The 121,896-nt window shown below is 42.6% G+C and overlaps 2 protein-coding genes across 4 annotated transcripts; one reads left to right on the forward strand and one right to left on the reverse strand.

Moving 5' to 3' along the window:
* Nucleotides 1-48,413: 48,413 nt before the first annotated feature.
* LOC129819731 (creatine kinase M-type-like) lies at nt 48,414-54,352 on the forward strand. Its single transcript, XM_055876274.1, has 8 exons — nt 48,414-48,519; nt 50,216-50,422; nt 52,108-52,262; nt 52,431-52,563; nt 52,804-52,975; nt 53,104-53,227; nt 53,354-53,543; nt 53,831-54,352. Exons 2-8 carry the CDS (start codon nt 50,230-50,232, stop codon nt 54,007-54,009), a joined length of 1,146 nt encoding a protein of 381 aa, XP_055732249.1. The 5' UTR covers nt 48,414-48,519; nt 50,216-50,229; the 3' UTR covers nt 54,010-54,352.
* A 9,316-nt stretch (nt 54,353-63,668) lies between these two features.
* On the reverse strand, nt 63,669-121,090 carry LOC129819712 (MAP/microtubule affinity-regulating kinase 4-like). 3 transcript variants are annotated; one of them, XM_055876262.1, is made up of 18 exons: nt 120,408-121,090; nt 112,307-112,504; nt 111,513-111,566; nt 89,778-89,826; nt 87,953-88,018; nt 87,280-87,350; nt 85,805-85,861; nt 83,282-83,518; nt 82,740-82,859; nt 81,463-81,562; nt 81,085-81,194; nt 80,584-80,767; nt 80,023-80,249; nt 77,753-77,856; nt 77,273-77,551; nt 74,800-74,886; nt 70,847-70,891; nt 63,669-70,190 (listed from the first exon to the last, which is right to left on the reverse strand). In XM_055876262.1, exons 1-18 carry the CDS (start codon nt 120,456-120,458, stop codon nt 69,839-69,841), a joined length of 2,391 nt encoding a protein of 796 aa, XP_055732237.1. In that variant the 5' UTR covers nt 120,459-121,090; the 3' UTR covers nt 63,669-69,838. The 3 variants fall into 3 exon arrangements, with proteins under 3 accessions (XP_055732237.1, XP_055732230.1, XP_055732222.1); XM_055876255.1 differs by having other exon boundaries at nt 70,039-70,190; nt 74,804-74,886; nt 120,408-121,087; XM_055876247.1 differs by having other exon boundaries at nt 70,039-70,190; nt 70,829-70,891; nt 74,804-74,886; nt 120,408-121,087.
* Between the last annotated feature and the right edge of the window lie 806 nt (nt 121,091-121,896).

The following is a 121,896-nucleotide window of genomic DNA, read 5'->3' on the forward strand; positions in this document are numbered from 1 at the left end:
AAGGTCTTGCCATAGATTTTCAAGTAGTGTCACGTTCCTGACCTGTTTTCTGTTGTTTGGTATGTGTTTAATTGGTCAGGGCGTGAGTTTTGGGTGGGTAGTCTATGTTATGTGTTTTCTATGTTGGGTTAATGGGTTGCCTGGTATGGCTCTCAATTAGGGGCAGGTGTTTGGCGTTTCCTCTAATTGAGAGTCATATTAAGGTAGGTTGTTTCACATTGTTTTTTGTGGGTGATTGTCTTCCGTGTCAGTACATGTTACCACACGGAACTGTTTTCGGTTTGTCTGTTCGTGTGTTCTTCGTTTCATGTAAGTTCGTAAGTTTAGGTCTGTTTAGTTCGTTTTGTTATTTTGTTTTCTAAAGTGTTATTTTTTGTTTTGTCTAATAAATCATTATGTCCACATACCTCGTTGGTCTGATCCATGCTCCTCCTCATCCGAGGAGGAGGAATATGACGACGATCGTTACAAGTAGATTTAAGTCAAAACTGTAACTCAGCCACTCAGAAAGATTCTGTCTTTTTGGCAAGCAATTCCAGTGTATATTTGGCCTTGTGTTTTATGTTATTGTCTTGCTGAAAGGTGAATTCACCACCCAGTGCCTGGTGGAAAGCAGACTGAACCAGGTTTTCCTCAAGGATTTTTGCCTGTGCTTAGCTCCACTCCATATCCTGAAAGTACTTAACAATTACAAGCCTACCCTTAACATGATGCAGCCACTACTATGCTTGAAAATATTGAGAGTGGTACTTAGTAATGTGTTGGATTGGATTTGCCCCAAACATAACACTTTGTATTTAGGACAAAAAGATAATTACTTTGCCACATCTTTTGCAGATTACTTTAGTGCCTTGTTGCAATTATTATTATTATTTTTTAACCTTTATTTAATTAGGTAAGCCATTTAAGAACAAATTATTATTTTCAATGATGGCCTAGGGGGTTAACTGCCTTGTTCAGGTGCAGAATGACAGATTTTTACCTTGTCAGCTCAGGGATTCGATCTTGCAACCTATAATGCATGTTTTGGAATATTTGTGTTCTGATTTCTTATTTTTACTCTGTCAATTAAGTTAGTATTTGTGGAGTAACTACAGTGTTGTTGATCCATACTCTGTTCTCCTATCATAGCCATTACACTCGGTAACTGGTTTAAAGTCACCATTGGCCTAATGGTGAAATCCCTGAGCGGTTTCCTTCTGCTCTGGCAACTGAGTTAGGACGGACGCCTGTGTCTTTGCAGTGACTGGGTTTATTGATACAAAGTGTAATTAATAACTTCACCATGCTCAAAGGGATATTTAATGCCTGTTTATTTTACTCATCTGTCAATAGGTGCCCTTGTTTGAGGCATTGGTAAACCTCCCTGGTCTTTTTGGTTGAATCTGTGTTTGAAATTCCCTGCTCGACTGAGGGACCTTACAGATAATTGTATGTGTGGCGTACAGAGATCAGGAAGTCATTCAAAAATCATGTTAAACACCATTATTGCACACAGTCTGAGTCCATGCAACTTATTAATCAACGTTTTACTCCTGAACTTATTTAGGCTTGCCATAACAAAGGGGTTGAATACTTATTGACTCAACTTAGTAAAATTTAGTAAATTTAGTAATTAGTAATTAGTAAAAACATATTTCCACTTTGTAACACACCTAAATGTGGAAAAAGTCAAGGGGTGTGAATACTTTCTGAAGGCACTGTATATCAACACCCTTGTCAATTTAACAGGTCCATGTTGCTGCTGTCAGTTGTGAGAAGCACCTTTACCACTGCATTCAATCTGAACCCCAGAATAAATAGGACAGCATTACACAGGTGACAAAATGGTAGCAAATACAGTACACCACAACACTTAAGCGTGTCTAGACATTTTTCAAATCAGCAGAAGAACTATTGAAGGAAGCATCAAAATGGGTTAATGTAGGGTGGGTTTATAAAAATAAGATGGAGAATTCCAAAGTGTCGGAAGTTGAGGGACCATGCGGCATAAAAGGCATAGTGTGGAATAAGGGGTAGCTAGAGAGATGGTTGGCCATAGAATTAACATAAAATGGGGTGCTGATGTGCTTCTACACCCCTTTTTGGTTGATGTCACAAATATCCGACCCTCGCATGTCCAGTCATAATCGGAGTCTTAGTGTGTGTCGCTTGACTTCATTCCGTCTCAGTCGCAGCATTCAAATCGTGGTCATCATGTGTCTGTGAATCACAACATTAAAGACGATGACTGATCACAGCGTTTCCACAAATTGAGCCATTCTACTTAAAGAAGCAATCCAGCTATTTTTGAACTTTTCCTGTTGAAAAACAATATCCCATGTATAAATACAGTCATGTACACTCACTAAATAGTAATATAAAGAAAAAATATAGAAAAACAAGAAAATAGACACAACTGCAAACTTTATGGAGTAGGCCAATCAAGGAGTTGGTCTGATGGTGCCTTGTGATGTCATCGGCCTCCCCCTGCTTGCAGAAACAATAAAGAAGATATAGAGAACAAAAGAGGAAAGGCCCACCTCCCCACTTGTGCCATGTCTTGAGGATACCTGGTCCACCTACTGTGATGTGCCTTTTGTTCAAGGGGAATTTCACCCTGTCTCTGCCGCAGCACATAGTCATTACTATGTTAACAACATTTATCATAAATATCACAATTATCCAAACCACAAGCTAAAACACTGGTAGAGTCAGGAAGTTTCATCACCCTGTATATTCGTCTGCTCGTAGTGAACCACAAAATTCCAGTATTCATAGCGATTGCTGATACCACCCGTTAGGTAGAGGAAACATGAACTGGAGAAAGAGGAGCACGGAAAATACGCTGGTAGGCTTGATGAAACTGGCAACAGATAAACAGAAAACACAGGTATAAGTACACTGGGGGATAATGGGGAAGATGGGCGACACCTGGAGGGGGGTGGAGACAAACAATCTGGTTTGCGTAATATTAGGAATTTGAAATGATTTATACTTTTACTTTTGATACTTAAGTATATTTTAGCAATTACATTCACTTTTGATGCTTAAGTATATTTAAAACCAAATACTTTTAGACGTTTACTAAAGTAGAATTTTACTGGGTGACTTTCACTTTTACTTGAGTAATTTTCTATTAAGGTATCTTTACTTTTACTCAAGTATGACAATTGGGTAAATTTGTCACCACTGGCTTTGGACAACGAACACAATTACATTTTATCGATGGCAATTTTAATGCACAGAGATACTCTCATGAGATCCTGAGGTCCATTGTCGTGCCATTCATCCGCCGCCATTCATCCGCCGCCATCATGTTTCAGCGTGATAATGCACATGCCGCAAGGATCTGTACACAATTCCAGGAAACTGAAAATGTCCCATTCTTCCATGGCCTGCATACTCACCAGACATGTCCCCCATTGAGCATGTTTGGGATGCTATGGATCGACATGTACAACAGCGTGTTCCAGTTCCCGCCAATATCCAGCAACTTCTCACAGCCACTGAAGAGGAATGGGACAACATTCCACAGGCCACAATTAACAGCCAACTCTATACGAAAGAGATGTATCGAACTGCAAACCCTACCTTTTTTTAAAGGTACTATATCTGTGACCAACAGATGTATATCTGTATTCCCAGTCATGTGAAATCTGTAGATTAGGGCCTAATTTATTTATTTCAATTGATTGATTTCTTTATGTGAACTGTAAGTCAGTCAAATCTTTCAAATTGTTGCATGTTTTGCGTTTATATTTTTGTTCAGTATAGTTGATTTAAAAACCAGTTAATCCAAAAATGAAGATACATGTTGCAAAATTGCCATTTGAATGTAATATTCGACAGTCCTGTTTTCACATTAGGCAATACACTTGCACTACCTATCAAAATTGACCCATAAAAAATGTAGAAAAAATGTCCATAATTTCTCTCCCATGTGTGATCAGATGTGTGATCATTGAAGACATCTTTCACATTCATTGACGCAAAAACATATTATTCAGATGTAATTACAACATAGGTTGCTTGATGACCTCCTCCATAGAGAGTCCTAATAAAGATCTGCAATTCATTCACACCTGATGTTCTGTGTGTGTTAGGTAGGGGATGGACAGTGGAAGACCTGGAGGGGAGGAATCATCACATGCCTGTTCACCATCCTCAGTAGCTTGGGCTTTCTCTACCTGCTCCATCAAAGAATCCTCTGGAGTCAGGATACCCTAGAGACCCACTTATCCACTCCCATGTCATCACACCGCACTTGACCTTTCTTAAGGCCAGGCACCACAAGCAAAAATGTTCAGATTTTGCCATCTGTCAATTTTCAGATTTGGGGATTTTTTGCAACTATACTATACTTTCATAAAATGTACAAATTGATAAGAGAATTATGTTCTCCAGGTACATAACCCAATTTAATTATATTACTCAGTCTGCAAACCAGAATATGCAAGATCCTGGTCGAATGAAACAGACGGAGGCCCAGCTAAAATAGTCAAAAAGGTTTATTCCCGGGAACGTTCTAAAGTCAAGAATACAAAACAATTAATTTTATACTAACTTCTCACGCCCACACATTCACACAACCATACGCACACACATACACACAAACAGATGCACACAATGTCCTGCTACGCACACACTGTCTCACCCAGCCGACAGAGATTAGTGACCTTGTCCTTGAGACGAATAACAAGGTCAATGTGCAGGGTACAGGTTAGTCAAGTCATTTTGCACATGTAGGTAGGGGTAAAGTGACTATGCATAGATAACAAACAGCGAGTAGCAGCAGTGTAAAAACAAAGGAAGGGGGAGCAAGTCAATTTAAATAGTCTGGGTGGCCATTTTATTAATTGTTCAGCAGTCTTATGGCTTGGGGGTAGAAGCTGTTAAGGAGCCTTTTGGTCCTAGACTTGGCGCTCCACTTCCGCTTGCCGTGTGTGAGGCTGTTGGTAAAATTGAATAAATGCAGAGTCAGGCGCAGGACACAGTTCTGAGTAATAATCCAAGATTTACTCAATAAAAGGTAAGATTCCAACAAGGAACGTATACAATCAACAAAAGCACGAACAACGAGAACCCACATGACAAACAATAACACACAAAACCGAGAGGGAAGCCAGAGGGTTAAATAAGGAACATAATTAATGGAATAGAAATCAGGTGTGTATAATGAAGAAAAAAACAAACGAAAATGAAACATGGATCGGTGGCGACTAGAAAGCCGGTGACGTCGACCGCCGAACGCCGCCCGGACAAGGAGAGGGACCAACTTCGGCGGAAGTCGTGACACCGTGTGGTAGCAGAGAGAACAGTCCATGACTTTGGTGACTGGAATCTTTGACAATTTTTGGGGCCTTCCTCTGACACCGTCTAGTATATAGGTCCTGGATGTTAAGAAGCTTGGCCCCAGTGATGTACTGGGCCGTACGCACTACCCTCCGTAGCGCCTTACGATCAGATGCACAGCAGTTGCCATACCAGGCGGTGATGTAGTTGACGGATTTGGGATAAATTATACAAATCAATAATTTATATACATTATTACAGATGTATTTGTGATAGGTGAGAATTATCTGTTAATTGAATGATTAGAATATTCCGCCCTGAAACATATAATTGTATGGAATTGATTAGAATGTATAAAATCATAGTCAATAAATGTGTAGTCCTAGACAGAATTAGGGTAAGACAATATGTCTTTATGGTATTTTAAACACAGACTGTCTGAGCTTGGTGCCGACCTGACTAGAGATTTGGGAGAGAACGGGGAGTACGTCTCTTGTTATTGCTATTTTTATTGTGTTACTTTTTATTTTAATTTGACTATTTTTACTTTAGTTTATTTAGCAATTTTTTAAAAACTCTTTCTTGAACTGCAATGTTGATTAATTGAGCTTGGTGCCGACCTGACTAGAGATTTGGGAGAGAACGGGGAGTACGTCTCTTGTTATTGCTATTTTTATTGTGTTACTTTTTATTTTAATTTTACTATTTTTACTTTAGTTTATTTAGCAATTTTTTAAAAACTCTTTCTTGAACTGCAATGTTGATTAAGGGCTTGTAAGTAAGCATTTCAAGGTAAGGTCTACTACACCTGTTGTATTCGGAGCATGTGACAAATACAATTTGATTTGATTTGATTTACACCTAGCATACATTTTGTTATTGTTAGCATGTTTCATGTAGAACTTCAACCGCTATTTTCTTAAATCTCCATGTTGAATCATATATCATTCAAAAGCTTGTTTTCCGGAGCATATAGTTAGCTAGTCCATACATGGCTATATCTTTTGTAGACGCAGTGCTTTGTGCTGAAAGATTAGTAATTTCCTGACATCGATTGGTTACTGGCAATTAAAGGCCCTTTCCGGCAACCTGATTGGTTAAAATGCCTCACGTGCCGCACAGCACTTTCTTGTTTGAAAATAACCCCATGAAGAGTCAATATAAAGAGAGACAAAATGAGAAAATCTCAAAGAATATACTTACAGTTTGTGAATAAAAATAGGCAACCTCAGTAAGTCAATGCGAGAAAAGCAGTGAATGAAAGAAAATAAACTCAGCAAAAAAAGAAACGTCCTTTTTTCAGGACCCTGTCTTTCAAAGATAATTCATAAAAATCCAAATAACTTCACAGATCTTCATTGTAAAGGGTTTAAACACTGTTTCTTATGCTTGTTCAATGAACCATAAACAATTATTGAACATGCACCTATGGAACGGTTGTTAAGACACTAACAGCTTACAGGCGGTAGGCAATTAAGGTCACAATTATGAAAACTAAAGAGACCTTTCTACTGACTCTACTGACTCGGAAAAACACCAAAAGAAAGATGCCCAGGGTCCCTGCTCATCTGCGTGAACGTGCCTTAGGCATGCTGCAAGGAGGCATGAGGACTGCAGATGTGGCCAGGGAAATAAATTGCAATGTCCGTACTGAGAGACGCCTAAGACAGTGCTACAGGGAGACAGGATGGACAGCTGATTGTCCTCGCAGTGGCAGACCACGTGTAACAACACCTGCACAGGATCAGTAAATCCGAACATCACACCTGCGGGACAGGTACAGGATGGCAACAACAACTGCCTGAGTTACATCAGGAACACACAATCCCTCCATCAGTGCTCAGACTGTCCATAATAGGCTGAGAGAGGCTGGACTGAGGGCTTGTAGGCCTGTTGTAAGGCAGGTCCTCACCAGATATCACCGGCAACAATGTCGCCTATGGGCACAAACCCACCGTCGCTGGACCAGACAGGACTGGCAAAAAGTGCTCTTCACTGACAAGTCGCGGTTTTCTCTCACCAGGGGTGATGGTCGGATTTGCATTTATCGTTGAAGGAATGAGGGTTACACCAAGGCCTGTACTCTGGAGCGGCATCGATTTGGAGGTGGAGAGTCCGTCATGGTCTGGGTTGGTGTGTCACATCATCATCAGACTGGGCTTGTTGTCATTGCAGGAAATCTCAACCCTGTACCTTACAGGGAAGACATCCTCCTCCCTCTTGTGGTACCCTTCCTGCAGGCTCATCCTGACATGACCATCCAGCATGACAATGCCACCAGCCATACTGCTCGTTCTGTGCGTGATTTCCTGCAAGACAGGAATGTCAGTGTTCTGCCATGGCCAGAGAAGAGCCCGGATCTCAATCCCATTGAGCACATCTGGGACCTGTTGGATCGGAGGGTGAGGGCTAGGGCCATTCCCCCCAGAAATGTCTGGAAATTTGCAGGTGCCTTGGTGGAAGAGTGGGGTAACGTCTCACAGCAAGGACTGGCAAGTCTGGTGCAGTCCATGAGGAGGAGACGCACTGCAGTACTTAATGCAGCTGGTGGCCACACCAGATATTGACACTTACTTTTGATTTTGACCCCCCCTTTGTTCAGGGACACATTATTACATTTCTTACAATGTCATCATAGTGTCACACCCTGATCTGTTTCACCTGTCTTTGTGCTTGTCTCCACCCCCCACCAGGTGTCTCCCATCTCCCCTCATTGACCCCTGTGTTTTCTGTTTGTCTGTTGCCAGTTCGTTTTGTTCGTCAAGCCTACCAGCAGTTTTCCCCTTGCGCCTGTCTTTTCTATAGTTCCTGTTTTCTAGTTTTCCTGGTTTTGACCATTCTGTCTGTCCTGACCCTGAGCCTGCCGTCCTGTACCTTGCCCCACGCCACTGGATGATTGACCTCTGCCTACCCTGAGACTGCTTGTCATTCTGTACCTTTTGGACTCGATCTGGATTACTGGCCTCTGCCTGCCCTTAATTCGAGCACAGGCGTTCCGCTAACCCCTCCACAACATTCCGCTGAAAAGACAGCGCGGGAAATTCAAAAATATTTTTGGGAAATATGTAACTTTCACACATTAACAAGTCCACTACAGCAAATGAAAGATAAACATCTTGTTAACTTCTTGCCGCACGGATGTAACGGCTTTCTAGCTCTTCCTCCTCCTCGGACGAGGAGAGGAGAGAGGGATCGGAAGACCAATATGCAGCGAGGTATGATGACATGATTTATTTAAGACACGACAAAACAACGAAGACAGAAAACGAACTATACTTGAATTAACTAACAAAATAACAAAACGAATGTGTAGACAGACCTGAACGATACGAACTACATAAAAACACGAAGAACGCACAAACAGGGAAAAATAGACTACACAAAAAGAACGATGTATAAACAAACCGAACAGTCCCGTATGGTGCGACAAACACTGACACAGGAGACAATCACCCACAAACAAACAGTGTGAACACACCTACCTTAATATGACTCTAAATCAGAGGAAATGAAAAACACTTGCCTCTAATTGAGAGCCATATCAGGTCACCCAAAACCAACATAGAAACAGAAAACATAGACTGCCCACCCAAACTCACGTCCTGACCAACTAACACATACAAAAACTAACAGAAAACAGGTCAGGAACGTGACATAACCCCCCCCTTAAGGTGCGAACTCCGGGCGCACCAGCACAAAGTTAAGGGGAGGGTCTGGGTGGGCATCTGACCACGGTGGTGGCTCAGGCTCTGGGCGAGGTCCCCACCCCACCATAGTCAATCCCAGCTTACATCTCCCCCTTAGAATGACCACCCTCTTTCTCCACCCACCTAATATAAGGGGCAACACCAAAACAAGGTAGCTCAGGACAGCGAGGTAGGTCGAGATAGAGAGGTAGCTCAGAATAGAGAGGTAGCTTAGGATAAAGAGATAGCTCAGGATAGAGGGGCAACTCCGGACTGAAAGGCAGCTCCGGACAGAGAGACAGCTCTGGACTGAGGGGCAGTTCTGGATTACTGGCAGCTCCGGGCTGGCTGACAGCTCTGGACGCTCATGGCTGGCTGACGGCTCTGGACGCTCATGGCTGGCTGACGGCTCTGGACGCTCATGGCGGGCTGACGGCTCTGGACGCTCATGGCTGGCTGACGGCTCTGGACGCTCATGGCTGTAGGGCAGCTCATGACTGTAGGGCAGCTCATGACTGGAGGGCAGCTCATGACTGTAGGGCAGCTCATGACTGGAGGGCAGCTCATGACTGTCTGACGGCTCTGGCAGATCCTGTCTGGTTGGCGGCTCTGGCAGATCCTGTCTGGTTGGTGGCTCTGGCAGATCCTGTCTGGTTGGCGGCTCTGGCAGATCCTGTCTGGTTGGCGGCTCTGGAAGATCCTGTCTGGTTGGCGGCTCTGGCAGATCCTGACTGACGACTGGTTCTAGCGGCTCCTGACTGACTATCGGCTCTGACGGCTCGGGACAGACGGGCGGCTCTAATGGCTCGGGACAGACGGATGGCTCAGATGGCGCTGGGGAGACGGATGGCTCAGATGGCGCTGGGGAGACGGATGGCTCAGATGGCGCTGGGGAGACGGATGGCTCAGATGGCGCTGCGGAGACGGATGGCTCAGATGGCGCTGCGGAGACGGATGGCTCAGATGGCGCTGCGGAGACGGATGGCTCAGATGGCGCTGCGAAGACGGATGGCTCAGACTGATCCTGTCTAGCGGAAGGCTTTGGCTGCTCCTGTCTGGTGGAAGGCTCTAGCGGCTCCCGTCTGGCGGAAGGCTCTAGCGGCTCCAGTCTGGCGGAAGGCTCTGTAGGCTCATGGCAGACGGGCGGCTTTGCAGGCTCATGGCAGACGGGCGGCTTTGAAGGCTCAATACAGACGAGCAGTTCATGCGGCGCTTGGCAGACGGACAGTTCAGGCGCCGTTGGGCAGACGGCAGACTCTGGCCGGCTGAGACGCACTGTAGACCTAGTGCGTGGTGCCGGAACTGGAGGCACCGGACTGGAGACACGCACTTCAAGCCTAGTGCGGTGAGCAGGGACAGGGCACACTGTACTCTCAAAGCGTACTATTTGCCTGGTGCGTGGTACCGGCACTGGTGGCACCGGGCTGAGTGCACGCACATCAGGACGAGTACGGGGAGAAGGAACAGTATGTACAGGGCTCTGGAGACGCACAGGTGGCTTAGTGCGTGGTGCCGGAACTGGAGGCACTGGGCTGGAGACACGCACCATAGGGAGAGTGCGTGGAGAAGGAACTGGTTGTACTGGGCTGGGGCGGGGAGGTAGCGCCGGATATACCGGACCGTGCAGGCGTACTGGTTCCCTTGAGCACCGAGCCTGCCCAACCTTACCTGGTTGAATGCTCCCCGTCGCCCGCCCAGTGCGGGAGGTGGAATAACCCGCACCGTGCTATGAAGGCGAACCGGGGACACCATGCGTAAGGCTGATGCCATGTAAGCCGGCCCGAGGAGACGTACTGGTGGCCAGATATGTAGAGCCGGCTTCATGTACTCAATCTAGCCCTAGCAGTGCGGGGAGGTGGAATAACCCGCACCGGGCTATGAACACGTACAGGAGACACCGTGCGCTCTACTGCGTAACACGGTGTCTGCCCGTACTCCCGCTCTCCACGGTTAGCCTGGGAAGTGGGCGCAGGTCTCCTACCTGCCCTTGGCCCACTACCTCTTAGCCCCCCCCCAAGAAATTTTTGGGTAGTACTCACGGGCTTTTCGGGCTTCCGTGCTAGACGCGACCCCTCATAACACCGGTTCCTCTCTCCGGTTTCCTCCGCTCTCCGAGCTGCCTCCAGCTGTTCCCATGGGCGGCGATTACCTCCAACTTTAGCCCAAGGTCCTTTTCCTTCCATGATCTCCTCCCAAGACCAGAAATCCTGTTTTGTGCGCTGTCCGTTAACCCGCTGCTTGATCGGGATTGTTTGGGTGATTCTGTAACGGCTTTCTAGCTCTTCCTCCTCCTCGGACGAGGAGAGGAGAGAGGGATCGGAAGACCAATATGCAGCGAGGTATGATGACATGATTTATTTAAGACACGACAAAACAACGAAGACAGAAAACGAACTATACTTGAATTAACTAACAAAATAACAAAACGAATGTGTAGACAGACCTGAACGATACGAACTACATAAAAACACGAAGAACGCACAAACAGGGAAAAATAGACTACACAAAAAGAACGATGTATAAACAAACCGAACAGTCCCGTATGGTGCGACAAACACTGACACAGGAGACAATCTGGGTGATTAAGGTAGTGTGAACACACCTACCTTAATATGACTCTCAATCAGAGGAAATGAAAAACACCTGCCTCTAATTGAGAGCCATATCAGGTCACCCAAAACCAACATAGAAACAGAAAACATAGACTGCCCACCCAAACTCACGTCCTGACCAACTAACACATACAAAAACTAACAGAAAACAGGTCAGGAACGTGACAACGGATCCCTTTAGCGGGATCATTTTCGTAAACAACCGCTGAATTGCAGAGCGCCAAATTCAAAAAATATTTATAATCCTGAAATCACAAGTGAAATATACCAAAACACAGCTTAGCTTGTTGTTAATCCACCTATCGTGTCAGATTTTGAAAATATGCTTTACAGCGAAAGCAATCCAAGCGTTTGTGAGTTTATCAATCACTTGACAAAACAGTAAGAACAGCTAGCAAATTAGCTTGGTCACGAAAGTCAGAAAAGCAATAAAATGAATCGCTTACCTTTGATAATCTTCTGATATTTGCACTCACGAGACTCCCAGTTACACAATAAATGTTCTTTTTGTTCGATAAACATTAGTTTTATAAACAAAAACCGCCATTTGGTTTGCGCATTATGTTCAGAAAACCACAGGTTCGTTCCGGTCCTGAAAGGCAGACGAAAATTCCAAAAAGTATCCGTAATGTTCGTAGAAACATGTCAAACGTTTTTTATAATCAATCCTCAGGTTGTTTTATCATACATAATCGATAATATTTCAACCGGACGGTAACCTATTCAATACTACAGAGAAAAAAAATGTTGAGCTACATCTCTCGAGCGCAGGAACTAATCAAAGGACACGTGACGCGTTTTGAAAAATCTCCCTCATTTTTCAAAATAAAAGCTTGAAACTATGTCTAAAGCCTGGTCACAACCTGAGGAAGCCATTGGTAAATTAATCTGGTTGATACCCCTTTAAATGGAGGAGGGGCAGGCAACCTAACAGGGCTTTTTTTCAAATAAAAGGCACTTCCTGGTTGGATTTCCTCAGGTTTTCGCCTGCAAAATCAGTTATGTTATACTCACAGACAATATTTTGACAGTTTTGGAAACTTTAGAGTGTTTCTCTAAACAAAATTATATGCATATTCTAGCATCTGGACCTGAGAAATAGCCCGTTTACCTTGGGAACGTTATTTTTCCAAACATAAAAATTCTGCCCCCTAGCTGAAAGAAGTTAATCTACCCATCGTGTCCGATTTCAAAAAGGCTTTACAGCGAAAGCACAACATATGATTATGTTAGGTCAGAGCCAAGTCACAAAAACACACAGCCATTTTTCCAGCCAAAGATAGGAGTCACAAAAAGCAGAAATATAGATAAAATTAATCACTAACCTTTGATGATCTTCATTAGATGACACTCATAGGATATCATGTTACACAATACATGTATGTTTTGTTCGATAATGTGCATATTTATATCCAAAAAATCTCAGTTTACATTGGCGCGTTACGTGCAGTAATGTTTTGATTCCAAAACATCCGGTGATTTTGCAGATAGCCACATAATTTCACAGAAATACTGTTGGAGTCAACAGAAGTTAGAAATAACATTATAAATATTCACTTACCTTTGATGATCTTCATCAGAATGCACTCCCAGGAATCCCAGTTCGACAATAAATGACTGATTTGTTCCATAAAGTCCATCATTGATGTCCAAATAGCCACTTGTTGTTAGCGTGTTCAGCCCAGTAATCCATCTTCATGAGGCGCGAGCACTACACAGCTAAACAAAAGCCTTGTATGTGACATTGAGCAAAGCGATATTAGAATTTGCCCAAAACTGCAGATTTTCCCAACAGACCAGCATTCAAAGCATATTTTATGCTCTATTGCTTGAAACAAATGTATTAAATGTGCTCATGAATTTGTAAAAGGTATATTGATGTTTATTTGTCAGTTTAGAAGTGATATACGAATAAAATATTCATTAATGTAAGAAATGGTCGTATTTATGTCCAGTACATTTTAATTGCATTAGCTTATCTTTAATACAGTTCTCTCTATTCCTACAAAATGTCATGAGGCATTCATGATTTGATTTCCTTTTATTTATTTGATTGTTTATTGATTTAGTTGACATATCCAATATGTCAAATAGAGTAAAAGACATGCATTCACTCTTAAAATACTTGACAATGTCAGCTGGTTACTTTGAGGGGCTTGTTGACAGTGCTTACTGTGGAAATGGCTCCACCTAGTGGATTTTAATGGTGTCTGAAGCTACTTATTTCAATGGGCCAAAATCTGGAGTGGAGAAATGTGTGCTGTAGCTCCACTCAGGATTTTGGTCACTTTAAAATCCACAAGGTCAAACAATTTATTAACTCTTACTGTGATTTCTTTGGAATATATGTGCTTCGATTAGATAGATTCTAGCTAAGTGTTCTATCAGATGAATATCCCAGCCTGTACTAGCTAAACAGTCTTGTAGTCTCGTGTTTGAATCAGAAAGTTCGCTGGTTTGAATCCCTGAACCGGCAAGGTGGAAAAGTCTGCTATTCTGCCCTTGAGCAAGGCAGTTAACCCCCAACAAAAACTGCTCCCTGGGCACCGATGACATGGATGTTGGTCATGGTCAAGAGTGTGTGTGAGTGTGCGCGTGTGCGAGTGTGTGTGTGCAACTGTGGCTGAGGTTTTATAAAATATAATTTATGGTTCAGCTGTTAGTGGCATAGAGAGACACCCACACCCTATAAGGACTGGCAAAATCTGGCAGAGAGAGGGGAACAGGACAGGGGGCAGGACAGGGGGCAGGACAGGTTCTGGAATCAGACGAAGTAATGACGCAGTGAAATGTACCCGAATTCTCTCAGTACGCCAAGACACTTTAAATACACTACATGACTAAAAGTATGTGGGCACCTGCTCGTCGAACATTGCATTCCAAAGTCATGGGTGTTAATATGGAGTTGGTCCCCCCTTTACTGCTATAACAGCCTCCACTCTTCTCAGAAGGATTTCCACTAGATGTTGGAACATTGCTGCGGGGACTTCCTTCCATTCAGTCACAAGAGCATTAGTGAGGTTGGGTACTGATGAACCATGAAAAACAGCCCCAGACCGCTATTCCTCCTCCTACAGTTGGTACTATGCATTCGGCAGTGGTGGAAAAAGTATTCAATTGTCATACTTGAGTATAAGTAAAGATACCTTAATAGAAATTGACTCAAGTAAAAGTGAAAGTCACCCAGTAAAATACTACTTGAGTAAAAGTCCAAAAGTATTTGGTTTTAAATATACTTAAGTATCAAAAGTAAAAGTATAAATAATTCCAAATTCCTTATATTTAGCAAGCCAGACGACACTATTTTCTTTTCTTTTTTTATTGACGGATAGCCAGGGGCACACTCCAACCCTCAGACATAATTTATAAATGAAGCATTTGTGTTTAGTGAGTCTGCCAGATCAGAGGCAGTAGAGTACAAGTACTTTTGGGTGTCATGGAAAATGTATGGAGTAAAAACTACATTATTTTCTTTGAGAATGTAGTGAAGTAAAAGTAAAAGTTGGCAAAAATATAAATAGTAAAATAAAGTACAGATACCCAAAAAACGACTTAAGTAGTACTTTAAAGTATTTTTACTTAAGTGCTTTACACCACTGGCATTCGGGCAGGTAGCGTTCACCTGGCATCCGCCTAGCCCGTATTCGTTGGTCAGACTGCCTGATAGTAAAGCGTGATTCATCACTCCAGAGAACGTGTTTCCACTGCTTCAGAGTCCAATAGCGGCGAGCTTTACACCACTCCAGCTGACGCTTACCATTGCACATGGTGATCTTAGGCTTGTGGGTGGGTGCTTGGCCATGGAAAACCATTTCATGAAGCTCCCGACGAACAGTTATTGTGCTGACGTTGAGTGTGAGTGTTGCAGTGAGTGTTGCAGCCGAGGGCAGCCAATTTTTATGCGCTGCGCTCATCAGCAATCTGCGGTCCTGTTCTGTGAGCTTGTGTGGCCTATCACTTCGTGGCTGAGCCGTTGTTGCTCCTAGATGTTTCCACTTCACAATAACAGCACTTACATTTGACCGGAGCAGCTTTAGTAGAGCAGAAATTTGACGAACTGACTTGTTGGAAATGTCGTGGCTCGTTGAATGTCACTGAGCTCTTCAGTAAGGCCATTCTACTGCCAATGTTTGTCAACGGAGATTGCATGACTGTTTGCTTGATTTTATACACCTGTCAGCAACAGGTAGGGCTAAAATAGCTGAATCCAGTCATTTGAAGGGGTGTCCACATACATATGTATATATATTGTACGTTACCAAGTACCAAGATTGTATTTCACAATACACATTTCAACCCTCTATGAAACTGACAAGCAGGGCACGTGACCCCTGAGTAGTCCGGCCCTGCACAGGGCTATTCCACTATATTCTTATGGAGCCAAATTACATTTTGTTTGTCACTCTCACTCCCTTCTAACGTGTCCTGTGCATCCTGTGCCCATCATATAAGGAAACAGAGAGTCCTAGCTTTCAGAAATGGGGTCATAGAAGCTTATAGCCTAAACTGTTCAAATGCTAGAGCCAAATTCAAATCAATTCAACATGCCACATTGGCTTCAGAAAGCACCAGAAACCTATTTAAGAGAGTGTTTGATTCTAACTGCTCTCTTCTACCATTCCTTGCTGGCAAAGTACCAGGATGTTGTCTCTGGTTTTGAATCTGAATGTAGAGAACTGAATTTGAAAACTGAATCTGAATGCATCTGAGAAGTTGAATAAATGAAACTTTGGTAAATTTCAAATTATGGTTTGTAAACGTGATACACAGACAATGAATGCAATATCTACATAGCCTTGGGAAGTAGGAGTGTTGAGGGTGCTGCAGCACCTCTTCATAAATAAACAATTATAAGACAAAATGATAATATTATTATTTCTTTAAATCCACAGAAATAGTGAACTAGGCCTTTATTACTCCTCAGCAGAGCAGAGAAAAATACTCTCTAGCACACAGGTGTCAAACTCATTCCACGGGGGGGCCGAGTGTCTGCGGGTTTTCGCTCCTCCCTTATACTTGATTGATGAATTAACATCACTAATTAGTTAGGAACTCCCCACACCTGGTTGTCTAGGGCTTTATTGAAAGGAAAACCCAAAAACCTGCAGACACTAGGCCCTCCGTGGAATGAGTTTGACACCCCTGCTCTAGCATATTGAAAGGGTGTTTTCCACTGCTCTGGGTGAAGGCATATGTACTGGCTTAGCCTGTGCTTAGTGTTGGGTATGTGGTTGTACCGTATAGGCAGGGAGTATGTTAGGGGTGACCCCCAGCTCCCAATAGAGCCATGAGGGGTCAGGAGTTATTTCACTCACGTATAGAGACATTTGGGTAAACAGTTTTAGTCAGCGGACAGTGATGACTTAGACATTAGCTCTACAGCCTGCATAGAAGGGGGATCTCCTCTGAGTTTAATCACTTCTTTAAGCTGAAGGTTAGTGTGATCAACCAGGGTTTCAAACCCGGGCCTCCTGAGCACCACAAGGCTGTGTTAGCCCATTGAGCTAAAGCCTAGGCATGTGTCAGGTGAGGTAATTCATCACACCTCTGCATCCCTGGTGCCAGGGTCTTTTGTCGGGTTACTTACAGATGCAGGCTTTCTGGTGCTCAGACAGGATAGGAAAATAATCTGCCACAGGAACTGGAAATGTGCCAACCCAGTGGTATAAGATACAAAAGTACAGTACGTGTCATCCTTGGTCACATACTGTCCCCGCATCCCTGGTCATATACTGTCCACACATCAATGGTCAACCAACTCTCGCTTAGGGCACCCAAAAAGCTACAGCCGACCCTCCAAGAGTACGTCCTGTACATCACAGGATGTTGGTGGCACCTTAATTGGAGAGGACAGGCTTGTGGCAATGGCTGGAGCGTAATTGTGGAATGGTATCAAATACATCAAACACATGATTTCCATGTGTTCGATGCCATTCCATAAGCACTGTTCTAGCCATTATTATGAGCCTTTCTCCCCTCAGCAGCCTTCTGTGCTGTACATTCATGTTCAACACATTCTGGAATGGTGGCTTTGTAGCATGCATTTTTATGCCGAGTAGCACCTACATGATACAGTATACTGTGGTCAATTGAATAACATTTTTGCTGAACATAGGCTTTCTGGGACTGGTTAGCCTGGACTATATATTAGGGGTAGAAAACAGACGAGACAGTTTAGGTAGGTGGGGGGTGAGTGTTTGGGTTTAATGGTGGACACGCAACCCGTGTGATAAATATAGCCTCCACCTGACCACACAGTATACGTGACTGGGCAGGCTCTGGTTTCAATGGGGGTTGACCAACCAGCGATACCCACCACCATGCAAACAAGCACTCCTCTCCCTCCTCACTGTCAACCATATAATAGCACTGATCTTTAAATAGAAAGTTCAATAAACACAAACTGCGTTCACTAGATGTCTTAATAGTCGGTTTCTTGGTCTGTTTTCAAAATACAGGTGGGCAAGTTTTGTGGGATTTTATACATACACTCCCCAAAATGTCATACAGCAGTTAACATGGTGGTGAAGAAAATTGTGATCATAAAGATTGTATTTATTGCGGCTTTTTGTCACGGCGGTCAACAGACGTAGACCAAAGCGCAGCGTGTTGAGCGTACATATTCCTTTATTATTATGACGCTGACAAAAACAAGAAACAATCCAAAACAACCGTGAAGCTAAAGGGCTATGTGCCACAAACAAAGTTACCCTCCCACAAAGACAGGTGGGGAAAAAGGGTTACCTAAGTATGGTTCTCAATCAGAGACAACGATAGACAGCTGTCCCTGATTGAGAACCCTACCCGGCCAAAACATAGAAATACAAATAATAGAACTAAAGAACATAGAATACACACCCCAAATCAAACCCTGACCAAACCAAATAGAGACACAAAAAGGATCTCCAAGGTCAGGGTGTGACACTTAAAAAAAAGCTGAAACAACTTGATATGATGTTAAGGATGAGGTGAAGACAGATCTTATTTTTTTCTCAAAGGCCCAGTCAAAAATGTGTTTTTCCTGTTTATATATAATATATATATATATACATACAGTTGAAGTGGGAAGTTTACATACACCATAGCCAAATACATTTAAACTCAGTTTTCACAATTCCTGACATTTAATCCTAGTACAAATTCCCTGTTTTAGGTCAGTTAGGATCACCACTTTATTTTAAGAATGTGAAATGTCAGAATAAGAGTAAAGATAACGATTTATTTCAGCTTTTATTTCTTTCATCACATTCCCAGTGGGTCAGAAGTTTACATACACTCAATTAGTATTTGGTAGCATTGAGTTTAAATTATTTAACTTCGGTCAAACGTTTCGGGTAGCCTTCCACAAGCTTCCCACAATAAGTTAGGTGAATTTCAGCCCATTCCCCCTGACAGAGCTGGTGTAACTAAGTCAGGTTTGTAGGCCTCCTTCCTCGCACACGCTTTTTCAGTTCTGCCCACAAATTTTCTATAGGATTGAGGTCAGGGCTTTGTGATGGCCACTCCAATACCTTGACTTTGTTGTCCTTAAGCCATTTTGCCACAACTTTGGAAGTATGCTTGGTGTCATTGTCCACTTGGAAGACCCATTTGCGACCAAATTATAACTTCCTGACTGATGTCTTGATATGTTGCTTCAATATATCCACATAATTTTCTTGCCTGAAGATGCCATCTATTTTGTGAAGTGCACCAGTCCCTCCTGCAGCAAAGCACCCCCACAACATGATGCTGCCACCCCAGTGCTTCACGGTTGGGATGTTGTTCTTCAGCTTCCACGCCTCCCCCTTTTCCTCCAAACACAACGATGGTCATTATGGCCAAACAGCTCTATTTTTGTTTCACCAGACCAGAGGACATTTTTCCAAAGAGTATGATCTTTGTCCCCATGTACAGTTGCAAAACGTAGTCTGGCTTTTTTATGGCGGTTTTGGAGCAGTGGCTTCTTCCTTGCTTAGCGGCCTTTCAGGTTATGTCGATATAAGACTCGCTTTACTGTGGATATAGATACTTTTGTACCTGTTTCCTCCAGCATCTTCACAAGGTCCTTTGCTGTTGTTCTGGGATTGATTTGCACTTTTTCCACCAAAGTACGTTCATCTCTAGGAGACAGAACGCATCTCCTTCCTGAGCGGTATGACGGCTGCGTGGTCTCATGGTGTTTATACTTGCGAACTATTGTTTGTACAGATGAACGTGGTACCTTCAGGCATTTGGAAATTGCTCCCAAGGATGAACCATCTTTTTTCAGGTCTTGGCTGATTTCTTTTGATTTTCCCATGCTGTCAAGCAAAGAGGCACTGGGTTTGAAGGTAGGCCTTGAAATACATCCACAGGTACACCTCCAATTGACTCAAATTATGTCAATTAGCCTCACAGAAGCTTCTAAAGCCATGACATCATTTTCTGGAATTTTCCAAGCTGTTTAAAGGCACAGTCAACTTAGTGTATGTTAACTTCTGACCCACTGGAATTGTGACACAGTGAAATATAATTGAAGTAATCTGTCTGTGAACAATTTTGGGAGAAATTACTTGTGTCATGCACAAAGTAGATGTCCTAACTGACTTGCCAAAACTATAGTTTGTTAACAAGAAATTTGTGGAGTGGTTGAAAAACTAGTTTTAATGACTTCAACCTAAGTGTATGTAAACTTCCGACTTCAATTGTATATAGGTCCTGGATGGCAGGAAGCTTTGCCCCAGTGATGTACTGGGCCGTACACACTACCCTATGTAGCGATTTATGGTCGGATGCCGAGCAGTTGCCATAACAGGCGGTGATGCCAGGTGGTAAATTTGCTAAAAGATCAATAATAAGAGATTTCAAAAACTCTGCCAATAACAGCTATTTATCAGTTTTCCCCGTCCCACAGACCGTTCCCCGAAAGTCCTAGTTAAATTATTACTTGAGAAATGTAAGTAATTCCACAAGAGTAAGGATCAGGGTAGGATTATGGTCTTGGAAATGTTATGGGGAATCCTAATGGAGCCCTCTTTGTTGGATGAGTAACCCCCTCCACAACCCTGCTCCTTTGTCTCCCACCTTAAGCACCGAGGCAAAAGTTGAAACACCTTATGTTATGTACAGTCAACACTCACACCTGTGTTAACGAGCGAATCACTGACATGATGTCAGCTTCTCCTTTTGTGGCAGGACTGAAATGCAGTGGAAATGTTTTTTTGGGGGATTCAGTTCATTTGCATGGAAAGAGGGACTTTGCAATTCATTTCAATTCTTCTGATCACTCTTCATAACATTCTGGAGTATATGCAAATTGCCATAATACAAACTGAGGCAGCAAACTTTGTGAAAATGTATATTTGTGTCATTCTCAACACTTTTGGCCACGACTGTATGCCTATGTAGTGTTCAGAATCAGGTTTCAAAAGGCTAGAAGTATTTTTGGCAGCTGCAGCTTGGCACCATGCTGTTCTGACATGGGTTGTAAAGTTGACATGGCTACCTCGTCGAAAGGGTCAAGTTGTACGGATTCCAAGCCTCTCGTCCTTCGTCAGAGCTTCTGTGATATGTTTTATTTTCACCCTTTAGTAGACTTCTGGGTCAAAACGTTTGATCAAACATAACAATGTGGATTTAATCATATAGTACATTTGGAGCGGCAGGTATCCTAGTGGTTAGAGCGTTGGACTAGTAACCAAAAGGTTGCAAGATCGAATCCCTGAGCTGACAAGGTAAAAATTTGTCGTTCTGCTCCTGAACAAGGCACAACCCACTATTCCTAGACCGTCATTGAAAATAAGAATTTGTTCTTAACTGACTTACCTAGTTAAATAAAGGTACATTTTAAAAAATTGTTTTGAGTGTACTGTCACATCTACAGTGGGGCAAAAAAGTATTTAGTCAGCCACCAATTGTGCAAGTTCTCCCACTTAAAAAGATGAGAGAGGCCTGTAATTTTCATCATAGGTACAAAATCACATTGTAGGATTTTTTATGAATTTATTTGCAAATTATGGTGGAAAATAAGTATTTGGTCACCTACAAACAAGCAAGATGTCTGTCTCTCACAGACCTGTAACTTCTTCTTTAAGAGGCTCCTCTGTCCTCCACTCGTTACCTGTATTAATGGCACCTGTTTGAACTTGTTATCAGTATAAAAGACACCTGTCCACAACCTCAAACAATCACACTCCAAACTCCACTATGGCCAAGACCAAAGAGCTGTCAAAGGACACCAGAAACAAAATTGTAGACCTGCACCCGGCTGGGAAGACTGCATCTGCAATAGGTAAGCAGCTTGGTTTGAAGAAATCAACTGTGGGAGCAATTATTAGGAAATGGAAGACATACAAGACCACTGATAATCTCCCTCGATCTGGGGCTCCACGCAAGATCTCACCCTGTGAGGTCAAAATGATCACAAGAACGGTGAGCAAAAATCCCAGAACCACACGGGGGGACCTAGTGAATGACCTGCAGAGAGCTGGGACCAAAGTAACAAAGCCTACCATCAGTAACACACTACGCCGCCAGGGACTCAAATCCTGCAGTGCCAGACGTGTCCCCCTGCTTAAGCCAGGACATGTCCAGGCCCGTCTGAAGTTTGCTAGAGAGCATTTGGATGATCCAGAAGAAGATTGGGAGAATGTCATATGGTCAGATGAAACCAAAATATAACTTTTTTGTAAAAACTCAACTCGTCGTGTTTGGAGGACAAAGAATACTGAGTTGCATCCAAAGAACACCATACCTACTGTGACGCATGGGGGTGGAAACATCATGCTTTGGGGCTGTTCTTCTGCAAAGGGACCAGGACGACTGATCTGTGTAAAGGAAAGAATGAATGGGGCCATGTATCGTGAGATTTTGAGTGAAAACCTCCTTCCATCAGCAAGAGCATTGAAGATGAAACGTGGCTGGGTCTTTCAGCATGACAATGATTCCAAACACACCGCCCGGGCAACAAAGGAGTGGCTTCGTAAGAGGCATTTCAAGGTCCTGGAGTGGCCTAGCCAGTCTCCAGAGCTCAACCCCATAGAAAATCTTTGGAGGGAGTTGAAAGTCCGTGTTGCCCAGCAACAGCCCCAAAACATCACTGCTCTAGAGGAGATCTGCATGGAGGAATGGGCCAAAATACCAGCAACAGTGTGTGAAAACCTTGTGAAGACTTACAGAAAACATTTGACCTCTGTCTTTGCCAACAAAGGGTATATAACAAAGTACTGAGGTAAACTTTTGTTATTGACCAAATACTTATTTTCCACCATAATTTGCAAATAAATTCATAAAAAATCCTACAATGTGATTTTCTGGATTTTATTTTCTCATTTTGTCTGTCATAGTTGATGTGTACCTATGATGAAAATTACAGGCCTCTCTCATCTTTTTAAGTGGGAGAACTTGCACAATTGGTGGCTGACTAAATACTTTTTTGCCCCACTGTACTTCCGTTCCTCTCCTTCGGCGTTCGACGTCGCTGGTTTACTAAAAAACGGTCCTGGCATTCATCATTACGAGCACCTGGCATTCATCGGAGTGGGAGATGTAACCTACACGTCACCTCTCACTCTGCCTGCCCTGTAAGAAGCTGAGCCCCTGGTTTGTGGGGCTGTTCAAGTTTCTCCGGAGGGTCAACAAGGTGACGTATAGGTCACATTAACTCCCGTTCCTCCCCTCCAGCAGTCGACATTGCCTGTTTACTAACCAAAAGGTCCTGGCATTCATCATTCATCATTAGGTACACCTAGACTCCATCACTTCACTGATTACCTCCCCTATATCGGTCACTCCCTTAGTTCCATGCCCCAGGCAGTATTGACTATGTGTTTCATGTCTATGCGCTACTCATGTTTGTTATATTGTTCTACATTCCGTTTTATTTTTATTAAACTCACCACCTGCACTTGCTTTCCTACTCCCAGCATATACGTTACATGTACATAGATGACAGTAACATGGTTCAGGTCTTTCCTAACAGGGAATATTATGGTCTGTGAAATTAATGGAACTCATGTCCATACTTGGGCCACTACTGTTCCTGATATAGAGTGCATTCGGAAAGTATTCAGACCCCTTGACCTTTTTCACATATTGTTACAATACAGCCTTATTCTAAATATATATATTTTTAAATCCTCAACAATCTACACACAATACCCGATAATGACAAAGCAGAAACAGGTTTTTAGAAATGTTTGCAAATTTATAAACAATAAAATACTGAAATATCATATTTACTTAAGTATTCAGACCCTTTACTCAGTACTTTGTTGAAGCACCTTCGGCAGCGATTACAGCCTCGAGTCTTCTTGGGTATATGCTACAAGCTTGGCACACCTGTATTTGCGGAGTTTCTCCCATTCTTCTCTGAAGATCCTCTCAAGCTCTGTCAGGTTGGTTGGGGAGCGTCGTTGCTCAGCTATTTTCAGGGATGTCCAGAGATGTTTGATCGGGTTCAAGTTCGGCCTGTGGTTGGGCCACTCAAGGACATTCATAGACTTGTCCCGTAGCCACTCCTGCGTTGTCTTGGCTGTGTGCTTAGGGTCGATGTCTTGCTGGAAGCTGAACCTTTGCCCCAGTCTGAGGTCCTGATCGCTCTGGAACAGGTTTTCATCAAGGATCTCTCTGTACTTTGTTCATCTTTCCCTTGATCCTGACTAGTCTCCCAGAAAAAACATCCCAACGCATGGTGCTGCCACCACCGTGCTTCACTGTAGGGATGGCTCTGCATCTGTCCTCGTGCTCCTAGACCTAAGTGCTGCTTTTGATACCATCGATCACCACACTCTTTTGGAGAGATTGGAAACCAAACTTGGTCTACACGGACAAGTTCTGGCCTGATTTAGATCTTATCTGTCGGAAAGATATCAGTTTATCTCTGTAGATGGTTTGTCCTCTGACAAATCAACTGTAAATTTCGGTGTTCCTCAAGGCTCCGTTTTAGGACCACTATTGTTTTCACGATATAGTTTACCTCTTGGTGATGTCATCGGAAACATAATGTTAACTTTCAATGCTATGTGGACGACACAGAGCTGTACATTTCGATGAAACGTGGTGAAGCCCCAAAATGGTCCTCCTTGTAAGCCTGTGTTTCAGACACAAGGAAGTGGATGGCGGAAAATGTTCTACTTTTAAACTCGGACAAAACAAAGATGCTTGTTCTAGGTCCCAGGAAACAAAGAGACCTTCTGTTGAATCTGACAATTAATCTTGATGGTTGTACAGTCGTCTCAAATAAAACTGTGAAGGACCTTGGCGTTACTCTGGACCCTGATCTCTTTTTTGACGAACATATCAAGACTGTTTCAAGGACAGCATTTTTCCATCTATGTAACATTGCAAAAATCAGAAACTTTCTGTCAAAAAATTATGCAAAAAGATTTACCCATGCTTTTGTCACTTCTATATTAGACTACTGCAATGCTCTACTTTCCCGGATGAAGCACTAAATAAACTTCAGTTAGTGCTAAACACGGCTGCTAGAATCTTAACTAGAACCCGACAAAATGATCATATTACTCCAGTGCTAGCCTCTCTACACTGGCTTCCTGTTAAGGTTAGTCCTGATTTCAAGGTTTTACTGCTAACCTACAAAGCATTACATGGGCTTGCTCCTAACTATGTTTCCGATTTGGTCCTGCCATACATACCTACACGTATGCTACGGTCACAAGACACAGGCCTCCTTACTGTCCCTAGAATTTCTAAGCAAACAGCTGAAAGCAGGGCTTTCTCCTACAGAGCTCCATTTTTATGGAATGGACTGCCTAACCATATGAGAGATGCAGACTCTGTCTCGACCTTTCAGTCTTTATTGAAGACTCATCTCTTCAGTAGGTCCTATGATTGAGTGTAGCCTGGCCCAGGAGTGTGAAGGTGAACGGAAAGGCACTGGAGCAACAAACCGCCCTTTCTGTCTCTGCTTGGCCGGTTCCCCTCTCTCCACTGGGATTCTTTGCCTCAAACCCTATTGCGGGGGCTGAGTCACTGGCTTACTGGTCCTCTTCCATGCCGTCCCTAGGAGGGGTACGTTACTTGAGTGGGTTGAGTCACTGACGTGACCTTCCTGTCTTAGTTGGCACCCCCCTTGGGTTTGTGCCGTGGGGGAGATCTTTGCGGACTATACTCGGCCTTGTCTCAGGATAGTAAGTTGGTGGTTAAAGATATCCCTCTAGTGGTGTGGGGACTGTGTTTTCGCAAAGTGGGTGGGGTTATATCCTGCCTGTTTGGCCTTGTCCGGAGGTATCATCGGACGGGGCCACAGTGTCTCCCGACCCCTCCTGTCTCAGCCTCCAGTATTTATGCTGCAATACTTTGTGTCGGGGGGCTAGGGTCAGTCTGTTATACCTGGAGTATTTCTCCTGTCTTATCCGGTGCCTTGTGTGAATTTAAGTATGCTTTCTCTAATTCTCTCCCTCTCTTTTTCTCTATTTCTCTCTCTCTCTCTCTCACTTTTTCTCTCTGAGGACCTAGGAGTGAGGACCAAGGACCATGCCTCAGGACTACCTGGCCTGATGACTCCTTGCTGCCCCCAGTCCAACTGGTCGTGCTGCTGCTCCAGTTTCAACTGTTCTGCCTGCGGCTATGGAACCCTGACCTGTTCACCGGACGTGCTACCTTGTCCCAGACCTGCTGTTTTAAACTATCTAAAGACAGGAGGAGCGGTAGAGATACTCTGAATGATTGGCTATGAAAAGCCAACTGACATCTACTCCTGAGGTGTTGACCTGTTGCACCCTCTACAACCACTGTGATTATTGTTATCTGACCTTGCTGGTCATCTATGAACATTTGAACATCTTGGCCATGTTCTGTTATAATCTCCACCCGGCCCAGCCAGAAGAGGACTTGCCACCCCTCATAGCCTGGTTCCTCTCTAGGTTTCTTCTCAGGTTCTGGCCTTTCTAGGGAGTTTTTCCTAGCCACCGTGCTTCTACACCTGCATTACTTGCTATTTGGGGTTTTAGGCTGGGTTTCTGTACAACACTTTGTGACATCAGCTGATGTAAATACATTTGATTGATTGATTGATACTGTATCTACAACATTACATGAAATAACATTTCTAACCAAATTTGGCTATTCACATCCCTTGGTCAGTTTGCCTTGCACTAGGAAGGTGTCTGTGCTTGAAAGGACGCTGTATGCCTGAATAATTGTTCTTCATGTTTCCTCAGTCTGTATGAACTCGTCATGCCTACATAACCCAAATAAGACTAACCAGCTCTCTGCATTGAAAACATTGACCTAGACAACAAGACAGTATAAAAAGTATCAGTAACACTTTACTTGACACCCAGCGTCCGAACACATTATGACACGGTCATAACCATGTAATGATATGTCATAACAGCTGATATAACTTGTCATAAACTGTTACAATATGCTCATAACACAGTCATGACACATATTTAGACCTGTTGTGACATATATTGCGTTATTTTATGTCACCTACATGAGAGTGTCAAAACCCACAAAACCTACCACAGTAGTTATTTCATGGCTGACTATGACACCTAAATAAGAGTGTCAAAACCTCAGGCCAAACCTCAGGCCAAATCAGGCCAAACGTTCCATTACACCGTAGCCTACATGTCAACAGGATGTTTATGTTGTGTATATAAATATTTTTAATTGACCATATTAAATTATAATTGTAATTGCGCACACATTGATGTCAGACATGCACCTACCCCAATGCTCTGTTGCTGGTGACAGAGATGAATGCAGGAGCAGACTTCAGGAGTAGGACAAGACACCCTCGTTTTGACTGATGACAGATATAAGGGGCATGTACGTGATTGGCCTTTCTGACTTGTATGATTATGATGGTCGCAATGCTTCTTGATAGTGTCATAAAGTGTATTTCCTTAGTCCAAGTAATGACACGGGATGGTCATAATGCTTCTTGACAGGGGTATAAAGTGTATTTTCTTAGTCTAAGTAAAGTGACACAGGATGGTTTGCCACACAGAAGAAATATCATCCTGCGCAAAGAAGCAACTTCACAAAATTTTCTAGAGTTTTCCCCGTTAGTTAACACCATCAACCTTTCCCTTTAGTGTGAGAATTGTGATCGAATAAACACAATATTAACCACTTTCAATGAAACATACGAAAACAAAACAAACTATGAAAGACTTAGTATGCAAACCTAACTATGAAAAGAGATTTTGTTGTAGGCAGAACGCATCGGAGTATAATTCTATTGCATTGACAGGCATGACTCAGGCCTGTACTCTACACAGACCAGTGTGCCATAACCAATCAGAGCTGCAATAGGCCTATATGCAAATAGACCATTGCCATATATGGGTCTGTGCTATTCTCTTTGAACTGGACTGTTTTTACAGCATGAACAGTTGTGAGTAGATGCGACCGTTTAGAGCTCCAAGCAAGCTACATGTAGTGACGTGGGCACATTTGTACATTTATTCATACCCTTTGCTAGTTAGAGAGTTATTAGCCCAATTATAGATTATTTTTAGTCAACAATGAGAAAGTGATCGCTTCCTACAAAAGCAGACATCAGACATCTAGACATCTTTTAAAAGCGAGTCAGATAAAGAGCTTTTTTTTTGTCTTAAAGGGGCAGTGTTGCATTCTGAGACAGGCTTGTGTAAGATGAGTAGCCAACAGGCAGAGGTTAGCATAATTTGTCTGATTCTCTGTAATAATGGTATGGGAATGATGCATTTTATTTTGTAAAGTGGTTTCTTGCATCAAACAACACAACAACATTTTCAGTCCCTCCTTGTCTGAAGGACGAGTGGAAGGTGAATGCACCAATTTGTAAGTCGCTCTGGATAAGAGCGTCTGCTAAATGACTTAAATGTAAATGTAAATAAACAGGTTAATGTCAAGCCCTGCATTTTTTTTTTTTACTCATGGAATGTAGAACTACATTGAACACCACACATTGGCTGCTACTGTAGGCTGAAAGATAGAACAGCTATTTCCATGTTAAAATGTTATGCAATGCATTTTCGCCATTGTTTTTGATAGCAGGCCACTCTGGTAGGCCTACATCATAATCAAATAGCAGTAGAATACCACTATTAAAACTAACAGCCTCAGTGTTAAAAGTAAACGAGGGCCGGAAGTTGAACAGAATTTTGACAACATTCAAGTTTGTGCTCAAATGAGAGGGACCGTTAGCCAACGTTAGCCAGTCAGTTTGGGTGCTTGACTGCCGTTGTGTGGTCAGAACGCTCGGATCCTCGGCGAAAGTGTCCAATGTGCGCTCTGAACATTCCGACAGCGAAACGCTCAAAATCTACAAACAGACAATCTGACAACGCTCTGTAAAATTAAGAACGCCCAGAGCGCACTATGAAATTACGAACGCCAGAACGCACTCTGAGCGCAGTCTGGCGCTCCATATTGAATTTAGGAACACACCCTTTATGACCATATTATGACAGGTTATGACAAGTTATGTCAGCTGTTATGACATATTATGACATGGTTATGACCATAACGTGTTATGACACTGGGTGTCAACTAAAGTGTTGCCAAAGTATCTGCAGTCTATGTATTGAGGTGGTCGGACTATGATGTGAGAGGGTTTCCATATCCTGTGTAGTCACAGTGCTTTCGTAGCTTCTGTAGTGTGAAGGTCTGCACAGTATAACGGCCCTCCATTGCATAGCTGTTCCAGCTCAGATCTGGGCAACTGTAGTGTGTGAAATGTTCGCAGTTGCAATATCAGGAGACAGAGAGACATTCTCAGACACTGCTACTTGCCTCAACCTACAGCTCGACTAATGATTATGGAGAAGAAACACACTCAAAACACACAGGCCCATTACTGCACTGCTGAGGTTATCACTATCAAGTTGTAAGTTAATAGTGTTGTCTGCCCATGCCAGCCCAGTAGACTCATTCCAATTTCGTAATGCAACAACATCTTTAATTTATGAAAGTGTATCCATTGCAAAAATCTGGATGGTCAGCTTTAATCAGAGCGACATTTAAAGATGCAGTAAGTCATGTCAGAAGGTAGCAGATTCTTTACTTACCATCAACAGCTGCAAATTCCAATGAACCTACATCATGTTTTGAATTTCACTTTCCTTGCTTTGTCTAACAACACTACTATGAACCTAGCAAATACGTTTGTGGGTCCGAGTGCAGTATTTATTTAGTTTCATAGAACAAACGTTTGCATGTTTTGCTCACTGGGTTTAGCCACAGAGGGAGCAAGGTTGCCCTGGCAAGTTCAGGGGGGTTGCCCTGGCAAGTTCAGGGGTTGCCTAGCAACCCGTGCCTCAGAGGGAGTCAACTTCTGCATTGCACAACAAAATCCCATGATTGGTGAATCTGTTCGGAATTAACAGCTAGAGCGACAGCTAAAATGGCTTTGAAAAAATAAGATTTCAGCTAATAAGGAGAAGTATCTAACAAAATAACAACATTATGTTATTCACTAATCATAAACTATTTACATATAAGAGACATTTCGGTACATATAATAGACGTTTTGTGGACAAAATTCTTACTTACTCAGTCTTTAAGAGTGCTGATGAGTGACGACTGTTTAGGAATGTGTGGGAATGGGCATGGGGAGGCCAGCAGGGGGGTGGTTGGCGGGAACTAGGAAAGAGCCCAAATTGGTCCTCCGCTGTTGAAGGTGAACATGCAGGAGTCAGCTGTGTAACAAGAGAAAGGGTTTTGATTCAGGGCAAGAGCATCGTGACCAGCCCACACCCCTCCATATCCGCTCACGGTGGTAGTGGAGGGAGGGGTTGGAGTAGTGGGTCGGGGTAGAAGTAGTAGAGTTGGTACTAGGGTGTAGAAGTAGAAGTTGGGACTAAATTGAGGGTAGGCAAAGGGGTTAGGGTGTTATCAGAGGACAAGATAGAAATAGTGAAGACATTGTGTGTGAAGGCTGGGATGCAGGCTGTTGCCATTGCCAATTGGCCAGATCACACCACAGACTGGCAGGGTTGGGATGCCTGTCTCCCCAAGGCACTTCACCTGTCCCCATGGCTCTTTCTCTGCCTCAGTGTTGGTCTCAACGTTATTATTAGCAAAGTTGAAGAATTGTTCTGAATAGAAAACACGAGAACGCAATCATTTATGCACACTTCAACAAAAACAACACCGAGCTGTGCATGAGGGCCTCCGCTGACCCAGACTCCTGTACAGCTTCTATTCCCAAGCCATAAGACTGCTAAATAGCTAACAAAATGGCTACACAGACTATATGCATTGACGTTTCAACTTTATTTTTGGACTGACTCTACAAACACTCACTCACTCTCACACACTCCCACTCCATCACACACTCACACACTTAATTTGCTCACACACACATAACATGCACACACATTCATACTGAGTCTACACACATGCACACATACAATCATCACATACACTGCTGCTACTCTGATTATCATATACTCTGATTCCTTACCCCTATACATATAGTATTTACTGCTCTATTTTAGCATGATTTCTCTGATTCTCTGTAATAATGGTAAGGGAATAATGCATTATTTTGTAAAGTGGTTTCTTGCATCAAACAACACAACAGGAGGCTGAAGAAATGTGGCTTGTCACCTAAAACCCTCACAAACTTTTACAGATGCACAATTGAGAGCATCCCACAACCGCAAGGCTCTCGAGAGGGTGGTGCGGTCTGCACAACACATCATCAGGGGCAAACTACCTGCCCTCCAGGACCCCTACAGCACCCAATGTCACAGGAAGGCAAAAAAGATCATCAAGGACAACAACCACCCGAGCCACTGCCTGTTCACCCTGCTACCATCCAGAAGGCGAGGTCAGTACAAGTGCTGCTGCCTACATACAGACTTGAAATCATCTGCCACTTTAATAAACGGATCACTAGTCACTTTATTAATGCCACTTTAATAATGTTTACATATCTTGCTTTACTCATCTCATGTACAGTTGATGTCGGAAGTTTACATACACCTTAACCAAATACATTTAAACTCAGTTTTTCACGATTCCTGACATTTAATCCTAGTAAATATTTCTTGTTTTAGATCAGTCAGAATCACCACTTTATTTTAAGAATGTGAAATGTCAGAATAATAGTAGAGTGAATGATTTATTTCAGATTTTATTTCTTTCATCACATTCCCAGTGGGTCAGAAGTTATCATATACTCAATTGGTATTTGGTAGCATTTGGTAGCATTTGCTGTTGTTCTGGGATTGATTTGCACTTTTCGCACCAAAGTACGTTCATCTCTAGGAGACAGAACGCGTCTCCTTCCTGAGCTGTATGACGGCTGCGTGGTCCCATGGTGTATATACTTGCGTACAATTGTTTGTACAGATGAACGTGGTTCCTTCAGGCGTTTAGAAATTGCTCCCAAGGATGAACCAGACTTGTGGAGGTCTACAATGTTTTTCTGAGGTCTTGGCTGATTTCTTTTGATTTTCCCATGATGTCAAGCAAAGAGTCACTGAGTTTGAAGGTAGGCCATGAAATACATCCACAGGTACACCTCCAATTTACAAAAATTATGTCAATTAGCCTATCAGAAGCCTTTAAAGCCATGACATAATTTTCTGGAATTTCCCAAGCTGTTTAAAGGCACAGTCAACTTAGTGTATGTGAACTTCTGATCCACTGGAATTGTGATACAGTGAATTATAAGTGAAATAATCTGTCTGTAAACAATTGTTGTAAAAATTACTTGTGTCATGCACAAAGTAGATGTCCTAACCGACTTGCCAAAACTATAGTTCGTTAACAAGAAATTTGTGGAGTGGTTGAAAAACAAGTTTTAATGACTCCAACATAAGTGTATGTAAACATCCGACTTCAACTGTAGCTACTGTTTTTTATGCCATCTATTGCATCTTGCCTATGCCGCTCTGTCATTGCTCATCCATATATTTATATGTACATATTCTTATTCCATTCCTTTACTTAGATTTGTGTGTATTGGGTAGTTTATGTGGAATTGTTAGATTATATGTTAGATATTGCTGCACTGTCGGAACTAGAAGCACAAGCATTTTCGCTACACTCGCAATAACATCTGCTAACCATGTGTATGTGACCAATACAATTTGATTTGATTTGATTTGAACAACATTTTCAGTCACCTCCTTGTCTGAAGGATGAGTGGATTAACAGGTTAATGTCAATCCCTGCATGTTTTTTCAAGTCTCATGGAATGTAATCCTACATTGAACACCACACATTGGCTGCTACTGTAGGCTGAATGATATAGCAGCAATTTCCATGTTAAAATGTTATGAGATGCATTTTTTCTATTGTTTTCGATGGTAGGTCACTGATAGGCCTACATTATGATCAAATAGCAGTAGCCTACTTGACCACTTTTAAAACTAACTTAAAGCGATTACAGCTTTAGTGTTCACTGTAAATGCGAGCTGGAAGTTGCACACTGTTCAAGTTTGCACTCAGCAGACCTGAAATTTGCTCAGTGCAAATTTTTTTTTTAGGGATTGTTAGCCAATGTTAGCCAGTTAGATTGGTTGCTTGAATGCTGTTTTGTGGTCATAACGCTCGGATCAACCCTACTTGTGTTATGACACTGGGTGCCAACTAAAGTGTTACCAAAGTATCTGCAGTCTATGTATTGAGGTGGTCGGACTATGATGTGAGAATATTTGCGGCCTGAGCTGAGGGGTTTCCGTATCCTGTGTAGTCACAGTGCTTTCGTAGCTTCTGTAGTGTGAACGTCTGTTGGTTCACATGCATCGTACAGTATAACGGCCCTCCATTGCATAGCTGTTCCAGCTCAGATCTGGGCGGCTGTAGTGTGTGAAATGTTTGCGGCTGCAATACCAGGAGACCAAGAGACATTCTCAGACACTACTACTTGCCTCAACCTACAGCTCGACTAATGATTATGGAGAAGAAACACACTCAAAACACACAGGCCTATTACTGCACTGCTGAGGTTATCACTATCAAGTTGTAAGTTAATAGTGTTGTCTGCCCATGCCAGCCCAGTAGACTCATTCCAATTTCATAATGCAACAACATCTTTAATTTAGAAAGTGTATCCATTGCAAAAATCTGGATGGTCAGCTTTAATCAGAGCGACATTTAAAGATGCAGTAAGTCATGTCAGAAGGTAGCAGATTCTTTACTTACCATTAACAGCTGCAAATTCCAATAAAACTACATCACGCTTTGAATTTCACTTTCCTTTCTTTGTCTAACAACACTACCATTAATCTAGCAAATAAGTTTTGTGGATCAGAGTGCAGAATTTATTTAGTTTCATTGTACAAACGTTTGCATGTTTCTGTCACGTTTCAGGTAAGACCAAAATGCAGACTGTGTCGAAATAACAATGTTTATTACAGCAAAAGGAGAAGGCAAACGACAGGTCAAGGCAGGCAGGGGTCGCTAATCCAGTCGTGGGGGACAGGTACACTACGGCAGGCAGGCTCATGGTCAGGGTGGGCAGAAAGGTCAAAACCGGGAAAACAAGACACGGGAGCAGAGGGAAAATGCTGGTAGGCTTGACGAAACAAAATGAGCTGGCAACAGACAAACAGAGAACACAGGTATAAATACACAGGGGATAATGGGGAAGATGGGCGACACCTGGAAGGGGGTGGAGACAAGCACAAGGACAGGTGAAACAGATCAGGGCGTGACAGTTTCACTCACTGAGTTTAGCCACAGGGGGAGCAAGGTTGTCCTGGCAAGTGCAGGGGGGTTGCCTAGCAACACGTGCCTCAGAGGGAATCAACTTCTGCACTGCGTGACAAATTCCCATGATTTGTGAATCTGTTCTGAATTAACAGCTAGAGGCACAGCTAAAATGGCTTTGAAAAAATACGACTTCAGCTAATAAGAAGTATCTAACAACATAACAACATTATGTCATTCACTAATCATAAACTAGTTACATAAAATAGACATTTCAGTACATTTGTTGACATAATTCTTACTTACTCAACCTTTAAGAGTGCTGATGAGTGACGATTGTCTTGGGATGTTGGGGAATGGGCATGGGGAGGCCGGCAAGGGGGTTGGTGGCAGGAGCTGGGAAAGAGACTCATTTGGTCAGCCCCCCGTTGAAGGTGAGAATGCAGGAGACAGCTGCGTAACAAGAGACAGGGTTTTGATTCAAGGCAAGGACACCGTGACCAGCTCACATTCCACCCCTCCATGTCCCCTCATAGTGGGTAGGGGTTCAGTGTTTGAGGTTGGGACTGGGGTGAGGGTAGACATAGTGTGTGCAGGTTGGGCTGCAGGCTGTTGCCATTGCCAATTGGCCAGATCATACCACAGACTGGCAGGGTTGGGATGCCTGTCTCCCCAAGGCACTTCACCCACATTGGACTTTCTCTGCCTCAGTGCTGGTCTCCTCTTTCTTTGTCCAGGCCCTGTAACCCTGCTGCAAAAAGACCAAGCAGTATGTTCCGACAGGAGGATGACAATAATGCTACCAATAGTGCTGTCGGACATTTCAAGATGTTACGTTTAATCACTGACCTTTCACCTTTGAAACAAAGACAGTATTGTCAAGATTAGCAACTATATTATTAGCCACGTTAGCTAGCTCATCTAGCTAAATTGGTTGAAGAATTGTTCTGACTAGAAAACTGTAGAACGCAATCATTTATTCACATTTCAACAAAAACAACACTGAGCTGTGCATGAGGGCCCCCCCAGACCCAGAGGACTGGGTGAGAGAATCTTGACTGGCAGCATCAATGCTTGGTATGTCAACTATACCGCCCTCGGGCACATGGCGCTATAGAGGGTGGTGCGGACAGCCCAGTACATCACTGGGGCCGAGATCCATGCCATCCAGACCTCTATGTCAGGCAGTGTGAAAGGAAGGACCAGGAAATTGTTAAAGACTCCAGCCAACTAATCCATAGACTGTTCTCTCTGCTTCTGCACGGCACGTGGTACCAGAGCAACAGGTCTGACACCAACAGGCTCCTGTACAGCTTCTATTTCCAAGCCATAAGACTGATAAATAGCTAACAAAATGGCAACACGGACTATATGCATTGACCCTTTAATTGTATTTTTGGACTGACTCAAAAAACAATCACAGAACTCTACACTGACACACCAAGAGACGCACACTCACACACACATACACTTAATTTGCTCACACACACATAACATGCACACACATTCATACTGACTCTACACACACACTCACATACAATCATTATATACTGTCACGATCGTCATATGACGGAGACCAAGGTGCAGAGTGGTATGCGTACATTCTCTTTATTAAAAGAATGAACACCGAACAAACTAAACAAAATAACAAACGAAACGTGAAGCTATACACTATAGTGCTGACAGACAACTACACATAGACAAGATCCCACAACACAAACAAGGAAATGGCTACCTAAATATGATCCCCAATCAGAGACAACGATAAACAGCTGTCTCTGATTGGGAACCATATCAGGCCAACATAAACATACAAAACCCCTAGATGACATACAAAAACCCTAGACGACATACAAAAACCATAGACATACAAAAACGAGAGTACCCACCCTAGTCACACCTTGAGCTAACCAAAATATAAAGAAAAACAGAGATATCTAAGGTCAGGGCGTGACATATACGCTGCTGCTACTCTAATGCCATACCACTAAACATCCAGTATCTAGGACTCTATTTTAACAAATGTAATGCAATGGTAAATCTAAGCGCAGGTGGTTACATTTACATTTACATTTAAGTCATTTAGCAGACGCTCTTATCCAGAGCGACTTACAAATTGGTGCATTCACCTAATGACATCCAGTGGAACAGCCACTTTACAATAAAGCAATCCTTCTGCCCCCCCCCCCCCCCCCCTTAAAAGATGTAGATGCACTATTGTAAAGTGGCTGTTCCACTGGATGTCATTAGGTGAATGCACCAATTTGTAAGTCGCTCTGGATAAGAGCGTCTGCTAAATGACTTAAATGTAAATGTAACAATAGTGCATCTAAATCTTTTAAGGGGGGGGGGGGGGCAGAAGGATTGCTTTATCCTATCCTAGGTATTCCTTGAAGAGGTGGGGTTTCAGGTGTCTCCGGAAGGTGGTGATTGACTCCGCTGTCCTGGCGTCGTGAGGGAGTTTGTTCCACCATTGGGGGGCCAGAGCAGCGAACAGTTTTGACTGGGCTGAGCGGGAACTGTACTTCCTCAGTGGTAGGGAGGCGAGCAGGCCAGAGGTGGATGAACGCAGTGCCCTTGTTTGGGTGTAGGGCCTGATCAGAGCCTGAAGGTACTGAGGTGCCGTTCCCCTCACAGCTCCGTAGGCAAGCACCATGGTCTTGTAGCGGATGCGAGCTTCAACTGGAAGCCAGTGGAGAGAGCGGAGGAGCGGGGTGACGTGAGAGAACTTGGGAAGGTTGAACACCAGACGGGCTGCGGCGTTCTGGATGAGTTGTAGGGGTTTGATGGCACAGGCAGGGAGCCCAGCCAACAGCGAGTTGCAGTAATCCAGACGGGAGATGACAAGTGCCTGGATTAGGACCTGCGCCGCTTCCTGTGTGAGGCAGGGTCGTACTCTGCGGATGTTGTAGAGCATGAACCTACAGGAACGGGCCACCGCCTTGATGTTAGTTGAGAACGACAGGGTGTTGTCCAGGATCACGCCAAGGTTCTTAGCGCTCTGGGAGGAGGACACAATGGAGTTGTCAACCGTGATGGCGAGATCATGGAACGGGCAGTCCTTGCCCGGGAGGAAGAGCAGCTCCGTCTTGCCGAGGTTCAGCTTGAGGTGGTGATCCGTCATCCACACTGATATGTCTGCCAGACATGCAGAGATGCGATTCACCACCTGGTCATCATAAGGGGAAAAGGAGAAGATTAATTGTGTGTCGTCTGCATAGCAATGATAGGAGAGACCATGTGAGGTTATGACAGAGCCAAGTGACTTGGTGTATAGCGAGAATAGGAGAGGGCCTAGAACAGAGCCCTGGGGGACACCAGTGGTGAGAGCGCGTGGTGAGGAGACAGATTCTCGCCACGCCACCTGGTAGGAGCGACCTGTCAGGTAGGACGCAATCCAAGCGTGGGCCGCGCCGGAGATGCCCAACTCGGAGAGGGTGGAGAGGAGGATCTGATGGTTCACAGTATCGAAGGCAGCCGATAGGTCTAGAAGGATGAGAGCAGAGGAGAGAGAGTTAGCTTTAGCAGTGCGGAGCGCCTCCGTGATACAGAGAAGAGCAGTCTCAGTTGAGTGACTAGTCTTGAAACCTGACTGATTTGGATCAAGAAGGTCATTCTGAGAGAGATAGCAGGAGAGCTGGCCAAGGACGGCACGTTCAAGAGTTTTGGAGAGAAAAGAAAGAAGGGATACTGGTCTGTAGTTGTTGACATCGGAGGGATCGAGTGTAGGTTTTTTCAGAAGGGGTGCAACTCTCGCTCTCTTGAAGACGGAAGGGACGTAGCCAGCGGTCAGGGATGAGTTGATGAGCGAGGTGAGGTAAGGGAGAAGGTCTCCGGAAATGGTCTGGAGAAGAGAGGAGGGGATAGGGTCAAGCGGGCAGGTTGTTGGGCGGCCGGCCGTCACAAGACGCGAGATTTCATCTGGAGAGAGAGGGGAGAAAGAGGTCAAAGCACAGGGTAGGGCAGTGTGAGCAGAACCAGCGGTGTCGTTTGACTTAGCAAACGAGGATCGGATGTCGTCGACCTTCTTTTCAAAATGGTTGACGAAGTCGTCTGCAGAGAGGGAGGAGGGGGGGGGAGGGGGAGGAGGATTCAGGAGGGAGGAGAAGGTGGCAAAGAGCTTCATAGGGTTAGAGGCAGATGCTTGGAATTTAGAGTGGTAGAAGGTGGCTTTAGCAGCAGAGACAGAAGAGGAAAATGTAGAGAGGAGGGAGTGAAAGGATGCCAGGTCCGCAGGGAGGCGAGTTTTCCTCCATTTCCGCTCGGCTGCCCGGAGCCCTGTTCTGTGAGCTCGCAATGAGTCGTCGAGCCACGGAGCGGGAGGGGAGGACCGAGCCGGCCTGGAGGATAGGGGACATAGAGAGTCAAAGGATGCAGAAAGGGAGGAGAGGAGGGTTGAGGAGGCAGAATCAGGAGATAGGTTGGAGAAGGTTTGGGCAGAGGGAAGAGATGATAGGATGGAAGAGGAGAGAGTAGCGGGGGAGAGAGAGCGAAGGTTGGGACGGCGCGATACCATCCGAGTAGGGGCAGTGTGGGAAGTGTTGGATGAGAGCGAGAGGGAAAAGGATACAAGGTAGTGGTCGGAGACTTGGAGGGGAGTTGCAATGAGGTTAGTGGAAGAACAGCATCTAGTAAAGATGAGGTCAAGCGTATTGCCTGCCTTGTGAGTAGGGGGGGAAGGTGAGAGGGTGAGGTCAAAAGAGGAGAGGAGTGGAAAGAAGGAGGCAGAGAGGAATGAGTCAAAGGTAGACATGGGGAGGTTAAAGTCACCCAGAACTGTGAGAGGTGAGCCGTCCTCAGGAAAGGAGCTTATCAAGGCATCAAGCTCATTGATGAACTCTCCAAGGGAACCTGGAGGGCGATAGATGATAAGGATGTTAAGCTTGAAAGGGCTGGTAACTGTGACAGCATGGAATTCAAAGGAGGCGATAGACAGATGGGTAAGGGGAGAAAGAGAGAATGACCACTTGGGAGAGATGAGGATCCCGGTGCCACCACCCCGCTGACCAGAAGCTCTCGGGGTGTGCGAGAACACGTGGGCAGACGAAGAGAGAGCAGTAGGAGTAGCAGTGTTATCTGTGGTGAGCCATGTTTCCGTCAGTGCCAAGAAGTCGAGGGACTGGAGGGACGCATAGGCTGAGATGAGCTCTGCCTTGTTGGCCGCGGATCGGCAGTTCCAGAGGCTACCGGAGACCTGGAACTCCACGTGGGTCGTGCGGGCTGGGACCACCAGGTTAGGGTGGGCGCGGCCACGCGGTGTGAAGCGTTTGTATGGTCTGTGCAGAGAGGAGAGAACAGGGATAGACAGACACATAGTTGACAGGCTACAGAAGAGGCTACGCTAAAGCAAAGGAGATTAGAATGACAAGTGGGCTAGACGTCTCGAATGTTCAGAAAGTTAAGCTTACGTTGCAAAAAATAAATAAAATAAAAGATCTTATTGACTAAAATGATATAGTACTGCTGGCTGGTGAAGTAGCCTGGCTGGCAGTAGCTGCGTTGTTGAAAGTGAAGCTGGCTAGGTGACCTCGACAATTTCTCTAAATTTCTCTAAACTACACAATTATCATGGATACCAGGACAGCAAAGACAACTAGCTAACACTACGCTAATCAAGTCGTTCCGTTGTAATGTAAGTTTCTACAGTGCTGCTATTCGGTAGAAGTTGGCTAGCTAGCAGTGTTAGCTAGCAGTGTTGGCTAGGTAGGAGGACGGCAGCGCGGCAGGCGAAAATAGCTGGCTAGCTAACCGATAATTACTCAAAGCTACACAATTATCTTAGATACAAAGCTAGCAAAGAAAACTATGTAGCTAGCTAACACTACACAAATCAAGTCGTTCCGTTGTAATGTAATCGTTTCTACAGTGCTGCTAATCGGTGGCTAGCTGGCTAGCTAGCAGGGTTGACTACCTTACGTTACGTTAGGACGAGAATACCTGGCTAGCGAACCTCAGCGAACCTCAATAACTACGCAATTATGTTTGATACAAAGGCGGCTATGTAGCTAGCTAAGATCAAACAAATCAAACCGTTGTACTGTAATGAAAATCAGACCGTTGTACTATAATGAAATGTAATGAAAAGTTATACTACTATTCGGTAGACGGTGGACGTTTGCTAGCTGCTGGGCAGATAGCAGTGTGGACTACGATAGACGACGAAATACGATAATTACGCAATTATCTTTGATACACAGACGGCTATGTAGCTAGTTAAGAAGAAATTGCTAAGGTTGGACAAATTAAACCGTTGTACTATAATGAAATGTAATGAATGTAATGAAAAGTTATACTACCTGCAGAGCGAATGCAAATGCGACCGCTCGCTCCAAACCGGATGTCAACAATTCAACAATGGTTCAGAGGTGTGTCAGAAATATTGTTCCTATTTTTCACTATCACAATTATCAGCGCACTTGCTGGCATTGGCACCAAAGGGCTGTGAGTGTGTCGAGGCTTGGCCCCTCAATGGCCAATCAGAATGTGCTCCATGGCGAAATATGTGGTTGCTTCAGGTGGTGTATTTACGGTATTTTATGTATTGCCTTGGAATCAACTCCAACTCCAACGATAGTCCGTTATATTTTGCTAAATGGCTACAAAATAACAACATGTAGGCAAGGGCAACTTGGAGATAATGGGTTCACCAACTACTTCTCTGATAGAGTTCAGTGTGTCAAATCGGAGGGCCTGTTGTCCGGACCTCTGGCAGTCTCTATGGGGGTGCCACAGGGTTCAATTCTCGGGCCGACTCTCTTCTCTGTATACATCAATGAAGTCGCTCTTGCTGCTGGTGACTCTCTGATCCACCTCTACGCAGATGACACCATTCTGTATACTTCTGGCCCTTCTTTGGACACTGTGTTAACTAACCTCCAGACGATTTTCAATGCCATACAACTCTCCTTCCGTGGCTTCCAACTGCTTTTAAATGCAAGTAAAACTAAATGCATGCTCTTCAACCGATCGCTGCCCGCACCTGCCCGCCCCTCCAGCATCACTACTCTGGACGGTTCAGACTTAGAATATGTGGACAACTACAAATACCTAGGTGTCTGGTTAGACTGTAAACTCTCCTTCCAGACTCACATTAAGCATCTCCAATCCAAAATTCAATCGCAACAAAGCATCCTTCACTCATGCTGCTAAACAGACCCTTGTAAAACTGACCATCCTACCGATCCTCGATTTCGGCGATGTCATTTACGAAATAGCCTCCAACACTCTACTCAACAAACTGGATGCAGTCTATCACAGTGCCATCCGTTTTGTCACCAAAGCCCCATATACTACCCACCACTGCGACCTGTACACTCTCGTTGGTTGGCCCTCGCTTCATACTCGTTGCCAAACCCACTGGCTCCAGGTCATCTACAAGTCTTTGCTAGGTAAAGCCCCGCCTTATCTCAGCTCATTGGTCACCATAGCAGCACCCACCCGTAGCACGCACTCCAGCAGGTATATCTCAATGGTCACCCACAAAAGCCAATTCCTCCATTAGGCCGACTTTCCTTCCAGTTCTCTGCTGCCAATGACTGGAACGAACTGCAAAAATCACTGAAGCTGGAGACTCATATCTCCCTCACTAGCTTTAAGCACCAGCTGTCAGAGCAGCTCACAGATCACTGCACCTGTACATTGCCATCTGTAAATAGCCCATCCAACTCCCACATCCCCATACTGTATTTATTTATTTATCTTCCTCCTTTGCACCCCAGTATCTCTACTTGCACATTCATATTTTGCACGTCTATCACTCCAGTGTTTAATTGCTGTATTGTAATTACTTCGCCACCATGGCCTATTTATTGCCTTACCTCTCTTATCTTACCTCATATATACTTTTTCTACTGTATTATTGACTGTATGTTTGTTTATTCCATGTGTAACTCTGTGTTGTTGTATGTGTTGAACTGCTTTGCAAATAAATGTGAAATAAATAAAAATATTTAAAATAAAAAATGTAGACCTGTCCCATCTTTACTAAATAGGTTAACTTTTTGTTCTAAATAATTGCATGGCTTCAATAGCTTTCACACTGTCGCACACACACTGCCTAAAAAAGAAAGAATAATTCTAATCAAATTCTAAACAAAACAACAACTTGTTTAAATAGGCTATGTCATGCTTATAGGCACCATCATTTCTCTCTGTGGGCATATAATATTAAAACAGTGCAGAATATGGAGGGTTGTATGCACCTCCAAAATGGGACCCGCATGGTTAAAATAATGTGGGCCTGCCTACAACGCATACAGTGCATCCGAAAAGTATTCAGACTCCTTTACTTTTTCCACATTTTGTTACGTTACAGCCTTATTCTAAAATGTATTGAATTAAAATGTTCCATACAAGTGTACACACAATACTCCATAATGACAAAGGGAAAATAGTTTTTTAGATTATTTTGCAAATTAATAATAAATAAAAAACAGAAATACCTTATTTACATAAGTATTTGAACTCTTTGCTATGAGACTCGAAATTGAGCTCCGGTGTATCCTGTTTCCATTGATCATCCTTGAGATGTTTCTACAACTTGATTGGAGTCCACCTGTGGTAAATTCAATTGATTGGACAGGATTTAGAAAGGTACACACATGTGTATATAAGCTCCCACAGATGACAGTGCATGTCAGAAAAAACCAAGCCATGAGGTCTAAGGAATTGTCCGTAGAGCTCCGATACAGGATTGTGTTGAGGCACAGGTCTGGGGAAAGGTATCAAAAATGTCTGCGCCTCCTGAGTGTTCGACCTCGGGGCAGGGGATTCCAGTACCTGGTTGCCTGGGAGGGTTATGGCCCGAGAAGAAAGGTGCTGGGTCCCCGCTAGGAACATCCTGGACCCAGCCCTCATCGCTGAGTTCCACCGCCGGCACCCTGGTCAACCAGGTATGTGCCCGGGTAGGACACCAGATGGTGACCCTATAGGGGGGGTACTGTCACACCCTGATCCTGTCACACCCTGATCTGTTTCACCTGTCTTGTGCTTGTCTTCACCCCCCACCAGGTGTCTCCAATTCTTTCCCCATTATCCCCTGTGTATTTATACCTGCGTTTTCTATTTGTCTGTTGTCAGTTCGTCTTGTATTTTCAGGTCGTACCAGCATGTTTCCCGTTTTTTTCTGTTCTATAGTTTTTGTTTCTAGTCTTCCTGGTTATGACCTTTCTGCCTGCCCTGACCCAGAGCCTGCCTGCCGTACTGTACCTGCCTGACTCTGACCCGGTTTACGAACCTCTGCCTGCCCTCGCCCTGCACAGCCTGCCCCTTGTGTTATAATCAAACTATTCGCCTTCTGTGTCTGCATCTGGGTCTTATCCTGAGTCGGGATACAGACCCTTTACTATAAATTCAAAATTGAGCTCAGGTGCATCCTGTTTCCATTGATCATCCTTGAGATGTTTCTACAACTTGATTGGAGTCCACCTGTGGTGAATTCAATTGATAGAAAATGGCTTGGAAAGGCACACACGTGTCAATATAAGGTCTCATGGTTGACAGTGCATATCAGAGCAAAAACCAAGCCATGAGGTCGATGGAATTGTCCGTAGAGCTCCAAGACAGGATTGTGTCGAGGCACATATTTGGGGAAGGGACTCCAGAAATTGTCTGCAGCATTGAAGGTCCCCAAGAACACAGTGGCCTCCACCATTCTTAAATGGAAGAAGTTTGGAATCACCAAGACTCTTCCTAGAGCTGGTCTCCAGGCCAAACTGAGCAATCGGGGAGGTGACCAGGAACCCGGTGGTCACTCTGACAGAGCTCCAGAGTTCCTCTGTGGGGATGGGAGAACCTTCCAGAAGGACAACCATCTCTGCAGCACTCCATCAATCAGGCCTTTATGGTAGCGTGGCCAGACGGAAGCCACTCCTCAGTAAAAGGGACGTGACAGCCCGCTTGAAGTTTGCCAAAAGGCACCTAAAAGACTCTCAGACTATGAGAAACAAGATTCTCTTGTCTGATGAAACCAAGAGTGAAATCTTGGCCTGAATGCCAAGTGTCACGTCTGGAGCAAACCTCACACCATCCCTACAGTGAAGCATGGTGGTGACAGTATCATGTTGTGGTGATGTTTATCATTGGCAGGGACTTGGAGACAAGCCCAGACTTGAACCCAATCGACCATCTCTGGAGAGACCTTAATATTGCTGTGCAGCAACGCTCCCCATCAAACCTGTGCTAGAGAGGGTTTGCAGAGAAGAATGGGAGAAACTCCCCATATACAGTTTGCCAAGCTCAGGGCTATAATCGCTGCCAAAGGTGCTTGAACAAAGTACTGAGTAAGGGGTCTGAATTCTTATGTAAATTTGATATTTCAGTATATCAATTTTAGAATAACGTAACAAAATGTAACAAAAAAAAATGGAAATAGTCAAGGTGTCTGAACTTTACGAATGCACTGTAGATGAAAAGGGAATGTATGCTCACTATTTTACTCCTCTCAAACTTGATATTTCAATAAAGCTTTGGTGATTAAGATTTATTTCCAAGTGGTCTCAGGAGCCTTTATCGACAGGCTTGAATACTTCGCGATTGCGTTGGGCAGACAAAGAAAATGCTGCCATGAAATTAGCACTTTGGATCATGTTTTAAACCTCAAATATTTCCACCCCGCCCATCTGAGCGCAAGCGAGGTGATATAATACAGGTCAATTGCCAAACCTGGCATTAGGGCAGGAAAATGCCAGTGCACCAGTTTTTACATTGAGAAATTGCAAACTAACGTGCGTTTTGACACTAGTGCCGCCTTAACGGCAGACGAAAATAGAGCCCCTACCACTCCAGCATCCCTGCACATTGTAAATATGGTATTGGAACTGACCCTGGAACTGACCCTGTATATAGCTTCCTTACCTTCTCGTGTTCTTCTTATTTCTATTTCTTGTGTTTTTTCACTAACACAATTACCAGCGCACTTGCTGGCGTTGGCGAGAAAGGGCTGTGAGTGTGCCCCTCACTGGCCAATCAGAATGTGCTCCATGTCGAAATATGTGGTTGCTTCAGGTTGTGTAATTACGGTCTTTTATGTATTGTCTTGGAATCAAATCCAATTCCAATGTTAGTCCGTTATAGTTTATTAAATGGCAACGAAATAAAACATTTTTGCATCTTTGCTAAATAGGTTAACTTGAACCCATTTGCAGTCAATGTTGTTCTAAGTAATTGCATTGTCAAATAGCATTCACACTAATATAGGGGCTTGGCCTACTGTAAATTGCATTATGGCTGAGCATGAACACGCAAAACATTGTCAATAAGCAATACTAAAATCATTATTGATAAGGCCTAAAAAGGGAAAGAATAATTGTAATCAAATTCGAAACAAAATGAAACAACAACTTCTTTGAAATAGGCTACAGTATGTCAAACTTATTGGCACCGTTATGTCTCTCCATTTTTAATACTATTAAAAAACGCAGACTATTGGAGGGTTTTATGCACATCCAAAATGGGACCTGCATGGCTAAAATAATGTGGGCCTGCTTACAATGCATAGCTAAAAAGGGAATGTCAGCTCACTGTTTTACTCCTCTCAAACTTGATATTTTAATACTTCACGATTGCATTAGGCAGGACAAAAAAATAATTAATTGAGACGGAAGGAGTGCTTGGTTTTTAATCAAATAAAACAAAACGGGAAAAAACATTAGTTTTTTATGTTCTAAATACGAAGTATACAGACCACTTAAGCACATTAGGCAACTCTTGTTCCATTGGTAGTGTGCGTCACAGCTGAATAGACTACGTTTCCGCCGTCAATATTAATGCCATAACCAACTGCGTTACCGCTAAAACCAGCTTTCTTAAATATCCCTATCAGTGCTGCCTGAAATTAGCACTTTGGATAAGACAGGTCAATTGCCGAACCTGGCGTTAGGGCAGGAAAATGCCAGTGCGCCAGTTTTTACATGAAGAAATTGCAAACTAACGTGCATTTTGACAGTAGCGCCGCCTTTACGGCAGCTGAATATAGAGCCCCTACCACTCCAGTATCCCTGCACATTGTAAATATGGTATTGGCACTGACCCTGGACCTGACCCTGTATATAGCTTCGATAGCTTCCTTACCTTCTCGTGTTCTTCTTATTTCTATTTCTTGTGTTTTTGTTCTACTTTACTTTTTTGTATAGTACTACTGAAATTGATTACTGTATTGTTGGTAAAGAGCTTACAAAAAAGGCATTTTACTGTACATTTTACTGTACTATAAACTCATATTTATAACGTCAACAACTAGGAAATACAACATCCAGAGGAACACTACGGCTGAGGCATCTTTAGAACATTCATAATAAAGGCATGAAGCGACCGAGTGACGGAGGTGCAACCCATGAATAGCCCCAAAAGTGAAAAACCTGCCCATCTGGCCCTCCAGATAGGCACAATCAAACACTCTTTGCTGGAAAGAAATCAAATCCTAATTGAACGCAGGTCTGCTTCCAACATGATGGATTTAGCATTTGATATTTTACACCAATCTATTATCATGCCTCAAATGTGTATTCACTTGAATTCTTATCCCTTGATGCTTGTCTCGTCGTGAACTGAAATGCCGCCTAAAACACGTCCTCCTTGATATTCGAATGGTATTTCCTCACATGAATACGGGAAAGCCAACATCAGAGAAAGGGAGACCAGCGTATTCATTTTAGAAAGTAAGGCAGATTACGTTGGGATAGTCTCTTCTAACACATCACTGGTAAGACTTAACTGATAGACATGTCTGTCAGGATATGGATCTTCCAATCTTTCTTTGACAGCACCTCTAGTCATACAGTGGCCATAAAGAAACCCAGAACAAGACTGGGTCAGAGAAGACTTTGTTTGAAAGTTTTCATTGTCCCTTTGCTTCCTTTTTCATTGCTCTGTTGTTGTTCTAATGTAGCGGCATGTTCTGGGGTCCTCATTTTTATCCTGGCCTGCGGTGGTGAAGAAATGACTAACTTCATCAATCACGGAGGCGTCTTGTCAAACCTGGATCATCAGCGATGGGCCTGCCTCCGTCCCCCAACAAACACATGTCCCCGTCCCCATGATTTGCTTCCAACGCTGCCAAAATGTCCTTTATGCAAATACTCTGTCTGGAGGAAAACATAACAATGAGCAAACTAGATATGCTGTTCAAAATGTCTTTGCATGCGGATAGGAAAGGCTAGTCACACACACACACACACCCGCAGACACATGCGCGCGCGCACACACACACACACACACACACACACACACACACACACACACACACACACACACACACACACACACACACACACACACACACACACACACACACACACACACACACACAAGAGGCCTGCATTGACCTAAGGTGGAATTAAGGAGAACCAAATGCACATAATTCACTTGACATGTAAATAACATGCATTACACATGCATTACTAATTCACATGTAATATACAAAACACATTAGAACCTACACAAGGCTAAATTGAGTAGTGTTTATGGGGTAACCTTTCGTGAACTAACACTCGCACTTAACAAAAAAAAATTCTGATAAGGGAAAAGAATACCAGCATTTTTAAACCCTTAGGCTACTCCTAACAAGGAAGGACCCCTGCTATTCTTGGCATGGCTGGCAAAAGTGTTGCTCAGCTTTTTTTGGAGAGTGTAACTTACTACTCCCAGTCTACCCCATTCAAATAAGCCTTCCACCACCCTAATGTCCCCGTGGAACATTTACTCTAAAAGAAGCGATTCCTCATCTCCTTGGTTATTGACTCCACGAGTCTACTCCCATTTTATTAAAGAAAGAATAGATTGTCGCTAGAATCAATTCTTCTAGGATAGTGTTAGATATATATATCTGCGATACAATAGCATGTTTCTGGATTAAAGAGCAGCTACCAGCTGTCCTTTTATTGTGTTTTAAATTAATGTTTAAAAAAAATCAGCTAAGCTGACGTATTGATTAGCCTTGATTATTTTAGTTTTGGAGTTGGAGTCAAAAGAGAGTCAATTCCAATTACTCTGCTAGCAGGAGTCGGGAGTCGACTGCAAAAATCTTGGATGGAATCCAGAAAACACCAGATCCCCTCCACAGACATTGTGGCAGGGGGACAGGGGGAGGGGTGGGAGGGGTTCAGAGGGTGAGTGTGCAGCTGCAGCCTCGTCTTGGATGACTAAGATGTAAATCCAGTCCTTCCGTAAAGTAAACTGTGTATCAGAGACCGGCTTGGGCCAATGAGAGTCCGGCATGCAGTAAAATGGGCAGCCAATGGCTGCGTGTCTGCCCGGTATATAAGCAAAGGGCAAGGACCTTCAGAGTTGGGTGACCTCTATATTTTGGCTCTGGTGAACAGGATCTGATCCCAAGGACTGTTACTTTTTTCTTGTCTGGTGTGCAGGTAACTCAATGTTGCGCTTTGTATGAATAGCTAAAGCTTTGTGATGAGGCCAGGTTGGCGGTTTGGATTAGTTGGACTTGGAAAGGCTTCTGAGCAAAACACTTTTGGGGGGAGAATAGGTTTACAACATGTCATTTTAGAGTTAGCTAAATCATTTTTGGAGGGAGGTGCTTGACCTCTCCTGCACATGTAGCTACTTTTCTTTTGTCTTTTGTCTTTTAATTGTCATCATACTTTAAAAAATGAATAGGCTTAACGATGCAAAAGCAATAATGTAAACGTACATATGGAGCATTCTGGAAAGGTTTCAGATCAGTAGAATATTTGACAGCATATTTTAGTAGGAGTCTGATTCTCTTGGCTCGTTTGACAAAGACCGATTCGTTTTGAAGAAATTAAGTTGTGAACTGTGAAGTTGTGAACTGTTGCAAAGTTTTATAAGGTTTGTTTCAGCAAATGGTTCTCTAGTGTGGATACTGAGATAAATAAGTAAGTGTCTCACAATCCAATACAGTATGAGGCGTCTAAACATCTGTGGAACAGGTGTAAAAAAAAATTGCTTGAATGTCTAGCAGTTGCTTTCGGACAGTTACTGTAACAGTCACATCCTTTTCATTGCCTTTGTCCGGGTTAGAGGAGGGTTTGGCTGGCCGGGATGTCCTTGTCCCATCGCGCTTTAACGACTCTTTGTGACGTGCCGGGTGCCTGCAAAGTGTCTTCGATTGCCAGTTGTACGGTGTTTCCTCTGACACATTGGTGCGGCTGGCTTCTGGGTTAAGCGACCAGTGTTTCAAAAAGCAGTGTGGCTTGGCAGGGTTGTGTTTCGGGGGACGCATGGCTCTCGACCTTCACCTCTCCTGAGTCCGTATGGGAGTTGCAGCGATGTGACAAGACTGTAACTACCAATTGGATATCACGAAATTGGGGAGAAAAAGGGGTAAAAGTTTTTTTTTAATTAAGAAAAAAATACAATTTGTGAATTGGTGAATTACCTATCAAGTATAGTGAATACAATTCAATTAATGAGTTGGTCTTTAAAATCAATTGACCCTTGTGTTAAGAACTGTAAAAAACAAGAGGGTCTGGAAAGGGTAATGGCATGACAGCCTGTTGGTCTCTCTGATGGATAGGACCCAATGTGTTGAGTGATCGCACTGTAGGGTATGGGGCTTTATTGTGGGCGGGGCGGGGCTGGGGGGGGGGGGGGGGGGGGGGGCTCTTTGCGTGAGTGGACGGTGTGGAAATATGTCCCATACAGAAGGGAGAAAGGTAATATAGGTAAGGGGTGGAATGTTAGAGGTTGGGGGTGAGGGTGTTAAATATATCCAACAAACGTGCTTCTCCCTCTTATCTATTCCCGAACAGAATCATGACACAGTGGACGGGGACATTGACTGACGTTTGTAACTAGGATATGGGGTACACACCAATAAGAGTTTTTGCAGCCATTTTACTGAGTATCCCCCAGTAATCTTTTAAACGTTGGCCGTCTTTTACGTTAAACGTCTTTTACGTTAAACGTCTTTTAAAGTAAGTTTCGCTGGGCCTGAGACAGAGCACTCCTTATAGACTCTACTCCACTGTCAGTGTCAGGGAACTTCGTTTCAGATAGGTTAATATTAGGTTTTGTGGGTTGTTTTCTGTGCAAATAGACATTAAAGATCTAAAGATTTCCTATTTTCTTTCTCCCCTGCAGTGTTAAACACAATCATGCCTTTCGGTAACACCCACAACAACTTCAAACTCAACTTCAAAGTTGAGGAGGAGTACCCTGACCTCACCAAGCACAACAACCACATGGCCAAGGTGCTGACCAAGGACATGTACGCCAAGCTGAGGGACAAGCAGACCCCCTCCGGCTTCACCCTGGATGACGTCATCCAGACAGGTGTTGACAACCCTGGTGAGTGACATACATTTTAGAAGAAAAAGAAACGCACACCTATGTAGGCGAGGTGCTGGCTAGCGGAGCAGAAAACTAGAAAATAAAGGAGAGCCGCACACTCTAGGAGCTCAGATGCAAAAATATTTAATTACCAACGTTTCGACAGGCAAGCTGTCTTCATCAGGGTACAATCACAGACACTGCGGGATGACTCGTTTATATATAGTGTCAAGACACACAGGTGTCTGTAATCATGGCCAACAGTGGCCTAATATCATTGGTTAATTACTCATATTAAAACGGCATAGAATGAGCAACATACAATTAATACAAATGGATAGCATACGATCATAGACTCACTAAAGACCACACAAGCCTACAAACAACCACAATGGCAAAGTCACAACAAACACAACAATCACAAGAATGGCTTCAGATCAAAGTCCACATTAAGACCGAAGGGAGCAAGGGTCTTTAAATTAAATATCCAAGCAGCCTCTCGTCTTAACAATAAATTATCAAGGTCACCCCCTCTCCTAGGGAGGGTGACATGTTAGATGCCAATATAACGCAAAGATGAAATCGAGTGGCCTGCCTCCAAAAAGTGGGCCGCAACTGGGTAGGTCAAGTTTTTGCACCTAATGGTGCTACGATGCTCTGAGATACGTACTTTTAATTCACGCTTTGTTTTACCCACATAATTTTTACCACAAGGACAAGTTATGAGATAAATAACTGCCTTAGTGGAGCACGTAATAACACCTTTGATAGGGATCGATGTCCCTGTTTGTGGATGTTTGAAGGATCTGCATTTAAAGTGCCATTGCATTGGGCACAGCCATTACACTTATAATTACCATCCAATAGGGGCGCAAATAGACGTTGTTCAGGAATATCTTGGGGGGTTAAATCAGAGTGTACCAATTGGTCTCGGAGATTTCTGCCCCGCGAAAATACGACCAAGGGAAGGTCAGAAAACACATTACCGAGACTATCATCGGATTTAAGAATATGCCAATGTTTGTGAACGATTCCCTTAATTTGTTCAGAGCGCTTTGAATAGCGGGTAGTTAAAATGCAAGAATGCGTCTTTTTGCGAGACTGCCCTTGAAAAAGGTCATGTCTCGTTTTGTTTTGAATTTTCTCAATGGCATTATTAATCTGATCATTTTTGTACCCCCTCTCCTTGAACTTTCTTTGCGTCTCAGCCATATTTCTGTCGAAATCTGATTGTTTTTTGCAAATTCTTTTGATTCGACAGAATTGGCTGTAGGGCAAACTATTTTTCAAGGGAAGTGGGTGACAACTGGGTGACATACATTTCCCATACACCCCCGGAGGATAGTCACTAACCGCCGCAAACACACAATACACCCCTGTCAAAGGTAAAGCTGAGCAGGTATCACAACCCTACAACAGTCTGCACAACCAAGTTAGCACTCTAAGAATCAATCGATCATAATACCATTGCAATTAAAACATATACAAATAATACATGCCATTTAGCAGATGCTTATATCCCATTTACAGTCAAGACATACTAATACCACAACCATATATTATATTAGATTTGCACCTTATTCAATATGCAGCATACATTTCACATGTATTCAATATGCAGCATATACCACAGAGTGATATATTAATGTTTGTACTCTGTAGACCTGCTGGCTTCTTACAGCCACTTCTCTCTCTGTCTTCAGGTCACCCCTTCATTATGACTGTTGGCTGCGTGGCTGGTGATGAGGAGTCCTACGAGATCTTCAAGGATCTGTTGGACCCCATCATCTCAGACCGTCATAGTGGATACAAGCCCACAGACAAGCACAAGACCGACCTGAACTTCGAGAACCTGAAGGTAGGGCTTTGTATACATTTGTTGGACATGTTTTCTTGGTTTCATTCTCGATTAGGTGTAGAATGGAAAGATGGCAAAGGTATCTCTGCAGCACATAGGAGGTTGGGAATCACAGACTTGTTGAAATGTTCAGGTCTAAAACTCAGTTGTGACCTTGTTTCTGTGTAGGGAGGTGATGACCTGGACCCCAACTACGTCCTGTCCAGCCGTGTGCGTACCGGCCGCAGCATCAAGGGATACACCCTGCCCCCCCACAACAGCCGTGGCGAGCGCAGAGCAGTGGAGAGACTGTCTGTCGAGGGTGAGCCACCCAGCTAACAATAGCTACATATGCATCCACAGGATTGTTCATGAAGCTAGGCAGTAAAACTAACAAAAGGGGATTTATCGGAAATTGAGATCCGAATTCTTAATGAATTGGAAATGGAGATCAAAAGTGAATCCTTAGTTGCAATGACTTGTGCATGTTGTCAAATAACTCTGTGCAGGGAGATACCATGTTAAGAGTGAGGGGAAACTGAGGGGTTTTCTGTCTCTCCAGCCCTGGACACCCTGGACGGTGAGTTCAAGGGAAAGTACTACCCCCTGAATAAGATGACCGATGCCGAGCAGGAGCAGCTGATCGCCGACCACTTCTTGTTTGATAAGCCCGTCTCCCCCCTGCTGCTGGGCGCTGGTATGGCCCGTGACTGGCCCGACGCAAGAGGAATCTGGTGAGTACCCGAGCACAGGCCCACACCAAAACAATACTGTTTGTGGAACCAGATGGTGTATTGTGCAGAACATCCCACAATGTATCATGGTGATGCGTCATGTATAACCCCGTCCCTCCTTTCTGAAGGCACAACGATGCCAAAAGCTTCTTGGTCTGGGTGAACGAGGAGGATCACCTGCGTGTCATCTCCATGGAGAAGGGAGGCAACATGAAGGAGGTCTTCAGACGCTTCTGCGTTGGTCTGAAAAGGGTACGTTCTTGTACTCAAACCATTTTGATATGGCACAAAAACACCCCTAAAACAATGGCAATACATGAAACCGCAGAGAGACAAAGACAACAATGTTGATATTGGGTTGTTTCTCTTACTTGACAGATTGAGGAGACTTTCAAAAAGCACAACCATGGCTTCATGTGGAACGAGCATCTCGGCTATGTGCTGACCTGCCCATCCAACCTGGGAACCGGCCTGCGTGGTGGAGTGCACGTCAAGCTGCCCAAGCTGAGCACACATGCCAAGTTCGAGGAGATCCTGGGCAGGCTGCGTCTGCAGAAGCGTGGCACAGGTACACACACACACACAACAAAAAACACATCCAGAACAGCTGCTGATATATTCAACTCTAATTCATCACAGATCACAACTGTCTTCCCTTTTACAACAAAACATGTAAAAGGAGCAGAGATTAGCATGAGCGAAAGCTATTACGAAATAGCCATGTCCCACAGCTGTTAAGACATCTATTCATTGAGTCTGTATTTTGGATAATTTATAGTATCAGTAATGATGCAGAGATTGTCTGAGACAAACACTTACACTCGCCTCTCTCCCCATTTTCCTTGCTCGCTCCAGGTGGCGTGGACACCGCCTCCGTGGGTGGAGTGTTCGACATCTCCAACGCTGACCGTCTGGGCTCCTCCGAGGTGGATCAGGTCCAGATGGTGGTCGATGGTGTCAAGCTCATGGTGGAGATGGAGAAGAAGCTGGAGAAGGGAGAGGCGATCGACGGCATGATCCCCGCTCAGAAGTAAAGAGTTGTTGACGTCGCTATTCATCTTTTGTTTTTCTATTGTCAAGTCACGTGAAATCGAGCCAACCAACTACCGCGCAGAGGAAACTGATGGTCGCTCTAGAGACTCTTGACTGCTGCTCACATCTTTTTCTTCAGCCTTTTTCTCCTTTTTTTTCTCCCTTTTCTTCCTTCAGACGTTTTTTTCCACTTCTCTCCTGTTCAGTCAGTAACATCCTGGGATCAGTCTCCACTACAGTTGGCTTGCCTGACAGATGTGGCGTCACCTTAATTTGAACTTTGGTTCTAAAAAGTTATCATATAAATTGTGATTCAATAAACCTGGCCCCATGAACCAAAACAGATGTCAACATAGCTTGGTCTTTCTTGGTCATACACTCGTGATAAGTCACTGTAAATGTTAAAACAAGTCTAATATTGTTCAATTTAACAATAAAAAAGTGTTTATATGGTCCCACAGTACACAGAGTTAATTGTACACTTTCAAAAGTGTTTTCAATTTCACAGATATTCTGTAAATAGTTGCAAATTAAGTTAACATTGGCCAACACTGTTTTTTGTTGGATTCCCTCTACTCTGGTGTAACATAAAATGTAGAATCTCTCAGAAATGTCTTAACTCTAATAGTGACTACCTTTTAACACACAGGCTGGCAGGGTTTTCAAAGTGTTGTTACAAAGTAACAATGCAGGTTGAGGCCCACAAATTGGAATCAACGTTGAAACAAAATTGTGTGGTGGTTGTGTATTAGCTGGATAGTAGGCAAATATGCTATTAACAAGCATAACTGTCCAACAATAAAGCATGAACATGAGTAATTATCAACAGTAAGAGCAACAGCAACAAACAAGTGATGTTAAATATTCATCACTTAACAACATAAACCGGAAACAATGGGTATCCATTCATATTTTTACATTTCCCTGGAAAATTTATATTTCCATGAACATTAGGGAGGTAGTTTTAAAGTTCATAGAATGTTTGTTTTGTATGTTTATGCAATGTGTTTTTGACAACTTTCCTGCAAATTCATGAAAGGTCACACAGCATGTCAGGGCCTTCAGCAGAAGTATTGGAAGCGTGTTTATAAGAACATCAGTAGTTAAAGCGACTTTGGGTCCTATCAGCAACTTTGAGACCTTGAAAAGCGCTAAATATACTGAACAAAAATATAAACGCAACATGTAAAATGTTGGTCCCATGTTTCATGAGCTGAAATAAAATATCCCAGAAATGTTCCATAGGCAGACATTTGTTTACATTCCTATTAGTGAGCATTTCTCCTTCGCCAAGATAATCCATACACCTGACAGGTGTGGCAAATCAAGAAGCTGATTAAACAGCATTGTTATTACACAGGTGGACCTTGTGCTGGGGGAAATAATAGGCCACTCTAAAATGTGCAGTTTTGTTACACAACACAATGCCACAGATGTCTTAAGTTAAGGGAGCATGCAATTACCATGGAATGTCCATCAGAGCTGTTGCCAGAGAATTTAATGTTAATTTCTCTACCATAAGTTGCCTCCAATGTCATTTAAGAGAATTTGGCAGTACGTCCAAACGGCCTCACAACCGCCGCCCAGGTGTAACCTCACCTGCCAAGGACCTCCACACACGGCTTCTTCACATGTGGGATCACCTGAGACCAGCCACCCGGACAGCTGAATTTGCACAACTGAAGAATTTCTGCACAAACTGTCAGAAAATGTCTCAGGGACACTCATCTGCGTGCTTGTCATCCTCTTAAACAGTCTTGACCTGACTGCAGTTCGGCGTCGTAACCGACTTCAGTTGGCAAGTGCTCACCTTCAATGGCCACTGGCACACTGGAGAAGTGAGCTCTTCACTGAAGAATCCCGGTTTCAACTGTATCGAGCAGATGGCAGACAGCATGTATGGTGTGGGGTGAGTGGTTTGCTGAAGTCAACGTTGTGAACAGAGGTGTCAGTGGGGTTATGGTACAGGCAGGCATCAGCTACGGACAACGAACACAATTGCAATTTCAATGCACAGAGATACCATGACGAGATCCTGATGCCCATTGTCGTGTCATTCATCCTCCGCCGTCACCTCATGTTTCAGCATGATAATGCATGGCCCCATATCGCAAGGATCTGTACACAATTCCTGGAAGCTGAAAATGTCCCAGTTCTTCCATGGCCTGAATAAACACCAGACATTTCACCCATTGAGCATGATTGGGATGCTCTGGATCGACGTGTAGGACAGAGTGTTCCAGTTCCTGCCAATATCCAGCAACTTTACACAGCCATTGAAGAAGAGTGGGACAACATTCCACACAGGTCACAATCAACAGCCTGATCAACTCTATACGAAGGAGATGTGTCACGCTGCTTGAGGCAAATGGTCACACCAGATACTGACTGGTTTTCTGATCCATGCCCCTACCTTTTTTTTTTAAAGGTATCTGTAACCAACTGATGCATATACGTATGTATTCCCAGTAATGTGAAATCCATAGATTAGGGCCTAATTAATTTATTTCAATTGACTGATTACCTTATATGAACTGTAAATTAGGTAAAATCTTAGAAATTGTTGCATGTTGTGTTTATCTTTTTGTTTCTTTTAAATACCATTCATTATTATTATTATTATTTGGTGAAGTTAACAGAATGTTTCTACATTAGGTTGTATTTATGAAAACGTTGGTTTGCATTACGCTATTAAAATGACACACACTGAAAAAGTATTTGCCCCTTTCTGATTTTCTCTATTTTTGCATATTTTTTGATAGTGAATTTTATCAGATCTTCAACCAAAACCTAATATTAGATAAAGGGAACCTGAGTTTACAAAACAAAATGGATAGTTATTTTATGTATTTAATTAACAAAGTTACGCGACACCCAATTCGCCTATGTGAAAAATGAATTGCTCACTTACACTCAATAACTGGTTGTGCCACTTTTAGCTGTAAAGACTCCAACCAAACACTTCCTGTAGTTGTTGATCAGTCTCTTACGCCGCTGTTTCGGAGTTTTGGCCCACTCTTCCATGCAGAACTGCTACAACTCAATGACATTTGTAGGTTTTCAAGCATGAACTGTTCGTTTCAAGTCCTGCCACAACATCTCAATTGGGATTAGGTCTGGACTTTGACTAGACCATTCCAAAACTTTAAATGTGTTGCTTTTTAGCCATTTTCATGTAGTCTTGACTGTGTGTTTTGGATCATTGTCTTGCAGCATGACCAAGCTGCGCTTTAGCTTCAGCTCACAGACGGATGGCCTAACATTCTCCTGTAGAATTCTCTGATACAGAGCAGAATTCATGGTTCATTCTATTAAGGCAAGTCGTCCAGGTCCTGAGGCAGCAAAGCATCACACGACCACCACCATTCTTGACCGTTGGTATGAGGTTCTTTTTGTGGAATGCAGTTTGGTTTTCGCCAGGCACAATGGGACCCATATCATCCAAAAAGGTATACTTGTGAATCATCTGTCCATAGAACATTCTTCCAGGAGTCTTAATAATCATCCAGTTGCTTCCAGGTGCTTTTTGGCAAACTTGAGTCAACTTTTTGGACTACATGGTAATTCTGGGGACATATAGTACCAATCAAAAGTTTTGACACACCTACTCATTCAAGGTTTTTTTTATTTTTTTTTACTATTTTCTACATTGTAGAATAATAGTGAAGACATCAAAAATATGAAATAACACATATGGAATCATGTAATAACCAAAAAATAGTTAAACAAATCAAAATATATTTGAGATTTGAGATTCTTCAAAGTAGCCACCCTTTGCCTTGATGACAGCTTTGCTCACTCTTGGCATTCTCTCAACCAGCTTCATGAGTTAGTCACCTGGAATGCATTCCAATTAACAGGTGTGCATTGTTAAAAGTTAATTTGTGTAATTTCCTTCTTAATGCATTTGAGCCAATCAGTTGTGTTGTGACACGGTAGGGTTGATATACAGAAGATAGCCCTATTTTGGTAAAAGACCAAGTCCTTTATTATGGCAAGAACAGCTCAAATAAGCAAAGAGAAATTGCAGTCCATTATTACTTTAAGACATGCAGGTCAGTCAATTCTGAAAAGTTTAAGTACTCTGAAAGTTTCTTTAAGTGCAGTCGCAAAAACCATCAAGCGCTATGATAAAACTGGCGCTCATGAGGACCGCCACAGGAAAGGAAAACCCAGAGTTACCTTTGCTGCAGAAGATAAGTTCATTAGTTACCAGCCTCAGAAATTTCAGCCCACAGAGTTCAAGTAACAGACACATCTCAACATCAACTGTTCAGAGGAGACTGCGTGGATCAGGCGTTAATGGTCAAATTGCTGCAAAGAAACCACTACTAAAGGACACCAGTAAGAAGTAGAGACTTGCTTGGGCCAAGAAACACGAGCAATGGACATTAGACATGTGGAAATCTGTCATTTGGTCTGATGAGTCCAAATTTGAGATTTTTGGTTCCAACCGCCATGTCTCTGTGAGACGCAGAGTAGGTGAACAGATGATCTCTGCATGTGTGGTTCCCACAGTGAAGCCTACAGTCCAAAAAAAGGGCTCCCCCTTCTCTAAATTCCCAATGTAACCCCAGGTTGAAACTTGACTAGAGAAACTTGACTAGAGAAACTTGACTACCATCTGCCTGGTACAGTTGAAACAAAGATTCATCTGAGAAGAGCACACTTCTCCAGCGTGCCAGTGATGGTGAGCGTTTGCCCCCTGAAGTCTGTTATGACGCCGAACTACAGTCAGGTCAAGACCCTGGAGAGGATATTGTTTATGACAGTTTGTGCTGAAATTCTTTGGTTGTGCACACCGACAGTTTCATCAGCTTTCCAGGTGGCTGGTCTCAGACGATCCCACAGGTGAAGAAGCCCGATGTGGAGGTCCATGGTTGTCCTGGGCTGGCGTAGTTACACGTGGTCTGCGTTTGTGAGGCCTGTTTGACATACTGCCAAATTCTGTAAATCGACATAAGAGGCAGCTTATAGTAGAGAAATGAACATTCAATTGTCTGGCAACAGCTCTGGTGGACATTCCTGCAGTCAGCATGCCAATTGCACTCTCCATCCAAATTTGAGACATCTGTGGCATTGTGTTGTGTGACAAGACTGCACATTTTAGTTGTTCCCTAGCACAAGATGCAGCTGTGTAATGATCATGCTGTTTAATCAGCTTCTTGATATGTCACACCTGTCAGGTGGATTAATTATCTTGGCAAAGGAGAAATGCTAACTAACAGGGATGTAGACAAATTTGTGCACACAATTTAAGAGAAATAAGCTTTCTGTGCGAATGGAACATTTCTGGGATCTTTTATTTCAGCTCATGAAACATGGGACCAACACTTTACATGTTGTGTTTATCTTTTTGTTCAGTGTGTGTAAGTGGACAAAGGGAATAAAGGGTAGGGGTGTTCAAGAGAGGGGTTGAGTGTGAGATAGTGGTAAGGGGGCTGAAGAGAGGATTATATATGGTGGGTGGAATGTTGAAGAGGTTATGAGGTTGGGGGTGAGGGTGTTAAAAATATCCAATGCATAAGTGCTCCCCCTTAACTATTCTGAACAGAAACTTGACACAGTGCACATGGATATTGACTGACGTTTGTTACTAGGATACCGTTTAGTCTTTGCGGCTGTTCTATTGAATCTCCTCAACTGTCAGTGTCTGGGTTACTATTATATTTGGTGGTTTCAAAGTCATTCAGGGGTTCCTAATGTGTCTATACTATGCTGTTTTTCTGTGCAAATTATGGACAATAAAGATCTAAAGATCAAAGTGGTTTTGTTATTTTTTCCCCTACAGTGTTAAACACAATCATGCCTTTCGGTGACACCCACAACAACTTCAAACTCAACTCTAAAGTTGAGGAGGAGTACCCTGACCTCACCAAGCACAACAACCACATGGCCAAGGTGCTGACCAAGGACATGTACGCCAAGCTGAGGGGCAAGAAAACCTCCTCCGGCTTCACACAGGATGACGTCATCCAGACAGGTGTTGACAACCCTGGTGAGTGCCACACATCTCCTATACACCCCCTGAGGAGAGACAATAACCACCTCAAACACACAACTCTCAAAAGTAGAACTGAGCAGATATCCCTACAATAGTCTGCACAACCATTGAAGCCTGCTGAGCTAAAGCTTAGGCATCAACCAATCATAATGCCATACCAATACCATAATATATAATATAGCCTAGACTATGGTTGAAAAAAAACCATTTACAATAAAGACATATTGACATAGTAAAATAAATAAAAGTGTGTACATTTAAAAAATATATATATTTAATGCTTAAACCCTCATATTAAACACCGATGCTATTCACTAAGTTGACGGTTTATATTTAGGTAGATTTTTTACACCTTTGTCATTCTAATTAAAATAATAATAATAATCTTAGTACATTTTACATGCAGTGACGTAGTGGTAAAAAAAATAGGTGGGTAAACTCTGATTGCCGGTCGGGGTTAAAAATACAGTGGTTAAAATGTATAGGAACAAAAAAAATGGCCAAACTGCATTTACTTACATTTACCCTCCACTACACCACTGTGTACATGTGATAAGGCCACACAGAGGTCCAGATGTAATTACAGACACATGTGATAATCTGAAGTACCCAAAAAGGCCACTAGATATCATCTGATGAAATAAAATGGAAAACAAATGTGGACATTACCAAAATTCTTTCCAGTAATACCCTCCCTTTGCAACCCTGGATGAAGTGGTAGGAGTTGGTGCTGCCTGGGAGATGATGTAGCCTATAACCAAGACTGCACTCCAGTCATTGAGTGGGATGGACACAAGAACCCTGTTGAAGAGTTTCAATATTGCAACATTGTAATAGAGGTGAAATTGGTACACTGTCTGTTCATGGTGAAAACCAAACTCAAACTGAGGAGAAACGGTCAACTGTCAGGTCAACTGTCAGTTTTAGCGGGAGTCATTGCTCGTGAGTTTCTGAGCAGAAAATGGGAAGCTCGCAAAGGTATTTGCAGGTTTAACATATGCACAAGCTGCAGCAATGTTTGTGGGCTTTAAATTTTATACAATAGATATCTTCTCCCATATCCATGTTAGCTAATATAATATTGCAGGGATCATCAACTGGAATCAGCCGCGAGCCAATTTTTTTCTTGACAAGATGGTTACGGGGCTGGAACATAATTACAAATAATTTGTAGACTGCATATTGACCGCAAGAAGCCCAAACATATATAAATATTTGACTAAAACATAACCATTTCAAACCTTGCTTATATTTGTATACACTCACGTGTCTCTATGTGTGGGAATACTTGGGAACAAATTTCCAAAATGTATATAACTTGGAGCTGATTTGCTGGTGTTTTTACAGTCTTTTATGTCCAACAATTAAATAAAATAAAAATATATATTATTATTTTTTGCTCAGAAAACATGGGGGGGGCAAATAAAATCACAAGCGGGCCAAAGTCAGCTGACGGCCCACCAGTTGGGGAATCTTGTAATACTGTATGTGTAACTTGCATTTTACATATCACACACTTTCTTGAAGTCTTGCATAGTTTTACACCACAGTCAGTAAGCCTACTCTGTAGATGTGCTGCCTTCTTACCCTCCTCTCCTCTCTCTGTCCTCAGGTCACCCCTTCATTATGACTGTTGGCTGCGTGGCTGGTGATGAGGAGTCCTACGATGTCTTCAAGGGTCTGTTTGATCCCATCATCTCAGACCGTCATAGTGGATACAAGCCCACAGACAAGCACAAGACCGACCTGAACTTCGAGAACCTGAAGGTAGAGACGTTCCTCTGACATGTTTTATGGGTTTCATTCACTATAGGAGGAGTACTGCTGAGCAAAAGTAGTGTAGAAAAATTGTGAATAATCTCTTCAGGACATAGGAGGTTGGGAATCACAAACTTGTTTGAGCCACTTCAAATGTTCAGGTCTAAAACTCAGTTGTGACCTTGTCTTTGTAGGGAGGTGATGACCTGGACCCCAACTACGTCCTGTCCAGCCGTGTGCGTACCGGCCGCAGCATCAAGGGATACGCCCTGCCCCTCCACAACACCCGTGGTGAGCGCAGAGCAATGGAGAGACTGTCCGTCAAGGGTGAGCCTCCCATCTACCAATAGCCACATATGCAATCACAGGATTGTGCATGAAGCTAGGTCGTAAGGTGAACAAAAGGGAGTTTATTGGGAATCTAGATAAGGCTCGTACTAACAAAGTGCTGATCTCAGCTACATTTTTTCCTCCAGAAATGATATGATTATGGATAGGTGGGGACCTGAACCTATATCAGCACTCCTACTCTGAGACGCTTTGTGGATACAGGCCCAGAATACTTAGTGAACAGCTTCTAGCTGTTAAGAGTGGGAGGAGGGTAGAACATAATATTTAATGGGGTTTTCTGTGTCTCCAGCTCTAAACACCCTGGACGGTGTGTTCAAGGGAAAGCACTACCCCCTGAAGGGCATGACAGATGCCAAGCAGGACCAGCTGATCAATGACCACTTCTTGTTTGACAAGCCCGTCTCTCCCCTGCTGTTGGGTGCTGTTATGGCCCGTGACTGGCCCGACTTTATAGGAATCTGGTACCCAGAACACAGACCCATTTCCTTTTCTTCCTTCTGCCATTTTTTCTCTCACTTTTCTCCTATTCAGTCGGTAATGTCCTGGGATCAGCATCCACTGTAGTCGGGCTTGTCTGACAGATGTGGCATCACATGGGCTGTTAAAATGTATCAGTAAAAGTTATCATTGAAACTGTGGTCCAATAAACCTATCTCCATGAACAAATATAGATGTTGACGTCTTTCTTGGTCATGCACTCAATGTAGAGTTAACACTCTTGTTGTATTGTCTCACACTACACTAATATATATACATTTTATTTAACAGGGCAAGATGGCTAAGAACAAATTCTTATTTACAATGACGGCCTACCCCAGCCAAACCCGGACGACAATGGGCCAATTATGTGCCGCCCTATGGGACTCCCAATCATGGCCGGATGATATACAGCCTGGATTCAAACCAGGGACTGTAGTGACACCTCTTGCACTGAGATGCAGCAAGTTAGACCGCTGCAACACTTGGGAGCCCTAATATATCAATATTACAATTTCAAAAGGGTTAGCTTTCTAACAATTTACCATGTTTATGTTACTCTGGGAGTAGTTGAAAATTAACACTGGCTAACACTGCCTATTGTTGTACTTACTCTTCACTGGCGTCAAGTGTTACAGCTAAACTGCATCAGAGTAAATGTAAACTCTAATAGTGACTACATTTGAACAGTATAGGTTGTAAACGTGAAATGTTATACAAAACCAGCTCTGTGTAAATATTTTGCCTCTAATAGAATGTACCTTTTAACACCGTAGGGTGTAGAATATACTAATAGTTAAAAGTGCTGTTAAGACAGTGTAGCACTTACAGGGTATTCAAAGTGTTGTTACGAAGTAGCAAGGGCACGTTGAAGCTCACAACCTGGAGTAAACATTTATATAGCTTTGTGTGGTGGTTGTGTGTTTGCTGGGTGGTAGGTAAAGATGTTTTCCAAAAGCCTAACTGTCAAATGAAGTTATTATCAGTAGTAAGAGCAACAGCAAGAATCAACTGATGATCAATCATGCAGCAAACATAGAAATCCATTAAACAAAAAAACACACAAAGAAACAATGGCAACATCTGTGAATTTAATTTCTCATCAGCTCCATGTTTCTCACTTTCTCTCTAGACCAAAAGCAACAAGGCTTTTGGGTAACACAATCTCACATTGTTTGTTTCTGAAGGGGTCAAGGGGTGTACAGAATTAGGCGTCCAGGTCAAAATGTGTCTCTTCATCCGTTTCATTGGCCTCTATTGCATATTACATCATTTCCAAAAATAAACAGTTCCAGCATGACAATGTACATTACTTAAATACTGAGCCCCTGGGGTCATAATACTGTGTCCAACAACCATCTATACCACTGACAGTCTCTTATAGGCATACCAGCACACATTGAACTATCTTTCTGCATTTCATAGGTTTGTATTATATTCCACCTGGAAACAATGTCAGCCCATCATTTTTTCCCTTCCCCTTTACATGTTCATCAACCAGATGCTTTACTTTAATTCTTTAAAGACTTAAACAGACGTTACTATTGCTTGAACGCACCCAAGGTTTTCCTATCAGATCTGCCTGACATTTGTGTTTATCAGTGATAGGGTGAATTGAAACATCAATTAAAAAATTCAGAATTTGCAACAACACATTAGACACGTTTTACATTTTGTTATACGGGTGGAGAAAATCTGAGACTTGTGAAGTACATTTCTGAATATCCAGTGGATAATCCTTTTAAGTTACATTTGCAGAATTCAGGAAGTAAAATTGTCCAAATTGAACCAATTTCCCTGTAAGTAATAGAAGATTGACTGAAATCATTGCAATTGACCAAAAACCTGCCATTTGTACTTGGTACCATTTCTCTGTGTCCATATATATGTCCAAACACTGACTGCATTTTTATGAATAATGGATATGAATAATTTCAACCCCCCCCCCCCTCTCCCAAAAACCCAAACTTTGAAGTCATGCAGGATTGCAGGTTGGTATTGTTCCACATTGTCATTGACAGAAACTGCTTTAAACTAGAAGTACTTCCCTTGCTCTAGCTATAAATAAACCTTGAGCTCTAAGATATATACTATATATATACTCATATATTTTCTATACAGCCATAAACTGGCTGATATAAATGCAGATTTTTTATTACGATATTATTCTAAAAAATAAATAAAGTACCTGTGCAAATATCCACAAATTGAAGTGTTCACATTTAAGACATTGGCGCCCTCCAGTGGCTCGTTGTGGGCTTTGCCCGAGATTCCACTGGAAGGAGCTGATTCAAGTCAAAGCAAAGTGCATCAAGGTCTATATTACCTAATGCTAATATACACCACAATGTTATAGGACATAGAACTGACCCTCCTCAGGTCCGTGAATCTATCTGTCTGTACTGTTGAGGGCTGTGTAATGTTGTAGATTAGTATTGCTCTCCTCTATAGGGGATCCTGTCATGGGGCAGAGTAGCAGACCAAACGGCACTGAGGAGGTTCTGAAGAAATGATTTAACGACGTGTCTGTGAAGTGGATGACAGTTGGGAGGGTTTTCGAAAAACAAAACGAGAGGAGGATTGCAAAAACAAACGGACATACGGACAGCAAAATCGCTTGTGGTGAAGATTGAAATAAAAAAAGAGATCAAAAGTTAAATGACCACGTTGTTCTGACTGGTTATGTCACCATGAGCAAAAAGCCACAACTGAGATCGAGAGCATTACCAGTAAATAATCAGGCAGACATCTTGTAGCCTACATGAACATCACAGTACATCATTCATTCTTATCAGGGGGGAATGTGAGGAAGTCGTTTTTAGCTTATTTTCCAACATTGAACATGTACTATATGTAGGCATAAGGGGTGCAAGAGAGAAAACACAGCATCCCAGTCACACTGCCTTTAAGGCTCTCTCTCTAAATGACTCATCTGTGTGTCTATGCACTCCCCCTACACCTCACAGCAACCCACAGTCATCAACAGTAGACAAAACCATCTGAAGATCTGAAGATAACCAATGCAAAAAATGCTAAAGGGTGTCAGAGTTGAGGCACCGGCGTGTGTAACAGTAGAAATGGGATTGGACGGTTGCAGTTACCTCAGGAAAAAAAACGGATTTTGATGTTCACCTTCAATGTTGAAAGATAGCTGAAGATAAATCGGCAGGGCACGGAATAGAATCCCCCCAAAATTGCATTGCATCACATTGAAAGAAATATGACTTATTCCAAAACAGGCCTGGATCAAGTATTATCTCTATTTCAATATGTATATTGAGTTTCTCTGAACTATGTAGCCTATTTCAGTGGGCAAACATTGTTAAAAAAATACTACTAAAATACTTTCTCTTTTTGCCCAACGTTTAGGGCAGAGTATCTAGGGGTATTTGAAATGTTAAACAATCCTTTATTTCAACCCAGGTCTGTTTTAAATTTTGTTCACTGTGAAGCCTGACAGCTTTGCATTTTGGCAAAGCCATGTGGCGTTCAAGGGCACAATGTTCTGCAGTGAACTGCTTTTGCATTGAAAGAAAAATTGCTTTCCCAGTCACCCTTTAAGTCATTCGACATTGAGTTAAACTATTTTATGCTGAGGAACAACTAACTGTTCAACCGTTTCATGACTTGAATTCAACTCTGTTCAAGAAAGGTAAAAGGGAGAGATCAAACCATGAGAGGTAGGGGATAAAATGCTTAAAAATGGCTTGATATGATTATTGATGATGACCAGTGCCAACACAGACATTGATCCCAGCCAATCAGAGGGATAAAAGAGTTTCTCCGGAACAGGAATTTGGCAAAGGAATTACTTTCCAAGGGTGTGTGCAGGAAACCAAAGCCACAGATAGCTAAAGAGATTTGAAGGTGAAAAAACATATAGCACTACGAAGCACAGTTTTGATCTACAGTGCATTCGGAAAGTTTTCAGAAACCTTGAATATTTCCACATTTTGTTACGTTACAGCCTTATTCTAAAATGGATTGAATAAAACATTTATCATCAATCTACACACAATATCCCATAATGACAAAGCGAAAAACAGGTTTTTAAACATTTTTGCAATTGTATTAAAAATAAAAAACTGAAATATTACATTTACATAAGTATTCAGACTCTTTACTCAGTACTTTGTTGAAGCACTTTTGGCAGCGACTACAGCCTAGATTCTTCTTGGGTATGATGCTACAAGCTTGGCACACCTGTATTTGGGGAGTTTCTCCTACTTCTTCTCTGCAGATCCTCTCAAGCTCTGTCAGGTTGAATGGGGAGAGTCGCTGCACAGCTATTTTCAGGTCTCTCCAGAGATGTTCAAGCGGGTTCAAGCCTGAGCTCTGGCAGGGCCACTCAAGGACATTCAAAGACTTGTACCGAAGCTGCTCCAGCGCTGTCTTGGCTGTGTGCTTACACAGAAACCAAACCGGCCTGCGCGCGTGCGTGCGCCATCGTGCGCTATTGTACATAAATTTATTTTGTCCCCGTACACCAAACGCGATCACGACACGCAGGTTAAAATATCAAAACAAACTCTGAACCAATGACATTAATTTGGGGACAGGTCAAAAAGCATTAAACATGTATGGCAATTTAGATAGTTAGCTTGCACTTGCTAGCTAATTTGTGTTATTCAGCTAGCTTGCTGTTGCTAGCTAATTTGTCCTGGGATATGAACATTGAGTTGTTATTTTACCTGAAATGCACAAGGTCCTCTACTCTGACAATATATCCACACATAAAACAGCCAACCGGATTGTTTCTAGTCATCTCTCCTCCTTCCAGGCTTTTTCATCGTTTAATTTATATGGCAATTGGCATCTAAACTTTCATAGTTTTACCATGACAACCGGCAACAGTTCGTCATTCAATCACCCACGTGGGTATAACCAATGAGGAGATGGCATGTGGGTACCTGCTTCTATAAACAATGAGGAGATGGGAGAGGCAGGACTTGCATCGCAGACGCTCGTTGGCGCAAGCGAGCAGTGTGGGTGCAATAATTGAATAACATGGATTTCTAAATTTATTTTGCAAAGCTTGCGCACGCGACGTGTCCGGTCTGGTCAGTATATTAGGGTCATTGTCCTGTTGGAAAATGAACTTTTGCCCCCGTCTGAGGTCCTGAGAGCTCTGGAGCAGGATTTCATCAAGGATCTCTCTGTACTTTGCTCCGTTCATCTTTCCCTCGATCCTGACTAGTTTCCCAGCCCCTGCCCCTGAAAAACATCCCCACAGCATGATGCTGCAATCACCATGCTTTAACATAGGGATGGTGTCAGGTTTCCTCCAGACTTGGCGCTTGCCATTCAGGCCAAATAGTGTAGGTGCCTTTTGGCAAACTCCAAGTGTGCTGTCGTGCATTTTACTGAGGAGTGGATTCTGTCTGGCCGCACTACCATAAAGGCCTGATTGGTGGAGTGCTGCAGAGATAGTTGTCCTTCTGGAAGGTTTTCCCATCTCCAAAGAGGAACTCTGGAGCTCTGTCAGAGTGACCATTGGATTCTTGCTCAGTTTGGCCGGGTGGCCAGCTCTAGGAAGAGTTTTGGTGTTTCCAAACTTCTTCCATTTAAGAATGATGGAGACCATTGTGTTCTTGGGGCCCTTCAATGCTGCAGACAATTTTTGGTACCCTTCCACAGATCTATGCCTTGACACAATCCTGTCTCGGAGCTCTACGGACAATTCCCTCGACCTCATGGCTTGGTTTTTGCTTTGACATGCACTGTCAACTGTGGGACCTTATATAGACATTTGTGTGCCTTTCCAAATCATGGCCAATCTATTGAATTTACCACAGACGGACTCCAATCAAGTTGTAGAAACATCTCAAGGATGATCAATGGAAACAGGATGTACCTGAGCTAAATTGTTAGTATCATTGCGAAGGGGTCTGAATGTTTTATTTGTTTTATACAAATGTCTAAAAACCTGTTTTCGCTTTGTCATTATGGGGTATTGTGTGTAGATTGATGAGAAAAAATTAATGTTTTATCCATTTTAGAATGAGGCTGTAACGTAACAAAATATGAAAAAAGTCAAGGGGTGTGAATACTTCCCGAATGCACTGTACATAGATTCAGTTTTCGTATTGGCACTGATATCTAAAATGGAGCATGATATGCACCAAAGTGTATACTGCCTGACATTACACATTAACATAATAGCTTATTATGGTGTTTGGTTTGTACAATACTACAAAAGTGAAACCTATATCAGTCCAGTTAATTTATGTCATATGCATTAAGACTAACTGAGATAGATTCATGATAAGTCCAAGATAACATCCCCACCTACTACCTTTTTCAGTTGATGATGTTAGTGGAAATGGATGTGAAGGTTCCCATTGGCTGGTTCAAAGTGTCTTGTCAACTTTTCTGTCATTGCCCAATAATCCAATCCCGCCTATACTGTGCACAAATAGAAAAACAGAGTAACCTTTGATGCCGCTTGTCAAATCATTGAGTTTACTGTCTCCATATTTGTGCATATTGTCCACAGAAGTCCTTGGATGATCACTTCATCGGTATCAATGTTTAAATGGGAGAAGAAAGAGCAAAACATACATAGATGTAGGATCTTAATTTGAGCCAGTTTGCTACAGTAGGAAAATCATCCTGCAGCAACAGGAAATGTGAATTATTATGTGGATTATAATTAATGGAAATGTTTTATGGGTTGATACATTTTTCGTAAAAGAAAATAAAGTCAGAAATTTTGAAGTGGAAATTACAAACTTCAGAAGCCTTTTTAAACCTCAAATACACTACAGGTTTTACATTTCCTGTATTGCAGGAAAGTTATCCTGCAACAGATGGATCAAATCAAGATCCTATATCTGTACTGTGACACGCATCAAAGATGGCGAAACACGAGAAATGTTTTCGAGAATGTTTTTGATGTTGTCGGTACGGAGTTGGTGATCGTTAAAAAAGACAATGATACCAATCATAAAATAAATAGTCATTATGGCTAGAGTTAACAGTAAAACATTTTAAGCTGGATTCCTGTCTGATCAGGTTCCAGTGGGTGAAGCTGTTCAGTAGTAGTGGCGAGAGGGACGGGGGGTACATTTGGGTCTGGGTGGTGTAGCGATGTGGGCGGGTGGTTAGGTTGAGACTGGTGCGGAGGAGGGTAGGGCTATAGCCATGTAAGAGACAGGGGCAAATGTATTTTATCTTGAGTCCAGCCCCACGTCCCTCTTTCTCTGTATTTCTCTTTCCATCCTTCTCAACCCCCATTATATTCAGAGTTCAAGGTCCTTTGAGATTTGCATGGCGATGTCCCGGAAAACGAGCGGTGCTCCCCAAAGTCGTGTATAGCGCACCCCGTTGGAAGTCTTATTGTTGGAGGCACTCCCCCCTGTGGAGAGGTGGCACACCTCTGCCTTGAAGGCCACGCAACCGCCGGACGCCCCGTGGGTGCAGGAGAGCAGGAAGGGGCCGGCGTGGTGGACCTGGCAGCCGCAGCCCCGTGCCGCCTCCCGCAGAGCCAGCACCACCTCCGCTGGGTCCCGCCGCCCCCGGGGTACCCTCAGATTCCAGCCACATCCGATGGCCCAGGGCTCGGCCGCTTTTTGATGCCCAGATAAATGGCGACTGGTGACCAGAAAGGGAGAGCGACAGAAAAAAGAAAGAGAAAGGACAGAGTGGTGGGAGAGTCAAAGAAAAAGGAGGAGAGAAGAGTTGTTAGAGGGAAAGTGGTGGGTAAGGAGAAAAGAAAGTGAGAATGGGTGGTTGAATCTAGTAAAGGCCCAATGCAGCCATTTTTATATCAATATCAAATCATTTCTGGGTAACAATTAAGTACCTTACTGCAATATATTTCCATAAAAAATGCCCAAAATTGCTTTTTTAGCAAAAAACTATTTCTCAATCAAGAATTTTGCTAGGAGTGGGGAGGGGGAAACTGAACATTAGCTGTTATTGGCAGAGAGGTTTGGAACTCTATTTGTTATAGGTCTCTTTACCAATTTACCGAATGGTGATGTCACCATTGCAAGCAAAAACCAACGATGCAAGCCTGATGATTAGAAGGTCCTGTGTATATTGTATTTTCAACCAGAAACTATCAGAAAATAACACTGATAAACATTTTTGACAGCACTGGGCCTTTAAATCTAAGAATGAATTTTCAGTTAATGTGAGCAAGTTTACTGTCTGAAACATGACAACAACCTAACACGGTTATGTTGGGGTTATAGATGAGGTGACAAAGGGTTGCCGGATATACTGACCTTGTGACATGTACTGACCTTGTGACCGCAGATCGGCAGATTCCCTCAGGTTCATTTGTGACCCTGCGTAGAGAACACACACACACACACAGTTAAATGGGGAATCAGAGAGGTGTTTTATGGAAGATGCAGTTCCATGTCCACCAAGTACACAGAGAGAGTCACCATCTATCCACAATACTGTGAAGCCATTCAAAAAGAAAGGAAAGGAAATCATAGAGTGAGGACAAGCAAACGACAGCGACAAAAAACTCCAGGTATTCATTGGTCGTACGTTGCGTCACAATATTGTTATGTAAGTTCTATATTGAGGGCTGACTCCCGAGTGAACATTCTACTCAATGCATTGTCAACTGCTGTTGATTAACGTTTCTAAAGGAGGCAAATAATTAGTAGGAAAACCTTTTGTCATCATTGTGATTAGAGGTCGACCGATTAATTAGGGCCGATTTCAAGTTTTCATAACAATCGGTAATCTGCATTTTTGGACACCGATTATGGCCGATTACATTGCACTCCACGAGGAGACTACGTGGCAGGCTTGACTACCTGTTATGCGAGTGCAGCAAGGAGCCAAGGTAAAGTGCTAGCTAGCATTAAACTTATCTTATACAAAACAATCAATCTTAACATAATCACTAGTTAACTACACATGGTTGATGATATTACTGGTTTATCTAGCTTGTCCTGCGTTGCATATAATCGATGCGGTGCCTGTTAATTTATCATTGAATCACAGCCTACTTCGTCAAACGGGTGATTTAACAAGAGCATTCGCGAAAAAAGCACTGTCGTTGCACCAATGTACCTAACCATAAACATCAACGCCTTTCTTAAAATCAATACACAAGTATATATTTTTAAACCTGCATATTTAGTTAATATTGTCTGCTAACATGGATTTCTTTTAACTAGGAAAATTGTGTCACTTCTCTTGCGTTGTGTGCAACAGAGTCAGGGTATATGCAGCTGTTTGGGCTGCCTGGCTCGTTGTGAACTGTGTGAAGACCATTTCTTCCTAACAAAGAAAGCCAACTTCGCCAAACGGGGAATGATTTAACAATTTCAAAAAAAGCACAATCGTTACACGAATGTATCGAACCATAAACATCAATGCCTTTCTTAAAATCAATACACAGAAGTATACATTTTTAGACCTGCATATTTAGTTAAAAGAAATTCATGTTAGCAGGCAATATTACCTAGGGAAATTTGACTTCAAGCCTATCTTGACTTCAAGCCTATCAACTCCCGAGATTAGGCTGGCAATACTAAAGTATCTATTAGAACATCCAATAGTCAAAGGTATATGAAATACAAATGATGTAGAGAGAAAAAGTCCTATAATAACTACAACCTAAAACCTCTTACCTGGGAATATTGAAGACTCATGTTAAAAGGCACCGCCAGCTTTCATATGTTCTCATGTTCTGAGCAAGGAACTTAAGCGTTAGCTTTTTTACATGGCACATATTGCACTTTGACTTTCTTCTCCAACACTTTGTTTTTGCATTATTTAAACCAAATTGAACATGTTTCATTATTTATTTTAGACTACATTTATTTTATTGATGAATTATATTAAGTTAAAATAAAAGTGTTCATTGTTCATTCAGTATTGTTGTAATTGTCATTATTACAAATTTATATATATATAAATCAGCCAATTAATCGGTATCGGCTTTTTTTGGTCCTCCAATAATCGGTATCGGCGTTGAAAAATCATAATCGGTCGACCTCTAATTGTGATATCTTCATATTACCTTTAGATGCAGTATAATGTTAGCTAGCTAGATAAGCGTGAGGGGAGAGCACCGGATTTAAGCTAACGTTAGCATTGCTAGGTATTTTTAACAAACTTTGCTAGCTAATAAAAACATTGTCATCTGTCCAAAGTAAATTTAACAACATCATGGCGATGACAAAATTGTTTCCTACTTATTATTTGCCTACTATTAATGTTATTATATGTTCATGCCACTACAGTATACTGTAAAGACGAAACAATCATTAGCCTCTGTTCAGAATGACTGGGCACCACTCGACATTCAGGAGCCACTATGGCTGACAGCATCTTGAGAATGTTGACAACAATGTGGTGAAAAAAAGCACTGTCGAGGTCAGGTGACGTAGTTGCAATCCATGTATACAGGTCAGAGTATGGAGTGATATTAGTGCAACATACTTTTTTATTGGCACTAATATCACTCCGTATCAGAGCTCCCTGACTTGCACAACAGAGTCAAATAATAACGCTGTATCAATATAAGAAATTAATAAACAACCTCAAGCATCTCATATTGTGTTTGTTCATTGAGAACAGTAAACTGTACTGATGTGATTACTTTCCATGTCTTTTAAGGTGAGAGGTGGGAGAATCCACAGCAGTGTAAATGTTGGTGTGACACCAACTGTCCATCACTATCAATTTCACCTAGGGTTGCAAAGATACCGGATATTTACCAAAGTTACCGGAATCTTCTGTACTTTTTGTAATTAAAACGTATTCTATGGCAATCTATGGTAATTAGGATTTTTTTTGTTCATATATAGTATTCATTTTTTGTTGTTAATCTGTGTCCATATTGTCCATGAGTTTCTAGTGGATCGACCAAAAGGGTTCAAGAGAAAATAGCTAAATTAATGAAAAAATCATATAATTAAGAATTGCATTATTTTCTATTAACTCTGCAACTCTTACAACTATTGACTTTTTTCACAACTGCCATCATTTCGGCACAAAAATATTTTCAAAAAAGACATTGACATAGTAAAATAAATAAAAGTGTGTACATTTAAAAATATACATATATTTCATGCTGAAACCCTCATATTAAACACCAATGGTATTCACTAAGTTGATGGTTTATATTTAGGATGATTTTTTACAGCTTTGTCATTGTAATTAAAAAATAATAATATTATATTTTCTCTATTTTACATGCAGTGATGTAGTGGTAAAATGTAAAAAATACAGTGGTTAAACTGTATAGGAACAAAAAAAAATGGCTAAACTGCATTTACTTACATTTACCCTCCACTACACCACTGTTTACGTGTGATAAGGCCACATAGTTCCATAGGTAATTAGAGACACCTGTGATAAACTGAAATACCAAAAACGCCACTACAGTAGATAGTCATCTGATAAAATGCGCCCAAAAAATCTGGTAGTTTACTGGTAAACTTTGAACGTTTCCGGTAATATACCCTCCCTTTGCAACCCTAATTCCACCACACAACAAAGATAATCCTCATGCCCGGGAATCAACTGTCATTCAAAATAAAATCAAAAACAAAGTAGACCTAATCCACTACGACGGTGCCCATGGAACAAATACTTATTTTAACAGAAGCCCAATGTACAATAAAGGCAACATAACACTTTCATAACAATGCCATAACAGATGTCATAGGTGTCAGTTTATGACAAATGCCTTTACACTGTCAAAATGACACAGACTATGTTAACTGTAGATTAGCCAATCGTCTAGCAAAACTGCAATAGTTAATTCATGGTTTGTGTCGTGACAGTTTAAAGTCAGTTGCAGCAAGTCAAAACTGTTTATGACACGTCATTGTAATGACAGTGTTATGTAGCCCTTATGATGCAGGATTCAAGTAAAGTGTTACCCCCAAGACAATAGATGACAACCCTGCACAAGGGTATGCCAAAGGAATTAACAGAGAGCTGCAGAACAAAGACAAGTGGGTAGACAGGCAGGCATACAGACAGGTAAGTACTAGGCAAATTAGACAGGTCGGTAAGACATTGACAAACAGGTAGGCATGCAGACAAACAAAAAGGTATGTAACAGACAGGCAGACAGATAAGTAAGTAAACAGGGACACAGACAGGCGCGCACACACACACACACACACACACACACACACACACACACACACATCCAGTAGGTTAGGCAGGCGGACATGCAGACATGCAGGCAGACAGAAGCTAGTATCATGGGAACTTACTAACTGTTTTTGATCCCTGGGGAAGGGTACAACCCGAGACTGATTTGTTTGAGCCCTGGCGCTTAGAGGGGTCAAGATTGACCCTGATGTAAGGAGAGGAAGAGGAAGAGCAAGAGAGAGAAATAGAAAAAATAAAGGGGAGAGGAGGGGGAGAAAGACAATATAATTTAATCATGGCCAAGGGAGTGGTGGATAACAGGGCAGCTGTAGCTGATTGGCATGGAGGAAGCACATGCTTCATTACATTATATATACAGTACCAGTCGAAAGTTCAGACATACCTACTCATTCAAGGGTTTTCTATATTTTTACTATTTTCTACATTGTAGAATAATAGTGAAGACGTCAACACTATGCGATAACACATATGGAGTCATGTAGTAACCAAAAAAGTGTTAAACAAATCAGAATATATTTGATATTTGAGATTCTTCAAAGTAGCCACCCTTTGCCTTGATGAATGCTTTGCACACTCTTGGCATTCTCTCAACCAGCTTCATTGGGTATTGGGTAATCACCTGGAATGCATTTAAATTAACAGGTGTGCCTTGTTAAAAGTTAATTTGTGGAATTTCTTTCCTTTCTAAATGAGTTTGAGCCAATCAGTTGTGTTTTGACAAGGTAAGGGTGATATACAGAAGATAGCCCTATTTGGTAAAAGACCAAGTCCATATTATGGCAAGAATAGCTCAAATAAGCAAAGAGAAATTAAAGTCCATCATTACTTTAAGACATGCAGGTCAGTCAATGCGGAAAGTTTCTTCAAGTGCAGTCGCAAAAACCATCAAGCGCTATGATGAAACTGGCTCTCATGAGGACCGCCACAGGAAAGGAAAACCCAGAGTTACCTCTGCTATAGAGGATTAGTTCATTAGAGTTACCAACCTCACAGCCTTCACAGAGTTCAAGTAACAGACACATCTCAACATCAATTGTTCAGAGGAGACTGCGTGAATTAGGTCTTCATGGTTGAATTGCTGCATAGAAACCACTACTAAAGGACACCAATAATAAGAAGAGACTTGCATGGGTAAAGAAACACGAGCAATGGACATTAGACCGGTGGAAATCTGTCCTTTGGTCTGATGAGTCCAAATTTGAGATTTTCGGTTCCAACCGCTGTGTCTTTGTGAGACGCAGAGTAGGTGAACGGATGATCTCAGCATGTGTGGTTCCCACCGTGAAGTATAGAGGAGGAGGTGAAATGGTGGGAAGGTGCTTTGCTGGTGACACTGTCTGTGATTTATTTCGATTTCAAGGCACACTTAACCAGCATGGCTACCACAGCATTCTGCAGCGATATGCCATCGCATCTGGATTGCACTTAGTGGGACTATCATTTGTTTTTCAACAGGACAATGACCCAACAGACCTCCGGGCTGTGTAAGGGCTATTTGAGATGGTTTGGGATGAGTTGGGCCGCAGAGTGAAGGAAAAGCAGCCAACAAGTGCTCAGCATATGTGGGAACTGCTTCAAGACTTTTGGAAAAGAAATCAAGGCGAAGCTGGTTGAGAGAATGCCAAGAGTGTGTAAAGCTGTCATCAAGGCAAAGGGTGGCTACTTTGAAGAATATAAAACATAAAAAAAACTTTTTGGGTAACTACATGATTCCATATGTTTTATTTCATAGTGTTGATGTCTTCACTATTATTTGAAATGTAGAAAATAGTAAAACTAAAGAAAAACCCTTGAATGAGTAGGTATGTCCATACTTTTGACTGGTACTGTATGTGATTATATATAATAGCTGAGGCCAGGGAGAGCTGGGTAAATCCAAGGAAAGAGGTTGTTCTTGGTCCAGCAGGCCAAGGTAAAAACGTATTTAGCTCCGTTTCCAATGTCAGGACCCAGGGCTGTGACTTGTAACGTTTTGCAACGGAGAATGAATATCTGTGATCTTCTTGAACAACTTCAGGTAGTAGGCCTCCCTCCCCTGTTTCCCATTCTAAACATGACCCTGGTCCAAGACTACCTGCTTGTGAGTTTTGAGGCAGGTGTTACAGAGGTGACTACTACTATTAACTAAGTTGATTATCCCCTTCATTTTGTGGATGAGCGTTACTATGGTGAATGTTACTATGGTGAATGTTACTATGGTGAATGTTACGGAGGTGACTGTTACGGAGGTGACTGTTACGGAGGTGACTGTTACGGAGGTGACTGTTACGGAGGTGACTGTTACGGAGGTGACTGTTACGGAGGTCACTGTTACGGAGGTCACTGTTACGGAGGTCACTGTTACGGAGGTCACTGTTACGGAGGTCACTGTTACGGAGGTCACTGTTACGGAGGTCACTGTTACGGAGGTCACTGTTACGGAGGTCACTGTTACGGAGGTCACTGTTACGGAGCTGACTGTAACGGAGCTGACTGTAACGGAGCTGACTGTAACGGAGCTGACTGTAACGGAGCTGACTGTAACGGAGCTGACTGTAACGGAGCTGACTGTAACGGAGCTGACCGCTTACCTGCGTGTGAGTTTGGAGGTGAGTTTGGTAAAGAGGTTGGAAGTGGCGCGGCTGCGGGCGTGCGGCAGTGGACTGGCGTCGTGGTGGGACAGCGTGGGGGAGGTGGGCGGGGCCAAGTAGACAGGCGGGCCCCGGTCCCTCAACTGGCCCCCGTGAAAAGTGCTCCGAATCGTGGAGCCCCGTGTTAGACGGCAGCGCTCACCAGAGGAGGAGGAGGCCCCGGCCCCGGAGATGCTCAGGGTGGAGGGGGAGGTGGGGGGTAGGCGGTGGGACAGGGAGCTGGAGGAGACAAGCAATTAGAATTAGACAAATGTTACAGTCCACACAAAGTGGACATTTGTCTTTGGCTTCACAATAACATGGTTGACATAAAAAACAACAACACTAAAAACATCATCATCAGGGGATATGAGGGGACATCTTTTCGAGACTCTCTCTCTCGCTCTTCCTCTCCCTCCCTTGTCCTTCCATGTTCTTTACCTGTTCTCCTTGCCATTCTGCAGCAGGGAGTGTCTGTCGGTGCTGGAGCGGTCCGTGCAGACGTATGTGTTCCGGCGGGTCATAGCACTTCCCGGGATATTGTTCTGGGAAAGTAGGAGGGCGGGATCAGAACAAATGTCCAAATCAGACATTACCAATAGTTACAAGTTGTCACTGCATACTACCAAAGTGAAGTACTCAATGGCTGGTTCCAAATGTTCATACTTGCGTTCTAAATAGTAGGCTGATTGGGAATGTGAAAATATAAGGTTTTATAGTATGTGAAATGTAGAAAATGTTGTATGCTTTAAAGTTGGTCTCCTTAGTTGCTACATCCATTTTTTATTTGTTAGTTTTTTTGGCACAGTACCCCATCAGAACCTAAAATACAAGTATATTTTTATCCAATGTTTGTAAACAATATAAATTAAACAAACAATTTATAGCCTCAAAGCATTGTTAAAACTATCATTTTGATATCACGGTGTAACGTGTGTCGTCGGATGAAGAAGGAGACCAAGGTGCAGCGTGGTAGGCGTTGATGATTTTTAATAACCTGAACACCGCAACAAAATAACAAAGTAGAAAAAACGAAAGCGCACAGTTCTGTCAGGCAACAAAACAGCTAAACAGTAAATAACTCCCCACAAAACCCAAACGGAAAATGACAACCTATATATGATCCCCAACCAGAGACAACGATAGACAGCTGCCTCTGATTGGGAACCATACTCAGCCAAAAACACAAAGAAATAGAAAACATAGATTCTCCCACCCGAGTCACACCCTGACCTAACCAAACATAGAGAATAAATAAGGATCTCTAAGGTCAGGGCGTGACACACGGATTGTCAGTCCTGGCTTCCATAACTCTGTCTATGAATTTGAGAGTGGTTACATTTCTCCAGGTCCATCCCTCCGCTTTTTACAAAAATACAGGCAGGGTGACCCAATTGAACCCAATTGAACCCATTAGATGACGCCTTCTCAGTATGCGTGAGCCTTGTATGTTGACATATATTGCTTACTGCATACATTTTAACTAAACATTATGTTCTAAATTGTATGTAGTAAGATTAGTACACAGAATGTAGTTTTAGTAAATAGTAGGTGAGGCATATTTTGGACACGGCCTATATACCAGGAAATATTATATATAAACCTATGTGTACTAACAGGAGCCGTATAGCTAGCGACCATTTTCTAACCTAGAGTACGTCTGAAATGGCACCCTATGCCCTGTATAGTAATGCACTACTTAGGGCAGTGATCACCAACCACGCTTTGCTTTCCTATTATTTGTTTTGCACTGTGGACACTGTGCACTTGATTCAGCAGTCCTAGCACTGGGAAGGCAAATTCTTCCCATTTTGAACCATTTCATGTGTCTGACAGTAGAACTCTGCCTATCCGGCAGGCCCAGAGAGCAAACCTAGAGCACCTTACCACTGGCCAATCAGATATCTCAGATCACCGTGTCTGCACAGCCTCGAGCGCACAGCAAAGTTGATACTGTGAGATTTCATTTATTTTAAAATCATGACTAGAGAGAGACTCTGTTTTTAAGAGTAAGTTCATGTTTAAGTTGTTTTTCAACACTGTCAACACTTCATTCAAAACTTTTAGAAGCCATAAGATGTGCGTTCTCCCTTCTTCCACTCACGTTACAACAAGCACGACAGCTGCAATGAATGAGTATAGCAAAATGTTCCCGATAAGCTTGCCTTGTTATTATTAGCGAATATTTCACTTTCTTTGGTCATAGTAGTAACAACATGAATGTGTACATGAGGCAGAAATAATGCAGTGCGACTTGAGTTTCACCATCTGCTGGAAAAATGTGTTTCCTTTTCTCACAGGAGGGTTCAAATCAAATCTGAGAGGTAGAGCTCGGCTTGCATTTTGACTCAGAAAGTGATCTTGACTCAGAAAAGGCTGGTGACCACCAACTTAGGGAACAGGGGGCCATTTAAAACGCAGAGCTTGAAACAGAAATCTTTGCTAGTGTGCATCCTAAATGGCACCCTATTCTCTGTATAGTAATGCACTACTTAGTAAACAGCACAGGAGGTTGGTGGAACCTTAATTGGGGAGGACGGGCTCGTGGTAATGACTGGAGCGGAATGAGTGGAATGGTTGATGCCATTCAATTTGCGCCGTTCCGGACATTATTATGAGCCGTCCTCCCCTCAGCAGCCCCCACTGGGGAATAGGGTTCCATTTCAAATGCAGCCCTATTAACCCCCCCCTTCCCAACCCACCATTCCTACCTCACTGTTTCTCACTGTGGTGGCCGTCATCTCCTTGCGGCGGTCGGGGATCTCTGACTTGTTGGGATTATTAGCACTGCTGACCATGGGGCTGGAGGGGGGCAGCGAGCGACTGCCCATCACACTGCAGCTGGCCTTACGCGGTGGCATGCGCCCCTCCCGCAGCTCCCGGTCACCCGTGCTGGTGGGGCTCCGCTTGGGGTGCATGACGGGCATGGACGGCCCGCCTGAGGGGCGAACACACATGTTAACACTGCCACACAGACACAGAGACATATATACACACACATGCACACACAGGGCACGCACACATATACACGCGTGTGTACACAGGCACGGACAAAGACACATATGCGCACGTACGCACGCACGCACCCACACACACTTAGTCAGTGGCCAGGACAGGAGCTGAGTATATGGGGCAGATATGAGACCAGGTGAGGAAAGGTAGAGTACAGTGAAATCTACAGTAGAAGGGTTAGGGTTAGGGTTAGAGTAGACCAGAGGGTACAGTAGAAGGTACAGTGGAATATACAGTAGAAGGCACAGTAGAACTCTCACAGAAGTCACTGTGCCGCCGCTGCCTGTGATAGGTGGAGGTGCTGCGCTGGGTCTTGCTGTGCGAGGAAGAGGAGGAAGAGGAGCCTGCAGTAGCCGAGGAGTGTTTGTTGGTCCCGTTGGTGATGGGGCTGGGCCGGATCCGTGCCAGGGACAGGGTACTGGCCGAACGAGACTCGCTGCCATCCTGTTACCAAGACAACCACCTCCTTTTAGCCTGCTGCATGGACTGAATATGGAGCCACCAAGAGCATTGTGGCTTTCTGTGTACCGGTATGTTGTTTTACTTCAAATTCACATAATATGGCTATATAAATATCAAAATACCTCTATTGTTTGCCTAAAGAATTATTAATCAAATAAACATTTTAATATGTCCTTACAAAATAACACATTCTTACCTAATTCGAGCATACATACTGATTACTAGGGCTTGCTGTGTATTTCTGTATAGATCATTGATATCGTGTGCTGCCATCTGGTGGCCAGGCCCAGACATCTCACCTCGTTCTTGAGGCCCAGCAGTAGATAAGTTGCGGTGACCTCATTGTACTTCTGGTTGAACAGAGCGTCCTTGATCTCCTCTGGAGTGAAGCCCATCCCCACCATCACCTCTGAGGACCACAAATGAGGGGAGATGAGGAAAAAGAAGGCAGACATTTTGGAAATAATTTTAAGCTAATGTTCCTGCTGAATTTCAGGAACAGATTTAAACTAGGACTTAGATATACATATATCTGAAATGTGTTTCATGAGAATGTCAGATCGGCATCAAGTGACCTGTCTAAAGATGTCATGAGAGCCAAAATGAAAGAGTAACACATTGCCCTTAGAGCAAAAATGGTGGATGGCAACCCAGTGGCCTGAACATAGCTAGCTCACCTATGCGACTAGTGTCACTGTAGTCCTCGACAGGCTCTATATGGGGCTTCAGGGAATCCTCATCATACCCTGCGTTTATCCACTTGTCCTTCATGACTTGCTGTGGCATCACAACAAGATTCAATGTTAGAAAGTAAAGTTGGAAATTGTGTGTGCATGTGTGATTGTGTGTGTGTAATGTGTGTGTGTGTAATGTGTGTGTGTGTGTGGTGTGTGTGTGTGTGTGTGTCAGTGGAGGCTCCTCAGAGGAGGAACATCTAGAAATCCTAAAAATAGAGAATTGTTTTTAGGTAAAACTATACTAAATGTATACACGTCACCAAATAACTGATTAAAACACACTGTTTTGCAATGAAGGTCTACAGTAGCCTCAACAACACCCTCTAGGTTAGCACCCTTGTGTAGCTGGAGGACACTATTTTCCGTCCTCTTCTGGGTACATTGACTTCAATACAATGGTGCTCACCCCCTTCCATAGACTTACACAGTAATTATGATGACTTCTGGAGAACATCCTCCAACCTATCATAGAATTAATCTAGTGCTGAAATCATAAGCTACAGCTAGCTAGCAATGTAGTGTATGAAGCGGGGTAAGTAGTTGACTCAAAGAGAGAGAAAGACAATACTTGAACAGTTTTGAACAAATGAATTTCTTCAAAATATAAGGAGAAGCAAAGAGAGAGAGGTTTCTCCAATTTGATTTGATTTGGTGTGGAAAATTGTATTTGATTTGGTGTGTATGTATGTATGTATGTATGTATGTATGTATGTATGTATGTATGTATGTATGTATGTATGTATGTATGTATGTATGTATGTATGTATGTATGTATGTATGTATGTGTGTGTGTGTGTGTGTGTGTGTGTGTGTGTGTGTGTGTGTGTGTGTGTGTGTGTGTGTGTGTGTGTGTGTGTGTGTGTGTGTGTGTGTGTGTGTGTGTGTGTGTGTGTGTGTGTGTGTGTGTGTGTGTGTGTTGGGGTGTTGGGGATGTAAGTGATATTCATGTTATGGTGGTTTGGTGCTTTATTACATGTTGGGCTATTAGTGTGTGACATATACTGCTGTTATTATTCCCTTTTTACCGAACTGAGACAAACCAAACCAAGCCAAACCGAGCTGTACTGGGATGGCATGGTTACAAATCCACTATAATTGCTGAAACTACGTAGCAAAGTTCAATGTGAAAAGAAAATATCCAATCCAGAACAGTACGGTTTGGGTTGGTCCTATAGTGTGAATCAGGCATTGGTGTTGGGGGGGTTGGTCCTCCTCACATCTAGGGTGCAGCGCTTGGTAGGGTTGAGCACCAGGAACCGGCGTAAGATCCCCTCGCAGTCGGTGGACATGTAGAAGGGCACGCGATACTTCCCTCTCAGGACGCGCTCACGAAGCTCCTATAGGATGCGATGGAGAAGAGAGGTTAAGGTAAAGGTCAGAGGTTAAGGGTTAGTGTCAGTCGGTGGACATGTAGAAAGGCACACGCAACTTTCCCCTCAGGATGTGCTCACGCAGCTCCTGTGGGCAGTGACAAACACACACGTTTTTAAGCACACGACGAACACACACTAAACCTACACTGTCAACCACAGATCAAAAACACATTGCAACCCAGACACATACCAACACAGACATACAGTACAGTAGAAATAAGACACCCATTGCGCACTAAATGCACTCTGCACAACACTATAACCTATGAAGCATTCGAATTACCAGCCACACAGACACACTGCCCCCACCTCTCCCCACACACGCATATACAGCGTATACAGCATGTCTCCCAGACTCCAGACGTCCACCTCTAACAAACACACACCTTGAGGTTCTGCCCGTCGAAGGGCAGCGACCCTGACACCAGCGTGTACAGTATGACCCCCAGGCTCCAGACATCCACCTCGGGCCCGTCGTATTTCTTCCCCTGGAACAGTTCCGGGGCGGCGTAGGGTGGAGAGCCACAGAACGTGTCCAGCTTGTTGCCCAGCGTGAACTCGTTGCTGAAGCCGAAGTCGGCGATCTTGATGTTGGCGTTGGCGTCCAGCAGGAGATTCTCGGCCTGGAGAAGGGACGGAGGGAGGATAGGGAGGGGGTAGGGTGAGGGGAGGAAGAGAAGGAGGGAGGGGTGTAAGAAGGCATGGAGGAGAGGGATGGAGGGAGGAGATGGAGGGGGAGAAAGAGAGCATGTCATATAGGATTTTAGGCTATAGGATATATTATAGATAAGTACACCGGAAACACTGGGAGGAGAAGTGACTCACATTCCATCTGTCTGTGTTTATGTTTAAGGATGTAAATATCCAATAATAATCACAATACCTGTAAAACTTCAATTAATAGCCCAGGCGTTTATTTGCTTAAATCACTGAACACAACAGTTGCTTATTAGAGACACACTTCTAGTTGAGCCAGGTGTCAATTTCCTTAAAGCGCAAAGCTTTTCCTCATTTGCATAGTTATTTGGTTAACAGTCACTTCCCTCATTTTAATAAATGTCTTAATTTGCTGCACTCATGTGTTATTGTTTACACACACACATTTATTTTGTCTTAGTATGCCTCTATTAAAACCTTTTTTTTTATTTCCTTGACAATAATTATTCTCCTCTGACTGTGCATTTTTGGCAGTTTTAACTTTCGCCATTAGATATGTGTTTGTCCCACCTAGCTATTTTAAGATGAACGCATTAACTGTAAGTAGCTCTGGATAAGAGCGTCTGCTAAATGTGACCGGTTTCCGGAAACTAGGCGTATGTCATAAGTCACGACTTCACAGGAGAGCCATTTTAACATTTATTTTTATCAAAATGTGTTTTTTGGCAGAAATGCCTTCTGAAACATGTTAACTTTCATATGCCTTGATAACAAACTTGTATGCCATCTGTAAATACAATCAACATTGTTACATTACGAGCCTTATTGGTTAAGCCAGCCACAGAAAAAGTCAGCAACCTTCCCACTAGTAATGATTGGCTGAGATAATGAGCGGGCTGGATATGCCGAGAGAGGAGTTCGGATTGGTCTGCCATATAGAAGGCTTGTGTCTATTTGAGCTGATCAGTCTGTGTTGGTAATCCTGTCGAACGTGGCTTTAAAAAATATATATTGCGTAGTAGAACTGCATAAGTGTTGCTCTCCACTTTCTGGAGGATCAAGTTTTGAAATCAGTGGAATTAGAGTATGATAGCTAAAGAAATGGAGAAAACCCTTGCCTCTGGATTATATCTTCAAACTAAGGGCAACCGTGGCATGGTATCCATGACAGGGAGACGCGTCCATCATGTATGATGATGTATACAGGTAGGATAGTCTAGCTTTAGCTAGCTACATTTTCAGATATTACACATTTCTAATTTTGACAGAAAGTGGTTTCATTTCAAGCTATAGAGTACTGTTAACATTAGCTGGCTGGCTCTCTAGCTAGCAGACGTTATTATTCGTATCCCAGCGCCGTTTGCTTTTCTAGTTAGACTAATGTTAGCTAGCTAACATTGAACCTGGTTGGTTAGCACCCAGCATATTCATGCAGGGTAGTAATGACATGATTTGGCACTATGTTCATTGTTGTTTAACTAGCTAATGTTAGCTGGCTGGCTCGTTAGCTAATGTTACGTGACATGTGTGACCTTTCACGTTGTTTAACTAGCTAGGTTCATTGTTTACCTAGCTAACTAGCTACATGTCTTGAGCTAAAGTGTACTTTTAGCTAGCTAGCTAACGTTAGCTGGCTGGCTCCTTAGCTGATGTTATTATTTGTATCCCAGAGCCGTTTGCTTTTCTAGTTAGAGCCTAATGTTAGCTAGCAAACATTGAACCTCATTGGTTAGCTCCCAACATATTCATGCAGGGTAGTAATGACATGATTTGGCACTATGTTCATTGTTGTTTAACTAGCTAACGTTAGCTGGCTGGCTCGTTGGCTAACGTTACGTGACGTGTGTGATCTTACACGTTGTTAACCTGGCTAGGTTCATTGTTTACCTAGCTAGCTAGCTACATGTCTTAAGGCCGGTGTCAGTAAACGTCTGCAAAAAAAGCGTAATGAAATTGTTGCCAGCGGAGCTGGTTAGGCTGTTTTCATATTATCCAGAGGTAAACAAATAATCAACCAGAGAGTCAAGTGTGCGCTCTGAATGCACCGAGAGCTAAATGAGATAGGTGGGGCTAAAGGGTGTGAACGGTGCTGAATGGGTATAGACAAAAAGGAGCTCTTCACTAGATACCAAAACATTCAAAGGCCATTGTCTCAAAAGTGAGTTTACAAGCTTCCAGGTGGTGGGTCACAAAATAAAAGGTACATGTAAATTGCCATTCAATCACGCTCTATAAAATGTCCGCATTCTTACCTTCAAGTCTCGGTGGACAATGTTCTTCATGTGGCAGTAGTGGACAGCAGACACGATCTGGAGGACAGAGAGACAGGTTAGCAGACAGACGGACAGACAGACAACCTGACACACAGACATACAGTTGAAGTCGGAAGTTTACATACACTTAGGTTGGAGTCATTAAAACTCGTTTTTCAACCACTCCACAAATTTCTTGTTAACAAACTATAGTTTTGGCAAGTCTACTTTGTGCATGACACAAGTCATTTTTCCAACAATTGTTTACAGACAGATTATTTCACTTACAATTCACTCTATCACAATTTCAGTGGGTCAGAAGATCACATACACTAAGTTGACTGTGCCTTTAAACAGCTTGGAAAATTCCAGAAAATGATGTCATGGCTTTAGAAGCTTCTGATAGGCTAATTGACATAATTTGAGTCAATTGGAGGTGTACCCGTGGATGAATTTCAAGGCCAACCTTCAAACCCAATGCCTCTTTGCTTGACAGCATGGGAAAATCAAAAGAAATCAGCCAAGACCTCAGAAAAAACATTGTAGTCTGGTTCATTCTTGGGAGCAATTTCCAAACGCCTCAAGGTACCATGTTCATATGTACAAACAATAGTACGCAAGTATAAACACCATGGGACCACGCAGCCGTCATACCGCTCAGGAAGGAGACGCGTTCTGTCTCCTAGAGATGAACGTACTTTGGTGCGAAAAGTGCAAATTAATCCCAGAACAACAGCAAAGGACCTTGTGAAGATGCTGGAGGAAACAGGTACAAAAGTATCTATATCCACAGTAAAACGAGTCCTATATCGACATAACCTGAAAGGCCACTCAGCAAGGAAGAAGCCACTGCTCCAAAACCGCCATAAAAAAGCCAGACTACGATTTGCAACTGCACATGGGGACAAAGATCAACTTATTGTGGGAAGCTTGTGGAAGGCTACCCGAAATGTTTGACCCAAGTTAAATAATTTAAAGGCAATGCTACCAAATACTAATTGAGTGTATGTAAACTTCTGACCCACTGGGAATGTGATGAAAGAAATAAAAGCTGAAATACATAATTCTCTCTACTATTATTCTGACATTTCACATTCTTAAAATAAGGTGGTGATCCTAACTGACCTAAAACAGGGAATTTTTACTAGGATTAAATGTCAGGAAATGTGGAAAAACTGAGTTGAAATGTATTTGGCTAAGGTGTATGTAAACTTCTGACTTCAACTGTACATACACAGACAGACAGATAGACAGGTTAGCAGGCGGCCAGTCAGCTAGCAAGCCAAATGGAAAAGGAAGACAGAAAGACAAACAGAGGCAGACAGACAAGACAGAGATGTACAGACAGACACAGATAGAAAGTTTAGCGGCCAGCCAGACAGTCAACTAGACAAAGACAAATAGACAGACAAACAGACAGACAGATATGCAGTATAGACAGCATACAGGTGTGTGAGGCACAGTGGTCATCATACCTGCCGAAATTTGGCTCTGGCTTCAATCTCCTTCATTCTCCCATGAGATACGAGGTAGTCAAACACTTCACCTGAAAAAAAGAAGAGTGGTCAACATGATAATGAAGGAGATATGTGACAAAATATGTTTCAATGCATTATAATGTACACTCAATCTTGCTTAAACACTTTCCTGGCTTCATAGTATACTCATACTATACTCGTATTGTACTCCATATTGTACTCCAACCATCATTAACAGTTATTAAACTAATATGTTTCCAGTAGCTAATATCAAAGGCCTAACAGTAATGTTGTCATGACAGAGACTGTGGGGCTGTGGCCTGCTGCCTCCTATATTTTATCCTAATGACATTTCATGCTGGTAGAAATATTTTCCCTGGCCACTAAAACCCCAGTCCTAAGCTATAAGCCTATTTCCACACTCCCCCCTACATTTATAATCTAATTTCATAGAACACCAAAGGTAAAATATGCAACATTATGTTATGTTTACATACACATACAGTAGGAGTACGTAATGTACAAACGTTGCATTAGGTTGTGATTTTGAGTAATCTCCATTGGTTTATTTATACTTTCCCCCCCTGTTAATCAAACACAAGCTAATCAGCCATTACAGAGAGACAGTAGCTAGGTCTATTGAAACAGACAGGAAGGCAGATGTACCCACCTCCACTGGCATACTCCATGATTAGATAAAGGGTCTTATCCGTCTCAATCACTTCAAACAGCTGCACTGTAGTAGGCACAAATAAAATCAGATTAAAAATAATAAATTAAGAAAATCCCCTATCGTTAAAAAACACAAATCTTTGTCTCGGCCTGCTAAATACGGTGGGGCATGACGCCGGTCTAGTCTAATGGCATTTTTATTTATTTTTTATCTTTAGAAAATCCTGTTCCCTACCCCCCTTGCCAACCCAACCCTGGGCCTACTGTAGCTATCTACTGTATGTGCAAGTAGTGTAGTGTATCAGTCTATTAAACACAGTGAGAGGCTTAGACAAAAGCCTGCCGTCTGGGTAGATGAGACAGGAATGGGCCATTTAGACTACACATGGCAGATGAGACAGGAATGGGCCATTTAGACTACACATGTTATTACACTGAGTATACAAACATTAAGATCACCTGCTCTTTCCATGACATGAACTGACCAGCTGAATCCAGATGAAAGCTATGATCACTTATTGTTGTGACTTGTTAAATCCACTTCAATCAGTGTAAATGAAGGGGAGGAGGCAGGTTAAAGTAGGATTTTCAAGCCTTGAGACAATTAAGACATGGATTGTGCATGTGTGCCATTCAGAGGGTGAATGGGCAAGACAAAATATTTAAGTGCCTTTGAACGGGGTATGGTAGCAGGTGCCAGGAGCAAGAACTGCAACATATCAACATAAACAAACACACACACATGCACACACACCCACACGCAAGCACACACGTACGCACGCATAAACACACACATACTTACATACAGTGCATTCGGAAAGTATTCAGGCCCCTTGACTTTTTCCACATTTTGTTACATTACAGCCTTATTCTAAAATTGATGAAATTGTTTTCTTTCCTACTCAATCTTTTTAGAAATGTTTGCAAATGTATAAAAAATAAAAAACAGAAATATCACATTTACATAAGTATTCAGACCCTTTACTCAGTACTTTGTTGAAGCACCTTTGGCAGTGATTACAGCCTGAAGTCATGTGCCTTTAACTGAGGAGTGGCTTCTGTCTGGCCACTCTACCATAAAGGTTTGATTGGTGGAGTGCTGCAGAGATGGTTGACCTTCTGGAAGGTTCTCCCATCTCCACAGAGCAACTCTGGGGCTCTGTCAGAGTGACCATCGGGTTCTTGGTTACCCCCTTGATCAAGGCCCTTCTCCCCCGATTGCTCAGTTTGGCCAGGCGGCCAGCTCTAGGAAGAATCTTGGTGGTTCCTTTTAAGAATGATGGAGGCCATTGTGTTCTTGGGGACATTCAATGCTGCAGAAATGTTTTGGTACCCTTCCCCAGATCTGTGCCTCGACACAAACCTGTCTCGGAGCTCTACGGACAATTCCTTAGACCTCATGGCTTGGTTTCTTCTCTGACATGTACTGTCAACTGGGGGACCTTTATATAGACAGGTGGGTGCCTTTCCAAATCATGTCCAATCAATTTCATTTAACACAGATGGACTCCAATCAAGTTGTAGAAACATCTCAAGGATGATCAATGGAAACAGGATCTACCTGAGCTCCATTTCGAGTCTCATAGCAAAAGGTCTGAATACTTATGTAAATAAGGTACTTCTGTTTGTGATTTTTAATACATTTGCAAAAATGTCTCAAAACCCATTTTCACTTTGTCATTATGGGGTATTGTGTGTAGATTTACAAATTAATTTAATCAATTTTAGAATAAGGCTGTAACATCACAAAATGTGGAAAAAGTCAAGGGGTCTGAATACTTTCCGAATGCACTGTATAACAGATCATTAAATGTGAGCCTTACCTATGTTTGGATGATTTAAACCTTTCATTATCCGAACCTCTCGAAAGAGCTGTGAAAGGCAGAAGGAAGTGTGTTAGAAGTGAATAGAATACAAATAATATATTAATATGGGGTCTTGAACTGATAGTAGATGTTATAGCAATGTGTACAATTTGTCTTTTCCACATTTGCTGTAGGTCTACACTTTGTCATAAAGCAGAAGATTAAATTTGAACCATCCATTTGGCTCATCTGGCTCACAATAACTTTAAGGCCCCTTAACATAAAGACCATCGTTCCAAATCAGCAGCAACTCCCCCACGTCATCAAGTCGGAATCAGAAAGAAGATAGCATGATAAGCTTTTCTATCCTCTTTCCTCAATCCTTCCCCTCTTTCTATATGTCTCTCTCTCTCCCTGTTTCCTCCTTCTCCATTCTTCATTTTCCTCTGGCGATGCCCAACGTCACTGTTGCCATAGCGACCCTGCTTCTCCAGCTGTGCCAGAGGGAATCACGGGATACGTCGATGTGTCTCGTTGTCATTGTCAAGAAATCCCAGAATTCCACTGACCAAACACGCCCCAGCCCAATCGCTACCACAATCTCCCATCTGACCTACTGTCACTGATATACTATTAACAAACAGTATATAGGGTGAATTTACAGATATATTTGATTTGGTCAGTTGTATACCCATCTTGTGAGACAAGGCTTATTTGTGCAAGTAATTCAATTGCCACAGTTCTGACCACCTCTAGATGGCATTAACACTAACATAACGTGTCACTCGCTCTCACCCCCTATCTCTCCTCTCACTCTTTACCTCACCCCAACGCTCTCTTTCCCTCCACCCCTTCCTGCTTCATGCATAACAGGCCAGATTATGCTAATACGGGCTCTTTCATGTTTTCTGTATTGAGGATTTTCTCGAGACCACGGGTATGTAAAGTAACCTGCTATCTTCGCTGGCCAATTGTAGAGCGCTCTCCCCTGTCCCTACCCAATCCCGGCCCTCTTTTGGCAATCTAGGCCCAATCCGTGTTTTCTCTGACAATGGCCCAATCACATTGTTTGGTCTCATGCAGCCACCCAATCAGTGTCCTCTCTCACACAGCCACCCAATCGAAGATAAGCGAGAGATTTGAGGAGGATTTATGAATGAAGGCATAGGCCTGCATATGATCACAGATCCTGGTAAGACATGCCATCCAGGCAAGAACATTGCAACTCAAGGGAAAGACATAGTAGCCATGAATTAGAACCTAGACAGTGGCCAGACGAAAGATCATCAATTTGAATTATCCTATACTGTATGTCCTCAAAGAGATAAAATGTACAACAGATCAAAACGAAAGGGAATAGGTCCAAATGTTATAAAATAGTAGGAGTCATAATTTAAAGCCTCATAGATTACATGTAGAACATAATACATTCCTCACCATATTTCTTTATTTATTTTACCGTTATTTTACCAGCTAAGTTGACTGAGAACACGTTCTCATTTGCAGCAACGACCTGGGGAATAGTTACAGGGGAGAGGAGGGGGATGAATGAGCCAATTGTAAACTGGGGATTATTAGGTGACCATGATGGTGTGAGGGCCAGATTGGGAATTTAGCCAGGACACCGGGGTTAACACCTCTACTCTTACGATAATTGCCATTGGATCTTTAATGAAATATGGAGAGTGAAGCTACATGTTTTTTTATTTTGGAACTTTACTCATTATAGCATTTTGGATTTGAGATCAAATTATGAGGAGGCAGTAAATAATGGCACTTTTTATTTGAAGATATCTACACAGCAAACCGGGAACATTCCCAGAACATTCCCTAAGATTCTCATTAAGTTCTAGTTTTTATCATTAGGATGTTTTCGCTTACAATTATTACTTTTATTCATGTTTTTAATGAAATATTATTGGAATGTTCTCCTAATATTCACTAAAATGTTGATCAGATGTTACCACAGAACATTCACTTAAGGTTCTCTTTAGGTTAACAGGGAAAATAATAACACAATGTTCCGGTAATGTTCTTTAAACATACTGCCGCAACAAAATGCGGGAGCAATATAAGTGGTTACAGGAACATTAAGCTAATGTTGATGGATATGTTATTCAAACACCCATAACAACAAGCAGGGATTATTCCTACAATGGTCTCATAAAGTTATAGTGTGACATTATAACATGATGGTTCTAATAACGTTCCCTGAACATACTTCCGCAATAAAATGTTGGAGTTGTTAAAAAAAAAAACATTCCTGCAATATTCAGCTAATGGTGATGGAGAAATTACAAATAACACCTATAACAACAAACAAGAAACAATCCAGTAAGTTTCTGTAATAATATTGATGTGTAATGTAACATTATATGAAGTTACCAAACTTTTACACAAATGTAATTTCAATCTTCTTTTTTTTATGCTATCCGAATTGGTAGTTACAGTCTTGTCCCATCGCTGCAACTCCTATACGGATTGGGGAGAGGCGAATGTTGAGAACCATGCATCCTCTGAAACACGACCCTGCCAAGCCGCGCTGCTTCTTGACACACTGTTCGCTTAACCCGGAAGCCAGCCGCACCAATGTGTTGGAGGAAACACCGTACAACTGGCGACCGAAGTCAGCGTGGGTGCGCCCGCTGAGTGCGATGGGACAAGTACATCCAGGCTGGCCAAACCCTCCGATGCTGGGCCAAATGTACGCAGCCTCATGGGTCTCCAGGTCGCGGCTGGCTGCAACACAGCCTGGGATTGAACTTCGGTCTGTAGTGCGCCTCAAGCACTGTGATGCAGTGCCTTAGACCGCTGTGCCACTCAGAAGGCCCTCACTTCAATCTTCTGACCATTATATTTTATTAGGGCATTGTCCAAACATAGCAATAGCTTTTTTAAGAAATGGTAATCAAGTAGATTTGAACCTGCAATCTGCCATCTTCAAGCCCTGTAGGCTACGTAGTCGGCAGCTGGGTGGGAATTCTATGCTGTGTGTCTAGTTCGTCTGTTTCTGTGTTCAGCCTAATATGGTTCTCAATCAGAGACAGCTGTCAATCGTTGTCCCTGATTGAGAATCATATATAGGTGGCTTGTTTTGTGTTGGGGATTGTGGGTGGTTGTTTCCTGTCTCTGTGTTTGTGGTCTGCACCAGATAGGACTGTCTCGGTTTTCACGTTTGTTATTTTGTAGTTTGTATAGTGTTCACGTTATTGTCATTCTTTATTAAACATGTTGAACACTAACTGCGCTGCATTTTGGTCCTCTCCTTCATCCCAGGAAGAAAGCCGTTACACCAACATTACAGTATATAAAGAAGATTGGTAGATTTAGATATATCCTCTCTTTTGCAGACAAAGCACAACCTGGAAGTGAGAATAAAGGTGTACACAGATGTATATATGTATTAGTTCCTTCCTAGTGACACAGTGATTCATTCCATGGATAACACTCAAAAGCTCCCAGGTTCGATCCCTGCTTGTGACTATCAACAAAATACAGTGAAACTACAGTGCCTTGCAAAAGTTGGCATTTTTCCTATTTTGTTGCATTACAAACTGTAATTTAAATGGATTTTTATTTAGATTTCATGTAATGGACATACACAAAATAGTCAAAATTGGTAAAATGAAATGAAAAAATTTACTTTCAAAACATATTTTACAAATGATAAAAACGGAAAAGTGGTGCGTGCGCATATGTATTCACCCAATTTGCAATGAAGCCCCTAAATAAGATCTGGTAAAACCAATTACCTTCAGAAGTCACATAATTTGTTAAATAAAGTCCACCTGTGTGCAATCTAAGTGTCACATGATCTGTCACATGATCTCAGTATATATACACCTATTCTGAAAGGCCCCAGTCTGCAACACCACTAAGCAAGGGGTACCACCAAGCAAGCGGCACCATGAAGACCAAGGAGCTCTCCAAACAGGTCAGGGACAAAGTTGGGTAGAAGTACAGATTACGTTTGGGTTATTAAAAAATATCAACAATTTTGAACATCCCACAGAGCAACATTAAATCCATTATTAAAAAATGGAAAGAATATGGCACCACAATAAACCTGCCAAGAGAGGGCCGCCCATCACAACTCACGGACCAGGCAAGGAGGGAATTAATCAGAGAGGCAACAAAGAGACCAAAGATAACCCTGAAGGAGCTGCAAAGCTCCACAGTGGAGATTGGAGTATCTGTCCACAGGACCACTTTAAGCCGTAACCTCCACAGAGCTGGGCTTTATATAAGAGTGGCCAGAAAAAAAGCCATTGCTTAAAGAAAAAAATAAGCAAACACGTTTGGTGTTCGCCAAAAGGCATGTGGAAGACTCCCAAACATATGGAAGAAGGTACTCTGGTAAGATGAGACTAAAATTGAGCTTTTTGGCCATCAAGGAAAACGCTATGTCTGGCGCAAACCCAACACCTCTCATCACCCTGAGAACACCATCCCCACAGTGAAGCATGGTGGTGGCAAGAAACTGGTCAGAATTGAAGGAATGATGTATGGCGCTAAATACAGGGGAAATTCTTGAGGGAAACCTGTTTCAGTCTTCCAGAGATTTGAGACTGTGACGGAGATTCACCTTCCAGCAGGACAATGACCCTAAGAATAGTGCTAAAGCAACACTTGAGTGGTTTAAGGGGAAAATTTTAAATGTCTTGGAATGGCCTTGTCAAAGCACAGACCTCAATCCAATTGAGAATCTGTGGTATGACTTAAAGATTGCTGTACACCAGCAGAACCCATCCAACTTAAAGGAGCTGGAGCAGTTTTCCCAGTGGCAAGATGTGCCAAGCTAAAAAAAATAAAAAAAATAAAATAAATACAAACCCCCCCAAAAAATCCATGTTCATTCCAGGTTGTAAGGCAACAAAATAGGAAAATGCCATGGGGGTGAATACTTTCGCAAGCCACTGTATGTTTGTACAATAAATGTCTAATAAATTGTCATGTGATTCCAAATAATTGTCATATGTGTCTCTACATGGAGTGTTGTACAAGTAACATCATCAACAGTAAGAGAAGACTAACACATGACAGAAAACCACTATGGACTGTTCAAAACTCAATTTTATCATTCTAGGATAATAGCAATAGCATTCTAAGAACATTGAGGGAACATTTTGTGCACTCTAATGTAAACATTGTAAGAATGCAGTGGCAACCTGTCATTCAGGGCAAGGGGGGCTAAGCCCCACATGTTTAGTTAATACCTGTCACATAACAGTTTGCAAACAATATTTAAAAAAATATTATAATAATTAAGTTAATATAGCCGCATACAAACATGGTCTCTTTTTTGCTTTCTTGAGTAAGACAGCTGAAAAATGCAAGTATTTCAGCCTAGCTCAGTGTTCTCTGTGGTGGTGGGGAAGCCAGCGGAAAATACAGAGTGTAGGGGTTGGTAATGTTCTCTACTTGCGCTGTGATTGGGTCAGTGTTCTGTCACTCATTGGGACACTACGTCACCTCAACAATCTAAGGGTAGAGCTCGAAAATTCAAGCCCGTTTGGTGTTGCCATGGAGTAACATTAGATGTGCCCATCCAAGAACACTCAAGGTCATTGGCCACACATAAAATGATGTGAAATCAAGTTATATCTACAGTAGCTTTGATTGGACTGATCATGTGAACATCATACTTTCAAAATCTTAGTTAGCAGTCATCATCATGAATCAAGTCGACAATCTACTGGCAAATCCGTTTTTAATCATAGTCATATGAAGATAAATTATAGATAAAACTTATCGGTGCTCAACGGCCATTGGAAATGAACATTACACAACAAGTTGGAAATCGCGAATTCAACAATGAGTGGTTTGGAAGGAATCAGTGGCTAACTGCAAGCATTGCAAAGCCATCACTAGCCTGCTATTCAGTGGAGTGGGTGTGTGGTCCCAAGTCTAGGTTTAAAACATTTAAAGCTTAAAACATTTAACATTGGCCATACTGTCAATCCAGCATTTATGCTGCTCTCAAAACAACTGTTAATCAGAATTGGGAAATCTGACTTCAGTGAGTTCAAGACAACTGAGAACTCTGGAAAAAACTAGCTCCGACTGGGAAAATAAGTTTTGAACGGTCAACCAACTCGGAATTGTAAGTCGGGAACTCGGTCCTCTTTCTAGAGCTATGACCTGAAGATCACTGATGTCATCATGATTCAACCTTGTTTTTAATGTCATGATTCGACCTTGTTCGAGTTCCCAGTTGTCTTGAAAGCACCATAAATCCAGAGAACGCCAGAATTTGATGACAAAATTTGCCCACGAAGGACAGCCACGCCACCTTCCTGTTCAAGTGAGCACAGCACAGCACAACACGAGCCTGCCTGACACTCTGTACCTCCTGGACTCTGAACTGGTTTTGACCTTTTGCCTGTCCACGACCATTCTCTTGCCTACAACTTTTTGGATCAATAAACATCTAAGACTCCAACCATCTGCCTCCTGTGGCTGCAGCTGGGTCTCGCCTTGTGCCCTGATAGTAATTTGCAAGGGAGATATGTATACTGTAGATAAGAAAGTAATACTAAGTGTATGTTGTGTAGTAAGCTGTTAGTAGCCCATGTGCCTCACCCTAATAATTTAGTCTATTTTCCCCTTTTAATTTTGCCTGCTGTTCTGACTTGGTGGTGCACATGTAGCCTATAACCTGTTTTAGAGAAATTGAATATTGTAAGAGCTTTCATTGTCTGCTTACATGCCCCCTTTATTTATCCTACAGTTCTGACTTGTTGTACAGGGAGAACACTGTAAGAACAGCCCTTGTTCTGAATTCTGTCGATGTACATTTCAAAAGTGCTGAACAAATAGTTATATTGACTACGTCTGTCCTAGCTCGCTCATTATATGTCTTAATCGAAATTACTGCTTGCCTCTTATCCACTTGTCGTCCCCTTTTGCCATAGTTTGTACATTTCAATTGTCAGTAGAAACTACAACCTAACAAATGTTCTGGGAACTTTCACAGAACCAATTTGGTTTGCTGGGTAGTCCCCCCATTTTAAGACACCATAAGTATTTGGACAAATTACCTTTGTCACAACTTCTTCCGAAGTCGCCCCCTCTCCTTGTTTGGGCGGCGTTCGGCGATCGACGTCACCGGCTTTCTAGCCATCGCCGCTCCATTTTTCATATATCCATTTGTCTTGTCTTGTTTCCATACACACCTGGTTTTCATTTCCCCAATTAAGCTACTTGTATTTAACCCTCTGTTTCCCATCATGTTTTGTGTGTAATTGTTTTCATGTTATGTGGTGTTAGTTTACGCGCTCTACTTTTATGTTCCGTTTTTTGAGCGCATTTGATTTATGTAGTGCTCTCGTTTTTTGGAACTATAATAAAAGCCTGTTCATTATAGTATGCTCTCCTGCACTTGACTTCGCCTCCAATACACCATCCTGACAATTAGTGTTTTAAAGTAGTCAAAAGATAAGTATTTGGCCCATATCCATTGCACGCATGACTGCTTGTGACCAGGGCTCTAAATTAAAACATGTAATTGGTAGCACTGGTGCTCCCAACTTAAAAAGGTTAAAGTCAGTAGCACCAGAAAATAGGATTTTTTAAATTGATTGAGATATAGCCTATTGGGTCTATATGAATTCTAGCTACTTCTGAAGCACATGTTGTGCCCTAGACACTATTAGGTAACCCTGTAAATACATTTACCTATTATAAAAAGCTTGACTTGCCCTATTGGGTGAGGTTTATAGGCGCCAGATTCCCCCCCCCCCTTCTCTGTCTCTTCCCCCACCAGATTTATGACCGGTTGTAAATACCTTACAGAAACTTTCTCTTCCTTGTCATGCAACATTGAGGGAGAGAACCTCTGTAGAACAAAGGGAGTCCTACCGCCAATACTTTAACATCAACTGATTGTGGAATGAAACAATATTTATCTTTGTCCAAACGGTTGGAGTGGTTGAAGAACAATTATGTCAGATCAGTTGTGTTTTGGGGTCCCATGAAGGACAGCATAAGAACATCTGTATCTCTGAATGTGTATATTTCCCAGTGATCAGATTCTCATCCAAATGTTGAGGAGCTGATATGATTAAATATTAAACTATTTGTGAGAAGATGTAATATGATGTTAGCCTTCTAAATGAGATAATTGTTTTTCATACAAAGTCTTAACCAAGTCATTGGACACACCCACGTGAGCACAGATGTTACGTCGGCGTCATGGAACGCCCCCTTTTCCCAAAGTGCATAAAACCCACTTCTGACAAAATGTACATTAGACCAGAGAGCCAGGCACTGTAGCTACATGTTGGAATGGTTGGCAATTTAAATATAGACCAGACAGCGTGAAGCGGTGGCTACATGGCTGAGAAATGGTTTAAAGACTACAATACCAGAAAAGGGTAAGAACCTCAAACTCTCGAGTGAAGAAAACTACACAGGAACATTCAGTCTGTTTAAATACGGTTAGCCTAGGAAACTCGACCCGAAGGATTGAGAAAAACAATTTCCTCTCACCACTATAGATGCCTCTAAAGTATCTATTCTAGTAATCTCCACCAAGAACCACCGGGTGGTACTTCGAAAAAAATCCATTCTAAAAGAACATTTCCCTATCCAATGACCATTGGTACGTCTGGAAGATACAAGATACATATATACAGTGGTTCCTCCATTAAATGTTGTGAGCTTGCACCGCGGGACTTAGAGCTACCCAGCGTCACGGCTTCATTGCTCCAGACCACCACAAGGGGGAGTTAGAGCACTCATTATGCATTTGGGTCCCAAGGTTTTTATATGACCAAACATATTGAGTGGTTTCAATGACGATATTTGACGTAAGTCACCCGTCCTTGGGCGAAGATGGCTGACAAAATGTACAATTGAGAGGAATATGTTAGTTAATGTAGAGACAAACGTTTGTGCACATTTGTCATAAAGTTAATTTACGAAAATCGCTATTTAGCAAGTTATCTGACTAGCTAACATTAGCCAGCTAGCTAATGTTGGGAGAATGAATTTGTAATTCGTGTTGTTTAATGTTTTAGGGACTCCTGAGAAAACCAGCAAACCAGGCTGTCGTCTTGTGAAACAGTGGATGTAAAGAATCTAGCAAGCTAAAGCATTTACTGCAAATTGAATGTACAATTGTGTAAGCTTACCTTGCAACATAGCTAATTATTTACTTGCTTATTGTGTAGTGAAGGATAAAAATAACTGCATGCCTATTGATGTGTAGCTAGCTACAGTATGTAGCTGATCTGTGTATGGACCCTAAAACGTTTGGTATGAATATTAGTTCAGAACCTATCTATGAACCTCAGCTATCATAGTTGTATCAACTTCCAGCCTGAATGGCATTAATGAAGCCTATGTGTAACCGCTGTGAAATAGCTAGCTAGTTATCGGGGTGCGCGCTAATAACGCTTCAATCGTTGACGTCACTCGCTCTGAGACCTTGAAGTAGTTGTTCCCCTTGCTCTGCAAAAGCTGCGGCTTTTGTGGAGCGATGGGTAATGATACTTCAAGGGTGGCTGTTGTCGATGTGTGCACAGGGTCCCTCTCCTCGCCCCTACCTGGGCTCGAACCAGGGACCCTCTGTACACATCGACAACAGCCTTAGGGATTCGTTTGTAATTTTTCTCTGAATGGAAACACCATAATATTAATCAAATTAATTAAGCCAAATTACTTAAAATCAATCCCATATACTATGTTATTACAAAAAAGATTTTAAATTCTCTGGTAATGCCAATAGGGAATACTATAAAATGCTTGTCAAAGATGCCCTCTGGTGGTCAAACTAGCAATAACTTGTAGTAACAGAAGAAATGTCTGAGAATTAAATTACGTGCCACAGAATGCTGCAGCAGCACGCAGGGTGTGCCGCAGTATGACGCAACTTTTAAAGGAGGAACCACTGTACATTGCAATTATTTTCAAATTAGAGGCCATCCATGTGCAAAGTATTAGCATTTCTATGATCATAGTTTTCAGCTGTGTGTACGATAGTGAAGTCCTTTGTCTTTTCTCCCGCTCTTTCTTACATGTCCCTCCCTTTTCAATTTGTGTAACAAGCCGTCATAACGGTTTAGTCCACTAGGGACTTTTCATTGCAGTATGAGGTAATCAATGTGTAACCTATTCTGTTTGTGTTTATGTAATTCTGTGTGATTATTTAGTTAATTAGTAAATAAATAATTAAGCCAATTTGTATATTGCTGATTCGTCATTTATGCTAGGGTTCATGCAGATATCCAACGATTTTGCGACATTCAGAATTAGACTGATATAAGATAACAATTAATGAATGACTGATTGATTGATGACTGAAATGTAAGAGACATTTATATCTTTAGAGTTAATTTGGAAATCGGCAACTCATTAAACAAACTTTTTCTGTGGTGCCCCAAGATTGTTGATGAGTTAATTGTTACATGAGTCATTTAATCATCATAATAATTAAACATAGTTATCGATTTGTTAAAACAATCATCATCACATTAATGATAGCCAAGACACGACACATTGAAATTACAGTCATTTGTGGAATATTAGGTTTCTACATAGTTAAGGCCCTGTAAAATCTATTTTCTTGGTTTGTTTTTTCCAAGTTTTGGAATTTTCCCTATTTACATCTACCAGAAGGCGGTTATCATTAGCATCACTAATGGCTGCGCAAAGGGGTAGACATATCATAAGTGCATACCGCACACACACAGCCAGGGGCAATCCCGTACATTGCCTCTTCAGAAAGTTGCAGGAAATACAAATCACTGATGTATTCTGTTCATGTCTTATATTTTTTAACTAGGCAAGTCAGTTAAGAACCAATTCTTATTTACAATGACGGAATACCGGGGAAAAGTGGGTAAACCGCCTTCTTTAGGGGCAGAACAACATATTCTTATTTTGTCAGCTCGGGGATTCGATCCAGCAACCTTTCACTTACTGGCCCAACACTCATACCCCTAGGCTACCTGCCTCCCCCGATATACTTGGGCATTATAATTAATGCTTTGAACTGTTTGGGCTAGAAACCATACATTTTCAATGTAGCCTAGTAATGGTGCAACCATAATGCTAACGAATCTATGCTGGCTTTTTCTCTAAGGTAATTGGAAACACCGGTACAGCGAAGCCTATACACTTTAGTGTCCTGCTTGCCACTCTACAAAATGTTTAGATGTATTTGCAGTTTGTTTTGGCAGGGTTTTGGATCATGTCTTGTCCAATAGTAACTGAATAGTGAATAATGTCAAGTCATTTTGGAGTAACGTTTTTTGTAAGTGAGAATAGAAGAGGTTTCGGAACACTTCTACATTCATGTGGATGCTGCTATGATTAGGAATACTTGTGAATGGATCATGAATAAGGATGGGTGAGAAAGTTACAAAGGCACAAAGACCATACCCCCCCAAAAAAATGCTAACCTCCCTTGTTATTGGTAATGGTGAGAGGTTATCATATTTTGTTGTAGCCTCTGAAACTTACTCATCATTATTCATGATCCATTCATGTTGTTTCTTTATCATGATGATATCATCAGGATCAATTGAGAAGTATTCAGTAACATCTTCTCTCCTCACTTAGAAATACAATTACTCCAGATACCATTCACAATTTAGACATGACCAAAAACACAGCCAAAACAAACTTCAAATACATCCAATGAGTTTGCAGAGTCACAGGCTTGACGCAGTCATCGTGTGCAATGGATATGGGACCAAACATGGGGCCAAATATTCAACTATAACACACTATAATGGAAAACTGTTTGTAATACAGTAATTGTAGGCATTATCAACATTAACATACTCTGAAACTTTTTACTGTAACATACTGTAAATTGTGACCGACTGGCTTGATTCGGTCTCATGAATTTTGAATTTTGTACATTGGAAAACGTAGAGACTCAGAGCTACAAAATGGTATTTTCATCTCAAATCCAAAATGCTGGAGTATAGAGACAAAATAATAAAAAATTGCTTCACTGCCTAAATACATACAGTATGGTGAGGACTGTATGCCATTTTGAAAAATATTTTTATCCAAAGTGACTTACAGTCATGAGTGCAGACATTTCAGTATGGGTGGCCCCAGCTGGAATCAAACCCACTATGATGACACTAGGAGCTCATAGAAACTCAGATCCTGATTCATGTCTATGTCATTATCCCACATATGAGATGGTCCCATAGTCAACCAAAATCATGATGTGAAGCTGAACGTAACAGACGTTCTCCCAGTCCAACACTATCTTCCCCACATACTGTACATACACACAGCACCATTATGAACATTTATTTCATCCTTGATTGGCTCTTTCCGGTCTGTTCACTTCATGCCCCCCGGCGGCAGAGTTCATGTGTGCCGCCACAGAGCCAGGAGGGTAGAGAGAGAGAGAGAGAGAGAGAGAGAGAGAGAGAGAGAGAGAGAGAGAGAGAGAGAGAGAGAGAGAGAGAGAGAGAGAGAGAGAGAGAGAGAGAGAGAGAGAGAGAGAGAGAGAGAGAGAGAGAGAGAGAGAGAGAGAGAGAGAGAGAGAGAGAGAGAGAGAGAGAGAGAGCATATACATATACATGCTCTGAGCCCATCTACAGAGCAGCCCGGACCTCTGACTAATGCATGAGGGGGGTTATGAGTCAATGTTACCATGTGCAGAAAAAGTATTCAGACCCCTTTTCCAAATGTTGTTACGTTACAGCCTTATTCTGAAATTGATTAAATAGATAAAAAATCCTCATCGATCTACACACAATACCCCATAATGGAAAAGTGAAAACAGATTTTTAGAAATGAAATTTTTAAACTTAAGTATCTTATTTACATAAGTATTCAGACCCTTTGCTATGAAACTTGAAATTTATCTCAGGTGCATCTTGTTTCCATTGATCATCCTTGAGATGTTTCTACAACTTGACTGGTGTCCCCCTGTGGTAAATTCAATTGATTGGACATGATTTGGAAAGGCACACACCTGTCTATATAAGGTCCCACAGTTGACAAGGCATGTCAGGTCAAAAACCAACCCATGAGGTCAAAGGAATTGTCCGTAGAGCTTCAAGACAGGACTGTGTCGAGGCACAGATTTGGGGAAGGGTACCAAAAATTGTCTGCAGCATTGAAGATCCCAAAGAACACAGTGTCCTCCATTATTCTTAAATGGAAGAAGTTTGGAAACACCAAAACTCTTCCTAGAGCTGGCTGCCCAGCCAAACCGAGCAATCGTGGGAGAAGGGCCATGGTCAGAGAGGTAACCGAGAACCTGATGGTCACTCTGACAAGAGTTCCTCTGTGGAGATGGGAGAACCTTTCCAGAAGGACAACCATCTCTGCAGCATTCCACCAATTAGGCATTTATGGTAGAGTGGCCAGACGGAAGCCACTCCTAAGTAAAAGACTCTGAATGTCCTTGAGGGGCGTAGCCAGAGCCCAGACTTGAACCCGATCGAACATCTCTGCGGAGACCTGAAAATAGCTGTGCAGCGATGCTCCCCGTCCAACCTGACAGAGCTTGAGAGGATTTGCAGAGAAGAATGGGAGAAACTCCCCAAATACAGGTGTGTCAAGCTTGTAGCGTCATACCCAAGAAGGCTCGATGCAGTAATCGCTGCCAAAGGTGCTTTAACAAAGTACTGAGTAAAGGGTCTGAATACTTCTGTAAATGTACTATTTCTGTTAAAAAATGTGTATAAATGTGCAAACATTTCTACAAACCAGTTTTTGCTTTGTCATTATGGGGTATTGTGTGTAGATTGATGAGGGGGGAAAACAATTTAATTCATTTTAGAATAAGGCTGTTAGCTTACAAAATGTGGAAAAAGTCAAGGGGTCTGAATACTTTCCGAATGCACTGTATATTTCTTTATGTCAATGCATTTTCTGTTTTTCTCTTTACTCTGAGTAGTGCACGTTTGTGTTGCATGTTAAATGCTGCCTCATTGTGAGTGACCTGTGAAATATTGAACTAATGTAAGTGGTCCCTGATTGTCAGTCATTGTCAGTCATTTTGCCAATATCCCCTTAAATTCATGAACAGCAAACCCTGAGCGTCCATTGTGGGGCTTCCATTTATGCACAGGAACAACTAGCCTGTTTTTCCATCAATCGGAATCTATCCTTAACTTGCAAACAAACATCAATGTCCCTCACAGTTACACACCTCAGCATTCCCAAAGATACACTTTCATACCACTGCTGGCTTGCTTCTGAAGCTAAGCAGGGTTGGTCCTGGTCAGTCCCTGGATGGGAGACCAGATGCTGCTGGAAGTGGTATTGGAGGGCCAGTAGGAGGCACTCTTTCCTCTGGTCTAATAAAATATCCCAATGCCCCAGGGCAGTGATTGGGGACACTGCCCTGTGTGTAGGGTGCCGTCTTTCGGATGGGACGTTAAACGGGTGTCCTGACTCTGAGGTCATTAAAGATCCCATGGCACTTATCGTAAGAGTAGGGGTGTTAACCCCGGTGTCCTGGCTAAATTCCAAATCTGGCCCTCAAACCATCATGGTCACCTAATAATCCCCAGTTTACAATTGGCTCATTCATCCCTCTCCTCTCCCCTGTAACTATTCCCCAGGTCGTTGCTGCAAATGAGGACGTGTTCTCAGTCAACTTACCTGGTAAAATAACGGTAAAATAAAATAAAAAATAAATAAAACACTTAAAACGCCAACTACAAAACATAATGGCTGCTTTCACAACAACAACAACAAATCTCGTCCCAACGACTTAGTATCTAGTTCGAACCATTAAGTAAAATAAAATCACTCAAACGAGATACTAAGTCGTTCGAACTAGATACTAAGTTGTTTGAACAACGTATTATCTTGTTCAAACGACTTCATTGTTCTTTATTAGGTCTCATTTGTTATGCAGCACCAGTTGGGCTTGTCAGACCATTGCTGCAGCCATTTAAAGCGGGCGTGCTTTTGAATGCCAGAGCATGTAAGTGAGCCAACAAGATTTCATGGTTTTACCAATTTGACTTCAGATTCTGATGTTTATCCAGGTTTATCCAAACGACAAATATTGACTTTTGGAGCAACTTTGAAATTTGAAATTTGAAGAAACATGGAGAAACATGGATAAACATCAGAATCTGAAGTCAAATTGGTTAGAACGTGAGATCTACATACTTTGGCATTCAAAAGCAGCCCTATTAAAGAACTGTCGATGAATAATCATATCAATGGATGGAATCAGTGAATGAACGAGATACTAAGTCGAACGAGACACTAATTTATTTCGGACAAGATAATTCCAAGAGTCTACTTTTCTTTTTTTGCCTTGGGCTTCAGGGCTTCCATATAAATACTACAGTAAATCCACAAAAACAATAGAGTAAATACTACAGTATATTACAGTCTGCAAAAACACTACATTAATTCCTATAGTATACACTACATATTTATTTTACCACATTTATACTATAGTTAACTGTAAATACTAGAGTGTACTACAGTATACTACAGTAAATACTACAGTGAATACTACAGCAAAGTACACAAAAACAGTATACTATAGTATTTTGTCAAGTGGGCAGTCATGTACAGTGGACTCAAAGTATTGGGACTGACACATTTTTTGTTGTTTTGGCTCTGTACTCCAGCACTTTGGATTTCATATTATTCAATGAACATGAGGTTAAAGCGCAGACTGTCAGATTTAATTTGAGGGTGTTTTCATGAAATGCACTTTTTGTACAAAGTCCTCCCATTTTAGGGGACCAAAAGTATTGGGACAAATTCACTTATATATGTATTCAAATAGGAAAAAGATAAGTATTTGGTCACATATTTATACAACGCAATGACTACATTAAGCTTGAGACTCTACAAAATTGTTGGATGCATTTGCTGTTTGTTTTGGTTGTGTTTCAGTTTATTTGGTGCCCAATAGAAATGAATGGTAAATAATGTATTGTGTCATTTTGGAGTCCCTTTTATTGTAAATAAGAATATAATATGTTTCTAAACACTTCTACAAATAGTGTGGATGCTACCATGATTACATATAATCCTGAATGAATCGTGAATAATGATGAGTGAGAAAGTTAGAGACGTACAAATATCATACCCCCAAGACATGCTAACCTCTCACCATTTGAATAACAGGTGAGGTTAGCATTTTTGGGGGGTATGATATTTGTATGTATCATTTCAAATCCAAAGTCCTGGATTACAGAGCCAAACAACACTGTCACAATGCTTTTGGATCTCACTGTAATTATGCAGTCAACTCATCCACCTTCATCCTTCCATCTAGTCATCCAGTCATCTGGTCATCCAGTCATCTGGTCAGCCAGTCATCTGGTCAGCCAGTCATCGGCCCATCCAGTCAGCCAGTCATCCTTCCATCTAGTCATCCAGCCACCCAGTTACAACCAGTCAACTCGTCATCCTTTCAGTCAGTTATCCAGTCATCCAGTCCACAGCATCTGCCAAACAGTATCACGTCTTTCGAGACCGGCCAGGGACCGCTGTGCCTGCATCTGCTCTCTCACTCTCTCTTTCTCGAAACGGGAGACCATAGTAGCCACGCTCCACAAAAGCTATGATCCTGTTGCAGGTTTCCAGGTACTTCACTTTAGTAATTCAGTCATTGAATCAACTCACAATCAACTCACTCAAAGGGCCCCCTGCCTGCTTGTGTGAGGCTTATGGTGTTCCCACTCTGTGTAATGTCACTGGGTAAGGCAACTCAGTATAACAGATTATTGTGAAATAGACACAAATTGCTTATTGGAAATTTATGACAGGCACACAAAAAAGTATATTTTTTGTTGTGCAGTACACAATTTTGTATACAATGCATTTCAATCACAGATAAAGACAGTAGGTTACTTATGACAGAAGAAAAAATCTATACTTTTTTTTTATTTCACCATGTAGGCTAGTTGAGAACAAGTTCTCATTTGCAACTGCGACCTGGCCAAGATAAAGCAAAGCAGTTCAACACATACAACAACACAGAGTTACACATGGAATAAACAAACATACAGGCAATAATACAGTACAAAAGGTCTATATACAGTATGTGCAAATGAGGTAGGATAAGGGAGGTAAGGCAATAAATAGGCCATGGTGGCAAAGTAATTACAATATAGCAATTAAACACTGGAATGGTAGATGTGCAGAATATATATATATATATATATATATATATATATATATATATATATACAGTATACATACACTGTATATACAGTATATCACAAAAGTGAGTACACCCCTCACATTTTTGTAAATATTTGAGTATATCTTTTCATGTGACAACACTGAAGAAATGACACTTTGCTACAATGTAAAGTAGTGAGTGTACAGCTTGTATAACAGTGTAAATTTACTGTCCCCTCAAAATAACTCAACACACAGCCATTAATGTCTGAACCGCTGGCAACAAAAGTGAGTACACCCCTAAGTGAAAATGTCCAAATTGGGCCCAAAGTGTCAATATTTTGTGTGGCCACCATCATTTTTCAGCACTGCCTTAACCCTCTTGGGCATGGAGTTCACCAGAGCTTCACAGGTTGCCACTGGAGTCCTCTTCCACTCCTCAATGACGACATCACGGAGCTGGTGGATGTTAGAGACCTTGCACTCCTCCACCTTCCGTTTGAGGAGGCCCCACAGATGCTCAATAGGGTTTAGGTCTGGAGACATGCTTGGCCAGTCCATCACCTTTACCCTCCGCTTCATTACCAAGGCAGTGGTCGTCTCAGAGGTGTGTTTGTGGTCGTTATCATGTTGGAATACTGCCCTGCGGCCCAGTCTCCGAAGGGAGGGGATCATGCTCTGCTTCATTATGTCACAGTACATGTTGGCATTCATGGTTCCCTCAATGAATTGTAGCTCCCCAGTGCCGGCAGCACTCATGCAGCCCCAGACCATGACACTCCCACCACCATGCTTGACTGTAGGTAAGACACACTTGTCTTTGTACTCCTCACCTGGTTGCCGCCACACACGCTTGACACCATCTGAACCAAATAAGTTTATCTTGGACTCATCAGACCACAGGACATGGTTCCAGTAATCCATGTCCTTGGTCTGCCTGTCTTCAGCAAACTGTTTGCGGGCTTTGTTGTGCATCATCTTTAGAAGAGGCTTCCTTCTGGGACGACAGCCATGCAGACCAATTTGATGCAGTGTACGGCGTATGGTCTGAGCACTGACAGGCTGACCCCCCACCCCTTCAACCTCTGCAGCAATGCTGGCAGCACTCATACGTCTATTTCCCAAAGACAACCTCTGGATATGACGCTGAGCACGTGCACTCAACTTCTTTGGTCGACCATGGCGAGGCCTGTTCTGAGTGGAACCTGTCCAGTTAAACCGCTGTATGGTCTTGGCCACCGTGCTGCAGCTCAGTTTCAGGGTCTTGCCAATCTTCTTATAGCCCAGGCCATCTTTATGTGGAGCAACAATTATTTTTTTCAGATCCTCAGAGAGTTCTTTGCCATGAGGTGCCATGTTGAACTTCCAGTGACCAGTCAGTATGAGGGAGTGTGAGAGCGATGACACCAAATTTAACACACCTGCTCCCCATTCACTCCTGAGACCTTGTAACACTAACGAGTCACATGACACCGGGGAGGGAAAATGGCTAATTGGGCCCAATTTGGACATTTTCACTTAGGGGTGTACTCACTTTTGTTGCCAGTGGTTTAGACATTAATGGCTGTGTGTTGAGTTATTTTGAGGGGACAGCAAATTTACACTGTTATACAAGCTGTACACTCACTACTTTACATTGTAGCAAAGTGTCATTTCTTCAGTGTTGTCAGATGAAAAGATATACTCAAATATTTACAAAAATGTGAGGGGTGTACTCATTTTTGTGATATACTGTATAATGTCTTAGTCTGGCCCTGCATATTTGACACACTTTGCCACAGAATTGTTTGCAGGGCTACCAGTCCCTGATTAGGAAAAAAAAAGCAGTGGAATTGCCTTCAAGATCCAGATTTGAATTTGAGGGCCTTAGTGTTCTGAATATTCTTTATCATGTTTTATCAATATTCACCCTTGTACCTCCCCTTGTAACCCCTTTCCAGAAACCCATTCTCTCCTGCCAGTGGCGCCATGCCCCCATGACCCTCCCCATGCCTGTGCCCTTACAACAATTCTCCTGGGCAATCCACTTGATGGTGAGCGTCAAATACTTCTTCTCCCCACTGTATATATACACTGTATATGTAATTTCTTAGTCTGGCCCTGCATATTTGACACACTTTGCCACAGAATTGTTTGCAGGGCTACCAGTCCCTGATTAGGGGAAAAAAGCAGTGGAATTGCCTTCAAGATCCAGATTTGAATTTGAGGGCCTTAGTGTTCTGAATATTCTTTATCATGTTTTATCAATATTCACCCTTGTACCTCCCCTTGTAACCCCTTTCCAGAAACCCATTCTCTCCTGCCAGTGGCGCCATGCCCCCATGACCCTCCCCATGCCTGTGCCCTTACAACAATTCTCCTGGGCAATCCACTTGGTGGTGAGCGTCAAATACTTCTTCTCCCCACTGTATATATATATATGAATGTGCAAGTAGAGATACTGGGGTGCAAAGGAGAAAGATAAATAAATAAATACAGTATGCGGATGAGGTAGTTGGATGGGCTATTTACAGATGGGTTATGTACAGGTGCAGTGATCTGTGAGCTGCTCTGACAGCTGGTGCTTAAAGCTAGTGAGGGAGATATGAGTCTCCAGCTTCAGTGATTTTTGCAGCTCGTTCCAGTCATTGGCAGCATAGAACTGGAAGGAAAGGTGGCCAAAGGAATAATTGGCTTTGGGGGTGACCAGTGAGATATACCTGCTGGAGCGCGTGCTACGGGTGGGTGCTGCTATGGTGACCAGTGAGCTGAGATAAGGCGGGGCTTTACCTAGCAGAGACTTGTAGATGACCTGGAGCCAGTGGGTTTGGCGATGAGCATGAAGCGAGGGCCAGCCAACGAGAGCATACAGGTCGCAGTGGTGAGTAGTATATGGGGCTTTGGTGACAAAACGGATGGCACTCTGATAGACTGCATCCAATTTGTTGAGTAGAGTGTTGGAGGCCATTTTGTAAATGACATCGCCGAAGTCGAGGATCGGTAGGATGGTCAGTTTTACGAGGGTATGTTTGGCAGCATGAGTGAAGGATGCTTTTTTTGCGAAGTAGGAAGCCGATTCAAGATTTAATTTTGGATTGGAGATGCTTAATGTGAGTCTGGAAGGAGTTTTTACAGTCTAACCAGACACCTAGGTATTTGTAGTTATCCACATATTCTAAGTCAGAACCGTCCAGAATAGTGATGCTGGACGGCCGGGCAGGTGCGGGCAGCGATCGGTTGAAGAGCATGCATTTAATTTTACTTGCATTTAAGAGCAGTTGGAGGCCACGGAAGGAGAGTTGTATGGCATTGAAGCTCGTTTGGAGGTTAGTTAACACAGTATCCAAAGAAGGGCCAGAAGTACTGTATACAGAATGGTGTCGTCTGCGTAGAGTTGAATCAGAGAATCACCAGCAGCAAGAGCGACATCATTGATGTATACAGATAAGAGAATCGGCCCGAGAATTGAACCCTGTGGCACCCCCATAGAGACTGCCAGAGGTCCGGACAACAGGCCCTCCGATTTTTACACATTGAATTCTATCAGAGAAGTAGTTGGTGAACCAGGCGAGGCAATCATTTGAGAAACCAAGGCTGTTGAGTCTGCCGATAAGAATGTGGTGATTGACAGAGTCGAAAGCCTTGGCCAGGTCAATGAATACGGCTGCACAGTAATGTCTCTTATCGATGGCGGTTATGATATCGTTTAGGACCTTGAGCGAGGCTGAGGTGCACCCATGACCAGCTCTGACACCAGATTGCATAGCGGAGAAGGTACGGTGGGATTCGAAATGGTCGGTAATCTGTTTGTTAACTTGGCTTTCGAAGACCTTAGAAAGGCAGGGTAGGATAGAAATAGGTCTGTAGCAGTTTGGGTCTAGAGTGTCTCCCCCTTTGAAGAGGGGGATGACCGCGGCAGCTTTCCAATCTTTGGGAATCTCAGACGACACGAAAGAGAGGTTGAACAGTCTAGTGATAGGGGTTGCAATAATTTCAGCAGATAATTTTAGAAAGAGAGGGTCCAGATTGTCTAGCCCGGCTGATTTGTAGGGGTCCTGGTAGGAGAGAGTTTGGTCGGGAAGGATGGGTGGGCATATAACGTGAACATTTAGCAACCCAAAGGTTGTGTGTTTGAATCTGGATAACTTTAGAATTTGAACAAATTAGCTACTTTGCAACTCATTATTACTTTTGAGCTAATTTGCAACCACTTAGTATGTTAGCTAACCCTTCCCCTAACCCTAACCATAACCTTAACCCTTTAACCTAACTCCTAAACCTAACCCTTTAACTACTTAGCTAGCATGTTATCTAACCTTAACCCCTAACTCCTAAACCTAACCTTAATCTCTAACCCTAACCTTAACCCCTAGCCAAGCTAACGTTAGCCACCTAGCTAGCCTAGCTAACATAAAAAAAATGGAATTTGTGTAAATTACATGAATGTGTTATGAAGAAAGAAAATCATGTAATACACACTAAAAGGTGGACTTTTTTTGTGTGCCTGTCACAAATTTCAAATAAGTCATTTGTGTCTATTTCACATTAATCTGTGATAGTGTGTTGGGGTAAGGAGGGAGTTTATTATGCATTTATTAAGAGTTCATTAAGCGTTTATTAAGGTCATGTCCACTGTGACTGATAAAACACAGATTGTTAATAAAAGAGTAAATTGCCAAGACTCACCTTTTGTAGGCTGGTTGGATTCAACTGAGTTTTGTCAATTATTTTTATTGCAACCTGGAGGAGACGTGAGGAGAACTTTTTACAACATTTTACAAAAAAGGCATAATGAGAAGATGAAAACAACCCAGTAGTAAAACATAGCTTTCTCTAACAAGCTTCAAGTATGACAATGAATATCCCTATTCACATTCAGTATTTTCCTATCAGACGCCCCAGAACCAATGCCCCACTTCTTTAGTTCCCCATTCCAGGCAAGCCTATCCCTATTCCTCCCAACCCTCTATTTTAGCATTGCACCCATCTATACTCCAATCATTGACCCCAGGAAGACAAGGGGTCGCTTAGGCCAAAGCTAATGGGGATCCATCTGAATAAAGAAGAACCACAACTACAGATCCCCCTCCATCCACTTCCTACCCCCACCACTCACTCTACCCCTATCCCTGCCCAAGTCTCACCTCTCTACCCTATATCCCAAGCCCCCCCCCCACCCAATCACTAAAACAGCCCAATCCCAAATCAACCCCTAGACTTTACACCCTATGCCCCTGTGGAGATCTGAGAGAATTTGCTTGCTATAAACAATATGGTGAAGCTTCCAGCTATGCTGGATATAGTGGTCAATTTGGGATTGGGCCCCATGCATCCATCCATGCTCTAACTATAACCCACTACCATGAAAATGGACACTATTGCATCATATTTCTGCTTTCTAAGACCACTACCCTTCCTCTGCATCATATCCCTTACCCAACAACCCCCCACCCACCACCCTCCCCATGCCCCAGCCTCACCTCCTTGCCCGTCAGGATATGGCGGGCCAGCTTGACCTTGGCGAAGTTGCCCTTGCCGATGGTCTTAAGCAGACGGTAGTTGCCGATGTGCGGAGTCTCGTCAGAGCAGGAGGCGATGGAGTTCCTGCAGCGGGCGCCCAGTGAGCGGCTGGACAGGCTGGTGCCCTTGTCTGAGCGACTGGCGGCTAGTGACACATGCTGGGGGGGAGAGGAGAGAGGGGGTCACCACCAGCGCCCCCATTACCACTACCATGCAAAGCCTAGGAACTTCAAAACCCTTTTCAAAATAGCGTACCGACCCGAACCATACTTAGATTACGATCATTGCCTTCTCCAGTGTGGTTCCACCAACTATGGTAGATGCATAACAAGGCCAGCCCAGTACAGCTCGGCTCAGCCTAGTGGGGTGAAATGATGCAAGACCAACTCAGAGACCAATTGCTCTTTTACACTACTGTACCAACTGCTGACCTGAACCACACTACTGAGCTGGCTCGGATTAAAGGAATTTTATTTTCATATGGCCCCTTCCAGCAACTAACTATGGTGGATGTGTAACCAGGCCAGTACAGTTTGGCTTGGCTCAGCTCGGCATGGTGGTGTTTAAGGTACCACTGTACACTACTGGACTGGTCTGCCATTATAGCATGGTGGCTCTGGCTCTCTAATATGGCAAGATATTACTGAGAGTGAACTGATCTAACTAAGATAATGTCACATCAGTGTTTTCCCTAGATCTATTTGCTCATAGGCAGGGGGTTAAGGCCCTGAAAGCAACACCCAGGACTGCTGGTACACCCTAGTTCTTCACTGAAATTTTATTCAAATTTAGAATATTAGTTGATTTGGACATCATCATGCCTGGGTTGCGTTCAACGGGGCATAATGTTGTGGAATGTTCCACACTGTTTTCCTCCTGATCATGGCCCTAGTATAGCTTAGTGTATAGAAATTCATGAGAACATTAATTTCCAAATGAACATATGAATATGTCATGACAAATATTACGATTCATAGAATATCTTGTCTGATCTCTCTGATAACTGGGACAAAGGTACAACTGTATGAGGTGACTAGTCACATGAGCCCTACAACTACTGAGCTAGTTTTCATAAAACCAGGGTTTGAGCATTTGCTTTAGACTACGTGGAGTGCCATTTCGGGAGGGTTTGTCACGTTCCTGACCTGTTTTCTCTTGTTTTTGTATGTGTTTAGTTGGTCAGGGCGTGAGTTGGGGTGGGCATTCTATGTTATGTGTTTCTATGTTTAGGTTCATTGTCATTTAGCCTGATATGGTTCTCAATCAGGGACAGGTGTTTTACGTTTCCTCTGATTGAGAACCATATTAAGGTAGGTTGTTCACACTGTTTGTTTGTGGGTGGTTGTCTTCCGTGTCTGTGCACCACACGGGACTGTTTCGTTTGTTCGTTCGTTTGTGTAGTCTGTACCTGTTCATGCGTTCTTTGTGTATATGTAAGTTCGTTTGTTCAGGTCTGTTGACTTCGTTTATTATTTTGTAAATTCTCAAGTGTGTTTAGTTTTTGTCTTGTTTAATAAATATCATGTCGTATAACAACGCTGCGCTTTGGTCCAATCCCTACTCCTCCTCTTCGGACGAAGAGGAGGAGGACAACCGTTACAGGGTTTGCAGTTTTCTATTGGTTCCACTGCAAGAGGTAAGCTCAATCAAGCACAGCTAAAGTATTTTAAATAATTTCAAATAGAATTTGAACCCAGGTCTGGTATACATCGCATGCTGGTAGGTGCTCCATCCCAGAACCCAATAGCTTTCGACCTAGGTGCTGTGAAGATTCAGTCCAAAGTTTGAGTAATGGCTAATTTTCAGTTAGGTAGGCAGCAGAAAGATTTTTTTTTAAACGATGTGTTTTTTTACAGGAACATAGATAAATGTGTTTTAGTAGGATGCAGCTCCTTGTCATGTGACCAAACAGAGGGAATGAGATACCAGAGAAAGGACTGAGAGAAAAACAAAGAGAGCGAGAGAAACAAAGAGAGACAGGAAGGGAGAGAGAGAGCAACACAGAGAAAGAGAGAGAGAGAGACAGAGAACGAGAGAGAGAGAGAAAGCACATGCAGGTACAGTGGTCCCTGGCCGGTCTCGAGGCCTGAGGTGTAACTTCCATCCCCTCAGCATGTCCTCCTTCAGTCTGCCTTCCCCGCCATCCTTTCACAACCCCTTACTCAACAACCCCCGGAATGTTAAACAGGGAGTGCACCACTCTTAGGCTTCCCCTCCCACCCACCGCCCAACCTTTAAACCACCCATCCCACTACCCCGGTCCACTCCCCAGCCCTGCCTAGCCAATTCAACTCTGCTACCTAACTAATAAAATAAAGGCCATACAGAGTATTGTTCCCAACGTTTTTTCCTTTATTTCTTGTGCCCTCTCTCCTCGCCTCCTTCTCAAAACACATTGGAAGAGAAGATCAGAGGGGAGGGACCTTGGATCTTCTCCTCCAATGCGGTTTGAGGAAGTGAGGAGAGAGAAAGCAAGGAATCAAGGAAAGATCAAATGAGGAGGAGACTATGTACTGGATGCACACAGGACGAGGAACTTTAGAGTTAATCTTCTTAATGCCTTCGGAAAGTATTCAGACTCCTTGACTTTTTCCACATTTTGTTAGGTTACAGCCTTATAATGACAAACCAAAAACAGGTTTTTGGACATTTTAGCAAATTTATAAACAAAACAAATCTGAAATATGACATCTACATAAGTATTCAGACCCTTTACTCAGTACTTTGTTGAAGCACCTGTGGCAGCGATTACAGCCTTGAGTCTTCTTGGGGATGATGCAACAAGCTTGCCATACCTGTATTTTGGGAGTTTCTCCCATTCTTCTCTGCAGATCCTCTCAAGCTCTGTCAGGTTGGATGGGGAGTGTTGCTGCACAGCTAATTTCAGGTCTCTCCAGAGATGTTCGATCAGGTTTATGTCCGGGCTCTGGCTGGGCCAATCAAGAACATTCAGAGACTTGTCCCGAAGCCACTCCTGCATTGTCTTGGCTGTGTGCTTGGGGTTGTTGTCCTGTTGGAAGGTGAACCTTCGCCCCAGTCTGAGGTCCTGAGAGCTCTGGAGCAGGTTTTTATCAAGGATCTCTCTGTACTTCGTTCCATTCATCTTTTCCTCGGTCCTGACTAGTCTCCCAGTCCCTGCTGCTGAAAAACATCCCCACAGCATGATTCTGCCATCCCCATGCTTCAACGTAGGGATGGTGGCAGGTTTCCTCCAGGCATGACGCTTGGCATACAGGCCAAAGAGTTCAATATTGGTTTCATCAGACCAGACAATCTTGTTTCTCATGGTCTGAGAGTCTTTAGGTGCCTTTTGGCAAACTCTAGGTGGGCTGTCATGTGCCTTTTACTGAGGAGTGGCTTCCGTCTGGCCACTCTACCATAAAGGCTTGATTGATGGAGTGCTGCAGAGATGGTTGTCCTTCTGGAAGGTTCTCCCATCTCCGCAGAGCAACTCTAGAGCTCTATCTGAGTGACCATCGGGCTCTTCTCCCCCAACTGCTCAGCTTGGCCGGATGAACAGCTCTAGAAAGAGTCTTGGTGTTTCCAAACTTCTTCCATTTAAGAATGATGGAGGCCACTGTGTTCTTGGGGACCTTCAATGCTGCTGAAATGTTTTGGTAGCCTTCCCCAGATCGTTGCCTCGACACAATCCTGTCTTCGTGCTCTACGGACAATTCCTTCGACCACATGGCTTGGTTTTTGCTCTGGCATGCACTGTCAACTGTGGGACCTTATGCAGACAGGTGTGTGCCTTTCCAAATCATGTCCAATTAATTTAATTTACCACAGGAGAATTCCAATCAAGTTATAGAAACATCTCAAGGATGATCAATGGAAACAGGATGCACATCAGTTTAATTTCAAGTCTCATAGCAAAGGGTCTGAATACTTAAGTAAAGGTATTTCTGTTATTGTTTTTTTAATAAATTTGCTAAAATGTCAAAATACCTGTTTTCACTTTGTCATTATGGGGTATTGTGTGTAAATTGCTGAGGATGTGTTTTATTTAATCAATTTTGGAATACAGCTGTAACGTAACAAAATGTGGAAAAAGTCAAGGGGTATACTGTATATTTATACATTTGTACATTCCCACCTTTAATGCCTAAAATCTCTCTTGTCTAAGCTATGTTGAGATGACTATGAATGTGAACTTGACTCAAACAGGCTGTTGTTGAGTCAGGATCATTACGAGATGATTCTAAGACATTATAAAGGGGTCATACATGCTCATGACAAGCATTAGAATGGGATACTTTAAGTAAAGTGTTACCATGAGGTTTACTATTGGTACACAGTTCACCGTCCAACCCTAGCCTGGCCCACCGTCGTTCTTCCCTGCAGTCAACTCACCAAATCGCCGTCTAGTGGCCTCATGGGTGGAAAGTTATTAATATATTTCATAATTTCATAATTAAACCTTAAGGATCCACCCCTTATAAAAATTAAAAATATTGCTTAAAATTACATAAACAAATCTAACTGCCTGTAGCTCAAGACCTGAAGCAAGGATATTAATATTTTATTTATTTTATTTTATTTATTTTACCGTTATTTTACCAGGTAAGTTGACTGAGAACACGTTCTCATTTGCAGCAACGACCTGGGGAATAGTTACAGGGGAGAGGAGGGGGATGAATGAGCCAATTGTAAACTGGGGATTATTAGGTGACCATGATGGTTTGAGGGCCAGATTGGGAATTTAGCCAGGACACCGGGGTTAACACCCCTACGATAAGTGCCATGGGATCTTTAATGACCTCAGAGAGTCAGGACACCCGTTTAACGTCCCATCCGAAAGACAGCACCCTACACAGGGCAGTGTCCCCAATCACTGCCCTGGGGCATTGGGATATTTTTTAGACCAGAGGAAAGAGTGCCTCCTACTGGCCCTCCAACACCACTTCCAGCAGCATCTGGTCTCCCATCCAGGGACTGACCAGGACCAACCCTGCTTAGCTTCAGAAGCAAGCCAGTAGTGGTATGCAGGGTGGTATGCTGCTGGCTGATGATATATTTGATACCATTTGAAAGGAAACACTTTGAAGTTTGTGGAAATGTGAAATAAATGTAGGAGAATAACATATTAGATCGGGTAAAAGACAATACAAAGAAAAAACATGTGTTTTTTTTGTACCATCATCTTTGAAATGCAAGAGAAATGCCATAATGTATTATTCCAGCCCAGAGCAATTTAGATTTTTGCCACTAGATGGCAGCAATGTATGTGCAATGTTTTACTTGATCCAATGAACCATTGCATTTCTGTTCAAAACTGCCAAAATGTGCCTAATTGGTTTTTTAATACATATTCAAGTTCATAAATGTGCACTCTCCTCAAACAATAGCATGGTATTCTTTCACAGTAATAGCTACTGTAAATTGGACAATGCGGTTAGATTAACAAGAATGTAAGCTTTCTGCCAATATCAGATATGTCTATGTCCTGGGAAATGTTGTTGTTACTTACAACCTCATACTTATTGCATTAGCCTATGTTAGCTCCATCATACCCCACAGATCCTGTAGAGGTTAATAAAGATACTTAAAAAAAAATAGTTTTGTTATATTTAAAATGTCTATGATGTACAGTACCAGTCAAAAGTTTGGACACACCTACTCATTCAAGGGTTTTTCTTTATTTTTACTATTTTCTACATTGTAGAATAATAGTGAAGAGATCAAAACTATGAAATAACACATGTGAAATCATGTAGTAACCAAAAAAAGTGTTATATTTTATATTTCAGATTCTTCAAAGTAGCCACACTTTGCCTTGATGACACCTTTGCACACTCTTGGCATTAACTCAACCCGATGGTTTGGGATGAGTTGGACCGCAGAGTGAAGGAAAATCAGCCAACAAGTGCTCAGTATAGGTGGGAACTCCTTCCAGACTGTTGGAAAAGCATTCCAGGTGTTGCTGGTTGTCATCAAGGCAAAGGGTGGCTACTTTGAAGAATATAACATAGAAAATCTATTTTGATTTGCTTTAACACTTTTTTGGTTATTACTTGATTCCATATGTGTTATTTCATAGTTTTGATGTCTTTACTATTATTCTACAATGATTTGGGGGTGGGGGGGTTGTATAATTCCCCTGCCTCACCATTCCCAACTGGACTGAGATGAAGGAACATCAGAGGGGTGGTGATTGGTGAGAGTAGAGGAAGAGGGGATATGGAGTGTGCCCCAACTGGCACAATATTCCCTTTAAAGTGCACTACTTTTGAATAGGGAAAATCTGGTCAAAAGTAGTTAACTATTCTGAACAAAAATATAAACGCAACATGTAAAGTGTTGGTCCCATGTTTCATGAGCTGAAATAAAAGATCTCATAAGTTTGCCATTTGCATAAAAAGCTTCTCTCTCTCAAATGTTGTACACACGTTTTTTTTACATCCCTGTAAATGAGCATTTCTCCTTTGCCAAGATATTCCATCCACCTGGCAGGTGTGGCATATCAAGTAGCTGGATAAACAGCATGATCATTACACAGGTGCACCTTGTGCTGGGGACAATAAAAGGCCACTCTAAAATGTGCAGTTTTGTAACAAAGCACAATGCCACAGATGTCTCAAATTTTGAGTGAGCGTGGCATGCTGACTGCAGGAATGTCCACCAGAGCTGTTGCCAGAGAATGTAATGTTAATTTCTCTACCATAAGCCACCTCCAGCATCATTTTAGAGAATTTGGCAGTACGTCCAACCGGCCTCACTACACAGATCACGTGTAACCACGCCAGCCCAGGACCTCCACATCCGGCTTCTTCAGCTGAGGGATTGTCTGAGACCAGCCAACCATACAACTGATGAAACTGGGGAGTATTTCTGTCTGTAATAAAGCCCTTTTGTGAGGAAAAACTCATTTTCAGCAGGGGCGCAGCCATGGGTGGGCCTGGAAGGGCATAGGCCCACCCACTTGGAGCCAGGCCCACCCATGGCTGTGTCCCTGCTCAGTTATGTGAAATCCATAGATTAGGGCCTAATTTATGTATTTCAGTTGACTTATTTCCTTATGTGAACTGTAATTTAGTAAAATCATTGAAATTGTTGCATATTGCATTTATATTTTTGTTGAGTATATATAGTGAAGAAGCCCATTGGGCTCTGGTCAAAAGTAGTGCACTATATGGTGAATAGTGTGCCATTTGTAATGCGGTCATGGTCTCCACACAAAGATTTGGGCCTGGGAATAATAACAGATTGCTTCATCAGACAGGTCCTCGATAAACACACATCATTTCAGCAGAGAAATCACTATTTATGGAATCATATCTAAAGAGGAACCCCCAAAGTGCATATTAGGCTATGCATATTAGATAGGTTAGATCTAGGCCTTCATAGATAGATGGAGATACAAAAATAATGTATACACACACACACACACACACATACACCCTGTACATATCCATTGTTGCTTGTGCAGGCCCTACTGCTACTGGCTTACAGTGGATGCTGGAGCCTAGCAGATGGCGCTCCGCTGTTACACCCATAGCTCTGGATAGTACGCCGCTATACCCAGCAATGGATAGCATTTTGCACAACATTGAATGCAATAATCGAAAACAGTTATCTTAAAGACTTTTTATCGTTTTTATTATTCCGAATGGTTGTAGGTGCGACAGTATGCCAGTCATAACGAGGTTTCACCACACAAGGGGAATACATGGGCAATAAGTGACATCACTATCTATACAGCTATAATAAGAGGTGACGGTTCTTAGTATGAGCTTCTGCGCATATCCACGGAGTGTTGCCGTATGTGGATGGATTCATCCCGGGTTGTTTGCCTACAGCCACCAGCTCTTTTGCTGTTTAGACGTTCAAGGATACGGCCCATTTTGAGATAATCTGCTATGCTAAATTTCCACCCACTCTCATACCCAGGCTCCTTTTTTTAACAATCAAAATGCACACCATATAATAATTAGGCCTATGCATTACAATAAAATATGGTGATTGCAAAGCCCCATGTTATGAACTATATTTCTATACTCTACATAGGATGTATAATTTCTGCATAGACACTCAAATTATGGGGATAATTATTGCACTTACATGGTCCGTGCCCCTGTCGTTTCCAGACGGTAATGCAGAACGAGAAGACATTTTCCCTGAGTTTTTCCCGAATTACTGTATGTTTGCGCTTATATTTACAGGATCAGGCTCCACTAATAATAACATCCGACATTGGCAGTTCCGCAGCTGCGACCACGTCCCAATCAACCTGTTTATTCTCCAACCGGCGAAGCCGTGGTCGAGAGGAGACCTCTACCTGTCATGGCAGCAGCAGCCAACCGATATCTGGGGAGTCTTCAAGCAAGCTGCATTTCTCTGGCAAAATTCGCTCAATTCGGTAATTTTGCACCAAAAGCAACGCAAACCCACGACTTAACGTCAATTATGGACTGAAACTGTGTGATTTTGGCCAAAACCCAATGTTTCTGCGGCGACTTTCCGCCCCCTGCCTCATTTCGGCATATAAAACAAATATACGGCTTTGGGAGGAGCTTCTCCGTTAATCAATAGGCTACTGTTTTATCTATCAATTCCCCATCGCTTTCTAGCATGCAACCGACGACGATTGCATTAATCCGCGGGAAAACAGAGGGTATCTTGCATGAAAAACACCGAATTGTTCATAACCCGATAGTCCTGATGGCTGCGATGCGCCACTTCTCGCGTCAGAGACGCTGACTGACACATCCACCGACCGAAAACGCACCCACGAGCGTAAAGTTGAGCGTAAAATAAACCTACCCAAAACGGAAGATGGAAAGTCTGTGTTTAAATCACTGACGCATTTTCAATATTTCTTATACACAGTAGTGGTTAGCTATAGCCTAAATCCGTATTTAGATAGATAAACAAACAACCCACCCCACCCCGCCACGCTTTCCAATTCACCCATCAATTTTTATACTTTTCTCTCATCCAAAGACAGCACTCCAGAGCTGGGACACAAATTGGGATTCTTGTAGGCTACAGAAAGACCAATATACGTCCAAATCGAATGAAATCGGTAGCCTGGTTAATTTTCTTATGATATGAAGATTCATGTGAATAAATTATTCCAAAAAGGTTTAGTTAATTGGACAGACAGCATTGTAGACTTGAACTAGGCTAGTTACAACTGTGTAGCTGCAGATCAAATGCAGATACAACTGTGTAGCTGCAGAACTAAGCCTTATGTGTAGCCTATAGCCTGATATTAAACAATAGTTTTACAGTGTATAATTGAACAGTGAGGAGATTCGAATGTTTTCACATCTAAATCATATAAAGAAAACATATGTTATGTGTTATACCATCAAGTCTATCACAGTTGTGGAACAATGTGTAAGTACACGATTATAAGAGTCAAGCTGCCTATGTAAGAGCAATTTTGATATTTTAATTTGTGCACTCATGCACTAGCGGAGTAGGCTAACTATTCAGTATTTAATGTTGTGATTTAGGGGGCTGAGTGGGGGTGCAGTGGGGCATGTTCAGCTGTCCCAGAGTAGGATAGGATCTAACAGTTAACCCTCTCCCAGTCAAAGAGTTG

This window comes from Salvelinus fontinalis, chromosome 2 (genome assembly GCF_029448725.1).
Source record: "Salvelinus fontinalis isolate EN_2023a chromosome 2, ASM2944872v1, whole genome shotgun sequence".
In the NCBI taxonomy this organism is placed as follows: Eukaryota; Metazoa; Chordata; class Actinopteri; order Salmoniformes; family Salmonidae; genus Salvelinus; species Salvelinus fontinalis.

What these genes read in the sequence shown, in the direction of transcription:
- LOC129819731 (XM_055876274.1), top strand. Translation starts at nt 50,230, where the DNA reads ATGCCTTTCGGTAACACCCACAACAACTTCAAACTCAACTTCAAAGTT. An exon ending in TGAACTTCGAGAACCTGAAG is followed by an intron (nt 52,263 to 52,430) that starts GTAGGGCTTTGT and finishes GTTTCTGTGTAG; the next exon opens with GGAGGTGATGACCTGGACCC. An exon ending in TCTGCAGAAGCGTGGCACAG is followed by an intron (nt 53,544 to 53,830) that starts GTACACACACAC and finishes TGCTCGCTCCAG; the next exon opens with GTGGCGTGGACACCGCCTCC.
- LOC129819712 (XM_055876262.1), bottom strand. Translation starts at nt 120,458, where the DNA reads ATGTCTTCTCGTTCTGCATTACCGTCTGGAAACGACAGGGGCACGGAC. An exon ending in ACGACAGGGGCACGGACCAT is followed by an intron (nt 112,505 to 120,407) that starts GTAAGTGCAATA and finishes TCTCCCCCCCAG; the next exon opens with CATGTGTCACTAGCCGCCAG. An exon ending in CAGTGACACTAGTCGCATAG is followed by an intron (nt 81,195 to 81,462) that starts GTGAGCTAGCTA and finishes TGTGGTCCTCAG; the next exon opens with AGGTGATGGTGGGGATGGGC.